Raw genomic sequence first — 143,417 nt, forward strand, 5'->3', positions numbered from 1 at the left:
CATTCATTTTTTTCAACAGCATAAGTCATGGGGTCAGTCCTGCCACACAGCCAGCTGTATGACCTTGGGTATGTCTCTGTACCCCTTTGAGCCTTGTTGTTCATGTGTGACCGACTAGATGAAGTCCCTAACACAGGCCCTGCCTCCTAGTAGGTGCTCTTAGTGTTGGTTCACATCAGAATATTGTATTATATCAATTATTATCAAGTGATTGAGCCCGGTTGTCTGGACTTTGCTGGCTCAGGTGAGGCTTGGAGCTGGCTCTTAAGTCACCGGCTCGAGGTCACCCTCTTAGGGAGTGATAGATCAAGAAGGGCATCAGCCTGACCTGTGGTGGCGCAATGGATAAAGCGTCGACCTGGAAATGCTGAGGTTGCCGGTTCGAAACCCTGGGCTTGCCTGGTCAAGGCACATATGGGAGTTGATGCTTCCAGCTCCTCCCCCCTTCTCTCTCTCTCTGTCTCTCCCTCTCCTCTCTAAAATGAATAATAATAAAAAAAAATTAAAAAAAAAAAGAAGGGCATCACATCCCAGTTTAAGAGCTGAGCTCTGAAACAGTGGAAATTTGGGATGCTTCTCTTAGATCTTGTGAGGGTCTCCAAGTCCCCCATGGTGCTCTATCAAGCTGTCTTCAACGGGATGTTCTTGGCTCAGGTATTACTCTGGACCCCAGGTTCATGTCAGAGCCATGAGCGCTGACTGACCACCTGTCAGCTGGGTTGGCTCTGCACCCCAACCTCTCTGTCCCTGCCTCTTGTCTCCTCCCTGCCTCTTTCCAACACACTCCCCAGTTAGGCGCAGAATCTGGCTGTCCCTGAGGCCAGGACGATGCCCAGGGAGTGGAGGTAGCCCTCAAGGATAGGTACCCAGAGCCAGCCCTTGAGCCAGCACCAAGAGCATCTTTGTTCCAGGTCATGTTTCCAGATGCTGCAGGGACGGGCAGTGGGAAGGAGCCTTCATCAGCCCCTGAAACGCCAGAGAAGAGGCCCAGACACAGAGAAGCAGCAGAGAAGAGGACTCCAGAGCTCACGACCCAGGAGCAGAGTCATTTGGCAGACCCAGGGTGAGCGGGGGGCTTCCCAGAGAGCAGGTCCCAGAGCGAGCCCCCTGTGACCCACCTGGGGCTGGGAGAGAGAGGAGGGAGGATTCCTAGACCAAGGTGGACCCTCCCAGTCCCAGCACCTGAATTCACACAAACTACACTAAATAATTATTTGTGTTAGCCTTTGTCTGAACTGCCCTACTGGACCACAAGCTTCTGCATGTGTCTTGTTCAGATTCAAATTTCTCATGCCGGGGCTGTGCCTGGTGCATAGTAGATGCTCATTAAATTTGTATTCACTGAATGGCCCTGGCCGGTTGGCTCAGTGGTAGAGCGTCGGCCTGGCGTGCGGGAGTCCTGGGTTCGATTCCCGGCCAGGGCACACAGGAGAAGCGCCCATCTGCTTCTCCACCCCTCCCCTTCTCCTTCCTCTCTGTCTCTCTCTTCCCCTCCCGCAGCAAGCCTCCATTGGAGCAAAGATGGCCCGGGCGCTGGGGATGGCTCCATGGCCTCTGCCTCAGGCACTAGAGTGGCTCTGGTTGCAACAGAGCGATGCCCCGGATGGGCAGAGCATAGCCCCCTGGTGGGCGTGCCGGGTGGATCTCGGTCGGGAGCATGCGGGAGTCTGTCTGACTGCCTCCCAGTTTCCAGCTTCAGAAAAATACACACACACACACAAAAAATTGTATTCGCTGAATGAATAAAAGAATGAACAAAAGAGAGGCTAAGAGAAATAAAGAAATTATGTTTACATAGAATCATTTTCTATTTATCTATTTTAAGATGCTATTTTTTTATTTTAGAGAGAGGAGAGAGAAAGATTGGGGTGGGAGGGGCAGGAGGAAGACTGTGAAGCATCAACTCTTGGTTGATTTTCACATGTGCCTTGACCGGGCAAGCCCAGGGTTTCCTACTGGGCACCTCAAAGGCTCGAGGTAGATGCCCCATCCACTGCGCCACCACAGGTCAGTGGAATTATTATTTTCTAAACATTAACTATATAGAAATTTAATGCTTATTTTATTGAATTTAGAGAAAGGAAGGGAGAGAGCGAGAGAGAGAGAGACAGGACCATCTTTTCCTGTATGTGCCCTGACCAGGATCAAACCAGAAACCTCTATGCCATGGGACAATGCTCTAACCAGCTGAGCTACTCGGCCAGGGCTGTGTATATATTTTAAACTTGTCTTGCAGTGAGAATGTATTCTTTGGCTTTTTTTAAAAAAGAAACTATTTTTTAATTTTTTTATTAATTTTTAGAGAGAGAGAGGAAGAGAGAAAGACAGAGAAACATCAATTTGTTGTTCTACTTATTTATGCATTCATTGGTTTTTTTCTGTATGTGCACTGATAGGGGATTGAATCTGCAGCCTTGGTGTATTGGGATGATGCTTTAACCAACTGAGCTACCCACCATGGTGAAAATGTATTCTTTTTAAAAAGAGAAAAATCACCTCACCTCTGGTGGCACAGTGGATAAAGTGTCAACCCGGAACACTGATGTCACAGGTTCGAAACCCTAGGCTTGCCTGGTCAAGGGACATGGGAGTTGATGCTTCCTGCTCCAACTCTCTCTCTCTCTCTCTCTCTTTCTCTCCTCTTTAAAATGAATAAATAAAATAATTTTTAAAAAGAGTTTAAAAAGAAAATAAGAGAAAAATCAAGAGGCAGGCAGAGAAAGGCAAAGTGAAAGATTTGGGGAATGAGAATAGTGAAGCCTGGTTAGCTTACTGTTTAAATTTAACTATAACCAAAACCCTCTAATCTCTTCTACACAAAAAGCAAGGGGACTCAATCAAAGACAGTTTTGAGTCCCCCGAGACAGGTACTGCATACCAAACTGGTGGAAACATAATCCATTTCAACACATCTGCTTAAACAACTAGACAATTTGTTTAAACTGACATAACTGTCTTTATGGTTATCCATTTCTAGAAGGATATGCCCTAAGGAGGCCCTGGCTGGTTGGCTTGGTGGTAGAGCATCAGCCCAGCACATAGATGTCCCGGGTTCGATTCCCAGTCAAGACACACAGGAGAGGCGCCCATCTGCTTCTCTACCCTTTCTCCTCTCGCTCTCTCTCTCTCTCTCTCTCTCTCTCTCTCTCTCTCTCTCTCTCTCTCCCTCTCCCTCTTTTGCAACCATGGCTTGATTGGAGTGAGTTGGCCCCAGGCATGGAGGTTGGATCCATGGCCTCAGTCTCAGGTACTAAGAAGAGCTTGGTTGCTGAGCAACGGAGCAATGCTCCAAATGCGCAGCACATTGCCCCCTAGTGGGCTTGCCAGGTGAATCCAGGTCAGGATGCATGTGGGAGTCTGTCTCTCTGCCTCCCCTCCTCTCACTGAATAAAAAAAAAAAAAAGAAATATGCCCTAAGGAAATTATTGGAGATTCAGGCAAAGTTTTATGCAGAAAATGTTCACTGTCACATTATTTTAAACACTAAAAGATTGGAAATGCCCATGTGCCCTAAATGCCCACAATAGAGGAACAGTTAAGTAAATTATGATTATCTATAAAATGTGGAGTTTTATGCTTTTATTAGAAAGCATGTTTAGCCTGACCAGGCAGTGGCGCAGTGGATAGAGCGTCAGACTGGGATGAGAAAGACCCAGGTTCGACACCCCGAGGTCGCCAGCTTGAGCACGGGTTCATCTGGTTTGAGCAAAAATTCACCAGCTTGGACCCAAGGTCGCTGGCTCAAGCAAGGGGTTACTCGGTCTGCTGAAGGCCCATGGTAAAAAAAAAAAAGCATGTTTATAGGCCCTGGCTGGTGGCTAAGTGGATAGAGTGTTGGCCTAGTGTATGGACATCTTGGGTTCAATTCCAGGTCAGGCCACACAAGAGAAGTGACCATCTGCTTCTCTCTCCTTCCCTCTTCATCTCCTGCATCTCAATTGGTTCAAGTGTTGGACCCCAATGCTGAGGATAGCTTGGTTGGTACTAGCACATCAGCCTCAGGCACTAAAAATAGCTTAGTACTCGAGCATTGGCCCAAGATGGGGTTGCTGGGTAGATTCTGGTTAGGGTGCATGTAGAAGTCTGTCTCCCTGTCTTCACTCCTCTCACCTAAAAAAAAAAAGCATGCTTGTGAAAGATTTTTGGCATGGGAAATATTTAGGCTATAATGTATTGCATAATTGTAGATGCAATAATAATTTTAACTATATAAAAGTATGCAATTACCTGAAGATGGTAATTTAAAAAATCCTCATTACAAATTTGTATATTACAAATATGTATGCATATCCATAGGAAGAACCCTGGAGGAACTACTCCAGAGTATTAAAGTGACATCCATAGACACAGATCACAGATTCAAATCCTGAGCAGGCAAGTTTAGCTTTATGACCCTAGGCTCAAGTCTCTCAACCTCTCTGAATTCCAGTTCTTTCTGACTTTTCTTAAAAATAAGAATATTAAATCCTAACTCCCCTAAACATTGACATCAAAGTGTTTATGGCTTGAGGAATTCATGTCAGCCCTTCATTCATTCTCCCAGGCATTGATTTTACACCTGTGGTATGCCTAGTCTTGTGCTGGTGGTCTGGGAACTACAAAGACATACGAGAATATAAAACTATGCCTCAGAGCAGGCGCTGAAGTGTCCCTTTGTCTGTTCTCCTAGGAAAAAGCTGTCATCATGGGTCCCCCAGGACAGGCCCAAGGAGCTGCAAGTAGGTCAGAATCTGGCCGAGCCAAAAAGTGAGCTGGAGGTGCTGCAGCAGAAGGGCTCAGGGAAGGAGACCCACGGCCTGCAGGGGAGACAGCAGAACCCAGGGACAGCAAAGGGTCTCGCCCCCGAGACATGCCAGGTAATGTCCTTGGAGAACTGGGCAGGCAGGCACGAAATGTCTGCCCCACAGGGAGACGAAGGCACCCCTCCACCCCCTGCCTCGTTCTGGTGCATTCTGTCTGCTCCCCTCTGTGCCCTGGAGATGTCGAGCACACAGTCTGTGTGGGTCACTGAGCTATTCTGATGGTCTTGATTATCCACAGCAAGCCTTTAAGACTTGTTTCAGGGAGCAGGTTGGGGCGGGGGTTCTGCATACAATTAGAATTGGGACATGCTGGGTTTATGAAGCTCAAATAGGTTCCTTGATGCCAGGATATACCAGAAGCTGTGTCTTAACCTTGTGGTACCTTGCAAGAGATGGCTTGAGTATGGTGCCTTTTCCAAACTTATTTGGCTTAAAAATACCTTTCTTCTTATTTTAAGATTTTGTGTTTTTAAACAGCTTCAGTGGGGTATAGTTGACATACGTTTGCTCATACTTGAACTGTAAAACTTGATGTTCTGGACAAATGTATAGATACCCACGAACCTATCAACTGAAGAAAATAACCATGTTTATTACCCCACAAAAGTTTCCTCGTGCCCTCTCGTCATCTCCTCCATCCACGTGGCATTTCCAGGCAACCACCAATCTGCATTCTGTCGCTATAGATTTGTTTGTATTTCCTAGAGTTTTATACAAATGGAAGCATTCATTCTTTTTATCTGGCTTCTTTCACTAAGTGCAATTATCTGCAGAGTCATCTGTGTTATTGTGTGGATGTATATTTTATTCTTTTTGTTGCCGAGTAACATTCCACTGTAGGGATATATCACAGTTTCTTCGCTCGTACCCCTATTGATGGGCAATTTGGTTTGTTCCTACTTTTTGGCTATTACAAATAAAACATTCACGTCCACGTGGTCGTATGCTTTCACTTCTCTTAGACAAACAGATGCCTAGGAGTGGAATGGATCATATGATGTGTGTATGTTTAACTTGTTAAGGAATTGCCCAACTTTTCTCCAAAGTGGTTGTACCATTCTACATCCCCATAGGCCACGTATGAGAATTCCAGTTGTTCCACATTTCCCTCCCAAATTTGTATGGTCCAACTCCTTAATTCTAAGCATTCTAATAGGTGTGTGTGGAATCTCACTGTGGTCTTGTAGTTCCCTAGTGACTAATGATGATAAGCATCTTTTTGTGTGCTTATATAGGCCATTTGTATACCTTCTCTAAAGAAATGTCCATTGAAGTTGTGGTGGGTTTCTTTCTGGCACATCTGTTAAGTTTTCAAATGGGCCTGACTCTGCCACATATATTGTATTACATAGGAGCTGGCAAAAGCTGGACGACAAAGAGATCTCTCTCTAGCCTTTCTCGCATCAGAGGTTGGCTCCCACAGGTGGAAAAAGAAAAAAAAGAAAGAAAAGAAAGAAAAAAAAGAAATGTCCATTGAGTACCATGCCCCTTATTTTCATTGGATTAGTCATTTTATTGTTGTATTGTAAGAGTTCTCTATATATTCTGGATACTAGACTTTTATTAGATATATAATTCGTAAACTTTTCCTTCCACTCTATGGATTATCTTTTCACTTCCTGCCCTTTTCCAAAAATTGGGTTGCTTTTATTCTTACTATAGAGCATTGAGGGTTCTTACATATTCTGAACACCAGTCCTCTATCATATATGTAATTTGCCAATGTTTTCTCTCAATCTGTGAGCTGTCTTTTCCATTCTCTCAACAGTGACTATCAAAGAATAGAAGTTCTTTATTTGGGTGAAGCCTGATTTATCCTTTTTTTATGGCTGGTGTTTTTGGTATTATTTCTTAGAAATCTTTGCTTGACCCAAGGTCACAGAGTGTTTTCCTGTTTTGTTGGTTTTTTTTTTTTTTTTTTTTTTTTAGTAAGATTTGTGGTTTTAGGTTTCACATTTAGGCTTATGATCCATTTTGAGTTACTTTTTGTAAATGGTGTGAGTGTTGGATTGAGGTTCTTTTTTTTTGCATAGGGCTTTCCAATCATTCCAGCACCATGTATTGAAGATTATCATTTCTCTGCTCAATTTTCACCTTTATTGAAAATCAGGTGGCCACATAATGTGTGAGTCTATTTCTGGATTCTCTACTTTGTTACTTTCATATATTTTTCCATCTAATTCCAACATCATGCTGTCTTGATTACAATAGCTTTATTGCAAAGTCTTGAAATCAGTTAGTGTAAAAATCTCCTTTTTAGGGTGTGCCATAAAGGATTCTTATTCTTTGAAACATCCCTTGGGGGATCCAGTTTACAGAAGATCATCTCACTTTCTCTAGGCTCCCATTCTACCTCCACGGAGAAGCAGGGCTCCTGACTTTTGGGTAGGCCATGCGTGCCTCCTATGGGCCTCAGTTTCCTCATCCTTCAAAATGGGGCGATCAACTTGTGTTATGTTCTGGGGGAGCTGGGAGAGCTTAGTAAATGATGTTGCAGTGCCCAGTCAGACTCAGTGCGTAATACCTGGTCTCCAGGTGAGTGTTGAGGTCTCCTGGGAGCCAGGAGGGGATCCTCATTTTGGTGTCCTTGTCCTCAGCAGCACGCAGAGTGTCAGCCCACCCCAGGTCCCCAGGCAGAAAATGGGTCAGATATAGTGCAGCCAACAGAGCCTCCCTGCACCTTGGACAGCTGTGGACAGCAACTGGAAAACAAGCAGCCCCCTACGAAGACAGGCACGCTGCACGTTGGACCACAGAGGGCCCTGCCAGAGCCTGGCCCCCGGGGAGACAGAGACAGTTCCCAGGAACCAATGCCCCAAATGTCCACAACAACACCGGAAGGAAAGACAGACAGCTCCTTCCTGCCGTCCATGCCAGGACCTAACACACCCAAAGAAGGGTAAGCCACCTACCCCCACTTCTTACCCCCAAGATTGCTCTTCTGCTAAGTTACAGGTGGGATGAGTTCTAGTCCTGACTGCTCCTGACATGATATAAGACAAGTCAAGGGCCCTGGCCAGTTGGCTCAGCGATAGAGCGTCGGCCTGGCGTGTGGAAGTCCCGGTTCGATTCCCGGTCAGGCCACACAGGAGAAGAGCCCATCTACTTCTCCACCCTTCCCCCTCTCCTTCCTCTCTGTCTTCTCTTTTCCTCTCCTGCAACCAGGGCTCCATTAGAGCAAAGTTGGCCAGGCCACTGAGGACGGCTCCATAGCCTCCGCCTCAGGTGCTAGAATGGCTCCAGTTGTAACAGAGCAACACCCCAGATGGGCCGAGCATCGCCCCCTGGTGGGCATGCCGGGTGGATCCCGGTCAGGCACATGTGGGAGTCTGTCTGACTGCTTCCCCACTTCTCATTTTGGAAAAATACCAAAAAAAAAAACAAAAAAAAAGACAAGTCAAGCTTCTCTGAGTCTTAACTTCCAGTTTATATAATAGCTCTAATACCAGAATTCTTCTTTCTGTGGACCTGTGCTTTAAGGACCATGTCCCCACTTGGGGACGGGGAGGAGGGGAATGAGGAGCCCCTCTGAGATGAAAAGGCTAGAGGATGAGGTTGGGGTGGTGGACCTGAGCGTGCTGGGGGCTGACAGAAGGCAGGTCCAAGGGGCCAAGCCTTGGGTTGAGCCCCTCCCCCACAGAGGGTTTTTCCCTTGTTTAGGGTCAAGACTGTGGAGACCAAGTCAGCACCAGGGCCTGTCCTTCCACCAGTAAGTAGAAGCGAGTTGAGATGGGAACAGGGGAGGCGGAGATCAGGAGGAGGAAGGGGGCAGAGGCAGAAACGGGACAGCATTGGCAGTCAAACTGGGGAACTGTGAGTGTGTGCCTGTGTGTTTATGTGAGTGTGCACATGTATGTGTATGTGTGTGCATATGTGTATGCATGTGTGTGTATCTTGAGGGGGGTGTCAAGGATGCTTTTACACTTCGGAGCCACTGAGTTCACCCTAGGTCATATGGTAGCTTTTCCCACATCAGCATAGATTTTTTTTTAGCCATTTGCTCTTGATCACAGCATACAGCCCAAGGCTTCCCTGAACATCTATCTGGTAAGCTTGCAACCCCCTTCCAGTTTGCCCCCCACCTCCACCAGCTCTGCCACTTCTGAGTTCTTTGACTTACCTGTGCAGCCTGTGAATGCACAGTCAACATCTGCCCCCGCCTCTTTCTGCTGCATTCACTGGCCAGGCTCCAGCCCTGGCCAAGCCCAGCCACCCACCTACCCTCCATCTGCACATGAGCGAGTTCAGCACAGTTGGAGAAAAACCCTGTCTTGTTGAAGGGTTTCACTCTCAAGCAAGGACCTCTCATGTCAGAAGCTCCTGGCAATCCTCTGCTGCTCTCTGGTCATGCTGCCCTCCCCTCCACTCCAGGATGTCATTTACAACTGCATTTTCCATGCCATACATCTGGCCTCCTGCGTCACTGAAAGACAACAAGCATCAGACAAGAAGAAACACTATCTCCTCACCCCTACTCCACCACTCTTTTTTTTTTTTTGTATTTTTCCGAAGCTGGAAATGGGGAGGCAGTCAGACAGACTCCCGCATGCGCCCGACCGGGATCCACCCGGCACACCCACAAGGGGGCGATGCTCTGCCCATCTGGGGCATCGCTCTTTCCCAAGCAGAGCCACTCTAGCGCCTGGGGCAGAGGCCAAGGAGCCATCCCCAGCGCCCGGGCCATCTTTTGCTCCAGTGGAGCCTTGGCTGCGGGAGGGGAAGAGAGAGACAGAGAGGAAGGAGAGGGGGAGGGGTGGAGAAGCAGATGGGCGCTTCTCCTGTGTGCCCTGGCCGGGAATCGAACCCGGGACTTCCGCACACCAGGCTGACGCTCTACCACTGAGCCAACCGGCCAGGGCCTTTTTTTTTTTTTTTTTTTTACAGAGACAGAGAGAGAAATAGACAAGGACAGACAGCAGACAGACAGGAACGGAGAGATGAGAAGCATCAATCATTAGTTTTTCATTGAGCGTTGCAACACCAGTTGTTCATCGATTGCTTTCTCATATGTGCCTTGACCATGGGCCTTCAGCAGACCTAGTAACCCCTTGCCCGAGCTAGTGACCTTGGATCCAAGCTAGTGAGTTTTGTTCAAACCAGATGAGCCTGTGCTCAAGCTGGCGACCTCGGGGTCTTGAACCTGTGTCCTTGGCATTCCAGTCCGACACTCTATCCACTGCGCCACCGCCTGGTCAGGCTACTCCACCACCCTTGCCTTCACCTGGCTACAATGGAAGCCATAAAGATGGGTCCCTGCCCCTATCAACTGCTGGACCCCCACTTATTCATTAAATCCCATCCTCTCTCCCCTCTCTCCCTTATGATCAATCTCCTCATTTCTAAAGAAGGATGGGACAGGATCAGTTTCATCAGCCTACAAACATGGATTATTATTTTCAATATTAGAAACCAAATACAAATACCTCCCTTGGCCTGCACCCCCCTCCAGGTGCTGAATATAAGTATGAGTTGTATGAGTGGATGGAAGATGAGTCTGAAGGTCACAGGGAACCACTGTAGGCTCAGGAGCAGCAGGGCACTGGCAGAAGAAGAAGTACACAGAGGTCAGTCCAGCAGCATGTGCAAGACATGTGGTGACAGATGGAAGGGACTCAGGGAAGGCAGAAGGAGGAATCCAGATGTGTAAGGGTTGAAAAATGTCAAAGAAAGATGCTGAGTCCTTGACATCATTCTTCATTTGAGTTGAGCACTTGCCAGGAACCAAGCTCAGTGCTGGGTCCTGGAATAATCGAGGAGGTTCTGAGTTAGGTAGGCCTCTACTGTCTGGGGCTTAGAATCTGGATCTGAGATGGGGCCACAGGCCCTGGCCTTGGACAGTCCTGAGGGCAATGGGAGAGGTGCTCATGGCTGCCACCTGAGGTCTCCACCTGGGACCTCCCCCATCACAATGGAGTAGGAGTTCTAGAACGGCTTTTTTTTTTTTTTTTTTTTTTTACAGAGACAGAGAGAGTCAGAGAGAGGGGTAGACAGGGACAGACAGGCAGGAATGGAGAGATGAGAAGCATCAATCATTAGTTGTCCGTTGCGCATTGTGACACCTTAGTTGTGCATTGATTGCTTTCTCATATGTGCCTTGACCGCGGGCCTTCAGCAGACCGAGTAACCCCTTGCTAGAGCCAGCAACCTTGGGTCCAAGCTGGTGAGCTTTTTCCTTAAACCAGATGAGCCCGCGCTCAAGCTGGCGACCTCGGGGTCTCGAACTTGGGTCCTTCCACATCCCAGTCCGACGCTCTATCCACTGCGCCACCACCTGGTCAGGTCCCAGAACGGCTTTTGATGTTTGTTTGTTTGAAGCCTGACATATATGTAGCATTTGCCCTTAATTCAGGAAAACAATCAAAGGAGTCTACCTTCTGAGCTGAATTCTCGACTATAGTTACTCTGCACTAAGTGCTTGATTCACATTAGCTTGCTCCTCTGATATCACTGAAAAAAAAATTAGTTGTTGGTTACACAAATTTATTGAGGATAATACACCAGTCGTGACATTGGGGATTTACTGTTGAATGGAGCTTACGATCTAGGTGGGGGAAAGGCCGTTAACACGTGAACCAAGAATTAGTTTCTCTGTAGTCAGCAATAATGCAAGTCAGGCTGGACAAGGGGAGGAGCTTGAAGCGGGATGACAGATTTTCTGATGGAGTGCTCAGCAGTCCAGAAGGTAGTATTTGAGACAAGGCCCAAATGACAGAAAGGACCAAGCCATGCACAGATCTGGAAGAACATTCTGGGCAGAGCCAGCAGCAGTGGCAAGACCCTGATAGACGTGAGTTTGTCAAAACCAAGTCCAGGAAGAAGGCCAGAGTGGCGAAAGGAAGCTAGGGAGGGAGAGGATGGGAGAGGCAGCCACAGACGTGACGAGGGCAGTTCACCCAGGGCCAGGTGAAGCTTTGGAATGAATTCTAGTTCCACACCAAGCCATTGAAGAGTTTTAGGCAAGAGAATGAGATGAGCTGACGTAATCTGGACACACTGATGTAGCAGCCGGGTGGATTGTGAACATGGGTGGGGACAAAGGGCAAAGATGGTGGCAGTGCAGTGGAAAAGGAGATGGCATGAGTTGACCAGCACATGGGGTGGGCACCTGGTGGGATGCGTGTGAGATTTAGGGGGACATCCTCTGGTAGCAGCAGGGATGGGGGGGTGCCAGCACGATTTGCTGATGGGCTGCATGGTGGACAAGTAGGAGAAAGAGGAATCAAAAAAGTCTCCAGGTCTGGTGCCCGAGCAACAGGTGGTGCCACTGACTGAGGGAGTGACGCTGGGGAAGGAGCAGATGTGGAGAACCTGAAGTTCTGCTTCGGTCATGTTCTAGACACCCAGGAAGAAATGTCACGGAGCACATTGGGAATCAGGAAAGACAGAGGAGTCAGGACTGGAGATGTCAATGTCGGCAAAATGGAGATTAGCTCTAGGAGAGAGTGAGCATAGCACAGGGCTCTTGTTCCTGTCAAAGCCCTGGGTCTCCGCCCACCTCATTTAGAAATGGAAGAGCAAGGAGGAGCCAGAGGAGGCCAAAGAGGAGTAACCAGTGAGAGTGGGAGTCTAGAGAAGAAGGCATTTCCCGGAAGATGGACGGTCATCTGTGCCTATTGCTGCTGAGGGGCAGGCTCCGAGGAGGCCAGAGACCTGGCCGTCCACTTGCAAGAGCAGCTCTGGCCTGACCAGGCAGTGGCGCAGCGGATAGAGCGTTGGACTGGGATGTGGAGGACCCAGGTTTGAGACCCCGAGGTCACCAGCATGAGTGCGGGATTATCTGGTTTGAGCAAAAAGCTCACCAGCTTGAGCCCAAGGTCACTGGCTAGAGCAAGGAGTCACTCGGTCTGCTGTAGCACCAGGTCAAGGCACATATGAGAAATCAATCAATGAACAACTAAGGAACCGCAACGAAGAATTGATGTTTCTCATCTCTCTCCCTTCCTATCTGTCTGTCACTATCTGTCCCTTTCTCTGACTCTCTCTCTGTGTCTCCCACAAGAAAAAAAAAAAAGAGCAGCTCTGGGGAGTGGTAGGCAGAAACTTGATTGAAGAGGGGAGGATAGTGGTGATGGGGGATAACCACGTCTTTCAAAGAATTTTACTCTAACCTGACCAGATGGTGGCACAGTGGATAGAGCATCAGCCTGGGACTTAGAGGACCCAGGTTCGAAACCCAAGGTTGCTGACTTGAGTGCAGGCTCATCTGGCTTGAGTGTGGGCTTACCAACTTGAGCGTGGGGTCACTGGCTTGAGCATAGAACCATCGACATGACCCCAAAGGTCACTGGCTTGAAGCCCAAGGTCGCTTGCTTGAGCCCAAGGTCGCTGGCTTGAGCAAGGGGTCACTTGCTCTGCTGTAGCCCCCCCCACAACCCCACCATTAAGGCACATATGAGAAAGCAATCAATAAACAACTAAGGTTCTGCAACAAAGAATTCATGCTTCTCATCTCTCTCTCTTCCTATCTCTCTCTTTTGCAGAAGAAAAAGAAAAGAATTTTGCTCTAAAAGAAGAGCAGAGAATAGCTGGAGGGGTTTGTAGTGTCAAGAGAGTATTATTTCTTTGAAAGAAACAAGATAACACAGCGTGCTCACACGCCGATGGGAGTGATCTGGTGGGGAAGGAGAGCCGACACTTTAGGAAGAGAAGGTGTGTGGCAACAGCTGCATCTTTGAGAGAAAAGGCTGGGCTGGAGCCTGGCAGGGCATGTCCTGGTTGGAGATGGGCTGGGGACAGTCAGCCCTGTAATGGGAAGGACAGATGCAGCAGGTGGCTGGATTGCTGAATGAATGCATAGGAAGTTATTGAGTGCCTACCATCTGCTGAGTGCTGGGTAGATATGGATAAAAGAGGTGGACAAGGTCAAGGGCCCTGCCCTCATGAGGCTTGCCTCTGGTCAGGCCACTGCAGGTGGTGCTGAATGCTGTGAAGGGAATGAATGAGTAGGGGGACCAGAGTAACTCACTCAAGACCATGGCTCAGAGAGCTGGGAGGCAGCAGAGCCCAGGTCAAGTGCAGGAGAGAGCACATGAGGTGGGAGCCCGGTGGGATGCATGGGAGATTCAGGGGACATCCTCCAGGGGCCCAGAGAGGAAGGGGCAGTGTGAGGATGCCCTGGAGAGTAGGTGGCACGAGGAAACTTTGTGAGATAGTTTGGCTGGCTGGAGGCCTCCCCAATTCCCTCCCCCTGTCCTGTCCCCAGAAGGCGAGGCACATTGGAGAGAGGAGGGAGCCGGACTGTGCCCAAAAGCAGCCGCAGGAGCCCACAGCTACCACAGGTGCCCAGAACCAGGGGAACACTTGGCAGGGCTTCATGAAGTGCTTGCTAGAGGTGGAAGAGGAGGAGGCCATGCATCGAAGGGCCACCAAGGTCCGGGCCCTGTCAAACCGGAAGTCCTCCAGGACCCAGAACCCTGTGCTGACCTCAGCCCTGGTTGGCAGCTCGGCCCCAGGCCTCCCTCTGACACTGCCTCAGACACCTGCCTTGGCCCCTGCCGTGGCCCCATGCTGGGCCCGGATGCCGGCCCCTGGACCAATCCCGGCCCCTGTGGGAGCCCCTGTCCCAGCCTCTGGACCTGCTGCGGTCCTGCCAGCACCTGGCCCCGACCCGGACTGGAGGAGCACAGTCCTCTTGTACCAGAGCGGTGAGAGGAGCCTGAAATACACCAAGGCACGGTAGGAGCCACTCCAAAAGGGGGGGTCCAGGGTCAGAGCCTCTGTCCACTTGTGCCTGGCATCTCTCTCCCAAGCTCTTGTCCCTGTCACTACCTGTCTGTTTCCTTTTTTTTTTTTTTTTCCTATTTTTCTGAAGCTGGAAATGGGGAGAGACAGACAGACTCCCACATGCGCCCGACCGGGATCCACCCGGCACGCCCACCAGGGGGCTATGCTCTGCCCACCAGGGGGCGATGCTCTGCCCCTCCGGGGCGTCGCTCTGCCGCGACCAGAGCCACTCTAGTGCCTGGGGCAGAGGCCAAGGAGCCATCCCCAGCGCCCGGGCCATCTTTGCTCCAATGGAGCCTTGGCTGCGGGAGGGGAAGAGAGAGACAGAGAGGAAGGAGAGGGGGAGGGGTGGAGAAGCAAATGGCGCTTCTCCTATGTGCCCTGGCCGGGAATCGAACCCGGGTCCCCCGCACGCCAGGCCGATGCTCTACCACTGAGCCAACCGGCCAGGGCCGTCTGTTTCCTTTTGTGGGTCCCACTCTCCATGTCCTCCCTACCAGCTCTATGTCCCCATCTGGGTCTCCCTTCCCATTTCTGACCCCTTTTTCTTTCCAATTCCTGCAACAGTGTCTCTTTCCTCGTCTCCTTCACCTCTGCCCTGCTTCTCCTCTGGGTCACTCTGCCTCCCCTGACCTTTCAGAGCTTCCCTACAGCTGGACCCCGACCCCCTCTGCCCCAGCAGGCCCCTCGCGCTCCCTAGCTTTGGTGGCAGCCTCGGGCAGGGCGGGTGGCGGGCGGCTGGATGCGTCCCCCGCCTGGTTCTGTCCTCTGCAGGCAGGAGCTGGAAGAACGCAGCCGCCTGAGGTCGTATCAGAACTGGGAGGAGCGGGACGAGGAACACCTCACCCTGAAGCAGGAGGAAGGTGAAGGCAGGCCGGGCCAGGGGAGCCCCTCGCAGGGGCAGGCGGAGCCCTCAGCCCTTTGGGATTCACAGACCTGGGGCGGGGAGTGGTTTATAGACCACAGCCCTGTCCTGTGCCCACTGCAGCCCTGTGCAGTGCGTCCAGTGAGTTATCTGGCTCGGGGACAGTGCAGGATAGGATAGGAGGCTGAACCGCAGTCGCACTCTGATGGGTGGGGCACCAGAACTCATGCTGCATCCTGGGGTCCAGTATGCTTCCCAGTTCCATGGCCACCTCGCTGAGTGATGGAAGCACCTGCAAAGCGCTTTAGGTTTGGGAGGTGTTTCTGCCTTCCCCCCACCCCAGCCCATGCTATTGGTCCTCTTTTTTTTTATTTTTTTTATTTTTCTGAAGCTGGAACGGGGAGAGACAGACAGACTCCCACATGCACCCGACTGGGATCCACCTGGCACGCCCACCAGGGGGCAATGTTCTGCCCCTCCGGGGTGTCGCTCTTTCGCGACCAGAGCCATTCTAGCGCCTGGGGCAGAGGCCAAGGAGCCATCCCCAGCGCCCGGGCCATCTTTGCTCCAATGGAGCCTCGGCTGCAGGCGGGGAAGAGAGACAGAGAGGAAGGAGAGGGGGAGGGGTGGGGAATCAGATGGGCGCTTCTCCTGTGTGCCCTGGCTGGGAATTGAACCCGGGACTTCTGCACGCCAGGCCGACGCTCTACCACTGAGCCAACCGGCCAGGGCCTGCTATTGGTCCTCTTTAGAAGCAACCTGGATGGGAGGTGGAGCTCCAGGGCCCCTGCATGTCCTAGGCTGGTCCCCTTTTCCCACCCCATCCCACCCCCACCCAAAAATGTAAAAATTCTGAACACTTACCCAAGCTGCGTAGGGGAGCAATCGCTACTTCCCGTGGGCTCTCCGAAGGTTGCCTAATTAGCCATCCGTGCCCACTGCCAGCCTGGCCACACCTCGCCCTGGCCCTAAAAGAGGATTGCATCCCCGTCCACCCTTCACTCCTCCCCAAAGTCTGGGACCCTCTTGGCCAGAGTGGCCCCTTCTTCTGCCTTTCCTGAATGTGCGTGCTCTCTGGCTCCCTATGACCCCATCCTTGGAGTCACTTCTTTCAGCATTAAAGCCCTCCAGCCATTGTGGGAGGGGCTTTTCCAAGTACAGAACCTTCTGCCTCACCTCCTCCAGCGGAAGTCAGGGACAACACACCATTTAGGCTTAGAGACCCAGCGGTCCCAGCACAACCCTCAGCCCCGTCTGGCGAGGAAGGAGCTGGCTACCCTGCTCTGACGGTCCAAACTGCTGTGCGTTTTGGATGATGGGACTTGCTTCTGAGAGTTGTTCTGTTCTGTTTTGTTTTGTTTTTCCTTTTTTCAGTGTGCCCATTCACAAGGCGTCACCGCAACCCAAACCCCAGCCCCCTTTTCCCCACATTTCAGTTCTGTGTGTCAGAGGCTTACAGACTTAGAGTCTATTACATGCCAGGCATTGGATTAATTCAACTGGCTCTTGGAAGGCGCACTATGTCCATCTTACAGATAAGAAAACCGAGGCTCAGAGAAAGCGCAGTGACTTGCCTATGGCAACTGTATTAGTTTGCTTGGGCCGCCCTAACAAGGTGCCGCAAACTGGGTGGCTTAAAATGTATTCTCTTGTAGTTCTGGAGGCCAGCAGTCTAAGGCCAAGGTGGTAGTAGTGTTTAGTTTTTCCTGCGGCCTCGCTGCTTGGCGTGCAGATGGCTGCCTTCTCGCGGAGTCCACGTGGTCATCCCTCTGTGTGAGCACATTCCTGGTGTCTCTTATGTGCCCCAACTTCCTCTTCCTCTAAGAACACCAGTGAGATTGGATTAGGGGCCACCCTAGTGGCCTCATGTTAACTTACTCATCTCTTTAAAGACCCTCTCTTCAAATACAGTCACACGGTCACATTCTAAGGCACAGGGGGTTAAGGCTTCAACATATAAATTTGGGGCGGGAAGGGGGACACAATTCAACCCATAACAGCAACTCGCCAGCCTTCTCACTAGATCTGTTGCTCTGACCCACATTTGCTGTGGGTTAAGAAGCCAGACACCACACATGTCATGACCAGGACACAACTTTTGTACCAATTGGCACTGCCCTAGGGCTTTGTCAGCATCCTTCCTGGTCCTCTGCTCTGGTCCAGACAACTGAAGCCATCCGGGAAGCCATGTCCTTGCAGATAAGGGACCACAGAGCACCAAAGTCAAAGGTACAGACTGAGAGCCAGAAAGACCTGTTGGTCACCCAACCTCTAAACCTCAGTTTCTCCAACTTTACAAAAGGAACAAGCATTCTACTCTTACAAAGCTGTTGTGAGACTGAAATGAGAACATAGTTATAAAGAGCTTAGCATAGGCCCTGGCTAGTCGGCTCAGTGGTAGAGTGTCGACCTGGCATGTGCATGTCCTGGGTTCGATTCCCAGTCAGGGCACAGAGGAGAAGCGCCCATCTGCTTCTTCACCCCTCCCCCTCTTGCTTCTCTCTCTCTCTTTCTCTTCCCCTCTTGCAGCCAGGGCTTGATTGGAGTCAGTTGGCCCTGGGCGCTGAGGATGGCTCCATGACCTCCGTCTCAGGCGCTAAGAAGAGCTCAGTTGCTGAGCAACAGAGCAGTGCCCCAAATGAGCAGAGCATTGCTCCCTAGTGGGTTTGCTGGGTGGATCCCAGTCAGGGCACATGTGGGAGTCTGTTTTTGCCTCTCCTCTCACTGAATTAAAAAAAAAGAGCTTAGCACAGTGCTTGGCACATGGAGGGGTGTGCCTGGTGCAAAGTGGAGGTTGCTAATCAGCTTAGCTTTTGTCACACCGGCTGAGCCCTTGGCCCGATCTTGGATAGAGAGTGGAGTAAGTGATGGGACCACACCCTTCCATTTTCACTCTTTTAGCTCCTTTGTCCCTCCACCTGGCCATGCTAGGAGAGGACATGGGGCAAGAGAGTGTCTGGAGGGGATGGAATGAATGCTGGAAACAAGAAATGTCCCCACCTCACTTAACGTCCCTGCCTACCCCAGCCTTCCACAGCTACTTTGAGATCCTCAAAGGCCATGGCGAGGTGGACGCACACAGCCTGCAGAACACCCTGCTGCTCATGGGCATCTCCCTGACACCGGCCCAGGTGGAGGATGCCCTGATGAGTGCTGACGTAGATGGTGAGTTGGGGGAGGCTTCACCCCAAGTCCCGGGCAGGGTGAGACCTGCACAGTTGCACAAGACTGTGTTCAAAGGGACTCTGCCCTTGGTTTAATGTGCTGCTATCACAGTCTAGAAATTCTTAGTTTCCTGCATTTGCACTTTGCACGGTACCCCACAAATTATGTAGCTTGTCCTGGCCCTAAAAGCTAATGCTCTCTGGGCACCGACTCAGTGCCAGGTTCCCGTGACTCAGAGCTGACCAACACCTTCCTCCTAACCCCAAGGTGTACGTGATCTCTGAGATCTCTTCTTTTTAGGCCCTCATGTGTGCTTCATCAGACATCCCCCTGTGACTTGCTTACTCATTTTACCAACTCTCTGACCTTGGACAAGTCACTGAAGTGCACCAACCCTCAGTTTCCCCATCTACACAATGAAGCTGATGGCAGCACCTGTCTCACTGTGCTGCTGAAGAGATTTAATGAGATAACCCAGGCAAAGCAGTGAGCAAAACACCTGGTGCATAGAGCATGTGTCTAGAAGACATCAGCTGCTAGGATTGTTCATCCACTAAATATAAAATGTCTCCCATGTACCCAGTCCTGTGCTGGGCACTGAGAATAGAGAGATGTGTGAGACCCATGTGACCTGCCCTTGAGGTACTCATGCAGACAGTGACATAGAAGTAAGAGGTCACCAAAGGAAGTAGCACTTGCCCTGGCTGGTTGGCTCAGTGGTAGAGCATCGGCCTGGCGTGCAGAGGTCCCGGGTTCGATTCCCGGCCAGGGCACACAGGAGAAGCCCCCATCTGCTTCTCCACCCCTCCCCTTCTCCTTCCTCTCTGTCTCTCTCTTCCCCTCCCGCAGCGAGGCTCCATTGGAGCAAAGATGGCCCGGGTGCTGGGGATGGCTCCTTGGCCTCTGCCCCAGGCGCTGGAGTGGCTCTGGTCGCAACAGAGCGACGCCCCGGAGGGGCAGAGCATTGCCCCCTGGTGGGCAGAGCGTCGCCTCTGGTGGGTGTGCTGGGTGGATCCCGGTCTGGCGCATGCAGGAGTCTGTCTGACTGTCTCTCCCCATTTCCAGCTTCAGAAAAATACAAAAAAAAAAAAAAAAAAAAAGGAAGTAGCACTTAAGGTGACTTGGAGGAAAGGAAGAGGAAGGCAGGCTTCCTGGAGGAGGCGATGCCAAAGTCAAATTGTGAAGGATGAAGTAGCAGTTAGGCAAGGAGAGAAGAAGGAAAGGGGGCATTTCTGGTGGTAGAAATAACCTAGACACAGGGAAGAGGGTGCAGGGCAAGTGGAATCACACACGGTTTGGCTGGCTAGACGCAGGACATGGGGAGCAGCAGGGCTTGGAGCTCCTGACCACTGCTTCCTCTATCACTGCAAAAGTGTGAATCTTCACAGAGAAGCCAGGAATCGACCCCAGCTCTGCCCCTATGTGACCTTAGACACCAACTTCCTTTTCTCTGCACCTCAGGCCTCATTTGTGACATGGGGATAAGAGTATTTGGCATCCCCAGAGGGTGGTTTTAAGGATTAGAGATTATTCATTCATTCATCTGGTTGTTCAGAGAACATTTGCTAAAGCCAACCTGTCTTAAGCCCAGAGGACACAGTGCAGAACAAAACAGGCCCAAAACCTGTTCCTGCCTCCCAGAATCTCCATTAAATTCCAGACCTTCTGAGTGTGTGGTTGAAGCACAGGTTTTATGAGAATGTTTGATGAGGGATCTGACCTGGAGTGGTCTGACTTCTCCGAGGATGGGATGGTCAGGGAAAAGCATTAAGTTGGAAGGTAGTGGAAGAATTCTGGGAAGAGGAAGAAGCATGTGCAAAGGCCCTGAACAGGGAAGAATGTAGCCCCTGAGGGGAGACAGCAGGTTAGTGCTGGGGGACTTGGCACTAGGTGAGGTTGGAGACAGGTAACAGGCAGGTCTAGCAGGGCCTTGAAGGCCAAAGTGGGACTCTATGATTCTCCTACATATTGTATGTAATAATAATAGTCACTGACATTTAGTGAGCATGTGTGATATTCATGGCCCTGTTCTAAGCACTGTGCCTCATTTTCTCTCCCATGAGAATAGCTATTATGTTTATCCTCATCCTATAGATGGGGAAACTAAGGTTTAGTGGCATTAGGAGACTTTGCCAAGGTCACATGAATAGTAAGGGATGGACTTGGGATATGATCCCGGACAGCTGCCTCTATGACTCAAGTTCTGACGGCTTCTAACCCAGGAGATTTTAATTTTTGCCTTCTAGTTTCCTGAGTGCACCGTGCTTTGTGCATTGAACACGTTACTTTTATAATCACAATGCTAGTAAGCACGCCTAGGTTGCAATGCCTGAACCGCACTGGAAGGCCCCTGCTCATCCCGCATTCTTCTGGCCTCCACAGGAGATGGTCACGTGGGCTTCAAAGACTTTTTGGCTGTCATGACAGACACCAGGCGCTTCTTCTGCTCCGTGGGTAAGCAGGGTGAATCCAGGGCAGCAGAGCCCAGAGAGGGAACAGGTGGATGGGGGTGGGGAGCACCCAGGGCTAGCAAATGGTAACGGCAGCCACCATCCCATGTCCCCAGAACAGAACGCTCTGACGGACACGGCTCCTCCGAATCCCCACACTCTGCTCTTTGAGATCCTGTCCCTGCTGGTGGAGATGCTGGCCTTACCCGAGGCAGCCTTAGAGGAGATCACTAAGTGAGTAGGGCTGCTTATTGGAAGGTGGACGGTTGGGGGACACAGTAATAGCACCTAGCATTTTGGCAGCTGCGGACTTCTGATAGTTAGAAGACGCCTCGTGGCAAGTGAAAGAAACCCAAATAAAATGGGGTTAAGCCAAAGGAGAATGTATTGGCTCACATAACTGGTCAGGGCCTCAGGAATGGACGGACCCAGGAGACCAGACAGCTCCACGAAAGCTGTCTGATCGCTCCTGCTCATCTGTCTGCCTGAGCTTCCCGCTCACGTAGGCTCTTCCCAGAGTGGGTAGGATGGCAAGGGCCAGCCCCATGCTCACCCCCTCTTAGTTTAGCAGCCTCAACAGCAAGAGAACATTTTTCCTTAAATACCCATGTAGCAATCCCAGAAATAGGATGTGATGGAGCCCGCCTGGGGCCAGACAACATAAGAGCTGGAAGCCTCCCCACGTTTTCCAGGGTGGACCAGTGGGTGTGCAGTGGTTTATCTAGGGAAGAGATGGCTACATACAGAAACATCATGAACTCTCTCAGGCTGGAGGCAAAGGATGAGGGCAGAAGGCCCGGGAGGGCTGTCTATCACACAGAGCCTTGTCCAGGCTGCTCAGTAAGTCGGATCCTTTTTTCCCCACTGCCGGCCAGGCCTTTTCCACTTGGGGTGGGGGAGGGGGAGTGATCGCAGCTGCTCCAGCCACACCCACTGAGCAACCCCACAGCCAAGAGATCCGCTTTCCTCCTAGCACTTATGAATCACTCTAAATATACACATAATGCTGAAGGACAGTAATATATAATTTGAAAAGCAATAAAACATTTCACCAGTTTGAAAATAGATTATTTCTAATAACCTTGAAGCCCCAATCACCAAACACTTTCCCCCCAAAGAAGAACTAACCGTTATTCCCCTGCTTTTTTTTTTTAATATTTATTTATTTATTTATTCATTTTAGAGGAGAGAGAGAGATTGAGAGAGAGAGAGAGACAGAGAGAGAGAGAGAAGGGGGGAGGAGCAGGAAGCTTCAACTCCCATATGTGCCTTGACCGGGCAAGCCCAGGGTTTCGAACCGGCAACCTCAGCATTTCCAGGTCAACGCTTTATCCACTGCGCCACCACAGGTCAGGCATCCCCTGCTTTTTGTTTTTAATTTCACTGCTTATTTTTTTCCTCACTGTTTATTGAAAATTTCAAACATACAGCCAAGTTCAAAGAATTTCACAGCAAGCAACATAAACACCCGCCATCTAGGTTCTCTACCATTGCCCTTCTCCCATAATTGCTGTATCTTCTATCTATCCACCACTCTATCTACTCATTAATCCATACTGGGTTTTTTTTTATTTGTTTCAAAATAAATTATAGTCATTTCCCTCTAGATAGATGCTCCGGCATACATATCATTTACTAAAGGTCAATAATTGCTTAGAGGTTTTGTTCTGAGGTATAATTTACATTCAGTGACATGCACAAATCATCACTGTGTGAGTCTCAACAAATGCTGCCACCCTGACTACCTGAACTCTTCTCAAGATGTAGAGAACTTTATCATCCGCTGCAGAAAATGCCCTTCTGAACCTTCCCCATTGGTCCGTAAACCCGCCCCTCCAGAGGCAAGCCTTTTTCCCCTAATGTTTTTCCATCTCAGATTGGTTTTGCCTGTTTTATGACTTCATATATACGGAAACATGCAGTCTGCGTCTTTCTGTCTAGCTCTTCTCTCTCAGCACAATGGTTTTGAGATTCATCCACGTTGTTGTGGGCATCTACAACACTCCACTCCTTTTTTTTTTTCTTTCTGAAGCTGGAAACGGGGAGGCAGTCAGACAGACTCCCGCATGCGCCCCACCGGGATCCACCCAGCACGCCCACCAGGGGGCGATGCTCTGCCCATCCGGGGCATCGCTCTGTCGCGACCAGAGCCATTCTAGAGCCTGAGGCAGAGGCCACAGAGCCATCCCCAGCGCCCGGGCCATCTTTTGCTCCAATGGAGCTTCGGCTGCGGGAGGGGAAGAGAGAGACAGAGAGGAAGGAGAGCGGGAGGGGTGGAGAGGCAGATGGGAGCCTCTCCTGTGTGCCCTGGCTGGGAATCGAACCCGGGACTTCCGCACACTAGGCTGACGCTCTACCACTGAACCAACCGGCCAGGGCCCACTCCACTCCTTTTTACTGCTGAGTAGTATTCCATTGTATGAATGGACCACAGCTTGTTCATCCCTTCTTTTATTAATGGACTTCTGGGTGTTCCCAGTTTGGTTATAATAAAGTAAGTTGCTATTAACATTTTTGTACAAGTGTTTTTGTGGGCATATATTTTCTTGGGTAAATACCCAGAAATGGAATTGTTGGGTTATAGGGTAGGTGTACGTTTACTTACAGGAAACTGCCAGACCTTTTCCCAAGTGGTGTGCAAATTTGGTAGCCAATCCTCAATTTTAGTCATTCTGGTAGATATGTCGTGGAGTGCTTTATTATTATTTTTTAACTCACATTTGTTTGTATTCCTGAATACTTTAGTTTTGAACTTTATATGAGTGGGCTCATACTAAAGTAAGTCTTCAGTTACTCTTTCTCCTTGATGTTATTCTTTTTGGATACATTCATGTTCTTGTGCGTAACCATAGATCATTTATCATTTTCACTGCTACTTACTATTATGTACTATTACATAGTATGACTATATCATGATATATTTTTTCATTCCACAGATAGAGATTAGGGCTATGTTCAGTTTCCAGCTATGGTAGAAACGGTTTGAATATTCTTTTTTTTTTTTTTTAATTTAGAAAATTAAATTTAATGGGGTGACATTGATCAATAAGAGTATATAGATTTCAGGTAAACATCTCTATAGCATTTGAACTGTTGATTGTGTTGTGTGCCCATCATTCAAAGTCAGATTGCTCACTGTCACTGTATACTTGTCCCTCTTTACTCCCCTCCCCCACCTCCAGTTTGAATATTCTTATGTGTTTCCTGGGATACATGGGCAAGAGTTTCTCCAGAGCAGCAGTGTTCAAACTTTTTGGTCTTAGGATCCTTTTACACTCTTTTTTTTTTTTTTGTATTTTTCTGAAGCTGGAAACGGGGAGAGACAGACAGACTCCCGCATGTGCCCGACCGGGATCCACCTGGCACGCCCACCAGGGGCGATGCTCTGCCCACCAGGGGGCGTCGCTCTGCCGCGACCAGAGCCACTCTAGTGCCTGGGGCAGAGGCCAAGGAGCCATCCCCAGCGCCTGGGCCATCTTTGCTCCAATGGAGCCTTGGCTGCAGGAGGGGAAGAGAGAGACAGAGAGGAAGGAGGGGGGGTGGAGAAGCAAATGGGTGCTTCTCCTATGTGCCCTGGCCGGGAATCGAACCCAGGTCCCCTGCACGCCAGGCCAACGCTCTACCGCTGAGCCAACCGGCCAGGGCCCTTTTACACTCTTAAAAATTATTGAGGACACCAAGGAAACTCTGTCAGTATTTTCCATATTTAAAATTAAACTGAGAAATTTAAAAAATATATTTCTTTAACAATAATAACCCTATTATATGTTAACACAAAAAAATTTTTAAATGAGGTTCTGCTGAGTAGCTCAGTTGGTTGGAGCGTCATCGCAACATGCCAAGGTTGTGGGTTTGATCCCCAGTCAGGGCATATATAAGAAGCAACCAATGAATGCATAACTAAGTGGAACAACAAATCGATGTTTCTCTTTCTCAAATCAATCAACTTTTTAAAAATTTAAACGAAAAATAACTATTTTCCAAAACAAAACCCAAAAGCTTAATGAGAAGAACGACATTATTTGCAAACCTCTTAACATCTGACATAAAAGAAGAGAGCTTCGTTCTCAGATCTGCTTCTGCATTCAGTCTGTTGCAATACTGTATGTTGTTTTTGTATGCTTAAAGTACATGTGTAAACCTGGCCTCACACATATATGTAATTGGAGACGGAGTATTTTAATAACCTTTTCCTTTAATAGCCACATATCGTGTGGAAATTTTTCTTTGGTACTACCCCAAATATAACAAGTGGTAGTGTCTTAAAATGTTTGCAGTATGGAATCTGAAATGATAGCAATGAAGTTTTTGGACTCTTTTGAATAAAAACCATTGGTCTGCCTTGTAGTTTGAATGGCTCTTTTCCTATGAATGCTTTTATAACATGCATTGGTCATCTGGAAATACTGGGTATCTGCCAATGATGACACACTTCATTATAACTCTATATACATTGTATATGTAATTATTTTAAAATAGTTTAATTTATTGATTGAGAGAGAGAGAGAAGGGGGGAGAAAGAGAGAGAGGGAAAGATCAATTTGTTGTTCCACTGCTCTATGCATTCATTGCTTAATTCTTTTTTTAAAAAGATTTTATTTATTGATTTTAGAGAGGAGGGGGGGGGAGAAAGGGGAGGCAGAGCAGGAAGCATCAACTCCTAGTTGCTTCATAGTTGCTATAGGTGCTGTAGTTGCTTCTGCTATGTGCTTTGACCCAGCAAGCCTAGGTTCTGAACTGACGACTTCAGCATTCCAGCTTTATCCACTGAGCCATCACAGATCAGGCCATTGGTTGATTTTTGTATGTGCTCTACCCCGGTATCAAACCCACAACCTTGGCATATCAGGACGATGCTCTAACCAACAGAACTACCCAGCCTGGGTTATAGATGTAAATTTTATTTTATTTTGTTTTGTTTTGTTTTGTGGGGTTTTTTTTGTTTTTGTTTTTTTACACAGAGACAGAGAGAGAATCAGAGGGAGGGACAGACAGGGACAGACAGGCAGGAACGGAGAGAGATAAGAAGCATCAATCATCAGTTTCTCGTTGTGACACCTTAGTTGTTCATTGTTTGCTTTCTCATATGTGCCTTGACTGTGGGCCTTCAGCAGACCGAGTAACCCCTTGCTTGAGCCAGAGATCTAGGGTCCAAGCTGGTGAGCTTTTGCTCAAACCAGACAATCCCGTGCTCAAACTGGTGACCTCGGGGTCTCAAACCTGGGTCCTCAGCATCCCAGTCCGACGCTCTATCCACTGCACCACTGCCTGGTCATTAGATGTAAAATTTAATATCACCACTAATTCCAGAAGACTCTTAAAGTACTAGAACTGTCGTGAGTGACTGTAGATTGTTCATTGTCACTGCTATAAACTATGCTATGCATGAACATTGTAGGTACTTGTGATAATAGGTCTTGGTTTTCCAAAATTCTTTTACTTGAAAGCTGTGATTTGGTCATAGGAAACAAACATGCCAGGTCATTTTTTTTTTTAAAGAGCAGTAGGTTTATTCTTGGTAAATAGCCTGGGCTTCTTGTCCATTCAAAAAACAAGCAAACAAACAAACAAAAAACCCATAAGGCGGCGGGGAAGGGACTTTCAATCTCAAGGCTTTACTATGCTTCTAGATGTCTCTCAACATACTTCATACATTCCTCCACACTTGAAGAGAAACATCCTTAAGAGTTCATCACATTTGGGTGTTGTCATTTTTAGCATAAGTTTTTGATCTTCTATAAGAAGTACCTCAAGATTCAAACCACAGGGCGCTGCGCGGGCTCGTGGAGAACGCCGCTCACCGACAGGCGACAAGATGGCGCTGGAGTAGGCGAACGTACCAGCATCTACCTCCCAGAACCAATGTGGATTACAAACTAATTTTATGAACTATCAACTGGAAAAACCAACTTTGGACTAAACTAAAAGGACTCTTCAACCCAGGAACGCTGAAGAAGCCACCCAGAGACTGGTAGGAAAAGCGGAAACGCGGAGAGGGCTGCCCAGCTTCTCGGAGCGAACGGCAGCAGGGAGAGACTCGCGTGGCGGGAAGTGAGTTTAGCAGAGGGGGAAAGGGCCCTGAGCCCCAGGAACAAAGCTCCAGCCTGCAGCCCCAGAGCCCAGAAGAAGCATAAGGACAGTATTTAGCTGGAAACAAGTCAGGATACTGTTTGTGAGAGAGTCTGATTTCTCAGACCCAGGATCCTTCTTAAAGGGACCACGCAGAACATCTCTCTCACAAACACTCACCCGGGGCTCCTGGAGACGGAGGGAGAGGGGAGAGAACCACAGTAACAGGAAGAGAGTGCAATCTAGGAGGCATAGGGAGAAACATTTTTGGGAGATAGCCACTCTAACCCCTGGGACGAGTCACTCCCCAAAGCTGAAGTGAATATTTCCCCCGGAAACAGCAATACCAGCAAAGGGAAGCAGGAGAGCAGCCAAACAAGCTCCCCCGCGGCATTCAGAGCAGAGTCGCATAGAAGGAGGGAGCTTTCGGGTCTACGGTAGTGAGTCTTAGGGTCTGAGCTGCAACGCTCCCACCCACACGGCTGAGGGCGCACCGGAGAGCGGGCGGCAGTGGGAGACAAAAGCGCAGTTCTGCTGGCAGGGGCGGAAGCCGGCTGGCCACCAGTGGGCTCAGGTGTGAGCTCAATCTTGCCCGGTTAGGGAGAAGGGGGCGTGCAAAAGTGGCTAAGCTCAGCTGCCGGCAGCCTGTAATCCAGCCTCCGGGAGAAGGGCGGGAAACCCAGAAAGGGTAGAAACCAGCTCCGGAGCAAGGGCAGAGGAGCACATCCCTGCCCCGCCTGTGCAACCCAGGCTTGCGGTCTGACTTGGTAGCCTGCTCCTCCCGCGAGGGGTGGAGCCAAAAGTCCAGAAGAGGCGGAGTTCCGCTACGAAGCTGAGCTTGGGCACACAGCCCTTCCTGGCTGGTAGAGCCAAGGCTAGCAGCTGTTCCTTGAGTGGGATCATCCTGCAAAGGCAGGGTGAAAGCTCGGAAACAGGCGGAGACCCGCAGCTGAGCAAAGGTGCTCGCCAGTGCCCTCAGGACCGAGCATAACATCACACACGGGGGGCGGGGCAAAGGCCAAGGCCACCAACCCTTGTGCACCCGAGCACGTGATCACAGCCACTCTCGTGAAGAGAAAATGCGGAGGCAGAGAAATACAACACAAATAAACCAAGAGAAATCCCCAGAAAAGGACCTAAGTGAATCAGATATAACCAAATTACCAGATGCAGAGTTTAAAATAACGATCATTAGGATGCTCAAAGATATTAGAACCACCATAGATGGCCATTACGAAAACCTAAATAAAGAGATAACAAATATAAAAAAGGACATTGAAATAATAAAAAAGAATCAGACAGAAATGACAAATACAATATCTGAAATAAAGAATACAATGGAAGGAATTAAAAGCAGGATGGATGAAGCAGAGAATCGAATCAGTGAGTTAGAGGACACAATAAATAAAGGCATGGAAGCAGAGCAGAAAAAAGAAAAGAGACTCAAAAAGTCTGAGGAAACTCTAGAGAGCTCTGTGACAACATGAAGAGAAATAACATCCTGCATCATAGGGGTTCCTGAAGAAGAAGAGAAAGAACAAGGGATAGAGACTTTGTTCAAACATATTATAGCAGAAAACTTCCCCCAATTAAGGCAGGAAAATATTTCACATGTTCAGGAAGCACAGAGAACTCCATTAAGGAGAAATCCAAAGAAACCAACACCAAGACACATCATAATTAAATTACCAAAGCTAAATGATAAAGAGAAAATATTAAAAGCTGCTAGAGAAAAAAAGACAATCACCTACAAAGGAGCCCCCATAAGGATGACTTCTGACTTCTCAACAGAAACACTTGAGGCCAGAAGGGAATGGCAAGAAATATTCAAAGTAATGCAGAACAAGAACCTACAACCAAGACTACTTTATCCAGCAAGGCTATCATTTAAAATTGAAGGAGAAATAAAAAGCTTTACAGACAAAAAAAAACTAAAGGATTTCACTACAACCAAACCAAGGCTGCAAGAAATGCTAAGGGACCTGTTGTAAACAGATCAAAGGAAAAAAAGAATATAGCAAAAGAGAAAAACAGTTTTAAAGAAAAAAAATGGCAATAAACAATTACATATCAGTAATAACCTTAAATGTTAATGGATTAAATGATCCGATCAAGAGACATAGGGTAGCTGCGTGGATAAGAAAACAGGACCCATACATATGCTGTCTACAAGAGACACACCTTAAATCAAAAGATGCACACAGACTGAAGATAAAAGGATGGAAAAAAATATTTCACGCAAATGGAAATGAAAAAAAAGCTGGGGTAGCAATACTTATATCAGACAAAATGGACTTTAGAACAAAGACCATAGTTAGAGATAAAGAAGGTCACTACATAGTGATAAAGGGAGCAATACAAAAGGAAGATATAACCATTATGAATATCTACGCACCTAATATAGGAGCACCTAAATATATAAAGCAGACTTTGATAGACTTAAAGGGCGAGATCAACAGCAATACTATAATAGTAGGAGATTTCAATACCCCATTAACATCATTAGATAGGTCCTCAAGAAAGAAAATTAACAAAGAAACAGCAGACTTAAAGGACATATTAGATGAACTCGATTTAATAGCTATCTTCTGAACCTTTCACCCTAAAAGAGCAGAATATACATTCTTTTCAAGCGCTCATGGGACATTCTCTAGAATAGACCACATGTTAGGGCACAAAAGCGGGCTCAACAAATTTAAGAAGATTGAAATCATATCGAACACTTTCTCTGATCACAATGGCATTAAACTAGAAATCAACCACAATAGAAAAATTGAAAAACATTCAAACACTTGGAAACTAAATAGCACGTTATTAAACAATGAATGGGTTAACATTGAGATCAAAGAAGAAATTAAAAAATTCCTGGAAACAAACGATAATGAGCATACATCAACTCAAAATTTATGGGACACAGCAAAAGCAGTCCTGAGAGGGAAGTTTATAGCATTACAGGCATACCTCAAGAAGCTAAAAAAAGCTCAAATTAACAACTTAACCCTGCATCTAAAAGAACTAGAAAAAGAACAGCAAGTAAAGCCCAGAGCTAGTAGAAGGAAGGAAATAATAAAGATCAGAGCAGAAATAAGTGACATAGAGGCTAAAGAAACAATACAGAGGATCAATGAAACCAGGAGCTGGTTCTTTGAAAAGGTAAACAAGATCGATGAACCTTTAACAAGACTCACCAAGAAAAAAAGAGAGAGGACTCAAATAAATAAAATTAGAAACGAGAGTGGAGAAATAACAACTGACACAACAGAAATACAAAATATTGTAAGAAAATACTATGAAGAACTGTACGCCAAAAAACTAGACAACCTAGATGAAATGGACAAATTCCTTGAATCATATAATCTTCCAAAAATCAATCTGGAAGAATCAGAAAACCTAAACAGACCAATTACAACAAATGAGATTGAAACAGCTATCAAAAAACTCCCCAAAAAGAAAAGTCCTGGGCCTGATGGCTTCACAAGTGAATTCTACCAAATATTCAAAGAAGAACTAACTCCTATCCTTCTCAAGCTATTTCAAAAAATTCAAGAGGAAGGAAGACTTCCAAACTCCTTTTATGAGGCGAGCATAATTCTGATTCCAAAACCAGGCAAAGACAACACAAAAAAAGAAAATTATAGGCCAATATCCCTGATGAACTTAGATGCAAAAATCCTCAATAAAATATTAGCAAACCGGATCCAGCAATATATGGAAAAAATCATACACCATGATCAAGTAGGATTTATTCTTGGGAGGCAAGGCTGGTACAATATTCGCAAATCAATCAATGTGATTCATCACATAAACAAAAGAAAGGAGAAAAACCACATGATAATTTCAATAGATGCAGAAAAAGCATTTGATAAAGTCCAGCACCCATTCATGATCAAAACTCTCAGCAAAGTGGGAATACAGGGAACATACCTCAACATGATAAAGGCCATCTATGACAAACCCACAGCCAACATAATACTCAATGGGCAAAAATTAAAAGCTATCCCCTTAAGATCAGGAACAAGGCAGGGTTGCCCCCTTTCACCACTCTTATTCAACATAGTTCTGGAAGTCCTCGCCACAGCAATCAGACAAGAAAAAGAAATAAAAGGCATCCAAATTGGAAAAGAAGAAGTAAAACTATCATTATTTGCAGATGACATGATATTGTATATAGAAAACCCTAAAGTTTCAGTCAAAAAACTACTAGACCTGATAAAAGAATTTGGCAAGGTGGCAGGATATAAAATCAATACTCAGAAATCAGAGGCATTTTTATACACTAATAATGAACTGTCAGAAAGAGAAATCAGGGAATCAATCCCCTTTACCATTGCAACCAAAAAAATAAAGTACCTAGGAATAAATTTAACCAAGGAGATTAAAGACTTGTACTCAGAAAATTATAAAACATTGATAAAAGAAATCAGGGAAGATACGAATAAGTGGAGGCATATACCGTGCTCATGGTTAGGAAGAATAAACATCATTAAAATGTCTATATTACCCAAAGCAATTTATAAATTCAATGCAATACCAATGAAAATACCAATGACTTACTTCAAAGACATAGAACACATATTCCAAAAATTTATATGGAACCAAAAAAGAACACGAATAGCCTCAGCAATCCTGAAAAGGAAGAAAAAAGCGGGAGGTATCACACTTCCAGATATCAAGTTATATTATAAGGCCATTGTACTCAAAACAGCATGGTACTGGCATAAGAACAGGCACATAGATCAATGGAACAGAACAGAGAACTCAGAAATAAACCCACAGCTCTATGGACAATTGATATTTGACAAAGGAGGTAAGACAATACAATGGAGTAAAGACAGCCTCTTCAACAAATGGTGTTGGGAAAACTGGACAGCTACCTGCAAAAAAATGAAACTAGACCACCAACTTACACCACTCACAAAAATAAACTCAAAATGGATAAAAGACTTGAATGTAAGCCATGAAACCATAAGCATTTTAGAAGAAAACATAGGCAGTAAGCTCTCTGACATCTCTCGCAGCAATATATTTGCTGATTTGTCTCCACAGGCAAGTGAAATAAAAGACAGGATAAACAAATGGGACTTTATCAAACTAAAAAGCTTCTGCACAGCTAAAGACAATAAGAACAGAATAAAAAGACAAACTACACAATGGGAGAATATATTTGACATAGCGTCTGAAAAGGGGTTAATAACCAAAATTTATAAAGATCTTGTAAAACTTAATACCAGGAAGACAAACAATCCAATCCAAAAATGGGCAAAAGAAATGAATAGACATTTCTCCAAAGAGGACACACAGATGGCCAATAGGCATATGAAAAAATGTTCAACATCATTAATGATTAGAGAAATGCAAATTAAAACCACAATGAGATATCACCTCACACCAGTCAGAATGGCGCTCATCAATAAAACAACACAGAATAAGTGCTGGCGAGGATGTGGAGAAAAGGGAACCCTCCTGCACTGCTGGTGGGAATGCAGACTGGTGCAGCCACTGTGGAAAACAGTATGGAGATACCTCAAGAAATTAAAAATCAAACTGCCTTTTGACCCAGCTATACCACTGTTAGGAATATACCCCAAGAACACATAGCACTGTTTGAAAAGAAGAAATGCACCCCCATGTTTATGGCAGCATTGTTCACAATAGCAAAGACTTGGAAACAGCCCAAGTGTCCATCAGAGGATGAGTGGATTAAAAAGCTTTGGTATATATATACTATGGAATACTACTCAGCCATAAGAAATGATGACATAGGATCTTTTACAACAACATGGATGGGCCTTGATAACATTATACTGAGTGAAAGAAGTAAATCAGAAAAAACTAAGAACTATGTTTCCACACATAGGTGGGACATAAAGATGAGACTCAGAGACATGAACAACAGTGTTGGGGTTACAGGGTGGGGGGAGGAGAGGGAGGGGGTTGGGGGAGGGGAGGGGCACAAAGATCATGGCTTTTCAGCATTGGCCATATTCCCCCCTTAATCTATAGACAGACAGCAAATATTTACGTATGGTGTTCCCACTATAAAGACTGCTGTCTTAGGGACAAATGCTGACAAACTATTTCAGCAGTTCCTCCTTCAAAGTCTTATATGTAAACATAGAGCTCCATGTTTCATAGGACATACTCAAGCTCACTCCATGCTTCCTGGTGCTTTAGCACAAGGGAATGCCCCCCCCCCTTTTTTTTTTTGTATTTTTTTTTTGTATTTTTTCTTTTATTTATTTATTTTTTGTATATTTCTGAGGATGGGGATGGGGAGGCAAGCAGACAGACTCCTGCATGCGCCTGACTGGGATCCACCTGGCATGCCTACCGGAGGGAATGCTCTGCCCATCTGGGATGTTGCTCTGTTACAACCGGAGTCATTCTAGCAACTAGGGCGGAGGCCATGGGGCCATCCTTAGTGCCCAGGGTGGATTTGCTCCGGTGGAGCCTTGGCTGTGGGCGGGAGGAGAGGGACCGGGAGGGGGGAGAGGGGGAGGGGTGGAGAGGTAGATGGGCGCTTCTCCTGTGTGCTCTGGCCGGGAATCGAACCCGGGAATCCTGCACACCAGGCCAATGACTCCGACGGGTCTACCATATCATGCTTTTTACTTAAAAAAAAAAAAATTTACATTTCTTTTGAAAGCTGATGAACAGGAGACACCAAATCTACCTTCTTTATTAGATCTAGCTAATAACACTGTTCTGTCTTTTTTCCAAATAGCTCCAGATATATGGAAAAGATTTATATAGGCGGATGGGGATCCTCAAACCCCTCAGCGAGATCTTCTGAGAATGGCTTTTAAGATACCTAGAGGCAGAAAAAGCCCAATAGAGATCAGGGGGAACTACCAGCTTTTAGGATACACCCTTAAAGGCTCCAGCACCCCAAAGGGGTCTCATAGGATGCCATCTGGGTCCTGCTTCAATAGTGGAAAGGAAGGTCATTGAGCTAAAGCCTGCCAGGCTTACACACCTCTGCTGTGAGGAAACAGGGACACTGGAAGGTGGGCTTCCCCCTCGCTCCTCTAAGGGAGGGTTCAGTCTCTTCCAGGCCTGCTCCAGCCACCTATGACCTAACCTTGCCCAGAATGCTGGGGTTTGCCACTGAAGGCTGAAGGTGCCCAGGGCCGTCGACCCCATCTACGACACTGTGGACGAGCCTAGGGTATTTCTTCCAAGAAGCAGGTAAACTGATCTCATTTGCACAAGGGCCACTTGACTATGTTTTGCCTGAATAGTCAGGTTCTTTATTCTTCCCTCAAAGATCTCTGTTGTGGGTGTTGATAGTCCTATTTTCTGCTGCTTTGCTTAATATATAGTGATTCCTTTATTCCTCCTACCTCAATGCCCCACTCATATTTCAGACTGGGACCTACTCTTAATTTAGAGCTCTCTTTCCTCCTTTTGCCAACTTGTATTATGAATTTACCTTTGCCACCCAGCTTAGTGTATCCCAAGGTTCTCTTTACCAGGCCACAGTCACAGAGCTCCAGGGAAAAGCAACCTGGTCTCAACTCTCCAGGCAGAGGAGAACAGAAGCTCCATATCCACGCATGCTGCAAATGGCTTTTTCCAGTCTACCTGAATCATTACCAGCTAGAAGCAGCGGTCATTGGGACTTGGACATGAGCTGCAAAGTATAGAATGGTGACAACAATTCCAGTGCCATATGGACTTTTCCTATGGGGAACTTTCCTGGACTCCTGCTCCCTGTGACAGCTCCTAACAGACTGAACTGTGGTTGGGTTGCATTTTTCAGGGATTTGGCATGGTGAGGGGGCCAACTTGGACTTGGGGAACATGTTAAGGACACTACTCATTTATGGATTCTTGCTGTATTGACCAAGAGTTTGCTTAAAGGCTTTTAATCACTGTAAAAAAAATAGAGGACTAGATGAAGAAGATGGGGCACATATACACCATGGTATATTATTCAGCTAGGAGAAATGGTGACATTGGATCACTTATAGCGGAACGGTGGAGTCTTGGTAGCATTGTGCGGAGTGAAATAAGCGAATCAGAAAAAAACAGGAACTGCAGGATTCCATACATTAGTGGGACATAAAAGCGAGACTGAGAGGCATGAATAGGAGTGTGGTGGCTAAGGGGGGTGGGGGGAGGGAAGGAGGGAGAGGGGGAGGGGAGGGGGAGGGGTACAGAGAGAACTGGATGGAGGGTGGCAGAGGATGATCTCTCTTTGGGTGATGGGTATGCAACATAACTAAATGACAAGATAACCTGGAAATGTTTTCTTTGAATGTATGTACCCTGATTTATTGATGTCACCCCATTAAAATAAAAATTTATTTATATATATAAAAAAAAATAACACAAATCCTTAAGAAAGTAGAAGGGAGAAGAATGAATGAATTTGACAGTACATAAGTAATAAACCAATTAATAATAATAAAAAAAAAGATTCAAACCACAGAAATGTCATTGAATGTTATTTTCATTGTGTAATCATTTAAAAGTCATCTACATTGAAATCTGACACGATACACTGAAAGTTTATGATCAATTTTCTCCAGTCCTATGTTCTTGTAGTTGATTTCAAATGTTACAGGTGATTTTAAGGTGAAGTAGTCCATGAAAACAACAATCACATTGAGATCATAAAATTATCTTTTTGATTCAGTCTTTTTAAAAAAATCTTTTTAAACTTTTGTCTTTAAGAGCTACTTTCTCCTGTTGCTCTGACCAATGACCTTTTCCCGTTTATCCATAGCTTTTTCTAAGAAGTATTTTTGGAGTGGCACTAATGCTCTCCCTTTGCAATGGCTTCTTAATCACCATCTTCTTTTGTTTGCTTAGTAGTTTTGGGAAGCCTCTTATGTATTCTGGAACAGGACATCTGGCCTGCTGTATAACATTGGCAATGCTTCTTAATAATGGTTTATATCCTCAGTGAAAAATGTAACAGCTTTTCCTTTATGCCCTGCTCTTCCAGTTCGACCTATCCTGTGGATAACTGAGCTTGTTGGAAAGTCATAGTTGATCACCAAGTTCACATCTTTAAAATCCATACCTCTGGCTATTAAGGCTGTACAAATAGGGACTCGGATTTTTTCCTGCTCTGAAGCTGTGGACTATGTTATCTCTCTGTTCCTGTGTTCTGTCTGCCTGAATAATGTCCACATTAATGCCTTCTTATATGAGCTCATGAAAAAGCTCCTTAGCCCTTTCAATGGACTGAACAAAAACAAGAACAGGTGGATTGAAACCATTTTTGAGAGTTAGGAATATGGGTGCAGCTTAGCCGAGTCCTCTGCTTCAAGCTCTCTTAGAGAGGTGCAATCAAGGTGTTGGTCCACAGTCTCTTCCAAAGCTGCAATAAAGATGTTGCCTGGCACTCTTGGATAGGCTCAAGTGGGGAAAGATCTGCTTCTAAGCTCACTCATGTGATTCTTTGCCTGATTCTGTTGTAAAGTACCGTACCCCAGATGCTGAAAAGTAGTGTGCCTCACTTCTGTGGGTTTACGTAGAGACACCCAAGTCCAGATGAATTTTGAGGAGTTTTATTAAAGGAGGAGAGTTATTAAATATGCCGGCCACATATGGCTGACACAGGGCATTTACAGACCCAAATCATGTGCCCCAAATACATCTCAGGGGCTGGTTATATACCTTTGATCACACACAGGCTGGGGAGAGCATGACATCATGGCACAAGCTTACAACATTTGTTTAGGGGATACAAAAAACATTAAGACTTTCAAGGTAACACAATCAAAGACATTTACAATCTTTCAGGGTTCATCTCCCCTCCTTTGCCTAGAGGTATGTTACTCTCAGGATTTCAGGGAGAAGGAGGAACTTCAATCAATGTAGGGTGGTATGTAAATTCTGTCTCCCATTGAAAGAGAAGTTTCTCAGTTAACCTTTATTTTAGTTTTAAAACTAAATGACCCATTGTCCTTGCAAGCCAGAAACATCTACATTCTTCTCCTTCCCCTCTCCAAAGGAAAGACAGGACAAGAAAGCCTGACCTTTCCTCCTAGAATATCAATATTAATTTTGCAGCTTTCTGGTACCTTACTACAATTCATTTCCCCTCACGGGTTGCTGGGCTCAGTGCTCAGTTTCCTTTAGCTGAAGGCCGTCTTCATTTCATTGCTACATTCGCCTCTCCAACATAGTAGTCTGCTTCATCAAAGCATGCAAGCCAGGAAGACAAGCGTGCCAGCAAGATTGAAGTCATAGTCTTTATACCTACTCTTTTTTCTTTTATTAATTATTGTGTTTACATAGATTTTAGTGTTCCCCCGAATACATCTTCCCCTCCCCCATGTTTCCCAGTACATCTCCCCATCCCCCTCCCCATAATGCTCTCCCCTCTTCCCTCCAGGATTTGCTTTTCTGCTCTCATCCCATCCTATCAGCCTGTCATCCCCTTTCTCTCTGTCCGCTTTCCTTCTGGATCCTTTGATCCTGCCGCCTTTGTCTCTATTCCGTTCCACAGTTTATATTGTTTGTTGGATTCCTCAGATGAGTGAGGTCATATGATATTTTTCTTTCTCTGCCTGCCTTATTTCACTTAACATAATAGTTCATCCATGTTGTCACAAAAAACAATATTTCTCTCTTTTTCATGGCCCCATAGTATTCCATTGTATATACGTACCAAGCTTTTTTTTTTTTTTTAATTAATTTTTTTTATTTATTTATTCATTTTTAGAGAGGAGAGAGAGAGGGAGAGAGAGAAACAGAGAGAGAGAGAAGGGGGGAGGAGCTGGAAGCATCAACTCCCATATGTGCCTTGACCAGGCAAGCCCAGGGTTTCGAACCGGCAACCTCAGCATTTCCAGGTTGACGCTTTATCCACTGCGCCACCACAGGTCAGGCCGTACCAAGCTTTTTAATCCACTCGTCCACTGATGGACACTTGAGCTGTTTCCAGATCTTGGCTATTGTGAACAATGCTGCCATAAACATGGGGGTGCATTTCTCCTTTTGATTCGTTGATGTGGTGTTCTTGGGGTATATTCCTAAAAGTGGGATGGCTGGGTCAAAAGGCAGTTCCATTTTTAATTTTTTGAGGAATCTCCATACTGTTTTCCACAGTGGCTGCACCAGTCTGCATTCCCATCAGCAGTGCAAGAGGGTTCCCTTTTCTCCACATCCTCGCCTGCACTTATTCTGTGTTGTTTTGTTGATGAGCACCATTCTGACTGGTGTGAGGTGATATCTCATTGTGGTTTTAATTTGCATTTCTCTAATGATTTGTGATGTTGAGTATTTTTTCATATGCCTATTGGCCATCTGTATGTCCTCTTTGGAGAAGTGTCGATTCATTTCTTTTGCCCATTTTTTTTTTTTGGATTTTTCCAAAGTTGGAAATGGGGAGGCAGTCAGACTCCCACATGTACCCAACCGGGATCCACCTGGCATGCCCACCAGGGGGAGATGCTCTGCCCATCTGGGGCATTGCTCTGTTGCAACCAGAGCCCTTCTAGCGCCTGAGGCAGAGGCTACAGAGTCATCCTCATTGCCCGGGCCAACTTTGCTCCAATGGAGTCTTGGCTGCGGGAGGGGAAGAGAGAGACAGAAGGAAGGAGAGGGGGAGGGGTGGAGAAGCAGATGGGCGCTTCCTCCTGTGTGCCCTGGCCAGAAATCAAATCCGGGACTCCTGCGCACCAGGCCAACGCTCTACCACTGAGCCAAACGGCCAGGGCCATCTTTTGACCATTTTTTGATTGGACCAGACTGTTTATCTTCCTGGTGTTGAGTTTTACAAGTTCTTTATAAATTTTGGTTATTAACCCCTTATCAGACATATTGTTGAATATGTTCTCCCATTGTGTGGTTTGCCTTTTTATTTTGTTCATATTGTCTTTAGCTGTGCAAAATCTTTTTAGTTTGATATAGTCCCATTTGTTTATCCTGTCTTTTATTTCCCTTGCGTGTGGAGATAAATCAGCCAATATATTGCTGCAAGTGATGACGGAGAGCTTATTGCTTATGTTTTCCTCTAGGACAGGGGTCGGGAACCTTTTTTGGCTGAGCGAGCCATGAATGCCACATATTTTAAAAGTAATTCCATGAGAGCCATACAATATGTTTAACACTAAATACAAGTAAATGTGTGCATTTTATGTAAGACCAACACTTTTAAAGTACAATAAGTCTCTGAATTCTTTTTAATAACATTGTTATGCTGTTGCTAACCAATGATGAATAAAGTACTTCTTACCATTAATGCGACTTCTGGTGCTGCATGGTTTTGCTGATGGCTTTGTAGTCTGGTTGATACATGATGAGGTTAAGCTTCATGCAGGCATTGAGACTTCCATCCATTAAACGTTAAACGTGATTGTAGGTTGGTCTTAACGTTCTTTAGATGTGAGAAAGACTGCTCACATGCATACGTAGAGCCAAACATTGTCAGTACAGCAATACTCACATGCTGCAGTGTGTGGTATGTGACAGGAAGCGCGTTCCAAGTTTTGACAATCAGCTGGTCCACGGGTTGAAGTTTTTTCATTTCTCCCCACTTGTGTTTGCTTGCCAACTCTGCTTGCTGTCATGCAAGTATTTCCAAATCTTCATTCAGTGACTTGAACTTATTCACCCACATGTCTGAGGCCTTCAGGTCAGCAACTTGTAGCTCAAAATCTCTGACAAAGACACTGGGGATGTAACTCAGGTCGGCGCTGTCCACCGCACACTTGTGTGGATGGGTGATGAACTTAAAAAGACGAGTGCGCAGGCCCTGGCCAGTTGGCTCAGCGGTAGAGCGTCGGCCTGGCGTGCGGGGGACCCGGGTTCGATTCCCGGCCAGGGCACATAGGAGAAGCGCCCATTTGCTTCTCCACACCCCCCCTCCTTCCTCTCTGTCTCTCTCTTCCCCTCCCGCAGCCAAGGCTCCATTGGAGCAAAGATGGCCCGGGCGCTGGGGATGGCTCCTTGGCCTCTGCCCCAGGCGCTAGAGTGGCTCTGGTCGCGGCAGAGCGATGCCCCGGAGGGGCAGAGCATTGCTCCCTGGTGGGCAGAGCCTCGCCCCTGGTGGGCGTGCCGGGTGAATCCCGGTCAGGCGCATGCGGGAGTCTGTCTGACTGTCTCTCCCCGTTTCCAGCTTCAGAAAAATAAAAAAAAAAAAAAAAAAAAAAAAAAAGACGAGTGCGCTTAGGAAATTCTCCAAAGTGCGCTTTGAATGACTGCAGATTAGATGTGAAGCCCACTAGCTGCTGGAAATCAAGATGTTGAACAGAGTCACTTGCTGTGCATGCATCTTTAAACTCTCCCAGTTTTTCAAAGTGTAGTAAATGACCTGTTTCAGTGTCAGCGATGAAGAGTTCCAGCTTGTTTTCAAATGCAAACCCTGCTTGTTGAAGGGATAAGACTATTTCCAACGCCTTGCATTTTCACATTGAACTGGTTCAGAGATGTTCAGTCATGTCCACGGGATAGTAGAACTTCAGGAGCCACTCAGTGTTAGCTAACTCAGGATGCTCAACGTTTTTCATTTCAAGAAAAGTCTGGATTTTGCTCAGAAAGCCACAAAATGGTTGAGCACCTTCCCTCTTGACAACCAACGCACATTGCTGTGCAGAAGCAGACCAGGATAATTATTCCCAACTTTATCCAGCAGTGTTTTAAACTGGCGATCATTTAAAGCTCAGGCAACAATAAAGTTGACCACCCGAATGACCAGCAAACATCACCTCACCAAGCTGCTCACCACACATCTGAGCACAAAGCGCCTCCTGATGTAGGATGCAGTGAAAACTTAGGATGGGTCTCTTTTCATGTTCACGAAGAAGCGCTACGAATCCTCTGTTTTTCCCCTCCATGCACGGAGCACCATCAGTACACACCGAAATAAGTTTATCCATCGGTAGATTTTTTTCTTTAGTGAACTCAGTGGAAGACTTGAATAAATCCTCCACTCTTGTTGTCTCTTTCATAGGCAAAACAGCAAGACTTTCCTCACGTAGTGTGTCACTGACAGCATACCTTGCAATCACACTGAACTGGAATAAATGGCTGACGTCTGTTGACTCATCCAAAGCAAGAGAAAAGAATGGTGCTAAATTTATGTCCTTCACTTGTGTTGCCTCAATTTGATTTGCCATCATGATGGTACGATCGTGAACAGTTCTTGCCGACAGACGCATATCTTTTATTGGTTTGATTATCTTGTCTTTATTAGAAAAGTTGTCAAAAAGTTCATTGTCAACATCAAGCCTGAATGTTTTGGCATACTCCCCATCTGTGAATGGCCTTCCGTTTCTCACAATTGCTAAAGCACCAACAAAGCTAGCCGAATTCCAGTCACCTTGTTGGGTCCAAACATGGAGTTGCTGCTGAATAGCTTGCACTCTGCACAGTAGTTTTTTTTGTGTTTTTTTTTTGTATTTTTCTGAAGCTGGAAACGGAGAGAGACAGTCAGACAGACTCCCGCATGCGCCCGACCGGGATCCACCCGGCACGCCCACCAGGGGCGACGCTCTGCCCACCAGGGGGCGATGCTCTGCCGCGACCAGAGCCACTCTAGCGCCTGGGGCAGAGGCCAAGGAGCCATCCCCAGCGCCTGGGCCATCTTTGCTCCAATGGAGCCTTGGCTGCGGGAGGGGAAGAGAGAGACAGAGAGGAAGGGGGGGGTGGAGAAGCAAATGGGCGCTTCTCCTATGTGCCCTGGCCGGGAATCGAACCCGGGTCCCCCGCACGCCAGGCCGACGCTCTACCGCTGAGCCAACTGGCCAGGGCCTGCACAGTAGCTCTTGACATGCTTTCTTCCTGCTGTCCCTGACTGGATATTTTGATACAAATGTAGTATGGTGTGTGTCGAAGTGCCGCTTTATATTTGACCGTTTCATTGATGCAATTTTATCATTGCATATTAGACACACTGCAGAACCTGGAATTAGACACAAAGGCAAATTCCTCTGTCCATTCCTGCTGAAAAGTACGATATTCCTTATCTTTTTTTCTTTCAGTCATCTTCTTCATCAAAAGGGTTTCTGCAATTAGCTAGCTGACTACTTGATTAAAAGGAGGGAAATCTACTTCCTGACCTCACAATGACCCATGTACATTACGCATTATCCAATAAAAATTTAGTGTTGTCCCGGAGGACAGCTGTGATTGGCTCCAGCCACCCGCAACCATGAACATGAGCGGTAGGAAATGAGTGAATTGTAATACATGAGAATGTTTTATATTTTTAACGTTATTTATTTATTTATTAACTTTATTTATTTATTTATTTTTTACAGAGACAGAGAGCAAGTCAGAGAGAGGGATAGACAGGGACAGACAGACAGGAACGGAGAGAGATGAGAAGCATCAATCATTAGTTTTTCATTGCGTTTTGCAACACCTTAGTTGTTCATTGATTGCTTTCTCATATGTGCCTTGACCACGGGCCTTCAGCAGACCAAGTAACCCCTTGCTGGAGCCAGTGACCTTGGGTTCAAGCTGATGAGCTTTTTTTGCTCAAACCAGATGAGCCCGCACTCAAGCTGGCGACCTCGGGGTCTCGAACCTGGGTCCTCTGCATCCCAGTCTGACGCTCTATCCACTTCGCCACCACCTGGTCAGGCAACGTTATTTATTTTTTATTAAAGATTTGTCTGCGTGCCAGATGCAGCCATCAAAAGAGCCATATCTGGCTTGCGAGCCATAGGTTCCCGACCCCTGCTCTAGGATGCTTATGGTTTCATGACCTACATTTAAGTTTTATCCATTTTGAGTATATTTTTGTGAAAGGTGTAAGTTGGTGGTCTAGTTTCATTTTTTTTGCAGGTAGATGTCCAATTTTCCCAACACCATTTGTTAAAGAGACTGTCTTTACTCCATTGTATGCTATTACCTCCCTTGTCAAATATCAATTGTCCATAAAGGTGCAGGTTTATTTCTGGGTTCTCTGTTCTGTTCCATTGATCTATATGCCTGTTCTTATGCCAGAACCAAGCTGTTTTGAGTACAATGGCCTTGTAGTATAACTAGATATCAGGAAGTGTGATACCACCCACTTTATTCTTCTTTTTCAATATTGCTGAGGCTATTCATGTTCTTTTTTGGTTCCATATGAATTTTTGGAATATTTGTTCTATATCTTTGAAGTATGTCCTTAGTATTTTAATAGAAATTGCACTGAATTTATAAATTACTTTGGGTAATATGGACATTTTAATGATGTTTATTCGTCTTAGCCATGAACACGGTATATGCTTCCACTTGTTTGTATATTCCTCGATTTCTTTTATCAATGTTTTATAATTTTCCAAGTACAAGTCTTTAACCTCCTCGGTTAAGTTTACTCCTAGGTATTTTATTTTCTTTGTTGCCATAGTGAAGGGGATTGTTTTCTTAATTTCTCTTTTAGACAAATCATTGTTGGTGTATAAAAATGCCTCTGATTTCTGAGTATTAATTTTATATCATGATACCTTACTGAATTCATTTATCAGGTCCAGTAGTTTTTTGACTGTGACTTTAGGGTTTTCTATGTACAGTATCATATCATCAAATAACGATAGTTTTACTTCTTCTTTTCCAATTTGGATGCCTTTTATTTCTTCTTCTTGTATGATTGCTGTGGCTAGGACTTCCAGAACTATATTGAATAAGAGTGGTGAAGGGGGCACCCCTGCCTTGTTCCTGATCTTAAGGGGGTTGCTTTTAACTTCTGCCCATTGAGTATGATGTTGGCTGTGGACCTGTCATAGATGGCCTTTATCATGTTGAGGTATGTTCCCTATATTCCCACTTTGCTGAGAGTTTTGATGATAAATGGGTGCTGGATTTTATCGAATGCTTTTTCTGCATCTATTGATATTATCATGTGATTTTGTCCTTCCTTTTGTTTATGTGATGAATCACATTGATTGATTTGTGAATATTGTACCAGCCTTGCCTTCCCAAAATAAATCCCACTTGATCATGATGTTTGATTTTTTTCATGTATTGCTGGATCCAGTTTGCTAATATCATATTTTGTTGAGAATTTTAGCATCTAAATTCATTAGGGATATTGGCCTATAGTTTTCTTTCCTTGTGTTGTCTTTGCCTGGTTTTGGAATCAGAATTATGCTCGCCTCGTAAAAGGAGCTTGGAAGTTTTCCTTCCTCTTGAATTTTTGAAATAGCTTGAGAAGAATAGGAGTTAGTTCTTCTTTGAATGTTTGGTAGAATTCGCCTGTGAAGCCATCTGGCCCAGGGCTTTGTTTGTTGGAAGTCTTTTGATAACTGTTTCAATCTCATTTGTTGTAATCAGTCTATTTAGGTTTTTTGATTCTTCCTGACTGATTTTTGAAAGATTATATTTTTCAAGGAATTTGTCCATTTCACCTAGGTTGTCTAATTTCTTGGCATACAGTTCTTCATAGTATTTTCTTACAATCCTTTATATTTCTGCAGTGTCCGTTGTTACTTCTCCACCCTTATTTCTAATTTTATTTATTTGAGTCCTTTCTCTTTTTTTCTTGGTGAGTCTGGCTAAGGCAGCGGTTCTCAACCTGTGGGTCGCGACCCTGGCGCAGGTCGAACGACCAAAACACGGGTCGCCCAAAGATATCGGAAATGTAATGTGAGAAACGGAAGGCCATTCACAGATTGTTCTGTCTATAGCAGGCCGGGTCATCTTTTTATCAAAGCAATGGGCTCACTTCATCCATTTTGGAGAAAATATCAGACAGAACCCAAGGCTGAATAACCATAATTTGTCCTTCCTTCCTTCAAGGTGGGAGGAGGTCCACCTTTCCTTCACCCTCTTAGACTTTCCCAATGGGACTGGCAGGAGACAGATTAGCGAGAGAAGAGTGAAAGAATCTTACTTAGCAGTACATGGGCACCCTCCCAGGAAAAATGAAGCCTCAGAGAAGTGCACAGGTCTCAGTGCACAGTGCACACTCAGTTGAACAGAGAACAATTGTGGGAAAGTAACTAAAATGTATGGGCAGATTCAAGGGGGGCAAGTTATTTTAACAAGGGCAGTTTGTACAGAGTTCTCTCAGCCAAGACTCCCTGTCTTTTATGATAAGGATGCTTTTTCCTCCTGGGACGGGGAGGGCACCTTTCATGTGGGAATGGTTTGTCTCCAGCTTTCAGAACAAGAAAAGAAGGTCACAGTGCCCTTTTTTGCATCTGCTGTTTTTCAAGTGCCCCTAACTGAAAATAAACAATATGCCAACATAGCCTACTTTGGGGTGGCGTGTCCTGAACTTCGTTCTCTTCCCCTCCAACCTGAAACTTCCCTAGAAGTTTCACATATTAAAAGCTTAGTTGGGCCTGACCTGTGGTGGTGCAGTGGATAAAGCGTCAACCTGGAAATGTTGAGGTCACCGGTTCGAAACCCTGGGCTTGCCTGGTCAAGACACATATGGGAGTTGATGCTTCCAGCTCCTCCCCCCTGTCTCTGTCTCTGTCTCTCTCTCTCTCCTTTCTAAAATGAATAAATAAAATAAAAATTAAAAAAAAATTTTTTAAAAAAAGGAAAAAAAAACAGTTTACTTAAAAAAAAAAAAAGTGGCCCTGGCCGGTTGGCTCAGCGGTAGAGCGTCGGCCTGGCGTGCGGGGGACCTGGGTTTGATTCCCGGCCAGGGCACATAGGAGAGGCACCCATTTGCTTCTCCACCCCCCTACCCCTCCTTCCTCTCTGTCTCTCTCTTCCCCTCCCGCAGCCAAGGCTCCATACCACCCAAGTGAGGCCTGTGTGTGGTGCGAGCAATCAGGATTTAATGAGGGCCATTGCTTTGAGACAAAAGAGAAACAGAGGTTAATGGTTAGTACGCAGTATAAGCTCAGTTTTGGAGTCCAGAGGGCAGTAGGTCAAGATTTTTACACCTTGGGCCTAAAGCATCTTTTTTTTTTTTTTTTTTTCCATTTTTCTCAAGCTGGAAACAGGGAGAGACAGTCAGACAGACTCCCGCATGCGCCCGACCGGGATCCACCCGGCACGCCCACCAGGGGCGACGCTCTGCCCACCAGGGGGCGATGCTCTGCCCATCCTGGGCGTCGCCATGTTGCGACCAGAGCCACTCTAGCGCCTGGGGCAGAGGCCACAGAGCCATACCCAGCGCCCGGGCCATCCCTGCTCCAATGGAGCCTTGGCTGCGGGAGGGGACGAGAGAGACAGAGAGGAAAGCGCGGCGGAGGGGTGGAGAAGCAAATGGGCGCTTCTCCTGTGTGCCCTGGCCGGGAATCGAACCCGGGTCCTCCGCACGCTAGGCCGACGCTCTACCGCTGAGCCAACCGGCCAGGGCCTAAAGCATCTTTAGATGGTGAAGTGAGGACAGGAGGTGGCAATCTGATCAATTTCCTGGCTGGCAGTTTGCATGTCTTTGATGATGGCACTGGGTGATTGGCTATTCCAGTGAACTTGAGTGTGGCACGTATAAATGCAGGCACAAAGGTTGTTTATATGTGACCTGTTGTGATTTGGGGGAGGTTCACATTATGTCACTCAGCTTTAGTTTGTAGGGCTTTGAGAAAAGGCCAGTCCTAGTTTCTAGCAATGCCAAGTCTGGAGGGTGGGAGAAAAACTGGAAATGTACATTACTGACAAAATGCCCAAAATGGCAGAAGTCAGTTTATAAGGGGATAAAAATCTCAAAGTCAACGAACACGGCACTGTTCAATAATCCACAAAGGTGTGTAATAGTTTTTAGTAAAACATAGAATTTTTTTTCTCTACAATCATCACCATTTTTATCAAATCTAATCAGAATAATTTGTAAAAATAAGTTTAGTCTCGTTAAACTTGGTTTGACTATGTAAGTGTAGCAAGAATAGCGATTGATCATATAGGCCCTTTTAAAGTCATTTTGCTGGGACTTTTGGAAAGATATTTTAAAAATTTATCGATTTCAGAAAGAGAGAGAGAGAAACAACAATCTACTGTTCCACCCATTTGTGCATTCATTGGTTAACTCTCGTATGCACCCTGACCAAGAATAGAACCTGCAACCTTAGCTTATCAGGATGATGCCCTAACCAAATTATCTATCTGGCTAGGGCTTATTGGGACTTTTAATAAGGAATTTCAGATTGAACCTTAAAAAGAAAATTTTAATATGTAATTTTTTATTTAGGGATTGATTTTAGAGAGAGAGGAACATTGATGTGTTGTTCCACTTATTTATGCATTCATTGGTTGAATCTTGTATGTCCCTGATTGGGGATCGAACCTGAAATGTATTGAGACAACGCTCCAACCAACTGAGCTACCCACTCAGGGCTCATATTGAACTTTTAAAAACCTCTTGTGCCTGCCTGGCCTGTGGTGGCACAGTGGATAGAGCATCGACGTGGAATGCTGAGGTCAATGGTTCGAAACCTCGGGCTTGCCCAGTTAAGGCACATACAGCAAATGATCAATGAATTACTAAAGTGAAGCAACCATGAGTTAATACTTCTTGCTTCCCCCCCTCCTCTCTGTAAAATCAATAAATAAAATATTTTTTAAAAGCCTCTTGTGCCTGCCTGACCTGTGGTGGCACAGTGGATAAGGCCTCGACCTGGAACGCTGAGGTCACTGGTTTGAAAACCTGGGCTTGCCTGGTCAAGGCACATATGGGAGTTGATACTTCCTGCTCCTCCCCTCTTCTCTCTCTCTTCCCCATCTCTCTAAAAATGAATAAATAAAATCTAAAAATAAAATAAAATAAAAGCCTCTTGTGCTGACCTATGATGGTGCAGTGGATAAAGCATCAACGTTGGATGCTGAGGTCACTGGTTCGAAATCCTAGGTTTGCCTGGTCAGGCATATGTGAGAAACAACTACTATGAGTTGATGCTTCCTGCTCCTCCTCCCCTTCTCTTTCTTACTCTCCCAGAACCATGGCTTGATTGGTTTGAGTGCATTGGCCCAGGTCCTGAGTGCTGGTTTCACAGAACCTCCACCTCAGGCACTAAAAATAGCTCGGTTGTGAGCATGGCTGAAGATGGGCAGAGCATTGGCCCCAAACAGGGGTTGCTGGGTGGATTCTGGTAGGGGTGCATGCGAGAGTCTATCTCCCCTCCTCTCAATTGGAAAAGAAGAAAAATAAAGTTATAGTTATGGTTAAAGATCTGATGAGATCTTTATGCAATTAACAAGGATATTGGATTATTTTTGTGATATACAGTATATTAAGATAACTGGAATTATGATTGATATAACATACTAAGGCAGACCAGATTTCTAGGAATTTTATACAATTTCTAGTACACTTAAGTTGACATAAGAATGTCCACACCTAGAGAACTTTTATGAGTTTATTTGAGCCCAACTGATGACGTGGTAGGGAGCAAGATCTCAAATGCTCTGCAGAATGACAGTTATGCAATTTCTTTATGCATTTGAAATTAAGAAGGGGATGGAAGGATGATTACAAGAAGGTGGGAGAAAGGAAGGTGGGGATTAGCTCTCTCGAGGGTGGTTGTATCTTAGAAGGAGGGGTCTGAAGGGGTGGTTCACACATTAGAGTACCCCATGCACATTTGCAACTCTCCGCATAGCTCCCATTTCTTTGGTATTCTGATACACTAATTAATCCCAGTGGCTTCCATCTTCCTAAACTCCATTGTCTGTCTCCTTACCTCAGTAGTAGTCTACTGCATTCTGCTTGGGATACCACTTCCTGCACTGCAATCCAGAAAGTACCTCCAGCAAAAATTCTAGAGAGATCATAAGGCTCACCTCATTGATTTGTCTCCTCTCAGGGATCACAGTCTTGTGCTGCCTGTCATCCAATATCTGACAACAGTTTCATATATTGTATTCATGTATCTAATTATTTACAGTATTAGGACAACTCCAGTATCAGTTGCCCTGTCATGGCCAGAAACAGAATTCTGTTCATTTGTCTTTTTTTTAACTGTTCTTCAATTGTATGATTTCTATTGATCTGTCTTCGGGTTCATTAATTTCTTTTCTTCCTATCTCCAATCTGCTGTTAAGCCCATTCAATAAGCTTTTTCATTTTAATTATTAATACTTTTCTGTTCTGGAATTTCCATTTGTTTCGTGTTTATAGTTTGTCTCCATTCATGAAAATCACATTTTTCTTCAATTATCTGAACTTATTTTTATAGCTCATATAACGCTGTTGTCTACTAAATCCAACATCTGGGTCATCCTAGGTTTGCTTTTTTTTTTTTTTTAGTGAGAGGAGGGGAGGCAGAGACATAATCCCACATGTGCCCTGACCAGGACCCACCTGGCAAGCCCACTTGGGGGCAATGCTCTGCCCCTCTGGGGCCCTTGCTCCATTGCAACCAGAGCCATTTTTTAGCACCCGAGGCAGACATAGAGCCATACTCAGCGCCCAGGGCCAACTTGCTCAAATTGAGCCATGGCTGCAGGAGGGGAGGAGAAGAGAGAGGTAGAGAGAGAAGTGAGAGAGGGAGGGGTAGAGAAACAAATGGGCATTTCTCCTGTGTGCCCCCTGACTGGGAATCAAACCTGGGACATCCACACATCTTGCTGATGCTCTACCATTGAGCCAACTGGCCAGGGCCTTTAGGATTGCTTTTTATGAGGTTTTATACCCCCTCTTACTATGTACCATATTTTCATGTTTCTTTACAGGCCTGCTGATTTTTTTATTGCATCTGGACATTTGGGATGATATAGTTCAGAAACTGGGTTCTATTATCTCCCTTTGACAAGTGTTAATTTTTGTTCTTGTAGAGAGCTCACTTGCTCATGATTTTGTGTAGGCTTTCCCCCCCCCCCACTTTATTAGGGCATACTTGTGAAAAGCCCAGGTTTCTCCTAAGCCCCCTTAATTTGGTAACACTCAACTTCAAACACTGTTTGTCCTGTGAATGTTAATTTCAGGAAAGGTCTACAGTAGGGAGGGGTTGGCAAACTGTGGGCTGCAGGCCACGTACAGCCTGCTCTGCTTTTAGATAAACTTTCATCAGAACACAGCAACATCCATCCATTGATTTATCACCTATGGATTGTTTGAAGCTATACTGGCTACAATGGTAGAGTTGAATAGTTATTTATTAATGTGTCTGTGATGGAGAACTTTCTCCTTGTAGTTATAGTAGTTTTTGCTTTACCTTTCATGTTTAGAATTTTGTATTCCATGATGAATTAAACATTTTATCATTAAATAGTAATCATTTATGTCTCTAGTAATGCCTTTTTGTCTTAAGGCCTACTTTTAAAACTTCCTTTTGCATAGTATTCAACAGATATGCTACACTCCCCACTCCTTGAATCTTTCTTCCAAAGGCAAGCACTTTTTTTTATTAAGTTTAATTTTTTTCTTTACAGGGACAGATAGAGAGAGGGATAGATAGGGACAGACAGAAAGGAATGAAGAGAGATGAGAAGTATCAATCATCAGTTTTTCATTGCGACACCTTAATTGTTCATTGATTGCTTTCCCATATGTGCCTTGACCATAGGCCTTCAGCAGACCGAGTAACCCCTTGCTCAAGCCAGCGACCTTGGGTCTAAGCTGGTGAGCATTTTTTATTTTGCTCAAGCCAGATGAACCCGCACTCAAGCTGGCAAGCTGGGGGTCTCAAACCTGGGTCCTCGGCATCCCAGTCCAATGCTCTATCCACTGCGCCACCGCCTGGTCAGGCCAAAGGCAAGCACTTTTAAGTCCCTCCTTACTTCTTTTTTTTTTTAAGTGAGAGGAGGGGAGATAGACTCACGCAAGAGTCCCAATTGGGATCACTTGGCAACCCCCATCTGGGGCCAACGCTTGAAACAATCAAGCCACTGGCTCTGGGAAGGGGAGAGGGAGGGGATGGGATGGGGGGGGAAGAGAAGTAGATGGTCACTTCTCCTCTGTGCCCTGACCAGGAATTGAACCTGGGATGTCCACACGCTGGGCCAATGTTCTATCCCAGTGGTCGGCAAACTCATTAGTCAACAGAGCCAAATATCAGTACAACGATTGAAAATTTTTTTGAGAGCCAAATTTTTTAAACTTAAACTATATAGGTAGGTACGTTCCTTATTGAGGTAGCGCCCACACGCGGTATTTTGTGGAAGAGCCACACCCAAGGGGTCAAAGAGCTGCATGTGGCTCACAAGCCACAGTTTGCAGACAAGGGCTCTATCCACTGAGCCACTGGCCAGGACCTTTACTTCTAAATAATATGCAATATACTATGATATTTTGGCTAGTGATTTTTAGACTTGTACCTATTGACTTCCTATGACTTAGCTGTCTGATGCAACTATCCCCTCAGCTTCACCCTCCCCATTACATCATCACTTTTTCCTAAATAAGTATTTGGGTATTTTTATCATTATGGCTATGCAATTGTTCATAGCTGAGCATTTTAGTATATTACGGTTTCTTTTTTTTTAATTTCCTAAATTGGGCAGTTGTCTTAATTCCCCCCCTCCCATATTCATTGATAATTTCTGCACCTTCCTAGTGTTTCTTTTTCTTGAATGGAGGTATATTCTAAATAATTACATTCTTCTTTTTTTTTTCTTTTAAAATTTATTTATTTATTTTAGAGAGGAGAGAGAGTAAGAGAGAGAGAAAGAGAGAGAGAGAGAGAGAAGGAGCAGGAAGCATCAACTCCCATATGTGCCTTGACCAGGCAAGCCCAAGGTTTTGAACTGGCGACCTCAGCATTCCAGGTTGACGCTTTACCCACTGCGCCACCATAGGCCAGGCAACATTCTTCTTGTTGAGGATTAATATATTTTTAGACCTCCTGCAGAACTAGCACCTTGGAAGTCTGTTGACATCTTAGGAATTCTTCCTTTCCGCTAATTAGCATTCCATTTGCTGGGTGTCTTACTCTTTTTTCTTTAATGGTTATTTTTATAGGTTTTAGAGAGAGAAGAAGGCCAACAGAGAGAGAGACAGACAGGGACAGGGACATAGATTTGTTTCTGTATGTGCGCTGACCAGGGATCAAACCGGCAACCTCTGTGCTTCAGGATGGTGCTCTAACGAACTGAACCATCTGGCCAGGGCTCTTACTCTTTATTGGTTTGTTTGGTTTACTTTTTTTTTTCTTTCTCCCTAAAAGGAGAGCATGTATTCCCAGTAGCTTGTTGGGGTTAGAAAGTCAGTAGTAATTCAACAACAGGTAAACTAATGCCAGCCCTCAAAATTTCTGTTGTTTAAGCTACAGTGACCCGATCTAAACTGGTTGTCCTATATCGCAGTCGCAGTGCCATTGTGGGACCTCCCGTTATCTTCCTTTACCTCCGCCTCTCTCCTGTGTTAGACCCTGTTATCTATATGTCCATCTTCTTTATTTGTTTGCTTTGTTTATGCCCTCATTTTGGAAGAACATGTGTTCTTCAGTACTTTCTTGAGAAAGGAAATGTGGGAGGTGAAAATGTTGAGATTTTGGGCCCTGGCTGGTTGGCTCAGTGGTAGAGTGTCGGCCTGGCGTGCAGAAGTTCCGGGTTCGATTCCCGGCCAGGGCACACAGGAGAAGCGCCCATCTGCTTCTCCACCCCTCCCCCTCTCCTTCCTCTCTGTCTCTCTCTTCCCCTCCCGCAGCCGAGGCTCCATTGGAGCAGAGATAGCCTGGGTGCTGGGGATGGCTCCTTGGCCTCTGCCCCAGGCGCTGGAGTGGCTCTGGTCGCAACAGAGTGACGCCCCAGAGGGGCAGAGCGTCGCCCCCTGGTGGGCGTGCCGGGTGGATCCCGGTCGGGCACATGCGGGAGTCTGTCTGACTGTCTTTCCCCGTTTCCAGCTTCAGAAAAATACAAAAAAAAGAGAAAATGTTGAGATTTTGTAAGTTTGCGAAAGTGTTTATTCAACCCTCAAAGTTACTAACTAGATTAGCTGGGTATAGAATTCTAGGTATTTTAAGTTAAGAAAGAGACCCAATGTACTCTAGTTCAAATAAGATAGTTTATTCCTCTTTCACTGATACTCTGGAGGAAGCAGGCAGGAAGACAAGGTCCCCCCAAGCACCCAGTTTCTTTCCAAGTTTGTTCCACCATTCTCTAGGTCAATCCTAAGCTAAGTTACCGGCAACATACCTGAATTCGAGCCCACAGGGAGGGGAAAGAGAGGAGGCGGAAAGCAAGCACTGAGCAATTTTCTTTAAAATTGTGACCACAGAGGTTGCGCACACACTGCTCATGTCCTACTGGCCCCTGTGGGGTGACGTCATTTTCAATGCATTGCCTTTTCAGGTCCCCGTTTTACACAGGGGTCTAGATCCAATCTCCATGTGAGGGTTCTGGTATTCGTTTTCTATTTTCTGTGTGTGAAGCCCAATAAACCCCCCAATTCAAGGCCCCAGGGATATGTAGAGGCCCTAGCAGAACCATCAGCTTAAGCCCTAAGGGTTTCCCAACAACACTGTCTACAAAGCCCCAGGTAGCCTGGCTCTGCCATCTTGCTGCCCACATCTCCCCTTCTCCCTCTCACCATGAGGCTCTAGCCCTTGTGGCCTCTGCTATTCCTAGAGGTCACCAAACTTTTTGCAACCTCCTGGCCTTTTCACATGCCACTCCCTCTAATATGTTTGGCTTGCTTCCTCCCCTCATTCTGCTCAAATGCCACAATCTCCAAGACTTTTGCTGACTACTGTGAGCAAAATAGCCCCTCATCACTATCCCCCTACCCAGCTTTGACTTTCCCTCAGAACACCCACCACTAATGACATGGTATTGTGCTGTATCTATTTGTTCATAGTCTGACTCCCACTAGACATGTGCCTAAGTTGAATTAGGAAGTAATTTCAGGGAATGAGAGTGGGGAAGGGACATAAACAGCAAAGAAGGAGGAACCAATACAAGGATGTGCTATTGAGTCAACCACCCCTAGGGTCTTCTGAGGAGGCTATGAATGGTGGCTCAGAACTCTGCCGAAGTGAGGAGCCTGTATAGTTCTGCTGCTGGCTCCTTTGGTCAAAGGTGGCCCCCTACAGCTGTTTAATTTCCCTGCACTTCTGGGTTGCCCTAGGCTCAGAGGATCTCTGGGGCAGGAAGCAAGGGGCTCAGGCCTTAGGCAAGACCATGTCAGGTTGTGCCAGAGCAAAGCTGGTGGAAGCCCTTGCAGAAGTGGTTGTTGTGGCAGTGGCTAATGACAGAGGGCACTGAATGACTATAAGTGACTCTTTTTGAAAATACTCCCTATACCACTCTTTCCCAATTTCTTAGGTGAGTGGCCAGCACACAGTAAACACTCCAAAAATATTTGTTGAAAGAATGGGGCCCTGGCCGGTTGGCTCAGCGGTAGAGCGTCAGCCCGGCATGTGGAAGTCCTAGGTTTGATTCCCGGTCAGGGCACAGAGGAGAGGCGCCCATCTGCTTCTCCACCCTTCTCCCTCTCCTTTATCTCTATCTCTCTCTTCCCTTCCAGCAGCCAAGGCTCCATTGGAGCAAAGTTGGCCCAGGCACTGAGGATGGCTCCATGGCCTCTGCCTCGGGCGGGAGACTGGCTCCAATTGCAGTGTAGCAACACCCCAGATGAGCAGAGCATTGCCCCATGCTGGGTGGATCCCGGTGGGCACATGCGGGAGTCTGTCTCGCTGCCTCTCCCCCACTTCTCACTTCGGAAAAATACCAAAAAAAAAAAAAAGAAAAAAGATTGGTGCTTCAATCTAGTGGAGAAAATGCAAGTAGTGATATGTTAAAGTGAACCATGGGTTACAATGGCATAAGTACAGGTTATCAGGGCCTATAGTAGGAGCCTAGCTAGTCTGCGGGAGGAGAGAGAACTTCCTGGAGGAGATAGCTTAAGCTGAAATCTGGAAGGTGAGCAGTTGTTAATTGCACAGCTGACTATAAAAATACTTGCACATCTTAGTAATGGGCTACATACTTGGCTGAGTGCTTGATGGGCCTGTTATTTTTAACCCTGTAACATGTGGACTGTTTGATCCGTTTCACTCAGGGGATACCTAAAGCTCAGAGACGTCAAGTGACTTGCAGTGACAGAGATGAGATAACCATAACCACCACCCCCCATTTTATATAGGGGTGACTATGACTGAGGATCAAAGCAGAGCAATGACTTGCCCATGGTCACAGGAAGTTAATGGAAGAGCTGGGACTAAAACCCAGCTCAGCCAGCTCCTGGGCCCATGTTCCTGCTCCCAAACTGGCCAGACAGAACAGGCCCTGAGAAATAGAGCGGGAGGAGGAGGGTGGATGACAAATGGCCAGGCTGAGCTAGGTGGGCACTGCCTCCCCAGCTATTACCAGAAGAAGCTGAAGGAAGGTACCTGTAAGGCCCAAGAGATGGAATTGGCCATGGGCCGGCTGCGGTGCCAGAAGAAGCTTCCCTACAACCCACAGCAGGCAGACACCTTGGAAGTCCCAGAACGAAGGGTCCTCAGGATCCTGAGCCGGCTGAAGCAGCAGAACTATGGTGAGGACCCTGGGCACCGTGGGGGCTCTGCTCTCCTCTACATCTGGCCCCTTGCCCTGGGCCCCCACACAGCCAGAACCAACAGCTGAGATGATACAGTTTCCCCCTTTAGGATTAACTGTGTGCATCATTCAATGGGCTGATGATAATCACTACCGGTATTGAGCCCTCTGACTAATGCTTCTGCACAGACTCTTCCCTGTGCCTTAGCCCTGACCACAGGCTGGTCCTAGGAGCCAGGACCGAGGGGCATCAGCACTCCCAGCTCATTTATTGAGCACCACTGCAGTCATTCACTGTGCTAGGTCCTTTGCAGATGTGCTAGAAATTAATTCCCATAATCACTATGTACCATTTTCAAAACTGAAACTGGCTTAATTTAAGCAACTGACCCAAGGCCTCACAGCCAGCATGTCAGAACAGGGAGTTTGCACCCAGGCCTGACTCCGAAACCTGTGCTCTTTTCACTGGGCAAGGCAGCCTCCCCATATCAGTAGGTACCATTTATTAGACTCCTACTGTGTACCAAGTGATAGGCTCAGGGATTTCCAGAGTCTGAAGTGTGCCTACCAAACTTTGCCAGCACCCATCACAAAGAAATTTATTTCTTTAATACTGTTATTAGCCCTTATGCTGTGCTCAGCATTTAGCTGAGCATTTAACTGAGCACTTTGCATATATTATCCCTTTAATCCTCATCATCCACTGTGAGGTGGGTACCACTATCATCTCCATCTTACAGAGACCCGGAGAGGTAATTTGCTCAAACCCACCCAGCTCATTATGTGGCAAAGCCAGGATCTCACCTGGGTCTGCCTGCCTCCCAAGGCTGAGTGTATTCTCAAGCATTCCCACCTCCCCCCTCCTCCCCCCTCGCCAGCTGCCAACCTGCAGAGCCCCTACACACAGGTGCCCTGCATCCCACTCTGCCCGAGGCTGGAAAAGATGGTCAACCGGAAGCAGAGCAGACACTATGCACTGGGCCAGTGCACCCCCAGCAGCCTGGGCCTGGACAGCCACAGCCTCTCCTTCCAGTCAGGATCCCAAGGGAGCAGGTGGGTACCCACAGGGTAGGGTCCCCAGCTCAAGCCCACCCACCTCCTTCCTTACTAGGCCCTTGGCCTAACCTGAGATTTCATCCATCCGAGAAATGATGCCTGGGAGATGGTTGCCCCAAGGAAGAAAACGGAGAAGGGGGGGAACTAACCTTTGTGGAAGGCCTGTGTACCAAGTAGATTGTTCCTAAGACAGGGGGTACTTACGCCCTCCTGTGTCCAGAACTCAGTGGCACATAATGTCTTTCTCTTAGGCTGGCACTGCTGACCTTTCTCATCAAAGAGTTTACACTCAAGTCATTTGCCCAAGTCTGCTTCCATGTTAGGAGCAGCAGGAAACAGACTAAGCTTCTGGGTAGAGGGTCGCATCCTCTGAGTACTCCCCTTCCCGCAATTTGGGGATAAAGGAACAATGGACTTGGAATCAGGCCCCTGAGCCCGACTGCTGGCTTCACTGCTTCCAGGGAAGGCCCCTCTCCCCTTGGGCATAGGGGGATGTCTCATCTCCTCCCACTCCTCTTCCTAGGGAGCACGGCTCGGACAGCCGGAAGTGGCTCAGCTCCGAGCCGGCTCGAACCCACTGACCCTGCGGAGTCCTGGCTCTGGACAGCTGTTCAAGGCCTGCAGACAGATAGGTCATCAGGCAAGGACTGTTGTCAGATTTTGCTTTTGTGGCCTGGTAAGCCAATAAACACCAAGAACCTCAGCCTTTGTCTGGTGCTGGGGCCCCTGCCCTCTGGGCACTCACCTGCTTGTTTGAGATCCTGGTGTCAGGGAAGAACCCCTGCCCCCAGGTTTTCACCCCTCCACTGGGCTCTCAGGGCACAGGGCCCCAGCCTTCCTCGGGCTTGGGAACCCTGAAGCAAACCCTACCCCTGGTCAGGTCCCTGGCTAGAGGTGGCCCTGGGTGCAGAGTCTGGATCTTCTGCGCTCTCTCAAACAACAGAGCAGGGTGCTCCTGAGATGAGTGTTTCCTTCTGGACTAGGAGCCCCACAAGGGCAGGAATTCTCTGCACTTGCTTGAAGGGAGTGGTGAACACAAGGGAAACACTGAGAAGACCCTGACCCCTAAAAGGGGCAGACCCCATGGAAGAGCAGGAAGGGCTTACCCATGCTGTCACCAACAGAGCCCCAGGACCGTGGGGTCCCCTCTCCTTGGAGCCCAAGGGCATGGGCCCTTGCCCTGCCTCCAACACACACACCAGGCCTACTTCTCTAACAAAGAAAGAGCGCTCCTCCCTGGAACTGAGTAGAGGTAGCTCCCAGTGGTTAAATAAGCAGACAAAGCAAGAAGTTAGGAGGCCAAGGACTGAAATGAGGACAAGGCTCTGACAAGTTTAAAACATGTATTTAAAATACAATTTATAAAATGCTTAATCTGCCGACTCAGGAGCCCGCAGTGCGGGGTGGGGTGGGCAGCTGCCCGCTAGACCAGCAGAGCAGGACTGCAGGGGTGTGGCCCTCCCTCCCATGCCCTTCTGTTCAGACACCCAAGGGGCCCATGTGCACCCTTGGGATCACATGGCCAGAAAACAGGACCCAAGAGGTTTCTAGAGTCTCTGCTTACCAGGTAGGCTGGGGCCGCCCTACCAGCCCATCCCTGAGCAGAGCGTCCCCGGATGGGGCAGAGCAGGGTATGGCTGGGCTGGACAGAGCAGGGCGGGGCAGTGGGCTCTGGAAGGGGCTGATGGTAGCAGATAGGGTGTTGCCTCCTGCCTGCAGGTGGGGAGCACCCTGATTGAGTGGGCTGAGAAGGGTTGGTCACCAGGCCCAGACCCCCAGCTCCTTTGGTTATAGGCTGACACAGAGTAGTGGCTCATGGGAAGCAGTTAGCTAGAAGGTCTGAGGCCTGGCTCATGGGGTCAGAGAGGAGCTGGGAGAAGGGGACAGTACCATGAAGGCAGATAAAGGGGCAGCAGCCTCAGGTTTCTGCACCCCCCCCCCCCCGGGGGGTTTCCAAGCCAAAGCCTGCAGCTCACTTTAAAAAGTTAAAAAAAAAAAAAAAAAAGCACTTAAGGAAAGTTACAGACACCTATCAAAAAAAAACAAAACAAACCCCCCCAAAACAAAAAACACAAACACACAAAATCCAAACCGTTCTCCCATCTCCCCTCCCACCTTCCCCAACACAATAGTTTCCTGTTTTTGTTTCTTTTTTAAAAAAATTGCCCGCTACCTCTCCTGGGAAGCCAAGGAATGACTGCTAGTGGGTGGTGACAGGCACACAGCGGGCAGAGCCCCATCTTTGGCCAGGGGGAGGTGGAAGCACTAGTCCCTGCTATAACCTCAGTCCACAGACCCCCATCAGTCAGTCTTCCCTCTGGCTCCATTAGGGGAGGGCAGGGTGGCAAGAACAGGTTGTCCCCAAGGCTGGGCAATCAGCACTTCTGCCTTCCTACCTGGCCCACATCTGTACCTTTCTCCAACTGAAAGGACAGTTTCACCTTGGGCCAGAAACCACTATTACACGAGGGGTGGACACTGAACATTGAGAATGAGGAAACTTGGTCAGGGCAGTGGAACTATAAAGACAGCAGCCAACCTTCTCACTGGCCCACTCCTGGAGGCAATGCCCAGTCAGAACCCTCTGCGGGCACAACTCAACACACTGTGGGTTCTCACTGACTGAAGTTCTGTTCCAGCTCCACTCACAGACAATTTCCTGGCTTCACACAGTTTTAAGACTGTGCTACAAGCTAGCTGCTGATTCAGCTGGCAGCTGGCCCTCCTTCCAAGGGGAAGATGGAATGAGACATGGCTTGCTGGGCCTGGCCTACATTCCCATAGGGCAAGGCCGAGAGCCAGGTGAACCAAAGGTAGTGATCCTCCAAACCCGAGCTTGTCACTTTGGCCACCACAAGCTGCCCTAATCACAGAAATGTCACACCAACCACTCCGAAACTCATCCACTGAGTGGGGAGGCCCTCGTGCTGGCTGAGGGGTAAGGCGCAGTGCAACGGAAGAGACCCGAGAAGCCTGAGAGGAGCCAGACAGTTCACACAGAGCCGCTCTGGGCGGCTGCCCCTTCGTCTCTTCCACCTCAGGAGCTAAAGCAAATCTCTAGACTCCAGGGACAGAGGGGAAGCTGCCTTCGTTCCAGGCCCTTGCTCTGGACAAAGGGCGAAGGAGAGCCTGGGTCTGTGGGGAGCCAGTCTGCCATCACCAGTCTGAGCAACGCGCAGCTCGTCTTTCCCCGACGTGTGCAGAGCGGTCTGCTCCCTAGGCAGCTTCACAACGGAGACGCACCAGCTGTAGTTACTGAGCTGTTGCCATCAACAGAGATGGCACTCCACAGACACCTTCTGACCACACTAGGCAGGAGGCTGAGTCCTGGAGCCACACTCTCTCTTGGCTTTCCTTGTGCTGACAGCAAAAGACCGAACAAGTGTCACATCCCTCACCTGTGAGCTCAGGAGTGCAGTCTCACTCCCCACCCTCTCCTAGAAGGAGCAGGCCTGGCTGGTGGGGAACCACCCTGAGGGGAACGGGAAGGGAAAGTGTTTACTTTCCCTATCTCCCAAAATACTAGAGGTGGGGTTGGCACCCTCCCCAGGCTCTCTGAGCCTATAGAACTAGCCCAGTCTCCAGGTAGGGCCATGATGCCCTGGGACTTAGCCAGGGGGAGGGAGGTATAGGCATGGGGTGCTCATCTGTCCTGGGGGCTACAGAGCCCTGCCCCTTTTCTGGGCGGCAGTAGGTATAGAGAAGCTAAGCTCACCAAAAACCTATTGGTTAATGTTTCTAGTAAATTTCCCAGAAACATTTTTAAGTAGACTACCAAACTACCCTTTCTTAATTAAAAATTCATTAAACTGCTAAAACCCTCCCATGCACTTTTTCTTGCAAATCAGGTATTTGTATAAACAAACAAAAATTGGAAGGAAAAAAAAAGAAAGGATATTTTTTAAATGGAACTTGCTTTTAAGTGATGAAGACATGCACTTGGGGGCGGGTGGATGGGAGTTCTCTTTGTTTTGAAATCCCAAATTAATGAGCATGATAAACTGTTATTGCTGGCACTGGCTTTACCCCAAGTGGCACTGTCGACTCTCTACTCTCAGGTCACCTAATCCCCACCCTTTCCCTTTCCATTGACTTGGGACAGCCCTTGTAGACATGCCAATCACAGTGGGAAGGGGGGGTAAAGGGGAAGGTCACAGTGCATGGGGTTCAAGGTCACAGTGGGCGGAGCAAAGGGGATCACAGTGCAAGTAAATCAGGTCCTTCCCTCTGCTCAAGTCCAGCTGTCTGCCACGGCAGTGCGACCCGTGGCGGATGACCCAGGAGGCGGTGATGGCGGCAGCGATGACATCCTTTCTTGCCTGCATTTATCTGCGCTGTTTGAAGCCTTGTGACCCATCAGGACCCAAAGGCTGTCTGATCACATTATTGGGCTGCCTGCTGTCTTCGGGTTGGGAGATCCTGGTTGGCCTGAAGGAAAGAAGATCAGAGGGAAGCTTGGAAAAGGGTTTGAAAGAGATCCCCATATCTTAAAACCAAGCACCCCTGCAGCTGGGGCAGAAGTCCCAGCAGCTATCAGCCAACTCTGCCCCCTGAGCCTGCTGCTTTGGCAAGCTGACTCAGGGCCTTGCAGGCTGGGAAGCTCCTGCGTGGTGTGGGCGGCCCACGTCCCCCTCTAGCCCCTGCCGCACTCTTCCCTCCAGTCTGGCTCACCAGCAGGCCTCTAGAGGCACGTGGAGCGTGCAAGGCCCAAGCTGAACAGCGCAGTGACCATGGACAGCTCACTCTCCACAGAACCATGAGCAGACTGACAGAGTGTTGGGTCAAGGTACAGCCTCCTAAGCCAGAGCTCAGAAGAGCGACCCAGCCCCCAGCACTGGTTCCCACCCACTTCTCTCTAAGTCATGTGGTTAATGGTTTACTCATATTACTACAGAAATGGACTTTTTCTACTCTGCCAAGTGCACGCTTAGAGGAGACATAATGGAAGCCTAACAAAATAACAAAGGGATAGAAAGAAGGAACACAGATTAGTTCAACTTCCAGAACATCAAGCCCAAGGAGGCCTCTCAAAGTTATAAAGAGGCTATTTGAACAAATACTGCTTTACCAGGAGGTGACAAACTTAAATACCACCTCTGGGACTGCAGAGAAAAAAAATACCAGAAAAAAAGAATTTAGAAAATTCACAAAAACATCCCAGTGAGCTATTATGATGAGAACCAGACAATAACACCTAAGCACTGAACTGGGCACTTCCATTGTGTCAAGCAGGGTTCCCAGACCCCTATGGTCATTTAATGCACAACAACTTGATGAGAAAGGTACTATCAGCTTATGAAGACACAAAGAGGTTAAGCAGCCGAGGTAGGCTCCAACTCTAGCAGATTTTGACTCAAAGCCCATACTTTTACCTCCACGCCACACTTCCCTGAACACTGTCTGCAGAGGCTGTGTGCCAGTGAACCAGGACCTCCTCAAGTCTCTCCGCGCAGTCTAGGAGCCAGTGTGGCACGATGAACTGGCCCAGTAGGCTGGCTGGATTGCTGGGGCAACCATGGGCCCAGCCCTGACTCTGCCTGCTTCTCATGACTCTACATGCAGCCAGTCTCCTCTCCTCTGTCCTCCTCCTCTTCCTCTCTCTCCTTCTCCTCCTCCACCTGATGGTGGCCTGGTGCGGGGCTAACAGCCTGCAGCTAAACTCACCGGTCGAGGATTGGTTTCTCTTGCTCCTCCTCAGGGCTGGCGCTGCCCAGGATCCGCTTCCGGGCTTCGGCGTACTCTGCCTCCCGTTGCGCTAGGGACTTGACAGGAAGGGCCGGCCTGCTGGTGGAGTTGGGGCTGTTGACCACACCGTTGCTGGTGGGCCTCTTGAGGATGCGGATCTGTGGGGGGGGGCCCGCGGGAAGGCTATCGTCCTGAATCACAATGGGCACTTTGGGAGGAGATTTGGATTTCCTGCTGACAAAGAGCAAACACGGCTTCACAGTCCAGCCCTTGACTGAAGAGGCCCATCCATGTCCCACACCCACCCCTCATCGCCTTCTCCTAACCCTCCTATTTCTAATCCTTGTTCTCTGGTCTCTGACCAGACATCAGAATTCTCACTCCTCAACAAGGGTTTCTCGAAAGAGCAACCCTGCCATAAGCTCGCACAGGCCACAGGTCGGCTCCTCAGACCTAACCCCGGGCAAAGGGGGCTGGAACACCACTTCATTTTCTGCTCCTATTCCCATGTTCATCACAGTTACACCAACCAGTATTTTGCCCCTATAGCAAAACATTACATGTCCATAATCCGATGACTTCCGTTCAAATCCCAGCTTCCCTACACAGATCAGTGTAACAGGCTGCTGTGGTGGGAGCCCCTTAGCTTGGGGATCAACAAAGTATTCACTCCCAGCAAGGTCTTCCACCACATATGCTCATACCAAACTACCAAGAAGCCCGCTCCGCCATCCCTGCCTGGCACCAAGACAGGATTTACCAAACCGCTTCAGCCTTCTGGTGAGTGACCTGTGCCTCCCAGAGACAAGTTACCACCAAATAACTGGGTCACCTCTTCAGAAGAGCTTCTGAGCAGAGACAGCTCGCTCACCAGGGCTCTCTGGTATGCTGGATGCGGCGGGGTTGGGGGGAAAGGACGATTCTAGACACAGTGCTTGGCAGTGCTCAAAGGAGAAGCATTGTCCAAGGCTGGTGGACGTGCACATCAGGCGATGTGTCCACAAGGAGAGGCGGAAAACAACATAGGAAGGAAAAAAAAAGCCACAGGAAAAAAGGAATCCAAGCAGCAATGACCACCCCTCAACAGCCACAAAGACCCTCCCCAGAGCAGTCAACTAGCTTCTCTTCAGAACCAAACAGCCCACAGGCAGCTGTTTCCAGAGCCTTGGTTGTTAGGAGTAGGGACGGGAGGAACTCAGCTGCTGTCAGAGGAATAAAACAAGTCCTGGGCAGGACAGGAATGGCATGGCAAGGGGACAGCAACCAGGTGTTAGTGTGGTTGCTGAGATGAGCGGACAAGGAGCCAGCAATCTGATCAAAGAGGAAGGGACCCAGGGAAGCTAGTGGGCAGGCAGGACACCCGAGTTCCCTGGGGAATGTTTGTGCAGACCATTAGGCAAGTCCAGAGAGGCCCTCTCCTCCTCCTCCCTGTCATTGTCCCTGTGGGAAGCTGAAAGGTTACCTAAGCCCAAAGACAGACTGCTGAAGTCAATTTCCACCTGCTCTGGAAATCCACTTCCTCCGCTCTGTGGGTGGGGAATGAAGTGACCTACAAGGTCTAAGAATTTCTGAGAATCCTTTCTTCCAGGACACCCTATAATGATGCCCTAAGGCACCAAGTCACAGAAGGCCCAGAGAAACCATCCATCCAACCCCTTTATGTCACAGAGAAAAGAAACTGATGTCCAGAGGGGGAATCAACTTGTCCCAAACATCAGAGCAACGGGGAGCAGAGCTAGGCCTAAAACCCAAGTCTTATGATTGTCACTGCTTCACTTCCAACAAACCACCTCACCTAGGGAGCCCACTGGGGTAGGAGTCAGTTGCCACACTCCAGTCTCACGCCCAAAGCCACCAGGTCCTTGAGGGAAGGACTCACTGCCCAGGAGCCTGACCTGCTAACCCTAAAGCCAGCTGGAGGACATCACTGACTGCCCAGCTCTCAAATGGCAGACAGCAGAGCCCTCAGACCAGACAGCAGCCTTACCTCTCCTTTTGTGTGATCTTCAGTTTTTTTTCCAACCGTCTGTCTATTTCCTAGAGGAAAAAAATGTATATAAAAAGTGGAAAGAAATCTCTCTCAAATAAAAACTTAAGTGTTTATTTTTCAGAGCTAAGGGCAATGTCCTCTCTGACCAGGGACATGACTGTGTCCTTTGAGGTGACATATGTGGACCTACCTTTACTAAAACTCTGGGCTTTGGGGACCTGACTCCCTGCGGGTTCATTGCCCTCCATCCCCACAGGGACAGTGATAGTTCTAGACCTCATCATTCAGCTGGGTTCTTTGCATGGCCGCCCAGCTGTCCTTCACAGAGCCACTCAAATCAACTTTCTAAACACAAATCTGACCCTGTGACTTCCCCACTTAAAATGCTTCAAACTACTTGCCCAATCAAGTTCAAGCTCCTAAGCACACCTCACCCATACTTTCTGTTGTCTTCTATTCCTGTTCTACACCACAACAACACAGAGCTCTTACTAACCCCCAGAACCCATGGTGCTGAGACACCTGCCTGCAATGTCCTCCCCCTTGCAAACTCCCATTTATCCTGCAATACCCAGTCTGGCTACCTACTCTCCTTTGTGAAGTCTTCTCTGATCCCATATAGGTAATCACCTGCTCCTCAGAGATAAACTCTCCCTTTTACATTCCTTCATGATCACATGCATCACATTTTATAATCTACTTTTTATTGTCATAATTTTAACTGTCTGTAGTTAGCGCCTAGCAAAAAAAGGCCTAGAACAAAACAGAAGCGTCAAGTCTGTGGAGGAGAATGGCAGTCTCAGTCCTCAGCCCCTCAGCCCCACGCACTCCGGGAATCCTCCACGAGTCCGTACACATGACAAGGGGAAGCTGTGTAAACAGCAGACCACATGTCCAGGCTCCTTAGCTGCCCCACTGCTTTTTCTTACAAAATGTCCCATTCAGCTATCTTCAGTGAGGGTGAGACCACCTAGATTCTAGAGAGGGGAGAAACTATGCAAAATTATATATTTCTCTGGAGAGAAGATCTGTACAGTGGTTCTCAATCAGGGTTGATTTTGCCCACCAGGGGACACGTGGCAATGTCTGGAGACATTTTTGATTGTCACTACTGGAAGGGAGGTACTATTAGCATCTTGTGGGTAGAGGCCAGGGAGGCTTATAAAATCTTACAATACAGAAAACAGCCCCCAGAGCAGAGAATTATCTGGTTCCAAATATCAATAGTGCTAACCCTGACTAATAAGAGACATGGGAGTTTCAAAGGAGTCTATTACTTGCAAAATGTTAAAAATCATGCCTTTAAAAAAAAAGGGAATCATTGCTTTAGTACAAAGTCTTTGAAAATTGCTGAGATCCCTCATGGCCCAGTGAGTAGCCCATTTTTATAAATGCTCTATATGTCCTGAAAAATTACTAAATTTATAGTGACAGATGCAGTTCCAGCTGGATAACTATATTGTTCAAATATTCTAAATTCTTACTAATTTGTTTCACCTATTGACTATGAGAAGAATCATAGAAAGAATTATTCTTTCTAGTAAATTAAATAGTTTATCATTATGAAGTGATCTTTTTTACTTTAAAATCTATTGTTTAATATTTATAAAGCTGCGCCAGTCTTCTTTTGGTCATTATTCCCTGGAATATATGTTTCTCTATTTTTTACTTTTCATCTTTCTAATGTTCTTATTTTTGTCTCCTATGAACAATACGAACCTAGACTTAAATCCAATCTGACACTGATATCATTCTGATTGGTTCTAAGTTATGTTAAAACTATTTTGTTTGATGAAAGATTCAAAATATATTAAAAGGCAAGCACAACAGACTGTGTTCTGAGGGAACCATGAACTCTCTAGCTAGGAAACCCCTAGAATGACCAAGCTGTTTTCTGTGAAGAGTCAGAGAAAATCTATGCCCACAGCAGTCTGTCAAAACTGGGATTCTGGCCCTGGCCGGTTGGCTCAGCAGTAGAGCGTCGGCCTGGCGTGCGGGGGGACCCGGGTTCGATTCCCGGCCAGGGCACACAGGAGAAGCGCCCATTTGCTTCTCCACCCCCTCCTTGCTCTCTGTCTCTCTCTTCCCCTCCCGCAGCCGAGGCTCCATTGGAGCAAAGATGGCCCGGGCGCTGGGGATGGCTCCTTAGCCTCTGCCCCAGGCACTGGAGTGGCTCTGGTCACGGCGGAGCAGCACCCCCTGGTGGGCAGAGCGTCGCCCCCTGGTGGGTGTGCCGGGTGGATCCCGGTCGGGCGCATGCGGGAGTCTGTCTGACTGTCTCTCCCCGTTTCCAGCTTCAGAAAAATACAAAAAACCCCACAAAAAACAAAACAAAAAAAACCCTGGGATTCTCCTACAGCTATTTTTAATTAATGCCAGTGTCACTGCCCAAGCAAACACTATGTCTCACGTTAGTCTAATATCCATTATCTTTTAAGGGCTTTCTACAAATAACTTACAGTTTTAAAGATCCACAATGTATCATTTTGCTCCAATCTAAAAATGAGACTTCCTATTCAACTTCCTCTCTACCATAAATGTAAAGTTTACCATCTGTGGGATTTAGATACCTTCAAACAGGGTCAATACCAAATGCCTCCACCAGCCAGGCAGGTAACTGAACTCCATATGCAGGGAGCATCAGTGGGAAAGTGAAGGACTACCAAGGCACTAAAGAACATTTGCCCTGCTATTTTAGGAGAAATTTAATTCAAGATTTTTATGGGAAAGCTCTAAATGTTTTTTTTTTTGAGAGAGAGAGAGACAGACAGACAAGGGAAAGAGATACAGTGACCTTGGGCTTCAAGCCAGTGACCACGAGATCACGTGGATAATCCCATGCTCAAGCTGATGACCTCACGCTCTGGCTGGTGAACCTGTGTTCAAGCTGGCGACCTCCAGGTTATGAACCTGGGACCTCAGTGACCCAGGTTGACACTCTATCCACTGTGCCACCACTGGTCAGACAAAGCTCTAAAATCTTAAACTTATGATATGAACTCTTGCTTTCACATCACTGTGAGAGTCAAATAAGACACCCAAGGCCTTAGGGAAGACAGGGAATCTGCCCAGGCCCAAGAAATAGAGCCTGAGTGGGAAAAAGCCCTTCAAGAGGGCATGTGATCCATGTATGAGTAAATGTCTCTGTCCCTAAACTAGGACAAGACCAGCAAACTTGGCATGTAATATAAAACTACTCGCTTTAAAAATAATACTTTACATCAACATAGTGTTTTATGGCTATTATACACTTTCCCAAACACTCATTTTCTGCTCACACCAACCCTGACTGATAGACAAAGCAGCTTTTATCCCTCTCCGTTAGATGATGGTGATGCGGCTCAGGGAGGTTAAGGAACTTACCCAAGCTCACAAATTTGTACATTGTAGAGGCAACCTCAGACCTAAAGCCTATGGAGGCCCTACCTTATGCTGCTGAATACTCACAATTGCTCAAACCCCTAGAAATGCTGGTCATGTCATTGATCTTCTCTTCTTCATCGCCCCTGAATTCCACACTGCCTCATTGCATTCCAATAACTAACACTCACATCACATTCCATTACACCAGGCAGGTCGGCTGAGAAGGGATTCTTCCATCAGATTAGAGTGGGTTATAAACCCATCAGCTTCAGTGGAAAGCTGATCCTGACCATCAGCAGCAGATGGCCGCTGGATGTCAGCGTGCTCAGAGCTGTCCAAGCAGGAGAGGGAGTGCTCTGCCAGCAGCTGGGGAGGGCACCGCATCTCGCTCTGGAGTCTCTCCAGGTATCATGAGTCAGTCCATTCTCTACTTGGACAAGGTCTTGCAATCAATCTGCTCTCCGACTCATGCTCTGAAGAGCTGGACCAAGTTGAAACTTTCCTACAGGGTACACTACAAGGAGAGTATCCATCTCCTCCAGAGTTGCAACAGTTGAATGGAATTGAACAATCCTCAATATTTTGTGAGAAAGGACAGATGTGGGCCCAACCAGGAACCTTATCATCTAAGGGCACCTTCCCTTTTTACAAGGATGCACAGAGCCCTGGCCCAAGGGCAAGGCTTCTCCCATGTTAGAAGCCCAAACTCCATGGCTAGTGAAAGAAACCCATAAGCTCATCACTCTGACTCTGGTGCAGGGAGGGTCATAGGGCACAAGGCAAGTGTTAGGGCATAAGCACATCAGAGGCAAGATGCTAAAACAGTTTGATTTCCTATGGTTCTCCAGGGAAGGCTCTTTATTTTTTGTTAAGTAGCACTGAGCATACTCCAGAAGATGACATTTTGTGCTGTGATAAGTGGAGTAGCCTCCTTTCTGTGGGTTAAAACCCTAAACAAAAGATCTGTTGCCTGACCAGGCGGTGGCACAGTAGATAGAGCGTCAGACTGGGATGTGGAGGACCCAGGTTCGAAACCCCAAGGTCGTCAGCTTGAACGCAGGCTCATCTGGTTTGAGCAAGGCTCACCAGCTTGGGCCCATGGTCGCTGGCTCTAGCAAGGGGTCACTCAGTCTGCTGTAGCCCCCTGGCCAAGGCACATATGAGAAATCAATCAATGAACAACTAAGGAGCTGCAACAAAGAATTAATGTTTCTCATCTCTCTCCCTTCCTGTCTGTCTGTCCCTATCTGTCCCTCTCTCTGTCTCTGCCACACACACACACACACACACACACACAAAAATCTGTTGTTACCAAACACAGGTATCACTTGCCCTGCAGGACTATACCTCTACAAAAATGAGGTGCACACTTTTTGATCTAAGAGAGGAAGTGAAACCAGAAGGAAATGGTAGAGGCAGAACGTCATCCAGAACCACAGTGGGGAATAAGGTGGTTCTGGATAGGGCTGGTCCCTTGTGGGAGGTAATGGAGAGGCCACAGCCACAAGGTGAATGAAATCAGATATTAACACCTGCAAATTCAGCTCCCCAAGGAAGCACAGCTCCACTGGATGCCCTTGACCTTGCAGGGAGGATATTCGTGTGAGCCTCTGACAGAAAGTCGGGGATGGAAGCTTATGAGGCGAAGAGCAGGGTAGGAGACATCTCAAAAAGCCTAATTTGTAACATAGCCATAATCTTCAAAACAAACAAGAGACAGAGAAGACAGAAATGTATCTGCAAGGGCAGGTAGATTAGTGACAGGGTCATTCCTGTAACAGCAAGGGATGGGTGAAGAAGAAAAAAAGGTGAGAAGGGGGAAGAGACTAAGAAAGGCAAGAGAGAGAAATAAACAGGCTTTGGTGCGAAGTACAGCAAGCACAGCACCATCACAGTTGTTCTGTCCAGCTGGTCAAGACACAGACTTTAGCCTGACCTGTGGGGGCGCAGTGGATAAAGTGTCAACCTAAAACACTGAGGTTGCTGGTTCGAAACCCTAGACTTGCCTGGTCAAGGCACATATAGGAGTTGATGCTTCCTGCTCCTCCCCTTCCTTCTCTCTCTCTCTCCTCTCTAAAATGAATAAATAAAAAATCTTAAAAAAAAAAAAAAAAAAAAAAGACACAGAATTTATATTTCACTCAGGGGTGATGAAGCCTTGGGGGACCGATTCAAACTCGCCAAACTGCAAGAGACAGAGTAAACAAACCCAAATATGCACCTGTTAACACTACGGTGGTGGGAGTGGGCGCCTGACCTGCTGCTGCCCATGCCCCAAGGCCTCCCCTGGGGTCAAGGGTGCAATGTCCTGCTCCTGCACTGCATTCCTCTCTCTGATAACCAGAATCCCCTGTTCACCAATGCGACTGATAGACTCCTAAGAATCCAAGCCATCTTTTAGTAAACAGAAGTCTAAGGGGCACCCCTGGTTCCTAGCTGAGCTAGAAAATAACCTCTCTCCTCTCTCTCTTTTTTGAGAGAGAGAGAGAAAGAGAGAGAGAGATGAGAAGCCTCAACTCGTAGTTGCAGCACCTTAGTGGTTCACTGACTGCTTCTCATACATGCCTTGACCTGGGGGCTCAAGCTGAGCCAGTGACCCCCTTGCTCAAGCCAGTGACCTTTGGGATCAAGTCTATGATCCCACACTTAAGTGAGAGCTCAACCTGGTGACCCTGGGGTTTTGAACCTGGGTCCTCAGTGTCCCAGGTTGATGCTCTACCCACTGCACCACCACCTGGTCAGGCTCATACTCTGTATTTTTATTTCTCCTGAATTACGGCAGGTTCCTTTTTCTCTTCTGAGCCCTTGAGGTTGGCAAGTTTGCACCTCTCCTCTTCTGTAGCTATGTTTACTAAGTGATCTCATCTAGTTCCACAGATTTATAAACATTGATATACAACTGCCAACTCGATATTCCCAATTAGATTTCAAAAGGCACCTCAACCTAGCACGTCCAAAGCCAAACTCTTGATTTTACCCACTCACCCAAGCCTGGTTCCTCCCATGTTGCCTCTACCCACCCCATCTCAGCGGTTCCAGTCTAGCAGCTTAGCCTAAATAAAGCCTTTAGAGTCCATCACCTCCGATGCTTCTTTCACATCCTATATCAGCAGATCTTGGTTCTGCTTTCAAAATATCCTGCCCTGGCCAGATAGTTTGGGTGGTTAGAGCATCGTCCTGAAGTGCAGATGTTGTGGGTTCGATAACTAGTCAGGGCATGTACATGAACAGATTGATGTTCCCATCTCTCTCTCTCTCTCTCTCTCTCACACACTAAAATCAATAAATAAAAAACTTAATATATATGGACTGAATTTTCTCAACACTTTCTGTTGCTGTGAACACCCTGGTCCAAATTACCTACAGCCCCTGAACGAGCAGTTACAATGCTTCCTATTCAGTCTCTGTTCTTCCACTCTTGTCCCTACAGTTTATTTACACATAGCAACCAGAATAATCTTTTTAAAAACCAAGTCAACCCCTTGCATGGCTTCCTATTTCAAGGTGATATCCACCACAGCCTACTAGCAGTGTCTACAGGGTCCAGCTCCCTGCTACCTGTGACCTCTCCCCGCCCTCTACCCATTCTCATGCATGCTCCAGCCCCAGGGCCTTCGTCCTGGCGGCTCCCTCTGCCTGGCATGCACTTCCACCAGCTTCTACATAGCTTGCTCTTACTCCCTTCAGGTCTCTCTACCTATCTTTATTTGAGAGGTCTTCTCAGACTTTTTAAAAAGAAAATGGCCCCTGGCAGTCACTTTCTATGCCCCCAGGCTATTTTCTTTTTCTTCATTGTGTGTAAAAAACATTATTGTTTACCGTTCACTTTTCTTCACTAAAAGTAATCTTTGTGGAGCCAGAATTTGAACTGGGTCTATCTGGTTCTTAAATAAGGGACAAGATCCATACTCAAAACAACAACTAAGGCTGCCTGAGGTATTTCTCAGCAGTGGGGGTGCCAGCTGTGTTCTCCAAGCACCTGCCAGAGGTATGAGTGAGGAAGACACTGTGCACTCCTTCACCACCTCTGATCCTCACTACACCCACAGGATACACAGCAGTCCCATAGCATGCTCCAAGGTTAAGTGACTTGCTTAAAGCCACTCAACTAGTAAGTGACAGAAATGAACCCTAAACCTCAAAAGGAGAAAGTGAAAAGATTCCCTAGAGTGGCTGGGGGTGGCTGCAGGAACTAATCAAGGAGGATAAAGGCTGACCAACGCCCTCCAGGCCTAGGTTTCTAAGGAAGGACTTAGCGGTAGCAGAGCACAACTGAGTTGAAATCTTAAGCCCAGATTTTTAAATCTGTGAAGAAATACCCAAAAGGAACCAATTCTTCAGCGGAGACCAATTTAGATGTATCCCAGGCTGGAGGGCCTGGGAAACTCTGTAACTGCCATCTTGAGACAATGTATATTATTCTGCTTTGAATGCCTCTTCAAAGGGTCTCCATGGGGGAGGGAATCTATACAGCCCTTTACCTTAAAGAAGGAGAGCAGGCAGGGGTTGGAGTAATGGTGGTAAGCCCTACCCTTGGAATAAACGGGGTAAAATCTAATGGGCCCTCTTTTCCTTGGGTTTATTATTGCTTTCCCCCTTTTATTTGTCATACAACACTAAGTAACTTAGAGGAAACAATGTATGAGTCCTCAGCAGAGCAAGAATGAGACCCCTCAGCCAGTCTTAGGAACTTCACACCCTTACTGGACAGAGGCTATACTGTCAGTGGTAAAAGAGCAAGCAAACAATGTCCCTCACACTCAGGGCAACAGCACCCTCTGCTCCAATATGTGCCTTTGAATGATGCTTTAACTCTCAACACCAGGCAAAACGGAGTACTCCAGTTTTACAAATGAGAAAAAGAAGCTGGGAGAAAGGTAGGCAGTGATTTGTCCAAAAATCAGACCTGGCACTTAAACCTTGAGCCTGTTCTTCTGACTTTTTTTTTTTATTATTCATTTATTCATTTTAGAGAGGAGAGAGAAAGGGAGAGAGAGAGACAGAGAGGGAGAGAGAGACAGAGAGAGAAGGTGGGGAGGAGCTGGAAGCATCAACTCCCATATATGCCTTGACCAGGCAAGCTCAGGGTTTCGAACCGGTGACCTCAGCATTTCCAGGTCGACACTTTATCCACTGCGCCACCACAGGCCAGTCTCTTCTGACTTCTATTGCCATACACAGAGAAAGGGGGTTATGGACCTGGCAGAGGTAACTGACTCCTTTCTTGCTACCTTTTATTATAATGAAGACAGCTAGTCTCTTCTCCCAAAGAAAACAGGCATACAGGATTTGCAGGATGGTCACTGGATCTCCTCCAACCACCAGGTTTTAATCAAACACCCAAGGGCACAGTTATCAAAGGCACTCAGCAGGGGCAGCAAACAATGCCTCCAGGGCCTAGAATCTAGACAATAAAGTAAATGCCCAAAGACAGCAGGACAGAACACAATAGGTAACAGTTCTGGGGCTGTAGAGGAGAGGACAGCAACAGAGACCCAGTAAAGGTAGTCAATATTTTAAAAATGTGCAGCCCCCAAAATCTTTAGGCCAATATCCAAAGGCTTCCAGTCTATAACTGCAAATATAGAGATCTCTTATTCAACCTTTTCAAGAGATCTGAGCAAAAATTATTTATATTATCTCTTTCCACTAGCCAGATGTTAAAAAGTTATTTTCCATCAAGATTACAACCAGCATCTCACTTTTAGTCACTGTTCTTAGTATTAGAACTGAGAGCAACACCATTCTTTGGTTCTTGTGTTCAAGTTTCTCAAAAGACACAAAATGTATCAGCTCATTATCCAGGCTACAAAAGCAGGGGATCAATCCTAGGAGAAACAAGTAACAATACTCCAAAAGAAACTGCAACTAAGCATAGTAAAGCACTTAACTACATAGTTAACTGCTGAGAAGCAATGTAAACAAAACAAAAAGGTCCCTAAAAGTGACGCCAACAGCCAGGGCTGGAATACATCATGATTTCATCTCCAGGACACTAGGAATAATAGTATCTACATCCTATTAGGCCACTGAGACCAATGGGATATGAGTATGAAAATGCACTTTACCTGGCCTATAGTGACCCCTCAAGATGCTCTGAAGTCTGACCTCCAACGGGATAATGAGTGTGAAAATGCACTCTACCCGGCCTATAGTGACCCCTCAAGATGCTCTGAAGTCTGACCTGTGGTGGCGCAGTGGATAAAGCGTTGACCTGGAATGCTGAGGTCGACAGTTCGAAACTCTGGGCTTGCCTGGTCAAGGCACATATACAAAGCAACTAGTATGAGTTGATGCTTCCTGCTTCTCCCCCGCCCACTCTCTAAAAATCAATAAAGAAAATTTTAAAAAGAAAAAAAAAACAGATGCTCTGTAAAGGGCCTGTGGGATTTAGGAGCTTGCTGGCTTCTGGGCAGTGTCCATTCACCAGTGAGATGTGCAACTAGGCAGCACAAGCAACTGACAGCTGGAGGGTCACAGATGCCAAGAAAGCCCGAGCATGATGGATAATAATTCGGCTCTCTAGGTTAATGAAGAGTGGTGACAGTCTTGACCTTTCCAGATTTAAGTCACAACTGCCCTGTATGAGCTCATCTAAGGATCATGCCCTTGAAGAATGCAATTTTAACTGTACATATTTATAATTTATTTTTTAGAAAAGAATGACTTATTTCCTGTGTTCATTTTATAAGGCAGAGTTTTGGGTGTGGGGAGGGGATGACCTACTGTGAGGGACTTTTTGAAATGTCCTACCCTTAGGGATAAGATTCCTTATCTACATACAGACCACTGTTGGGATTTGTCACTAATTGTGGCAGTTAGCAACATTTGAGGTGGTTGGTTTTACCTTTATCTTTCTATCAACATCCTGCATAGAATTCCCTGTTAAAGGGAAGTATACTTGGCAGAGGCCAGCAGAGACTAGCAAAGTTAAAAACCTTCGGGAAGAGAAATCTCTATGGTTACTACTTTAAAAAAAAAGTTTTCATTCTGCATTTTGGCTGCAGATATAAGAAGCTAAACTCAATCTTCTCCTAGGAAACCAACAAGTCAGCAATTGTCCTGACAGGAAAAATTTTCTATTCCTCTGGGGAAAGTGTGCAGGAAAAAAACACACTATACCTTGTGAAGGCTTGCTACTTGATACAGCCAGGAACTGCTGTTTAAATGGGAGGGACAGGGCGGTGCACCACAGTGTAGAGATGAACTGGAAATAAAGGCTGGCTCAAGAGTATGTTGGAGTCATCAGACCTAAACAACAGCGCCTTTTCTCTTGCAGGGTTTTACCACAAGTTTTAGAACAATACAAGTAAGTTCTTTCCCATTATAGAATCTCCCCGGACTGCCCAAATCTCTAGCCCACAGCCACGGCAGCTTTCTTTAACAATCAGAGCATGCTGGGAACAGGCCCCCTCATGCGGCCTCAATGAAAAGAGCTGAGAAGTTACCAGTGAAAAGCTCATTATACTCCTTTCTTTGAAACCACAGTAAAACATCTTTTTCCAGAGTCCCAGGGACAGACTGCTTAGCACTATCATGTTTAAAGTGGCCAGATGCTTTATAGAAAGCCCCCTCTGAGGACCTCATAGTCCCTAGTACTCAATCTTCCCCAAAGGACCAGGAATAGCTTAGAAACGGCTCCTTTAGGCATAGTACACCTGAATTTGTGCTTTCTGACATCACAACTCTTAAACTCCTTCTTTATATAGACATAAAGAAATCAGCATCAGCCTGACCAGGCGGTGGCGCAGTGGATAGAATGTTGGACTGGGATGCGGAAAGACCCAAGTTTGAGACCCCGAGGTCGCCAGTTTGAGTGCGGGTTCATCTGGTTTGAGCAAAAGCTCACCAGCGTGGACCCAAGGTCACTGGCTTGAGCAAGGGGTTACTCAGTCTGCTGAAGGCCTGTGGTCAAGGCACATATGAGAAAGTAATCAATGAACAACTAAGGTGTCGCAATGAAAAACTGATAATTGATGCTTCTCATCTCTCTCTCTGTCTGTCCCTCTCTATCCCTCTCTCTGACTCTGTCTTTGTAAAAAAAAAAAAAAAAAAAAAGAAATCAGCATCAGGTAGCCCTGAAATCACTGTTATTTGCCCACTACCGACAGCCACTGTACACCTTCCATAATGATAACAGTTACAGGCAGTGCTGAAGATTCCTAAGTGAGGTGGCAGCCATGCTCCAGGCAGAATGGCCTCCTCCCTAAACAAAGCAAACCAATGTTCTTATCTCTTAAATTAAAATCTAACTACATCACTACTCTGCTTTAAATAAAGCCTTCAAAGCTCTCCTCTGCTTTCAGAAAAAGTCCAAGCTCCCCAGAACTAAGTACAAGGAGGGCTCTCCTGCTCTGGCCCCCGCATACCTCTCTAGCCTCATCTCGCTCCACTCAGCCCTGCCAACCCCCTACCCTCCAGCCAGAAGGAAATACTGTAGCTGTTCCATTGCTGTACTATTTTCTCTTGCTGCCTCCTTACCCAATGCGGGCATTGGCACCATACTCTACCTGCTCCTCCCAAACTTACTACTGCTTAATTCAACTGGTCCTTTGAATCTTAATTTAGGCATCACTTCTACAAGACTGTCTCTGATCCCAGTCATGGTACCCCATCTAGGCCTCTTCCAAGAAAGTGCTGCCTTACCTGTCTGACTCCTCTACTGGACTGTGCCAGTGCCTGGTACACAGTAGGTATTCAATGTTTACTGACACCTTTCTATAGGCTTATATATCACCCATCATCATTAATGGGGTAATGTTTGGGTGACTGGTTCAATGGAGGTAGGAAGTAAATTTGAATTCTTAGTCCAAAGACTAGTCAACCTTTAACTTACTTAAGATACATCACCTTTCAATTGCTATAAGACTTGTTCTAAAGATAAAGAATAAAAGGCAACTTTTGAGATGCAAGGAAATTAGAGAGGTTGTGAATGCTTTATAATAACTACCAGTCCAATTTCATAAATGTTTCATCTGCCTTCCCCTAGGACTGGGTTAATTCATTACCAACAAGGTGGATTAGGAAACAAGTGAATATAAAGCTTTAAACCATCAGAAACTGAGCAAACGGTTGATATGATTTTGGTGGAGGAGCACAAACATGCCTTCCAATTACAAAGCCCTCCATTTGTTCCTTGAGATGTGCTTAAGACAAAGGAAACAATTTAGTTTGAATCAACATTAACTAAATTTTACATTTTCATTTTTCCCAAAGGTGGTATATTTTTAAAGAAGCATTTTCCTGAAATATAAGTTATATTTTTTGAATTTTCCTTCGATTGGGATGTAACTCCTTGAGAGGAAACAGGTAGAGGGACAATTTTATATCAGATAAGCATTCACCATTCTAACTAAAAGCAAAGAGCTGCCTATTTACAGAATACTTTAGGTGTTCCTCAGAGTCAATCTTCTGAGAATGACACAACAGTGCTGTATTGAGTGTTCTGAAGATAATGCAGGAAACGATGACCTAAGATGTACGGACAAGTAAAAGAGTAATTCTAGCATGATGTCAAAATATTTTTTTGTGGAGGACAGGGATCATCACCTAAAGCCTCTACTTTCAAGGGTTAGAACTGCCTCCAATTAGGCACATTAAAATCTGAATGTTCACTTTGAGAATTAGTCTACAACCCTATTTGCTAGTCCTCTTGCCACTCAGGTTTGGGGCTTTTTTATCTTCTGGTTTTTTTTGTTTGCAAAGGGGAAGTAACTTAATGCTCATTACCATATGTCAGTTGGGAGTCTGTAACCTGAAGCTAAAGTGGCTACAGCTGATAGACATGTAGTCAGTTGGTTTCACAGTGATGTAGACATAATGCTTCATCCTGTCTCTCCTCCTCCTCCTTTTTTTAAAAAAAGATTTTATTTAGTATTGATTTGATGGGGGGAGGGAAGAAGTAATCGCTTCATGTTGTTTACTGGTTGCCTGTCATATATGCCTTGATTGGGCAAGCCTAGAGTTTTGAACCAGCAACCTCAGCGTTCCAGGTTCGCGCTCTATCCACTGTGCCACTACAGGCCATCTCCCCTTCTTCAAAAGTGCACATTTACAAGACCCTTTGTAAATTTTGAATAGGGAATCAAGTTCAAGAGAAACTTCAGCCTGCCTGTGATGGAGCAGTGGATGGAGCACTTGACCAGGAAGGTGGAGGTAGCAGGTTCAAAGCCCTGGGCTTGCCCAGTCAAGGCACACACGAGAAGCAATCACTACAAGTTGATGCTTCCTGTTCTTCCCCCACCTTTCTCTCTCTTGCCTCTCTCTAATAAATAAAATCTTAAAAAACAAAAACAGAAAAAAAAAACCTTCAAATGTAAGCCTGAAGTAAACATATTAAAATTGAAAGTTAATACCCAACACCCAAGCGTTCCACAGGTCCTCAAGCAAGGAGGCAGCAAAATGCTAGAGAATGAAACCAGCTGGAGTAAAATCTCAGCTTCCCCACTATCTGTGTGACCTTCCACAAGGCCTGTTACTCCTTAAACTCAGTCTCCTTGTTTATAAAAGAAGAATGATGCCTGTACAGATTATTTCAATGGTTTAATGAAATAAAAGATAATAAAAGGGATCTCACATTTTGTCAGTTACTGCTCATTAGGTCAATGATGCAAAATTTGTATTCCATCTCTGTACCTAGTACTTTTAAAGGGTTTTCCTAAAGTAAAGGATAGTAAAAAGAACACTGGACAAGTGTCAGAAATTTCTAAGTTAAACCTTACATCTCCGAGGTTTATTTAGCTGTAAAAATGCAGTACTGGTCTCTAGCTGATCTCTAAGCCACTTACCCATTCTGAAAAACCTAGTTTTCTGAATCCTACACTTGTCTTTGTTTTTTACTTTATTTCTTTAATATGAGAAATTCCTGTCCTTTTGAAATAAGTGAGGAAAGGCAAAGAAAGTCTAAGATGCTCAAGAAATTTATCATTTGAGTCACATTCAGAATGTAGGCCAAGCTTTTCTGCAGGGGGCAGGCATGAGGGGTGTCGGAATGATTCACTGGTATTAGTGGTAGGCACCAGACGTCTCTACTGGAAATTTTGCATTCTCTGGCACAAAGTCATTGCTCAGCCACACTCTGCCTAGCACATTAGCAGACACTCAAAAGTGTTTGTTGACTGAATAAATACCTAGATGACACCTGTTGCTCCCTATAAAACCTTTCAATTGCTTTCTATACTCAAGACAAAAATCCAAGAAAGATGGTTAGCACATAAGGACTGTAGTAAATACCTTTTGAACGAATTAATTCTTCAAATTCTCAGTCGTGCTCAGTGGAAAAACAAACGCTGTGAGGGAAATGCTGAACCACCAGAAAAAACTTTGAAGCCAAGTTTCAACATTCCCATAGAGATACACCCACTGCTGCGAGGGTCAACTTCTTGGCCTCTTCCAGAGCTGACAAGCACCCTGCAAGGCGCTGGGGGAAGACACCCCAGCTCCCGTTCTACCCTTGTACACTCGGCTCTCCACGCCCTACTTCCAACAATTAAACCTTTAAGGCCGATGTCACTTGAGCCAGCACTGAACAGACGCAAACACGGGGAGGTCAAAAAGACATTTCCCCATCTTCACAAGGGTCACGCCGAAACCGCAAACTCTGAAAAGACCAAATTAATCACAAACCTTAATAGAATGGGCTGTTCCGGCTTGGAATAAACTATTTCCCTACAGCTTCTGAAGGCAAACAAAAACTCCAAAAGCATGTCAAACGATCCACTTCCCCCTGTCCTCCTTTGGAAAGCGGCTACTTTCTACTGTATATCGCACGCCTCCCATGTCGACCCCGGCGAGCACGCTCCGAGACCCTCACTGAGATCGCTGGGTGGGCCCCGGAGAGAAGGGCTGCCCGCTGGGCTTACGGTCTTTCTGGCAGGCGTCCCCTAGCGACCCGCCGGCAACGGGCTCTCAGAGTAAAACTGAAAGAGGAAAAAACCCACTCACCCACCGTGGCAGATGGAGCAACGCGGTGGAAGATTTTAGTAGCGAGTTGAGGGGCCCAAAGACGACTGTTTCCCTTCCTGCCCTTCTCCGGAGCCCGGCACGCCGCCCCAGTCCGCGCACCAACCCCCATCCACTCGCACACACCCACACGACACACACGGTGTGTCGCTCCTCATCACAGGACAGGAACTTTAAAATGGTGCCTCGGGCGGGAGGGTCCTAGGGGAAAGGAAGGGTCCTAGGGGCGCGGGGCGAGGGAGTAAGCTGGCGCAGGGGCCAGGAAAAACAGGCCTTGGGTGGCGGGTGGGACACCCCGGGTGACGCGCACGACGCGGGACGCAAGAAGGCGCACCGGGCAAAAGTGGAGGAAGAAATGGAACGCGGCCCCTTTAAGAGGCCTTCACAGCGATCAGGAACTGGGGGGCCTCTCCACCACCCCCAGCCCGGCGTGTGGAGCCCTTCCTTGGGGATAACCATCCTCAGACCCACTCCCTGGAAGCTTCTCTCACGCCAGGTCCCGCCCGGCCCTGCCCCGGGACGGCGGTTCCTCCTTACCCCGCTGTCTGCCGCCTCCTCCCAGCTCTCAGCGACCTCCTCATCTTCCATCTTACTCGCCGCTTCCCGTCCTCCCCAACCCCCTCCCCGCGCCTGCGCCCTGATACGCGCCTCCGTCGCGGGCGCGGGCACGCAAGGCTTTACTCAATGGACCCCACCCCCCTGCCAAGCCCGGAAGAGGCGCTAAGCCAGGGCCCATGATTGTCGAAGAAGCCATCTTGGAAGAGGGCAGAGAAATGAGAACGTTGCCATTTTTCTTAAGGGCAACGTGTTATCTCTTGTTGAATGGGAGTCCATGTGAAAGTCCTCCTGCCTGTGGGAAGTGTGATTTTTGGAACCATCTTTTCTAAGGGCAAGACATTAAAGAAAAAAAATTTAAGTGAGGAGTAGTTTTCATAAAGTGTATATTTTTTTTTCCAAAAAATTCTGAAAACATTTTTTTTTGTATTTTTTTTTTCTGAAGTTGGAAATGGGGAGGCAGTCAGACTCCCGCATCCGCCCGACCGGGATCCACCCCGGCATGCCCACCAGGGGCGATGCTCTGCCCATCTGGGGCACTGCTCTGTTGCGACCAGAACCATTCTAGCGCCTGAGGCAGAGGCCATAGAGCCATCCTCAGCGCCTGGGCCAACTTTTGCTCCAGTGGAGCCTCTGCTGCAGGAGGGGAAGAGAGAGACAGAGAGGAAGGAGAGGGGGAGGCGTGGAGAAGGAGAGGGGGAGGCGTGGAGAAGCAGATGGGCGCTTCTCCTGTGTGCCCTGGCCGGGAATCCAACCTGGGACTCCTGCACACCAGGCCGACGCTCTACCACTGAGCCAACCAGCCAGGGCTTGAAAACATTTTTATATCTCAACAATGAATGAAAAATATTTTATGCTGATACATAAAACATTTTATTATTTCTATCTGATAGAGTGAAAATGATTACAATATTTCCTTTTCATAAAATAGTATTCCAGGCATCTGTTTACAATTGTATCTTATACGGTGAGGTAAAAACATTACTATTAGTTGGTAATATTGCACCTGAACGAGATAACTAGAATTACTAAAGTCTTGAGTCTTTAATGACATACATACATTAACATTATCTTAAAAAGGTATTTATGCATCTTCCTAAAAAGTGATACTTTTTCTCCCAGTATAGAAGTAGAAGCCTTTTTACCTTGGACTTGAAAGTTCAACTTCAAACACTTCCAACTTGAACAGCTCTATGATCTTATACAAGTTACTTAAGGGTTCTGTGTGTCAGTTTCCCCAAGTGTAAAAAAAAGATAATAACAGTAGTTGCTTCTTCAAAAATAGATTGTGGCCTGACCTGTGGTGGCACAGTGGATAAAGCGTCGACCTGGAAATGCTGAGGTCGCCGGTTCGAAACCCTGGGCTTGCCTGGTCAGGCACATATGGGAGTTGATGCTTCCATCTCCTCCCCCCCCCTCTCTCTCCTCTCTCTCTCTCTCTCTCCTCTCTAAAATGAATAAATAAAATAAAAAAAGAAAAAAAATAGATTGTGAGGATTAAATGAGCTACTCTTCTGAAAAGATTAGAACACTGCTTGACCTTTAGTGAGTTCTAAGGGTTGCTTATTATCATTATGGGGGTGTCTTGCCTTCCCTAAGATTTATAATTATTGTATCTCTGATTGTGTGCGTTCTTTCTCAAGTCACAAAATGGGGGGGGGACACACCATGTATTTTTATTCTTATCGACATGTTTCTGTAGGCTTCTCAATACTAAAAACATGGCATTCAGTATTGTTGCATTTGGCTGCTATGATCAAGTCATCTGAATTGAGATGTTTCTAGCACGTCATTAATCTTTCTGAAGGAACAGCTTCCTGTTGAGAAATTTTGCAATTTGTATTCCTAGTGATTCTTATTATTATAAATTGCAGTCATGGGAAGTCCCAGGTTTGATTCCTGGTCAGGGCACACAGGAGAAGCGTCCATCTGCTTCTCCACTCTTCCCCCTCTACTCCTCTCTATCTCTCTCTTCCCCTTCCACAGCCAAGGCTCTACTGGAGCAAACTCGACCCCAGTGCTGAGGACGGTTCTATGGTCTCGGCCTCAGGCTCTAGATTTGCTCCGGCCACAACAGAGCAATGGCCCAGATGTGCAGAGTATCACCCCCTGATGGGCATGCCAGGTGGATCCCGATAGGGCGCATGCCTCCCCATCTCTAACTCTGGAAAAATACAAAAAAAAAAAAAAAAAAGAAAAGAAAGAAAGAAAGAAAGGAATTGCAGTCATGTATTAAATGTCTCTAGTCTTTATTTAGAAGTAAAAGTGAGCCTGACCAGGTGGTGGCGCAGTGGATAGAGCATCAGCTTGGGATGCAGATGACCCAGGTTTGAAACCCCAGCTTGAGCACGGGATCTCTTTCAGCTTGAGCATGGTATCATGGCCATGACCCCATGGTCACTGGCTTGAGCTCAAAGGTTACTGGCTTGAAGCCCAAGCTTGCTGACTTGAGCCCAAGGTCACTAGCTTGAGCAAGGGCTCACTCTCTCTACTGTCAAACCCCAGGTCAAGGCACATATGAGAAAGCAATCAATGAACAACTAAGGTGCGGCATTGGAGAATTGATGCTCCTCATCTCTCTTCTTTCCTGCCTGTCTATCCCTATCTGTCTCTCTCTCTGTCTCTCTCGCTAAAAAAAGAAAAAAGAAAAAAACAGGCCCTGGCCGGTTGGCTCAGTGGTAGAGCGTCGGCCTGGCATGCGGAAGTCCTGGGTTCGATTCCTGGCCACGGCACACAGGAGAAGCGCCCATCTGCTTCTCCACCCCTCCCCCTCTCCTTCCTCTCTGTCTCTCTCTTCTTCTCCCGCAGCCGAGGCTCCATTGGAGCAGGGATGGCCCAGGCGCTGGGGATGGCTCCATGGCCTCTGCCTCGGGCGCTAGAGTGGCTCTGGTCGCTAGAGTGGCTCTGGTCGCGGAGTGACGCCCCGGATGGGCAGAGCATCGCCCCCTGGTGGGCATGCCCGGTGGATCCCAGTTGGGCGCATGCAGGAGTCTGTCTGACTGCCTCCCTGTTTCCAGATTCAGAAAAATACAAAGAAAAAAAAGAAAAGAAAAAAAAATAGAAGACGTGAAAGTGACATGCTTACTAATTCCCTGGTTTTATGATTTCATGGTGTAAACCACTCACTGTATGCTGAAGACTCCCAAATTTGATTTCCAGCCCTGAACTGACCTGGTGTTTCTGATTTATACAGATAGACTTCTCAATGGCATCTCCAATGAACATTCCACTAGCAGCTCAAACTTTCTATGTCTAAAATACAGCTAATACTGTTATCAGCCTGACCATCTTCAAAGATAAAAGACTTTGTCTTGTTCACTCTCTGGAACTATATTTACTTTGAATACATTCTCCTGTGAACCATTGTTTTAAATTAATTATCCTGATTGAGCTTTGGCGAAGGCAAGGTGGTGAAGACTATCACCTAAGACTTACTCTTGAGATGTGATTAGTTTTTCGTAAATGCAATGGACATGCCATCATTTTAGGATTTGTCATTACAGCATGTTACCAGGAGAGGGAGACTGTTTGTTACAATTTTGTTATGTTTGGCAATGAGCCTTAACAAAAGAATTAGTTGGGCATTCCTGAGACTGAATTTTCTAGGAGACCAGAAAGAGAGAGATCTTGGAGGTCATCTGAGGATACTACAAAGGAAATAAGTTTTATTCCACTAAATGAACAATCTGGAGGCCAGCCTTAGTTAATCATATAGGCCCCTTCTGACCTTGTGCAAGTCCCTTCCACATCTGTAGAATGAGGGGATGGGACTAAATAAGCTTCCCAATTGAGGAAGTGGTGGAGGTTTCTTTCTTAAGGGAAAAGCCCCCCAAATTGAGGCAGTAGCAGAGACTCTAAAGCAGGGGTCGGGAACCTATGGCTCGCGAACCAGATGTGGCTCTTTTGATGGCTGCATCTGGCTCGCAGACAAATCTTTAATAAAAATAATAATAACGTTAAAAATATAAAACAGGCCCTGGCTGGTTGGCTCAGTGGTAGAGCGTCGGCCTGGCGTGCAGAAGTCCCGGGTTCGATTCCCGGCCAGGGCACACAGGAGAAGCGCCCATCTGCTTCTCCACCCCTCCGCCGCGCCTTCCTCTCTGTCTCTCTCTTCCCCTCCCGCAGCTAAGGCTCCATTGGAGCAAAGATGGCCCGGCACTGGGGATGGCTCTGTGGTCTCTGCCTCAGGCGCTAGAGTGGCTCTGGTCGCAACATAGAGACGCCCAGGATGGGCAGAGCATCGCCCCTGGTGGGCGTGCCGGGTGGATCCCGGTCGGGCGCATGCGGGAGTCTGTCTGACTGTCTCTCCCCATTCCAGCTTCAGGGGGGAAAAAAAAATTCTCATGTATTATAATCCATCCATTTCCTACCGCTCATGTTCATGGTTGCGAGTGGCTGGAGCCAATCACAGCTGTCCTCCGGGACACCAAATTTTTATTGGATAATGCATAAGGTACACGGGTCGTTGTATGGCTCTCGCGGAATTACATTTTAAAATATGTGGTGTTCATGGCTCTCAGCCAAAAAGGTTCCCGACCCCTGCTCTAAAGCATGAGCTTTTTCTTGTGAAATATGTCTGATATATTGTTCATGTTTGGGACTTAGACACTTGCACTCAGAACAACAGATACCTTTGATACATCACATAAAAACACTCTGACATGTGATAGGAATATAAAAGCAAAGCTCATAGCAAGAAAAGTTTCTATCTGATGTATCAACTGAGACTATGTGGACCAATTGGGTTAAGAAATAAATGGCGGCCCTGGCCGGTTGGCTCAGCGGTAGAGCGTCGGTCTGGCGTGCGGGGGACCCGGGTTCGATTCCTGGCCAGGGCACATAGGAGAAGCGCCCATTTGCTTCTCCACCCCCCTTCTCCTTCCTCTCTGCCTCTCTCTTCCCCTCCCGCAGCCAAGGCTCCATTGGAGCAAAGATGGCCCGGGCGCTGGGGATGGCTCCTTGGCCTCTGCTCCAGGCGCTAGAGTGGCTCTGGTCGCAGCAGAGCGACGCCCCGAAGGGGCAGAGCGTCGCCCCCTGGTGGGCGTGCCGGGTGGATCCCGGTCGGGCGCATGCGGGAGTCTGTCTGTCTCTCCCCGTTTCCAGCTTCAGGAAAAAAAAAAAAAAAAAAGAAATAAATGGCAACTTACTAATATTTACATGCAAGTGGCTTTTGACCCAGTAATTACATTTCTAGTAAATTTCCCTGTAGATATAGTTGCTTATATACATAAGAAAAGTACCGGAATATTCACTGCTACTTTGTTTATAGTCACAAAAGAAGAGAAACAAATTAAATGTCTGTCACTAGAAGACTGAAATATTTTTAGCCTGACCAGGTGGTGGCGCAGTGCATAGACAGCGTCAACCAGGTACGCAGAGGACCCAGGTTGGAAACCCCAAGATTGCCAGCTTTAGTGCGGGATCACTGGCTTCAGCGTGGGATCATAGACATGATCTGATGATCACTGGGTCAGCTGTTGCTCCGCAGTCTTGGCACATAGGAGAAAGCAATTGATGAACAACTAAGGTGCTGCAAATAATTGATGCTTTTCTCTCTCTTCCTGTCTGTCTGTCTCTCTGTGTGTCCCTCTTGCTAAAATATATATAACCCCGGTGGGTAGCTCAGTTGGTCAGAGTGTTGCTGCAATATGCCAAGGTTATGGGTTCCATCCCAGTCAGGGTACTTACTGTTATTTCAGGTTTATTTATTTATATGTGTATATATGTGTTTGTGTATACATGTCTGGAAAGATATCAGGAATTTGTAACAGTAGTCACCTTGGTAAAGGAAAGAAGTTTACCAAGTAGCTAAGGGACTGGTAGGATGTTCTTAATTTTTATTAGAAGTGCTTTTGTACCTTTTGAATGTTGTTCTATATGCATAGCTTACTTATTCTTTTTTAAAATATGCACTTTTATTTATTTATTTTTAAATTATTATTATTTTTATTTATTTATTCATTTAAATATTTTATTTATTGGATTTTTTAATTGATTTTTAGAGAGAGGGGAGAGAGAGAGAGAAGGGGGAGGAGCAGGAAGCATCAACTCCCATGTGTGCCTTGACCGGGCAAGCCCAGGGTTTTGAACTGGCAACCTCAGTGTTCCAGGTTGACGCTTTATCCCACTGTGCCACCACAGGTCAGGTTATTTATTCATTTAAAGGAGACAGAGAAAGAGAGAGAGAGAGAGAGATAGAGAGAGAGAGAGATAGAGAGAGAGAGAAGGGGTGGGGAGGAGCCAGAAGCATCAACTCCCATGTGTGCCTTGATTGGGCAAGCCCAGGGTTTTGAACTGGCAAACTCAGCATTTTAGGTCGACACTTGATCATAGCTTACTTATTCTAAATAAGTACATAAATAAGTAATTAACCTGACCAGGTGGTGGCGTAGTGGATAGAGCATTGGAGTGGGACACAAAGGGCCCAGATTTGAAACTCCGAGGTCACCAGCTTGAGCACGGGCTCACCAGCTTGAGCATGGAGTCGCTGGCTGAGTGTGGCATCATAGACATGACCCTATGGTCACTGGCTTGAGCAAGGGGTCATTGCTCTACTATAGCCGCCCCCCCAGGTCAAGGCACAAATGAGAAAGCAATCAGTGAAAACTAAGGAGCTGCAACGAAGAATTGATGGTTCTCATCTCTCTCCCTTCCTGTCTGTCTGTCCCTATCTGTCCCTCTCTCAGACTCTCTCTCTGTCTCTGTCACAAAATAAATTTTAAAAAAAGAAAGAAATTAATTTCCATAACTGATTGACATTGACTATGGAGGGAAACTAACTTTTTGTTTACACGTATGAGAGAATTGACAGCCCTTTCATTCTAGCCTCATCCCTTGTTCCCTCCTCTCCAGTTGTGTCCCAGTAGGCCTTCACCCTGCAGAAAGATTATTATAAAACATTATGTTCATCACATATCCTTATCTCCAAATCTCACCAACTAGTAGGTAATATCCAGCTTTCCTCCTGATATTCCAGCCCATATATAAACTGACCTCAATCTTATCACTTCCTGTTTGTCAGAAGCAACATTATATAGAGTTCAAGAGCATAGGCCACCTGGGTTAGACCACCTGGGTTCAAACCCTGCTTGTGATCCTGGGTTGAACTACTTAAACCCTATGTGCCTCAGTTTTAGCATCTGCAAAATAAGCACAATGATGGCATTTACTTAGCAGTGTTTGGCACATAAGAGAACATAATAAACATCAACTCTATTATTAATTTTACTTTAGTAATAATACTTGTATGCTTATCACAATTTATAATTTCATATGTCTTATTTACTTCTCCCAGTAGATTAGAGGGGCCCTTCATGAGGGTATGGATTTTGTTAGTTTTTTTTTGTTTTGTTTTGTTTTTTGTATTTTTCTGAAGCTGGAAACGGGGAGAGACAGTCAGACAGACTCCCGCATGCTCTGGGATCCACCCGGCACACCCACCAGGGGCGAAGCTCTGCCCACCAGGGGGCGATGCTCTGCCGCGACCAGAGCCACTCTAGCGCCTGGGGCAGAGGCCAAGGAGCCATCCCCAGCGCCTGGGCCATCCCTGCTCCAATGGAGCCCTGGCTGCGGGAGGGGAAGAGAGAGACAGAGAGGAAGGAGGGGGGGGAGTGGAGAAGCAAATGGGCGCTTCTCCTATGTGCCCTGGCCGGGAATCGAACCCGGGTCCCCCGCACGCCAGGCCAACGCTCTACTGCTGAGCCAACCAGCCAGGGCCAAGCCTAGGGTTTTGAACCGGCAACCTCAGCATTCCAGGTCGACGCTTTATCCACTGTGCCACCACAGGTCAGGCCTAAGCTTGGGGTTTTTAATGACATAATTTTAATATATTTTTTAATCAATTGTAATTGCAAAGTTTTTCTTTTGCAGTGACATTTCCTAATTGAAAGACTTGAGTTTATTAAATCAGTGTTTCTCATACTGGGATTCCTTGAATGTATTCCCAGGGTGTCTCTGCATTATTCAAGTTTAAGGAGCACAGATCTAGTGATTTCTAGAGTGAGGATGACTTAAGTGTGCTCAACAGAGAGGACTCGTGTTCTGATCCAGCCTGGTGTCCCAAGAGAGATCCCAGGAGGTCCATTTTATCCCAGGGTGGTAGGCTGACACCTCAAGGTTTCTTTGGTTTTTGGTGCAAGGGATGAAGACGGAAGCCCTTGGCCTTTGCATCTCTGGCATTTCCTTAGACCACATGCTGTTCCACGGGTTCATGAAAGTTCTCACCTACACATCAGATTGCTCCTTTGGAAGGGGAATTTTGCTGGATCTCGCTTCTGGCCTGGCGATAGTGATAGTAGAAAGTACAAGAGCTTTAGAACCAGGTAAGTCGTGAGTTCAAATCCTAGCCTGCTCTAAGGTGTGTGGCCTTGGGAAAATGACTGATACTTCTCTGCACCTGTTTCTTCATCTGAAAAAATGAAGCTAGTACCAAGACATACAGTAGTTGTAATAATTAAGGGAGATTTCGCTTGCACAGCCAAGGAACTGAATTTCCCTCTTTCAGTTAACATCCAGGACACTTCCAACTTCCACAACAGTCTATCCCAGTGCTCATTTGTATCAAGGGTACAAATGAGTCAATACCTGGCCAAACTTCTATCAGTCTCCAGCCAGTTGCCCCAGGCACTAAGAAGGAGGGTGGATGCAGATCTGGAGTAGCCTTTATTGTCTGGAAGAAGAAGGACAGAGAAGCGTGACGACTTCTCACTCTAGATGCGCTTCATCAGGGCGGCATCCCACGGTGGGTAGAACCTCTAGCCGGGACCACGCCCCTTCCCAAAATGACACCGCCTCCAGGCCGCCCCGCGAGGGCGCGCCGAGCCGACGTGTGTGCGCGCGCGTTCTCCGCGCCGGGCTCCTGCGCATGCGCGCTCCGCGCTGTCTTCTCCAGGCCAGAGCAGACCCGGCGGCGGCGTTTGAGTGGAGGAAGATGGCGGCTCCAGGCGGCTCGGGGTCCGGCCAGCTGTGAGGATCCCTTAGTGCGGCAAGCGCGGCCTGAGGCGCAGCGCCTCTGCTCTGGTCCTGCCCCGGCTCCCTCGCCGCTGTCGTCAGCGGAGCTAACCTGAGAGCGTGGCGCGGGCTGGGCCAGGTGAGGTCTCTCCCCATCCCCGGCCGCGGCGGGGAGCTGGCGCCTCCTGCCCTTTATGCCACGGGCCCGCAGCGGGGAGTGGGCGCCCCGGGTCCCGCGCAGGCCCTGCACCCTGCGCGGTGGTCGGTGCCGGCTGGACTGGACCCTTTGCTGTCGTCATCCTCGGCCTCCCTGGGTTAGGCAAGGAGGAGGAGAGCCCCTTCCCCGCCAGCCATTGGGATGGGAGTGAACCCGGCCCCTCTCTTCAAGCAGGGCGGTTCTCATCCCTTCACCGGGGCCACGAAGGGGTGTGTGACCTGGGCGAGGATGGCTGTAGGGATGTCAGGTCATCTTTTTCCGCCATCGAATCTTGAACGCCTTTCGAGAGAAGCCCGAATCCTGTGCCCTCCAAATTTGGGGCTGCGGCGAGGGGCCAGCATCGCTGAAGCCGCAGCTGCAAAAGGGACAATTTTGGAATTGGCCTAAAAAATAAAACACAAGTAGCCTTTCCTACCCCCATAGCTTTTTGAGTGTTCCCCCTGCGAAGTGGGAACTGGGGATCTCCTTGGTGGAGACAGCAGTCCACGTTGTGACTGTGGAAGCCTTCTGGTGAGAATTGTGAAAGGAAACGGTGGAGGGTGGGAATGAATTTGTAAACGAAGTGGGGGGGGGATCTTAATAGTTTCTGCAGAGTAATTTCGGTGCTAATGAAGTCCTCGATTGTTTGACGCTTTTGGATTGTTAACATTCGGAATAGCCAGTTGCTTTTGTCTGTCAAGACTCCCGAATTTTGTAGGAAAATAAAAGCTTCATTCCTTAATTGCTAAGCTTTTGAACTTTTCTGTGGTAGGATTTTGATTGCTCTGGATGAAGATTCAGACACGTTACCATTTCTCACTTGCTGGCAGAGACATCGTGCTATGCTTGTTCTTTTTTTTTTTTTTTGAGAACAACTTTTTGTTGTTCAAATACTCATAAAAAAGACTGATTTAGTTTCTCTCACTAGGGAAGTCAATTTGAAATCTTGTGGTCTGGTTCTTCAGGAATGATGGCTTCAGTTGGAATTGTGCTAGGGGGAATTGTAGAGGTGATGTCTTTGGGTTGGACACACCAAATACCTTTTGAAACTTAAATTTGTTTTGCTGTGCTTAAAAATGATGACATCATGTGGGTTTAAAGGAGACAGGGAAAATTTAAGAGGGCACAGCATCATTTAGATTTGAACATTTAAAATTCACTATGTAGCTCATACAATGAATAGTGATGCTCTCTGTCAACGTTCCTAACTTTGAGCATATTCATGTGTATAATTTGAATGGATATCCTTTCATTTGTATGTTGTTGTTTTATACACTGTAACTGTTTGCTTTTGACAAGCCCAGTAGAAATATATTACTCAGTCTACATTGACCATGGATGTCTTGTCTATTTAAAAAAGCTTTTAATTGTTAAAATGACAACTGTTTCATTTAGTATCAGCTAATTCTTTTAACTATTTTACCTTTTCTTAAAGCCATCTCCATAGAGATTTGATTTTTCTTAGTGCCTCTGCTAAGGATATAAACCTGAATCAACTTCTTTGTCATAGAAAATTGGAGAGCCACTCTGTATTTCAATTTGCTAATAATAAAGAGTCATGAAATTCATGCAGTAAAACATTCTGGTGGTTTGACATTATGCTTTTTGGCATAATGTATTGCATTGTTGTGCTAAATCATCATCAGGTATTGATGCAATTTCATGACATCCATGACATCATTCACTCCAGCATTTTGCCTTTCGTAGTTCTTTCTCAGAGTCACAGAAAGAACAGGATCAGGAAAATAGCTAAGGATGCTTCTTAATGCCTGATTTCTAGAAGAACTTTCATTTAACACTGCTTTATATATTTAAAACCATTCTGTAAAATTCAGAGCTGTGTGATTCCTGCCTATTATGAAGAGAAACAGAAAATGCCAGCAAGACCTCTGGGTTTTACCAGAATATTGAGGTTCCTAGGAGATGTTATCACTGTGGTGAACAAATATGTGATTATCTTTGTGATTTCAGGGTTGTTTAGGTTAGTGAATTAACAATTCTATAAAACCGCAAGCCATTTGGTTAAATAATGCCCTTCCCACTTTACAAGACTGTTTTGTGGATCAAAAGAAATAATGTTTGTAAAACTGCATTGTAAAATAAAAGGTAAATGTAAGAGTGATTATACAGTAATCAATTTTATGAAAATACCTATCTAGGGCCCTTTGTGTGCTGGGTATTTTGGGAAGTAGGTACTAATGATTCTAAGACAGACAGCTTTTGGTCTCAGGCTGCCCACTGTCTGGTTGGGTAGCCAGACAAGGAAACCAGTTAAGTACTGTCTATTGTAGTGAAGAAGTGCCCTGAATCCAACCAACCAAAGGTTCTCAGTGCCAGGATAGCTTCCCCATCTTCTCTTTTATTCTGAAGAAAAATCTGCCTCTTGTGAGTGAAGTGCTTTTATAAAAACTTACATAAAATTTTTATCATGAGTTCTTTTTCCCTTTTATTCATTCATAGTCATGACACTTCCCACACAGTATGCCCCAGTTATGGTTTCTGCATTCTCAAAAATCCAGGAGTCTTGGGAGAACATATCTGAGAGTGAGTCATACGCACAGGCAACTAACACAAACATTACAGCTGCAATTAAAATATCTCAGATTACTCAGTGGTGTTAATTTAGAGTGGTGATGCTTTTGTTGTTGTTTTGTAAACTGGTAAACTACCAGAAGCACTGTTTGATTTTAATTTGATCACATTTAGTTAATGTTTAGTTATCACTCACTTAGATTGACTGTAAATGGTTATTAGTACTGTCTTATTTCTCCCAATAATAAATAAAATGAGAAGGTCCTTGTCCTTTTTGGGTAAAACTGACCATTAAGTTAGAATTAAACTACTTTGTAGAATCTATTTATGTGAATTGAGATTGCTTAGTATCTGGTAATAACTTATGTATCCCATTACAAGTTCCTATTCTTAGCGCTGTAGTAGTTTTATAACTAATTTTTATGTTGTGTATATTGCAAAAATCTTATGAGTTTTTGGATTGAATGGAACCTTTAAGTGATTCAGTATTAGTTGAACGTGTGCAATCTGTGTCTTAACTGAAAATGAATGTGGTTGACAGAAAAGTGAAGGTGATGTGTTTGTTCATTTTCTATAGTGTGATAGATTGTTACCATGTAGAAGGCTATGACCTACAGACAAGTAATTTAAAAACCACCCAGTATCATGCTTGTAATACAGCCTCTTTTTAAAAATTGTTTCTTGTGATATTCTTCTACATGTCTTGTAAAATTATGACTAGTTTAATTTTGCCTTTCCTTGCTCATGTGTCTGTTGGAAAGCACATTTATTTTGAATTCTGATATTCCTGTTTTATATTTCTACTTTTTAATTTGTAAAGTTTTCTCTCTAGTTTTTTTTACAATTTTCCAGAGTTGCTCTTCTATGTGTTGCTTCAAAGGTGGAAGTGTCTTGTGGTACTTTGATGCTTATTTATATACAATGTGTCCGTCAAGTCATGGTGCACTTTTGACCAGTCACAGGAAAGCAACAAAAGACAATAGAAATGTGAAATCTGCACCAAATAAAAGGAAAACTCTCCCAGCTTCATACCTATTCAGTGCAGTTCAATGTGGGTTCACGCACAGATTTTTTAGGGCTCCTTAGGTAGCTATCCCGTATAGCCTCTCCAGACTCGTCACTGACTGATGGCCTACCAGAACGGGGTTTCTCCACCAAACTGCTGGTTTCCTTCAACTGCTTATCCCACTGAGTAATGTTATTCCTATGTGGTGGCGCTTCGTTATAAGCGCGCCGATATTCACATTGCACTTTGGTCACAGATTTGGATTTAGTGAGCCACAGAACACACTGAACTTTCCTCTGTACTGTCCACATCTCGACTGGCATGGCCGTGGGCTGCTCCGCTGTATACACAGTGTTACGTCATCATCTGCACATGTGCACATGCTGCCACATCATCCTACAGAAACTGGGAGGGTTTTTCTTTTATTTGGTGCAGATTTCACATTTCTATCATCTTTTGTTGCTTTCCTGTGACCGGTCAAAAGTGCACCATGACTTTACGGACACACTGTGTATATAAATATGATAAATGTATGAATATTATTATATAAAGTAATAGTTATTTGAAAAGTTTTATTACTCTAGACAGTAATTTAGCTTAGACAATAACTTATTTTTTCTTGTCTTGGAATATATAGATTTGAGGCAGTTCATTTAATTTATGTGAAGGCAAACAAGTTTTAGTTTTAACTAATAATATTCCCTTAGAATATTGAATATTTAGAATATTTTTTATTTCAGCTACTCCAAGAAATTCACGAGTATGGCATAATTATCCAAGTTTATGTTTCTTTTATTATTTTCATTTTAAATTTGTGTTGTGATTTGGAGAACAAGGAATTTTTTCTGGAATGAACCTCTTGGCTCATTATTTGGAGAAAGATTGATGTTAATTATGAATTTATCAATATAGTTTTACTAAATGTCTCTCTCTGCTGGCTTTTCAGGGGAAGTCAAAGGAAAATTGAATTTATCCTTTTATTTCAGTATTCATAAAGCTCTTAAAATTTTATTTAATTAACTTTTTTTTCTCCTTCTTTTCCAAGTGAGAGGAGGGGAGATAGAGAGACAAACTCCTGCATGGGCTACAACTGGGATCCCCCTGGGTGAGGCCGATGCACTTGAACCAGTTGAGCCATGGCTGCGGGAGGAGAAATGGTTGCTTCCCCTGTGTGCCCTGACTGGGAGTTGAACCTGGGCATCCACACACCGTGTCAGCGCTCTACCACTGAGCCAATCGACTAGGGCCTTTTTTTTTTCTTAAAGCGAGAGGAGAGGAGATAAACAGAATCCTGCATGCACCAGACTGGGATCCACCCGGCAACCACTGTCTGGGGGACCAATGCTTAAATCAATGGAGGTAACCTCAGTGCCTGAGTCTTATGCTCAGAACAACCAAGCCACTGACCGTGAGAAAGGAAGAGAGAGACAAGGGGGAAAAGGAGGGGAAGAGAAGCAGATGGTCATTTCTCATGTGTGCCCTAAGGATTGAACCTGGGATGTCTGCAGGCTTGGTCGCCGCTCTGTCCCTTGAGCCAACCAGCAGGACCTTTCTTAAAATTTATTTTTAATTTTTATTTATTGATTTTAGTGTGAGAGGAAGGGAGAGGGAAAGAGAGTGAGAAATACAGGAACATCGAGCTATTCCTCTATGTGCCCTGACTGGGAATTGAACCAGCAACTTCTGCGCTTTCAGATAATGCTCTAACCAACTGAGCTTTCCGGCTAGGGACTTTTTTATTTATTTTTAAGTTTATTGATTTTTGTGAGACAGGAAAGGGTGGGGGAGAGATAGACAGACAAGAACGTCAGTCTGTTCTATATGTGCCCTGACTGGGGATCTAACCAATAGAGTTATCCAGCCAGTGCTTTTTTTTTTTAAACTAGTAGTCTTGCTCTCTCTTGTAAAAAAGCAACAGTGTCTTGTCTTTTTTTTAGAGAGAGGGAGGGAGCGAGAGAGAGAGAAACAGGCAGGAAGGGAGAGAAATGAGAAATATCAACTTATGGTTGTGCCACTTTAGTTGTTTATTGGTTGCTTCTTATATGTGCCTTGCCCCACTGGCTCTTGCTGTGACAGTGACCCTTGCTCAAGCCAGCAACCTTGGGCTTAAGTCAGCAACCATGGGATCATGTCAGTAATCCCATGCTCAAGCCAATGACCCCACACTCAATCCAGCTACCTTGGGGTTTCAAACCTGGGTCCTCAGCATCCCAGGTTGCTCTATCCACTCACTGTGCCACCACCTGGTCACACAACAGTGTTGTGTCTTGTCTTGGGATCAAGCAATGTTGTGTTGGCAGGACTGCTTTCTTAGCTTTTGCTTTGATATATTTAATAACATCTTTCCAAATAAACCCTTTGATCTAGTCAAGATCAAGCAAAAGCTGTTTTCTTCTTTATTAATGAATGCATCTAAAGTTTTATGTTCCTGTGTGTCCTTCAAATTTTGATTTGTCTTATCGTTCTCATCTCTCCCCTTTTTCTCAGTGTAAACAGTTTTATTTTCTAAAAGTGTGATTCATAAATCATCATAATGGAATTTTGGAAGATAATTCCTATAAAGATGCATAATGACAGGTGGGTTAGAATTTCAAATTTTATTTAACTTAAAAAAAGTAACTTAAAGTCTGACCTGTGGTGGCGCAGTGGATAAAACGTCGACCGGGAAATGCTGAGGTCGCCGGTTCGAAACCCTGGACTTGCCTGGTCAAGGCACATATGGGAGTTGATGCTTCTAGCTCCTCCTCCCCTTCTCTCTCTGTCTCTCCTTTCTCTCTCTCTGTCTCTCCCTCTCCTCTCTGAAAAAAATGAATAAATAAAAAAAAATGTTAAAAAAAAAAGTAACTTAAAAAAGTAACTTAATGATAATGAAATCTTAAAGACAGTATGCTAGGTGAAATAAGCCAGACACAAAAGAACCAATATTGTATGATTATACTTACATGAGGTACCTGGAATAGTCCCCTTCATAGTGACAGGAAGTAGAATGGTAGTTGCAGGGGAGAGGACGGAATGGGGAGTTAGTGTTTAATGGGTATGGACTTGCAGCTTGGGATAGTGACAAAGTTCTGGAGATGGTTGGTAGTGATGGTTGCACAACAACGTGAATGTGCTTAATGCCACTGAACTACATACTTAAAAATGGTTAAAATAACATTTTATATTGTGTATATATTACCATAATCTTTTTAAAAGGTAACAATGGTTTACATATTCTATGTGGCTTGATATCACTTATTTTAATATAGTAATTAAGATAAGCTTTGGCCCTAGGTGGACCCAGGCTCATACCCTAGTTTTGCTACTTTCCTTGGTTATGGGCCTTAGTTTCTCTGAGTCTCAGTTTTTTCATACATAAAATGAGGATAATGATATCTATATTATAGGAAAATTAAATGTGGAAATGCATGTGAACTTCTTAGTATATTGCCTAGCACATGGTAAACACTCAAATTTTAAACATTATTAATGTTTTATGGGACATTAAACTGGGACAAGGGGAACTTATCTCCTAGCTTCCTTATAGTGTAGTCCCAGCGGCATACCTGTCCTGAATCAAGAGTACATGCTTTCTTTTTCTCCTGTGCTGCTCTCTCTGTCCTTGATGGGAGAGTTGGTCTTATTCGTGTCTTCATTTGACAGTACTGCTCTGATATCTCTTAAATCCATCTAACGGGATTTTTCCTTTATGCTTCTGGTTTCCCAGCGATGTTAATAGAGCATATCATATAACTCAGCTGTCCAGGTATTCACAACTGAGTTCACTATTTCATCTCTCCAACCTTAAGATAAAAACCTTCATCAATGAAGTTCCCCTTTTAATATTCCCATCTCCGTAGATAGAATGATTTTATTTTGGTCTGATAGACCATAAAACTGGGAATAATTTTTTTAATACTTTTTCCTCTTGTATCCTGCCACGTAGTTCTGTATTACCTTTTCAGTATCCCTCAGATTTCCCTGTTCCTTATGATAGTTGCTGCCATGACTCTAGACCAAACTTTTATGAGCTGAAGGCAGACTGAGTCAGTATTAAAGTTCTTAGGTGGTCTTACTGCCAGTGCTCTGCTATTTGCTAGTTATGTGATCTCAGTCTCCTTCATTTTCAAAATGGAAGTTACAAGTCCTACTTCATGACATATGTATGAAATATTTATTTATTTGTTTCCTTTTCTTTTTTTTTTTCTTTTTCTGAAGCTGGAAACAGGGAGAGACAGTCAGACAGACTCCCGTATGCGGCCAACCGGGATCCACTGGGCACGCCCACCAGGAGGGCGACGCTCTGCCCCTCCGGGGCGTCACTCTGTTGCGACCAGAGCCACTCTAGCGCCTGGGGCAGAGGCCAAGGAGCCATCCCCAGCGCCTGGGCCATCTTTGCTCCAATGGAGCCTCGCTGCAGGAGGGGAAGAGAGAGACAGAGAGGAAGGAGAGGGGGAGGGGTGGAGAAGCAAATGGGCGCTTCTCCTGTGTGCCCTGGCCGGGAATCGAACCCGGGACTTCTGCACACCAGGCTGACGCTCTACCACTGAGCCAACCGGCCAGGGCCTGTATGAAGTATTTAACTAAAGGCCTAACACGTGGTAAACACTCCATAAACAGTGGCTGCTATTATTTGAGTTTTTCTCCTTGGTAATCTTTGGAAATGCTTAAGATTGAAGTGATAGTTTATGACAGACCAGTCTTAAAGGACTATCATCTTAATGCTTTCTCCTCTGATTAAGAACTTTGGGTAACTCATTATTGCCTATCTCCCCTACTTATCTTGGAAGTTTTCCATATGGCCCTCATTGTACATTTCCAGCCTTATTTTCCATGACACCTGTCATGCGGTCTGTTTGTGTCAGGATAGTCTCACTGCCTCCCATATATATCATTTTCATCCAGATAACTGGAACATTTATCTTCCTAGGTAGAAGGGCATTTTTTTTTTCCATTTAACTACTCTGTCCAGCTCTGTAGTGTCTCCTGTATGCTCTATCAGGTAACCACTGTTGCACTCACATAATTAGGTTAAAGTTTATGTCCTAAAAGAAAATTTCTGTGCTAATTAATTTCTGCCCAATAGCTTTAAAAGGCTATATCATGCAGTATACTTCATATGTAATATTTTTAGTGCCTTACAGGCACTTTTATTGCTTACATATTAGATATTCAAACATTTATTCAGCATATATAGTAGGTTATTGACATTTTGTACAACATTGTTTCCATATATTGTTGATGAGTTGCTATAGGAACTTCACTTTTGTTTATATCTATTAGCACTATGGTAAGATAGGTTTTGTTATATACTTTTTTTTTTTTTTTCTTTTCCGAAGCTGGAAACGGGGAAGCAGTCAGACAGACTCCCGCATGCGCCCAACCGGGATCCACCTGGCACGCCCACCAGGGGGCGTCGCTCTCTCTCGAGCCACTCTAGCGCCTGGGGCAGAGGCCAAGGAGCCATCCCCAGCTCCCGGGCCATCTTTTTTTTTTTTTTTGCTCCAATGGAGCCTCGGCTGCAGGAGGGGAAGAGAGAGACAGAGAGGAAGAAGGGGGGGTGGAGAAGCAGATGGGCGCTTCTCCTGTGTGCCCTGGCCGGGAATCCAACCCGGGACTCCTGCACGCCAGGCCGACGCTCTACCACTGAGCCAACCGGCCAGGGCTGTTATATACTTTTTTGTTTAAAGTCACAGAACCTATTGATGACATTGAGAACTCACTGCACTTTTTTATTTTTAATTTCAGTGAGAGAGGAAGGGAGAAACAGATAGAAACATCTGTGTGTTTCCTGTGTGTGCCCTGCCTGGGGATTGAACCGGCATCCTCTGTGCTTCAGGACGATGCTTTAACCAACCAAGCTATCTGGCCAGGGCAGAACTTACTGTACTTTTGATTCTTATTTATTTATTTATTTATTTATTTATTTTTAATTCATTTTAGAGATGAGAGAGAGAGAGGAGAGAGAGATAGAGAGAAGGGGAAGGAGCTGGAAGCATCAACTCCCATATGTGCCTTGACCAGGCAAGCCCAGGGTTTCAAACCGGCAACCTCAGCATTTCCAGGTAGACGCTTTATCATTTCCAGGTAGACGCTTTATCCACTGCGCCACCACAGGTCAGGCTGTACTTTTGATTCTTTTTTTTTTATTATTATTATTTTTTTTTTTTTCGTATTTTTCTGAAGCTGGAAACGGGGAGAGACAGTCAGACAGACTCCCGCATGCGCCCGACCGGGATCCACCCGGCACGCCCACCAGGGGCGACGCTCTGCCCACCAGGGGGCGATGCTCTGCCCCTCCGGGGCATCGCTCTGCCGTGACCAGAGCCACTCTAGCGCCTGGGGCAGAGGCCAAGGAGCCATCCCCAGCGCCCGGGCCATCTTTGCTCCAATGGAGCCTTGGCTGCAGGAGGGGAAGAGAGAGACAGAGAGGAAGGAGGTGGGGGGTGGAGAAGCAAATGGGTGCTTCTCCTGTGTGCCCTGGCCGGGAATCGAACCCGGGTCCCCCGCATGCCAGGCCGACGCTCTACCACTGAGCCCACCGGCCAGGGCTGTACTTTTTTTTTTTTTTTTTTTTTTTACAGAGGCAGAGATAGGGACAGACAGACAGGAACGGAGAGAGATGAGAAGCATCAATCATCAGTTTCTCGTTGCAAGTTGCGACTTCTTAGTTGTTCATTGATTGCTTTCTCACATGTGCCTTGACCGTGGGCCTTCAGCAGACCGAGTAACCCCCTGCTGGAGCCAGCGACCTTGGGTCCAAGCTGGTGAGCTCTTTGCTCAAGCCAGAAGAGCCCGCGCTCAAGCTGGCGACCTCGGGGTCTCGAACCTGGGTCCTTCCGCATCCCAGTCCGACACTCTATCCACTGCGCCACCACCTGGTCAGGCCAGGGCTGTACTTTTGATTCTTATGGGTTGATGTTTCTCATGAGCTTTCTGAAGCATTACATGATCTCAAGTGGCTGTTGAATTTTCTTGCCAATTTGTTTCATTGGTCCATTCATTCAACAAACATTTATTGGATGCTACTTTGTGCTAGGCACAGTTTAAGGTGTTCGAGATACTGAGGACAAAAATAGGCAAGGTCTCTCATTTCCTGGATCTTAGTTTGAGATTGGAGAAAGCAATTAATGAATGAATAAAATTTCAGATAATAATAGGTACTACAAAGAAAACAAGATGTGATAATGACATGGGTCAGAAAGGGAAGACTAATTACAGTCATGCACAGCTTAACAATGGGGATACATTCTGAGAAATGTGTCATTAGGCAATTTTGTTATACAAACATCATAGACTGTGGTTAACGCAAATCTGGATGGTATAGCTAGCTATAGACCAAGGCTTTCTGGTATACTGTTGTCGCATATGTGGTCCATCCTTGACGGAAATGGCGTTATGCAGCACATGACTGTAATTGAGATTGGTGGGTTAGAGAAGGCCTCAGTGAGAAGGTAATGTTCAGGCTGAAAAACACAAGGCAAGATGTTTAATGCTAAGTTTTGGGGACAGAAGGAATAGCAAGTGCATAGAATTAAAGAGTGTAAACCAGGATCCAATCAGGATTTTCAAATTGCATTTGGCTGTTATTTAGATTTTGCTGCTGCTTTTTTTTTGGACTTGAAATATATTTTTATTTTGAGTTCTGTCCTTCATGTTTTATGGAATAAAAAGTTTGGCCTTTTTATTGCATGAAACTAAAATTGGAGAAGGTGGGGGGAGTAGAGAGGAGGGTGGGGATGGAGGGGGAGCTGGGAGATGTGCCTCCCCCAGCTCCTGGGTAATGACACCTCACTTCTTCTTGCGTAATATCTGGCATCTTCCTGCCTGCAATGCTGGCTCTCAGCATCTCGGAGAAGAGGAGGGGTAATCACACACTCATCGTCATGCTTGGAGAATAATTGTCGTTCTGGAAGGAGTGGAGGAAGTTCCTTCCTAGCTCGCTGTCGTCTTGAGGGGTGTTTGGAGGATTGCTAATGCCACTTATATTGTTAGGAGAATTTTTTGGAAATCCATCTATGTCACTTGACCCTAACGATCCGTTCATGTTGTATGGCTCCATCCCGCCCATGCCGCCCATCGGGCCTTCCGAGCCTGGACCCATGGGGAAGTTGGACCGGCTGCTTCCAGGTGGCACCGGATTAATCGTGTAGATGTTGTCACTGGAATTTGTTGAATCTGCAGGACTAGGCATTATGGGTGTTCCTGGTGGACCACCTCCGCCAGGGGGTCCCACATAGGTACCGGGTGATGAGGAGGAGTATGAAATTGAGTTAGCACTGTGAGGATTGGGCCAGGGTCTGCCAGCTCCTGGGCCCATGTTAATCCCAGGCATGGCGGGGTCGAGGGAGTTGGGTGGTGGGCTCATGCTGCTGCCGTAATTCTGTGGGCCGGGCCCCATGGGCCTATGCCTTGGGGAGGGTTCATTCTCTGCATTGATCCTCCCATGTTGGGGTGCCCTTGTCAGGTGGGATCCATGGAATTGGGCAGCAGTGGCTGTGTCCCAGGAACTTCTCCCGGAGGCTCTCAGAGGCGGCAGTGCCCCGCCCTCTTAATACCAAACCCCAAGTCTATCTCTCTTTTGCCTCATGGAGATTAACATTTTGCCCCCATCCCCAAACTGTGGGGACCCAGCAACATATTAGCTAAAATCCTGTAACAATGAGAGGTCCTTTTTAAAGGGGAACAGAGAAGGAGGTAGCTCCTTCTCAGAGATAGGGGAAATGAGGCCCAGAGACCCTAGATTTTGCTTCTTAATCTAAGACAGCTCTCTTTATTTTGCTTTTCCTCAGTGACATTGACTTTGAAGAGACTGGTCTGGTTCTCTGGTAGAATTTTTGACATTCTTGACTTGTCTCAATATTTCCTTATATCATTTAACTCCTTCCTTTATCCTCTTTTAAGACAAGAATGAAGGCTTAGTAATGTTCACATTTGTGGTCCTTTGTGACACTGTATACTCAGATCATACTTGATGTCAGATTTTTTTCATTACAATGATCAAATAATCTGTGGACAGCAGTTTACTTATTATTTATTATTATTATTTTTAAAGATTTTATTTATTGATTTTAGAGGGAGGATAGAGAGAAATGTGGAGGAAGGAGCAGGAAGCATCAATTTATAGTAGTTGCTTCATGTATGTGCCTTGACCAGGCAAGCCCAAGGTTTCGAACCATCGGCCTTAGCATTCATTCTAGGTTGACGCTTTACCCACTGCATCACACGGGTCAGGCAAAGAATGTTTGCTCACCTTCTTTTTTTTTTAGATTTTATCTACTCATTTCAGAGAGGAGAGAGAGAGAGAGACAGACAGACAGACAGACAGACAGACGGACGAGGTGGGAAGAGCAGAGAGAGAGAGAGAGAGATGAGGTGGGAGGAGCAGGAAGCATCAAGTCCCGTATGTGCCTTGACCAGGCAAGCTCCGGGTTTTAAACCGGTGACCTCAGTGTTCCAGGTCGACACATTATCCACCACGCCACCACTGGTCAGGCTGGCAGTTTATTTTTTTAATTTTAATTTTTTAAATGCTTATTTTATTGATTTTAGAGAGAGGAAGGGAGAGAGAGAGAGTGACAGAGATACTGATCTGTTCCTGTATATGCCCTCACTGAGGATCGAACCGGCAGCCTCTGTGCTTCCGGATGATGTTCCAGCCAACTGAGCCATCTGGCCAGGATTTGGGTGGCAGTTTAACACAATGTAATTATTCTGTTTCTCAACCATATTTTACCTGTTGGTTTGAGCATCCGTTAATGAGCCTTACCCAAATTAGTTGTTTCATTGGAGGTTGCAAAAGATTCCTTCTGTGTTTATTAGCTGGCAAGATATTAATTGAGAATGAGCTATTAACAATCATTCCTAATATGGTAGTATAATTCTGTTTTTTCTTTTTTCTTTTGTATTTTTCTGAAGCTGGAAACGGGGATAGACAGTCAGACAGACTCCTGCATGTGCCCGACCAGGATCCACCCGGCTAATTCTGTTTTTCATTGTAAATTTTCTTAGTAAAGAATTGTCATTTCAGTGGTTGCAAATGAGTTCCTTTGCTATTTTTTGTATTGCTATAGGCATGTCAATTTTTAGTCATTCATTATTTTACACTTAATTATAGCCATTAGTATTTTTGATGCTGACCTTTGGCTAGTATAAGTCTCTCTTTCAAGCTGGTGTTGTGTCCTTTTGACATGCCCCCATTGGTCTTTGGGTTGTTTTCTGTCACAGCAGGATATCTCAGGTTAATCTGTACTCTCCTCCTTGACCTGAAGTCAGTCATTTTTCTAGGAAGACCTTGTTTTTTTACAGGAAATGCTATTAGAAACAGAGCTCATTGTTGTTGGGGCTTCAGTATTTCTAGGTCCTTTTAATGGATGGGTTCAGTTTCATAATTTTAAACACTTTCTGCTATAATATTTGATATTTTCCTGGAAGCTTTATTGGCTATATTTAAACCTGTTGCACGGCATAGGAAAACTATAAATGAGAACATAAGCTCTGTTTTAGAAGTATTACTGAAGGTTTCTGAACTTGGATCTGCTGTGGTGCTTGTTAAAAAAATTAAGATTCCTTTATAAGACTCAACACCAATAAAAAGCAATCCAATTAAAAAATAGGCAAAAGAGCCTGACCAGGCAGTGGTGCAGTGGATAGAGTGTTGGACTGGGATGTGGAGAACCCAGGTTCGAGACCCTGAAGTTGCCAGCTTGAGCGCAGGCTCATCAGGTTTGAGCAAAGCCACCAGCTTGAGCACAACGTTGCTGGCTTGAGCAAGGGGTCACCCGGTCAAGGCACATATGAGAAAGCAATCAATGAACAACTAAGGAGCTGCAACGAAGAATTGATGTTTCTCATCTCTCTCCCTTCCTGTCTGTCAGTCCCTATCTGTCCCTCTCCCTGACTCTCTCTGTCTTTGCCACAAAAAGGGAGGGGGGCAAAAGACCTGAATAAATACTTTTCTAAAGAGGACATACAGATGGCAAATAGACATATGAAAGGTGCTCCATGTAACTAGTCATCAGAGAAATGTAAATTAAAACCATAATGAAATATCACCTCATACCTGTCAGAATGGCTATCATCAATAAATCAACAAACAAGGGTTGGTGAGGGTGTGGAGAAAAGGGAACACTCATGCATTGTTGGTAGGAATGCAGATTGGTACAGCCACTATGGAAAGCAGTATGGGGTTGCCTCAAAAAATTAAAAATGGGCCTGATTGGTGGTGATGCAGTTGATAGAGCACCAACCTATGATGCTGAGCACTCAAGTTTGAAACCTTAAGGTCACTAGCTTGAGTGTGGGCTCCTCCAACTTGAGCACAAGCTTTCCAGCTTGAGTGTGGGGTTGCCGGCTTGAGCACAGGGTCACTGGCTTGAGTGTGGGGTCATTGGCTTGAGTGTGAGATCATCAACGTGATCTCAGGGTCACTGGCTCATTGCCTTGGCTTGACCCCTCCCCCCATCAAGGCATATATAAGAAGAAGCAATCAGTGAACAACTAAAGTGAGCAATTATGAGTTGATACACCCCTCCCTCTCTTCCAAGGAAAAAAAAATGTTTAAGTGGAACTGCCTTTTGATCCAGTGAGCCCATTTCTGGGACTGTATCCTAAGAATCCTGAAACACTAATTTGAAAGAATGTATGCACCCCTCTGTTCATTGCAGCATTATTTACAATAGCCAGGATCTGGAAGCAGCCCAAGTGCTCATCAGTAGATGAGTGGATAAAAAAGCAATGGTACATTTACAGGATGGCATACTGTACGGCCATAAAAAAGAAAGAAATCTTACCGTTTGCGACAGCATGGATGGACCTATAGAGTGTTAGGCTAAGTGAAATAAGCCAGTCGGAGAGAGACAGGTACCATATGATTTCACTCATATGGGAAATCTCATGAATAAAATGAGCTAACAAGCAAAATTGGGACAGATTCATACATAGAGAACAGGCTGACAACTGTTGGGATGGTGGGCTGGGTGAGGGGATTGGAAGGATTAAGTAAAAAAGGACAAAAAAACTCATGGTCACAGACAACAGTGTGATTGCCGGAGGTGGGGGGAGGTGGATTAGGGTATAGGAGGGATAAATGGCAATGAGCAAAGACCTGACTTGGGCGGGTGCACACACTACAGAGACATGTTGTAGATTTGGGCACCTGTATAATTATATTAACCAGTGTCACTCCAATAAATTCACTTAAAAAAAAATTAAGATTCTTGGACCTATTCCTATCTTTAGAGACAATCTCCAGGAAATTTACCTACTAGATGATTATTTTATGATCAAGTAAGCTGTGAAACAGATTGACTTCATGTACACAGGCCACTACTGTCCTTTAGGGGTCCTGGGGATAGGGAGTGGTCAAGACATTATTTACTTTTCATGAATTCCTTTGCTTTGACCACCACCAGAAAAAAATATAAGTGGAATTGAAAATTTCCATTTTCTTACAGCTTCTTGTCAAAATGTATTATGTTCTTTGCAGGATATTTTTGTGTGTCAGTGTGGAAGCTGGCTCCATACGCAAATAGAGATTCAATAGGAGTATTGTGGGATCATAGGATACTTTGAATTTACTTCCTGAAACAGCATTTTTATAAAACTTCTCATTTCTCACATTATGTGAACTCCTTCCTAGAGACTGCAAAACAGATTTGATGGGGCAAGAGACCGGAGTGAGGGAAGTTAGATAGTAGGCGTTTGCTGCACTATTAAATGTGGATAACAATGACCAGGAGTCACAATAAAGGGGAGAACATTTTGAAGAATGAGCTAATGGGTGAAGGTGACAGTCTGTATGCAAGATACCATGTAATGGGACATGTTATTATTTTGTTGAGGATAATTTTAAATTAATTTCAATGACTGATTTATACTATCTTTTAAAAATAGAGTCACAAAATTGGGTTCATGTCTGGTTCTTTTTCTTTTTACAAAGCTATGTAATCATAGCAAATTAATTTAGCTGAGCGCCACTGTCCTCATCTGTAAAATATGACTGATAAGCCCTGGCCGGTTGGCTCAGTGGTAGAGCGTCGGCCTGGCGTTCAGGAGTCCCGGGTTTGATTCCCAGCCAGGGCATACAGGAGAAGTGCCCATCTGCTTCTCCACCCCTTCCCCTCTCCTTCCTCTCTGTCTCTCTCTTCCCCTCCCACAGCCAAGGCTCTACTGGAGCAAAGTTGGCCCAGGCGCTGATGATGGCTCTGTGGCCTCTGCCTCAAGTGCTAGAATGGCCCTGGTTGCAACAGAGCAACGCCCCAGATGAGCAGAGCATCGCCCCCTGGTGGGCATGCCGAGTGGATCCCGGTTGAGCGCATGCGGGAGTCTGTCTGACTGCCTTCCCGTTTCCAACTTCAGAAAAATAGAAGAAAAAAAAATATATGACTGATAATATGTCCCTGATGGAGTTAAGGTAGGATTATATGAAATAAGACACCTGATACATACCCTCAATACCTATTGATTCCCTTTTTTTTTTTATCATCTAGTGTTAATACCAGCTGCATTTTAATGGTTACTTTAGGAACTTGGTACTCAGAGTCCACGAACTGGCAGTATTGGTATCACTAAGGTTAGACTGCAGGAAGATCCGACTCCAGGCCTAATAAAGCCAACTGTGTAGTTTAATGAGATTCACATTAAAATTTGAGAAGAACTGGAACCTTAAGATTTCCTCCTTTTTCATCTGAGTTCCTAATAATTTGGTTGTTCTTTCTGCCTTTGGCAGGTTGGTTTTGCTGTGCACTACTAGCTGAAACTGTTTTAGGTGAAATATGTGAGCTCATGCTCAGAATGAAAGTTCACCTGCAGAAATCTTGATATATTGTCTAAATAGTGTTAACAGGTTTATCTAGATTTTTTTAATTGTGAGAGATTCAGATGAGTGCATAAAATATAGGCATTTTATTTTATTTTTATTAATTTTTTTAAGTGAGAGGGAGACAGAGAGACAGACTCCTGCATGTGCCCTGACTGGGAACTACCCGGCATCTCCCATCTGGGGCCAATGCTCTGCCCATCTGGGGCCACTTGTAACCAGGCTATTTTAAGTGCCTGAGGCAGAGGCTTAACTGAGCCATCCTCAGCACCCCTGCCAGCTGTGCTCGAATAAATTGAACCATGGCTGTGGGAGGGGAAGAGAGAGAGAGAAAGAGAGAGAAAGGAGAGGAGGAAGAAGTAGATGGTCACTTCTCATGTGTTCCCGGACCAGGGATTGAACTGGGATGTCTTTATGCCGGGCTGATGCTGTATGCACTGAGCAAACTGGCCAGGGCGAACTACATCTTGTTTTTAAAATTTTTTTATTGATTTTTAGATAGAGGAGAGAGAGAGAGAGGGAGAGAAAGAGGGAGAAGAAGTGGGAAGCGTGATATCAAAGTAGTTGCTTCCTTTCTGTGCCTTGATTGGGCAAGCCTGGAGTTTCAAATTGGCAATCTCAGCATTCTGTGCCAACGCTTTATCCACTATACCAGTGGTCCCCAACCCCCAGGCCACGGACCGGTACCAGTCCGTGGGCCATTTGGTACCGGTGCGCAGAGAAAGAATAAATAACTTACATTATTTCTGTTTTATTTATATTTAAGTCTGAACAATGTTTTATTTTTATTTATTTTATTTATTTATTTATTTATTTTTTCATTTTTCCGAAGCTGGAAACGGGGAGGCAGTCAGACAGACTCCCACATGCGCCCGACCGGGATCCACCCGGCATGCCCACCAGGGGGCGATGTTCTGCCCCTCAGGGCATTGCTCTGTTGCATCCAGAGCCATTCTAGCACTTGAGGCAGAGGCCACAGAGCCATCCCCAGTGCCCGGGCCATCTTTGCTCCAGTGGAGCCTCAGCTGCGGGAGGGGAAGAGAGAGACAGAGAGGAAGGAGAGGGGGAGGGGTGGAGAAGCAGATGGGCACTTCTCCTGTGTGCCCTGGCCGGGAATGGAACCTGGGACTCCTGCACACCAGGCCGACACTCTACTGCTGAGCCAACTGGCCAGGGCCTGAACAATGTTTTATTTATTTGTTTATTTTAATTTTTAAAAATATTTATTTATTTATTTATTTATTTATTTCAGAGACAGCGCGAGAATCAGAGAGAGGAATAGATAGGGACAGACAGACAGGAACGGAGAGAGATGAGAAGCATCAATCATCAGTTTTTTGTTGCGACACCTTAGTTGTTCATTGATTGCTTTCTCATATGTGCCTTGACCGTGGGCCTTCAGCAGACTGAGTAACCCCTTGCTGGAGTCAGCGATCTTGGATCCAAGCTGGTGAACTTTTTGCTCACACCAGATGAGCCCGCGCTCAAGCTGGCGACCTCGGGGTCTCGAACCTGGGTCTTTCCGCATCCCAGTCTGACGCTCTATCCACTGCGCCACCGCCTGGTCAGGCAACAATGTTTTATTTTTAAAAAATGACCAGATTCCCTCTGTTACATCCGTCTAAGACTCACTCTTGATGCTTGTCTTGGTCACGTGATACATTAATCCGTCCCACCCTAAAGGCTGGTCTGTGAAAATATTTTCTGACATTAAACTGGTCCGTGGCCCAAAAAAGGTTGGGGACCATTGTACCACACCACCACAGGTCAGGCCTACATCTTGTTTTTTTTTGTTGTTGTTCTTCTAGTGTGAGAGAGACAGGGAGGGAGTGAGATGAGAAGCATCAACTCATAGTTGCAGCACCCTAGTTCATTGATTACTTTCTTATATGTGCCTTAACTGGGGGGCTCCAGCTGACCCAGTAACCCCTTGCTCAAGCCAGCGACTTTTGGGCTCAAGCTAGCGATGCTGGGGTCATGTCTATGATCCCACGCTCAGGCTGGGTACCCCACACTCAAGCTGGTCACCCCACGCTCAAGCTGGCAATCTTGAGGTTTCAAACCTGGGTCCTCAGCATCCCAGGCCGACACTATCTACTGCACTACCGCCTGGTCAACTTCATCTTTTTTTTTAAATCCTTTTAAAATTTTTATTTATTTATTTATTCTTTTTTTTTTTTTTTTTTTTCATTTTTCTGAAGCTGGAAACAGGGAGAGACAGTCAGACAGACTCCCGCATGCGCCCGACCAGGATCCACCCGGCACGCCCACCAGGGGCGACGCTCTGCCCCCCAGGGGGCGATGCTCTGCCCATCCTGGGCGTCGCCATGTTGCGACCAGAGCCACTCTAGCGCCTGAGGCAGAGGCCACAGAGCCATCCCCAGCGCCCGGGCCATCTTTGCTCCAATGGAGCCTTGGCTGCGGGAGGGGAAGAGAGAGACAGAGAGGAAGAAGAGGGGGAGGGGTGGAGAAGCAGATGGGCGCTTCTCCTGTGTGCCCTGGCCGAGAATCGAACCCGGGACTTCTGCATGCCAGGCCGATGCTCTACCACTGAGCCAACCGGCCAGGGCAACCTAGGGATTTCAAACCTGGATCCTCTGCGTCCCAGTCCAGTGCTCTATCCACTGCGCCGCCACCACCGCCTGGTCAGGCACTGTTGCATTTTCTAAAAATGGATGTAAATAGAACTGGGTAAGCTAATTTTAAAAGAAAGTTCTCTTAGTATTGGAATACTTTGTGTGTGTGTGTGTGAGAGAGACGGAGAGATAGGCAGGATGGGAGAGAGATGAGAAGCATCAACTCATAGTTGTAGCACATTAGTTGTTCATTGATGACTTTCTCATATGTGCCTTGACTGGAAGGGCTCCAAATGACCCAGTGACCCCTTGCTCAAGCCAGTGACCTTGGGCTTAAGCCAATGACCTTTGGGCACAAGCCAGCAACTCTGCACTCAAGCTGGTGAGCTTGTGCTCAAGCTGGCGACCTTGGGGTTTCTAACCTGCGTCCTCAGTATCCCAAGCCGATGTTCTATCCACTGTGCCACTGCATGGTCAGGCACACTTTGTATATTATTACTATCTTCTCTTAAAATCTAAAAATTCAGGCTCCCATAAATTGTAAATAAGGACATTACAGTTCTATTATACTTTTTATACCAAGTGAAACATTTTGCTAGAATGTATGGTTCACCATATAGAATTTGCCAAACCTAGAGTATCTCCATTTATGATTGAAACCAGTACATTTTCCTTGACCATTTATGCTTAGTAATTACAAATCCTTTGGCTGGAACATTTATAGAGAATGGCTCAGAGAACAGGTCCATTTCTGCTACTACTCTGTAGTAGTCATAAAATGGTTTCATTTAATACGAGCCATTGTTAAGAATGATAAAATATACTGATGAGTAGTTTGGAGAAACACTTTATTTTTCTATTTCATTAAAGGGAATTTTAATTGCATAACACACTGATAAGTTTTTTAAAAACTCACTGCAGCTGATATCTGTTATTACATTTGGAATGCTGAGTAGAAACAGCTCTCTGAATTTTCTCGTCAAAATAGCTCACAGTTTGCTAATATAACAGTAGTTATGCCAAATTATTCTGTTTCTAGACTTTTTTGTCAAAACATTGATTGTTAGGAACTAAGGAATCTCCAGATTATAAGCATCTGTTAATGTAGATAAAATATTGGCCCTGGCTGGTTGGCTCAGTGGTAGAGTGTCAGCCTGGCGTGCGGGAGTCCCAGGTTCGATTCCCGGCCAGGGCACACAGGAGAAGCGCCCATCTGCTTCTCCACCCCTCCCCCTCTCCTTCCTCTCTGTCTCTCTCTTCCCCTCCCGCAGCCAAGGCTCCATTGGAGCAAAGTTGGCCCGGCGCTGAGGATGGCTCTGTGGCCTCTGCCTCAGGTGCTAGAATGGCTCTGGTTGCAACAGAGTGACACCCCTGATGGGCAGAGCATTGCCTCCTGGTGGGTGTGCCGGGTGGATCCCGGTCGGGCGCATGCGGGAGTCTGTCTGACTGCCTCCCCGTTTCCAACTTCAGAAAAAAAAAAAAATTAAGTAGTATGTGCATGTGGTAAAACATCCATAGAATAAAAAATAGTTTTTCTTTAAAATTTTTTTTAATGTTTATTTTATTGTATTTATTTATTTTTTACTGTGAGAGCAAGAGAGACACAGGATATCTGTTCCTGTGTGAGCTCAGACCAGGGATTGAACCAGCAACCTCTGTGCTTCTGGACGATGCTCTAACCAAGTGAGCTATCTGGCCAGGGCTGCTTCTTTTTTTAAAATTATTTATTGATTGACTTGAGACAGAGAGAGGAAGGGAGAGAGAGAAAGAGAAGCATTCATTCATTGTTCTATTTAGTTGTACATTCATTGGTTGCTTCATATATGCACCCTGACTGGGGATCAAACTTGCAACCTTAGTGTTTTGGGATGATGCTCTAACTTACTGAGCTAATCAGCCAGGGCTGTAAAAAATGGTTTTTATCCTTTTGTCTTAACAGTGATTCTTTAAGTGACAAAGAGTATCGGTTCAAGAGACAGTAATTTAAAAATATTTTATTCCTTTACCCAGAGGTGTATTTACGGTGGGCGCACTGAGTGGCACCCTGAGCGGCACCCTGAGCTCCGCAAAACCCCAACTTGACACTTTTTTCTAATGAAAGGTGGGCCCTTCATTGGGCCCTTAGGAGCTCAATATTTTCTTCTGCACTTGGAGCCTCAACCAACCTTAATCTGCCTCTGCCTTTACCTTTTCCCATTTTATTGTCTGAAATCCTACTTATTCAAAGCTCAAATGCTTGCATCTCTGTAACTAGTTGGAAGCCATCTTTTCCTTTCCTAAACTATTAAAGCTTCTCATTTTGTACCACAGAACTGTCCTGTGTTGGTATTCTCTATTTATGTGCCGCTGGCTCCTACTGGGCTAATCGCTTTGAGAGGAAATAGTGGCATAGCCTCTTTTTGTAACTCCTATGGGAGTTACAGTGTATGTGAGAAGCACAGTATTTTCACATACAGCAGAAATTGTGAATAAGGTGGATTGCATTTTAAATCTTTAGCTTCCTTTTAGGTAAGTGAAATATATTCTGATTTTCATAAAATGTGTTTACTCCAAGAGGATTGTCAAATGTCTAGTTGTATAGAAATCACAGGCACCATTAATCAAATATTATATACTAGGACTAGCAATTACATTCAAATGAGAAACAGTTATTTCATTTCCATTTTGAATTTCTTTGCATCAGTTTTAATTCTTTACAATTTAATTCATTTCTCTGAGTTCACAGAAGTTTTTTGAAATCTGTTATTTTTACAAAATCTTTATGAAGTAAGCAGGAAACTTTCATTACTTTGGGGTAGAGAGCTTTTCCTCTCTTGACTCTCTATGTTGCCTACCCTGGGTAACACAGCATTACAGTTAGAAACAGTAGCCAAATTTCCTGGGCTCAGAATCTTAACCTTAATTTGTATTTCAGAAGGATTTTCAAAGCTGGTTTGAATTTAGTTGGATGTAGTATAGTAGTTTTTCAAAGAAAAAGACACTAATGGGCCTAATAAATGGTTTCTTCAGTACCATTCCTCTTGAATTAGCAAAGGGTCATTGAGAGTGGGTCCAGAGTCTGGCAGCAGACTCTCAGGCCAGTGTACACCGTAAAAGGTCAAAATTCAAGGACCAGAGAAGTATATTCATTCTGACCAATAAAATATGTTTGCAACATCCAGTGACATATATGGGTAGGCTCTGCTATTTCCTGCGTGTACTAATGATGTAATTTCTATTATAAAATAATGTGAAGTCAGCATAAGGGTTTTGTGAGTAGAAATGTTAATAAACCCTGGCTCCTTTGAATGTCTAGTCCTAGGGAGACGAGGTGTCTAGGCAGGCAGATGGTCTGTACCCTCAAGTAGTCGAGTTAATTGACTTCAGATTGTGGGTTCTCACTTTGGGGAAACTGAGAAGGCCTAACAGAGCTGTGAGAGGTGAGGAAGATTTCTTTTAAAGACTTTAATGAAAACCACATTCATTGTTAATACAGTTACATGTAGGGCTTCTTTTGGCATGAAAAAATGAAAGGAAAACTGTTTCAAAAATGCCTTTGTGTCCTCTGGGAATATGAGTGGTGATTTGATTACCTAATCAAGGAAGTGAAAATGAAGGGCTGTACAAATTGATGCTGGGCGAGTAATTACAGAGGAATTGCATCTGAGCCAGCCCTGTGTGCTCTTGTTGGCATGTGTGCTCAGGGCCACGTTAGCAGATACGCCCTCAGGGGTATGGGGTTTGATGCCTTTGTGCACAGTGAAATGGCTGAATGGTGAGAATTGCTTCAAGCTGGGTATTACAGAAGTGTGAGTTCCTTTCTTTGGGCTTGCTAATTATTTGGAAAGTAAGTAAATTGTTTTACTAAGCCAAACAGATTTATTTTGCTTGGGGAAAAAGTAATATAAATAACCTTTTGCAGCCAATGTGGTTCAGTTTGTTCTGAAGCAGACCCTAGGCTCACAATTTGTCAAGATGTTGTATGGGGAACAAATGTATTTGAAATGCTGTATTTAATTCAAATGTGAAAAATGCAGCCAAACTCAAGGAATTGGTTTTTTTTGGACTTTGTTGAATTTTAGAGTTGAGTAGGGGTTAAAAATATGAGAAAGTCAATAAATTAGGAAAGATAGTCAATGGGAGATGAGAAATAGTAACTTTTAGGGGAAGGAGGAAGAGGGAATATGGGAAGTGATGTTTTTTTCCAGTAGAAAAAGGCAGCCTGGCCTGACCTGTGGTGGCGCAGTGGATGGGGTGTCGACTTGGAACTCTGAGGTCGCAGGTTCAGGGCCCCGGGTTTGCCTGGTCAAGGCATGTATGGGAGTTGATGTTTCCTGCTTCTCTCTCTCTCTCTCTCTCTCTCTCACTCACTTTCTCCCCCTGCCCATCTGAAATGAATAAATAAAATTTTAAAGAAAAAAAGGAAAAGGCAGCCCTTTTTTTGCCAGAAAAAAAATTTCTAATTTGTTTTATATTTTACATGACTGTATTTTGGACAGGAGTTAGGGCTGGAAATGGAAAGGCCTTTCTTCTAGCAAGCGTGGCAAAAAACAGCTCACCCAAAGTGAGGCCGGCGGCCTGATTATCTATGATCCTTCATCTAATACAATTTACAATTTATTAAAAAGTATAAACCAGCCTGACCAGGTGGTGGCGCAGTGGATAGAGCATGGGACTGGGATGCGGAAGGACCCAGGTTCGAGACCCCGAGGTCGCCAGCTTGAGCGCGGGCTCATCTGGCTTGAGCAAAGAGCTCACCAGCTTGGACCCAAGGTCGCTGGCTCCTGCAAGGGGTTACTCGGTCTGCTGAAGGCCCACGGTCAAGGCACATGTGAGAAAGCAATCAATGAAAACAACTAAGAAGTTGCAACGCGCAACAAGAAACTGATGATTGATGCTTCTCATCTCTCTCCGTTCCTGTCTGTCTGTCCCTGTCTATCTCTACCTCTGTAAAAAAACAAACAAACAAAAAAAAACAAACAAACAAACAAACAAACAAAAAAAAAGTATAAACCAGAAATGAGATTTTTTTTTTACGTATGACAGTTCTCCTTTACAGTGGGTGATACAGGGATTTGCTGCTGGCCCACCTTTGCCACTGCCCCCTGCTGCTCCACTGCGTCCAGGTGGTTGGTTGTTCATAGTCATCAAGATGCCAGCAGCCACTTTGCCCTGGCACACTGCAGTATCATGAGCTAATTTGGAAAATAAATTGTCTTGGAAGCAATTTCATGAGTTTTGATTTACGTCTTCATTTTCCTGAATGTGATTGTTCTTCCAGTGTTTAAAGTGTTGTACAAAATTAGTATGTGAATTACAGGAGTGGTAGAGATGAGGTAGGAAGTTTCTAGTCCTTGCTCTCCCCAAACCCCTTGCCTGTTGGAACGGTTCAGATTTCTTAAAGCTCCAAAGTATTTCAAAATCACTCTTCTTTCCCTATTATTTTTTACTATTTTCATCGGTGTTAGAGAAAATACTGAGAATTTGTGAGGTGGCTGGCCTAGGGAATGGTCTGGGCAGGTGCATATCATCAAGGGGAATAAAGATATTTAAAATAATAATAAAATTAACTCAGGTGCCCCTTCAAGAAAGGACTTGTTGCCCATCTGGAAGCAGTGTAGTTAAAGAAAACTGTTAAGTCCCTTCAACTGCCTCAACTTTGGAGCCCAGCTCCCCTTCTTCTCAGAGCAGCCCCCAGCCAAGGGCTGGGTGAGCAGTGGTGGAGAGACTTCTCTTCTGGCCCAGTACTGCCGTCCCCCCGCTGTTCCTGCTCCTGAGCTTTCTGTCGGACAAGTGTGGTCAGATCTGCGTTGTGGTCTGATGGTTCCTCTGCCCAAGTCTTTTCTTCTCACAAGAGTTCTCTCCTTTAAATGTTTTTCATTCCTAATTGTATTTTAGCATCTGCTTTCTGGATAATCTAACCTGCAACATGCTTCCTACATAAATTATCCTATTTCCTTTATTTTACTCTTTTTACCTCAGTCATTGAACGGAACATCTGGGGAGTGGTGTAAATGTGTTGCTTGTCTCTGTGTGTACCTTTTACCATGTTCTTATTCCAGAAAATTTGGGAATACAGTTAATACAAAGAAGAAGGTTTAAAATCATCTGTAATAATTTTTTTTTTTTTAATGACAGAGAGGAACAGATAGGGACAAACAGACAGGAAGGAAGAGAGATGAGAAGCACCAATTCTTTGTTGCAGCTCCTTAGTTATTAACTGATTGCTTTCTCATACGTGCCTTGACTGGGGCGCTACAGCAGACCGAGTGACCTCTTGCTCAAGTCAACGACCTTGGGCTCAAGCTGGTGAGCCTTGCTCAAACCAGATGAGCCCACGCTCAAGCTGGCGACCTCGGGGTCTCGAACCTGGGTCCTCTGTGTCCTAGTCCAGTGCTCTATCCACTGCGCCACCACCTGGTCAGGTGCATCTGTAATAATTTTTAAAAATTAATTACCTCCATTAGAGGTAACTTGATCATGGCTTATTTTGGTAAACTTTAGAGAATTGATTAAGTATTCAGCTTGGTGAGTTTTTCACAAACTGAACCCATCTATGTAACCATTACCCAATCAGGAAACAACTTTACCAGCACCCAGGAGCCTCCCAGTGCTTAAGGTAACCACTGTTCTCACTTGCAAAAACATAAATTAGTTTTGCCTTGTTTTGAATTTGATAGGATGGTCATGTAGTATGTACTCTTCTGGATTCTTTTGTTCAGGGTTATGTTGAGAGACTTATTTGTATGTTTATCTGTGGCTCCTTGTTGAATAGTATTCCTTTGTGTGAATGTACCCCAATCACTCTCTTCTATTGTTGAAGGGCATTTGTATGCCAGTTTTTTATGTCTTGGAGCTGTTGTGATGTTTTCTAATAAATATTGCCTTATATTTGGTATTTGGCTAGTTTTAGGTCCATTCTTGGAACGTTTATTATCCCCTAAGTGAATTGTCTTATGTAAGAGCTGGAAAAAGTGTTATTTCTAAAACCACATTATCAGAATATTCTTTTTTATTTCTTTCTTTAGTGAGAGAAGGGGAGGCAGAGACAGACTCCTGCAGGTGCCCCGACTGGGATCCACCCGGCAAGCCCACTAGGGGGAAATGCTCTGCCCACCTGGGACCCTTGCTCCGTTGCAGCTGAAGCCATTTTTTAATGCCTGAGGTGGAGGCCATGAGCCATCCTAAGCGCCCAGGGCCAATTCACTTGTGAGCCATGGCTGCAGGAGGGGAGAAGAAGAGAGAGAGAGAGAAACGAGAGGGCTGGGGTGGAGGAGCAGAGGGGCGCTTCTCCTCTGTGTCCTGGACCATAAATCAAACCTGGGACATCCACCAGAATATTCTTTTTTTTTTTTTTTTTTTTTCTGAAGCTAGAAACGGGGAGAGACAGTCAGACAGACTCCCGCAAGCGCCCGGGATCCACCTGGCACGCTCACCAGGGGGCGTCGCTCCGCCATGACCAGAGCCACTCTAGCGCCTGGGGCAGAGGCCAAGGAGCCATCCCCCAGCGCCCTGGCCATCTTTGCTCCAATGGAGTCTCGGCTGCAGGAGGGGAAGAGAGAGACAGAGAGGAAGGAGAGGGGGAGGGGTGGAGAAGCAGATGGGCGCTTCTCCTGTGTGCCCTGGCCAGGAATCGAACCCAGGACTTCTGCACGCCAGGCCAACGCTCTACCACTGAGCCAACTGGCCAGGGCCCAGAATATTCTCATTCCTCTTTGTAGCATAGTACCCACAGTTAGTTCTTTCTAAGTTTGAAGTCTTAAATTATGTTACTGGCCAAGGTATTCCAGTCAGATCTTTGAGTCAGGGGAATTGTTGGAGAACTCGGCTATCATGGTTTTCAGTGGAGAGAAAAATACAATCAGAAGCCTTTAGGAGTTAGATATTTGGGATGGGCTTGGTACTTCAACTGCACTTGTCAAATTAAGGTGGCTCACGACTAGTGTGGGGAAGTGCTGAAGAACAGAGTTCATATTGAGGTTCTCAAACAAAACCTGATCAACTGGAGTGCACGTGCCTACACTATTTCAGAGCTTCTAGCAGTCTATACTGATGTTTGTTTCTTTCCCACTCTAGCTTTCAAGTGTAATGTCATGGCCAGCTCCTCGGACAGTGAAGATGACAGTTTCATGGCGGTGGATCAGGAAGAAACTGTGCTGGAAGGGCCAATGGAGCAAGACGAGGAGCCCCAACCAGTAGTGGAGGTGGAGGAAACTAGACATAATAGGTCCATGTCTGAGCTGCCAGAAGAGGTTTTAGAATACATTCTGTCATTTCTTTCACCATACCAAGAACACAAAACTGCAGCCCTTGTCTGCAAGCAATGGTATCGACTTATCAAAGGTACTGTGGAAAGATTTATTTATTTAAACATTTTGGGAATGTGCCCTGGCTGGATAGCTTGGTTGGTTAGAGCATCATCCTGAAATGAAGCATGAAGGTTGTTGGTTTGATTCCCAGTCAGGGCACATATTATTTATTGATCTTAGAGAGAGGAGAGAGAGAGAGTGAGAAAGAGAAAGGGGAGGGTATAGGGAAGAGGAGTGGGAAGCATCAACTCTGTTTCTTATATATGCCTTGACTGGGCAAGCTCAGGACTTTGAACTGGCGGCCTCAGCATTCCGGGTCAACGCCCTACCCACTACACTACCACAGGTCAGGCACTATGGACTTCTTTTTAAGAGTAGAACCGTAACCTAGTACTCAACAGTTTCAAATCTTCTGGGGGAAGTCACTGCCAAGACAGCTTTTCTTTCTTTCAATAATAATATATTTGTCCTTTGTTCATTACTGTCTTCCCTCAATTCAACATTTGCAAATCTGTGTTACATATTTCATCTGTGTATGTTTGGCAATGCCGTCTGCTATTCCAGTTCATAACTATGAGTTCAAACAAGGAGTAGTGATCATCATTGGAAAACACGTACAAGTACAGTGATCCTGCTTATGGATCTGCTGAGGTGGCATAAATTTAAGTATGTAAATTCTTTTAAAATGTAATATAATTGGTTATGCTCTTTTTTTGTGTGGCAGAGACAGAGTCAGAGAGAGGGACAGATAGGGACAGACAGACAGGAAGGGAGAGAGATGAGAAACATCAATTCTTAATTGTCCATTGATTGATTTCTCATATGTGTCTTGACGGGCGGGGGGCTACAGCAGACTGAGTGGCCCCTTGCTTGAGCCAGCGACCTTGGGCTCAAGCTAGTGAGCCTTGCTCAAACCTGATGAGCCCGCGCTCAAGCTAGTGACCTTGGGGTCTCGAACCCAGGTCCTCCGTGTCCCAGTCCGACGCTCTATCCAGTCTGTGCCACCCAGTCTGTGCCACCGCCTGGTCAGTCTGGTTGTTCTTTAATCATAATGCCACTCAAATAAGATTTCATATGTTAGAAAAATAAATTGTTCAAGACACCTGAAGTTCTCACTTTTTTCTTTATTTTTAAGGAATTAAATTTTTTTTCATTGATTTTTGTGTGGGGGGAGGGGGGAGAGAGAGAGAGAGAGAGAGAGAGAGAGAGAGAAGCGAGAAGCATCAACTTGTTGTTCCACTGAATTGTTCCAATTAGTTGTACACTCATTGGTTGCTTCTCATATGTGCCCTGACTGGAAATCAAACCAGCAACATCGCAGGGACGATACTCTATCCACTTAGCCATCCAGCCATGACCTCACCTTTTTTAAAATCGACTTTACTTATTTATTTATTTTTATAGAAACAGAGAGAGAGTCAGAGAGAGGGATAGATAGGGACAGACAGACAGGAAAGGAGAGAGATGAGAAGCATCAATCATTAGTTTTTTGTTGCGGCACCTTAGTTGTTCATTGATTGCTTTCTCATATGTGCCTTGACCATGGGCCTTCAGCAGACCGAGCGACCCCTTGCTTGAGCTAGCGACCTTGGGTCCAAGCTGGTGAGCTTTTTACTCAAACCAGATGAGCCTGCGCTCAAGCTGGCGACCTTGGGGTCTCGAACCTGGGTTCTCCGCATCCCAGTCTGACGCTCTGTCCTCTGTACCACCACTTGGTCAGGCTAAAATAAAATAGACTTTATTTTTTTGAGTGGTTTTAGGGTCACAACAAAATTGAGCAGAAGGTTCAGAGGTTTTGCATGTGGCCCCTGTCCCTACACATGCATAGCCTCCTCTACTATCAACATACCCCACCAGACTGGTACATTTATTATAATTTATGAACCCACATCGGCACATCATCATTACTGAAAATCCATAGGTTAAATTAGGGTTCACGCTTGGTGTACATTCTGTGGGTTTGGACAAATGTACAATGACAAGTACCTACCATTATAATTAAAGTTCTCTCTCTCTCTCTCTCTTTTTTTTTTGTGAGCTTATTTGAGTCAAACTGACAGTATGATGCCAGGGAGAAAGATCTCTCTCTCTCTTTTTTTAATGTATAATTGATTAGAGAGAGAGAGAGACAGAAACATCCATCTGTTCTTATATGTGCCCTGACTAGGGATCGAACTGGCAACCTCTGTGCTTTGGATGATGCACCAACCAACTGAGCCATCCAGCCAGGGTGCAAGATCTCAAATATTCCCAAGTTCTTACTTTTTAAACAGATTTTCTTAATTATAAATAACTTGGTTATAACTAATAACAATAATCCACTATAAACTAATTATTATCTCCTTGTTTAAGATGGAGAATGCTTAGTTGCCTTGGTCCAATGATAGATATTTACTGAACACCCATTATTTCAGGTACTGTTTCACCATACTCTTTATCATAGAGCTAAATTGTCCTCTAGCCCCTTTGCTTTAGAGTAAATAATGCCAATATTTTGATGTGTTTCATCATGATATAGCATAAAGGGGAAAAGAGTTATGCATGAGCTAATGTTGTAACCTTGAGCAAGACATTTAATGAGCAAGTCATTACCTTCTTGAACCTGATAAATGAAAGGATTGGACCTTCTGGTTTTGGAAGTTTATGATTCTGTTTTTTTGAATGAAAAGATCAAAGACATTTGGAATTCCTCAAAGAAACTTATGTCTTGTAAGAGTGATATGAGATTTATATAATAGATGCAATTTTAATAACTTGACTTTCAAGCGAAATGTCTAGGCTAAGGCCTTTGTTATTTTTGTCTTTAGGTGTAGCTCACCAGTGTTACCATGGTTTCATAAAGGCTGTTCAGGAAGGAAACATCCAGTGGGAGAGTCGAACTTACCCATATCCTGGAACCCCGATCACTCAGCGGTTCTCACACAGTAAGTATTTACTGTGAAAGCTGATCCCACCCTGCCTGTTTCTAAAAAATACTTTGGAGGTATATATCAATATTTTGTTTGACTTTTCAATGATGAGTCTGTAAAATGAGGATTTATATTAATTTTTCAGTCAGAATTAGGGAAGAGCATGAGCCTAAATTCATTGTAGGTATTGTACTTTGGTATAATTTTGTATTCTGCTTTTCATTGAATTTTTGTGGTATCTCTACTCCAAAGAAGTCAAGGTGTTGTGCTTAGACTTTGAAACATCTGACATTATGTAAGAGGAAAATGAAAGGAATGACACACATGAGGGTATTTCTGAGGTTTTGCTTAGGGAGTGGCCAGGAGTTAGCACCGAGTTTTGCAATAATTCTTCATTTTAACATTATATATATTCAGCAAACACTGAATTTAGAGTCACACAAAATTTTTGAACATGAAGGTTATTGATAATAAAACACAAATTTAAATAGTAAAACTATAAATGAAATATCCTGGCAAAAGACGTAATTTAGAGTTTTAAAATTACTCGAGAATTAACTCTCCATTTTAATTGATTTATGTAGACACATTTTATTCTATTATGATTCATAACCCTCCATCAAAGTGAAATTGAGATGTGGTATATCTTAGGCCAGTAAAGGTGTATTTATTCATGGTTCTGTCAAAAGAGAGCTCACTGAGGAGAGAGGGGTGCCTCTCAGAAAGTTTTCATAATTACTGCTTTAATTGTATTACTCCCCTGTTCAAAAACTTCAGTGCCTATCCATTGTCTACAAGATGAAAGCTAAACTTAGTCTTATATTTAAAGTCCTCTTTAATTTGACCTATGTCTAAATTTACCACTTCATCTCCCAACTTTTCCCAAGAGTTCTCCTCTTTCAAGCTATCACTTGGCATACTCGTTTCTTCCTCTCTGGAGTATTCCCATCCACTTAGCAGAAGCTGACTCTCCTTGTAGACTCGGTCCAAGTTCTGACTCCTCCATGCAACCTTTTCTCAATTTCCTAGCCCACAGAAAATATTTTTCTATTCTGAGCTTATGTTGTTGCCTGAAATTCTAATTTGGCACTTAACTCACAATGTCTTTCATTGTTAACTATGGATATGTATCTTTTTTTTTTAAATCGATTTGAAAGAGAGAGATTGAGAAACATCGATTCACTGCTCCACTTACTTATACATTCACTTATTGATTCTTGTTTGTGCCCTGGCTGGGGATTGAATCTGTAGCCTTGACATGTTGAATGATGCTCTAACCAACTGAGCTGCCCGATCAGGGCTACGCATTCTTTTTTTTTGTTGTTGAACTCTTGAATGGAAGGAGGGTGTATTTTTTATATATGTTGCATTAAAATACCCCAAAGCTAAGCAGTTTAAAACAAGAATTTATTACCTCACAGAGTTCCTGTGCATCTGGAAATTGGGAGTGGCTGAGCCAAGAGGTTCTGGCTCAGGCTGTCTCATGAGGTTGCGGTCAGTCTGACAGCCAGAGCGGTAGTCACCTGCAGCCTGACTGGGGCTGGGGCCTGGGGCCTGCTTCCAGGTTCGCTCAGGGAATTGGTGACAGGAGGAATTCCTTACTAACACGACTTCACAGAGCTGCTCATGACTTGGCAGTTGACTTCCCCACGGAATGCATGGTCTGAGAGAGAGGCAGAGACAGACAGCAAGACAGAAGTAATGATGTCTTTTACAACCTAATCTCTGGGGTGAATACCATCTTTTCTGCTGTGTTCTATTGGTCACACGGGGACTGACCAAAGGTATAATATAAGTACCAGGAAGTGAGGATCATTGGCCGCCATCTTAGAGGCTAGCTACCCCAGATCATGTGTTATACACTGTTTGCAGAATATAGTTCAGTAAATAGCTATAACTCATTATTATGTTTGAGTTGGATCTAAACAGATCAAAGGAATAGGCCCAACTATTGCTGCTTTTAGTTCTCTCATGGAGCTGTTTTCACTTGTGCTCTTGCAGTGGATCTTCAGGTGCGATTTCTGGACCTCTGGGAAGGAGGTTGTGTGAGATTCTTTTGCGGGTCTGTGAAGTCAGAACTGGTTTTGTTTGTTTTAAATGGTCAGTGTGTGGCAGTGAAGAACACGGTGATCCCTAGAGTCATTGAGTATCCTGCCTTGATCATGCACAGGCTGCAGCACTTGTACCCAGCATTGCTTCTGCACTGTTAGTGCGAGTCAACACCGTGAAAGAGCTGGTTAACTACTACTTCTTCCTCCTCCTCCTCTGACTAATTACTATTATTATTAAAATAGTTTTGAAAGGATCTTGAATGTTTTCAGGAGTCCACCGACCACGCTTTGCCAATCACTGCAACAGACTGTAAGACGAATCCTTGCTGAGTATATTTAATGAAATGATGCGAAGATCCATTTGTAGGTTCAGTATTTATTATTGAGGGAGGGATAACTTCAATTACCTACAGATAATTGGGATGAGATATAGAGACAAGGTTTGTAAAGTCTGAAGACAGTTTTCTTCTATTTTTTTTAAGTAGTTTTAGAACTGTGAGGGAAATCGAATGAATCTGGGTAAAGTAAAAACCAGAGTAGGAAATATTCAGAGGTGAACAATTATCAGAGCAACAAATTTAGCTTTCTGATGAGAGAAGGAAAAATTTTTTTCAGTTAACTAGCTTTTGGAAAAGTATTATCACAAAATAGAGACAGTTGTTTGAAGGGGAAATGGAAAGGAATTAGTACAGTGAGTAAGCTCCCAGAAGTTCAGAGATTCGTGGGTTTTGACACTTGTTTTTACTTAAAAGTTTTTTCATACCTTTACTTGAAATTCTAGAAAAGGTGCTATAGATTTTTTTTAAAGAGGTGCCTCTGTGTCTTATTGTTGTGTGTGTGTGTGTGTGTGTGTGTGTGTGTGACAGAGACAGAGAGAGGGACAGACAGAAAGGGAGAGAGATGAGAAGCATGAATTTTTCGTTGCAGCTCCCTAGTTGTTCCTTGATTGCTTTCTCATTATGTGCCTTGACCGGGGAGCTACAGCAGACTGAGTGAACCCTTGCTCAAACCAGTGACCTTGGGTTCAAGCCAGTGACCTGGGCTTAAGTCAGCAACCATAGCGTCATGTCTATGATCCCACGCTCAAGCCAGCGAATCTGCGCTCAAGCTGGATGAGCCCACACTCAAGCTGGCGACCTCATGGTTTCGAACCTGGGTCTTGTGCATCCCAGTCCGACCCTCTATCCACTGCACCATTGCCTGGTCAGGCTCAACTTTATTTCTTATTCCCTGCTTATGTTGAGCTCGAGATCCACATCTCCAGTTCTTTGCTCCTAGTGCCACAGAGATAAACACATTTCATATTTAGTCAGTTAAAAGCAGAATTCAGTTGTACCTCCCAAATTTTCTCCTCTCCCTAATTTAGTTAATGGCATTATCATTCTTTCAATTATAACAAACTTGAAATCTTGTTATAATTCAACTCCTCCCTTTCCCTCAACAACCAAAGTCAGAATCTGTTGATTTTGATTTTGTTGTCTCAGCAATTTCTCATGTGTTTCCTTTTTCCCTTGTTGCCCACATGTATGATATAATCATTACATCCTTCCTAAATCTTGTCTAAACAGTCTTCTTGCCTTTCCTCCCTCTTCATTTGAACCTAGACTGGACACTGTTGGCATGGACTGGACACTGTTGGCAGTCATCTCTAAAACTGGGGACAGTGCCACTTCCTAGGGCATTTGGAAATGTGTAAAGTCATTGTTTATTGTCTCGACTGGAAAGCACTACAAACATTTAGTAGGCAAGGACCAGGGATGCGAAATGTCCTGCAGTGAGTGGGATGATCCTGCCCTCAATGACAGGAGGCCCCGAGGAAAGCACTGCAGATCTGAAACATAAACGCAGCCTCATCATTGCCCCGCCAGAGAGCCTTGGCCTCCCTGCACTACATGTAGGAGATTCCATTCCACCTACTTTCACAGCCCAGCTCACCTTGTCACCTTGTCAGCCTCACTCCCTGCCGCGTCCTCACCCAGTCGGACTGCACGCACACAAGACTCCTGTCATGTGTTCCAGTTCCCTCCTTCAAGGCTTTTCTTGGATGCTCTGATTTCATTCCCCCTTTCCCTTCTGTTTCTAGATTTGTTTTCTCATTAATTGACTGAAAATGTCCTATCGTCTAAAACATCTCAGAAACAAAGCCAGATGATACCATCTTCAAAAACTACTCTCAGATTTTCCACCATGGAGATTAAGCTCTTTTCACCCTCTGCTTGTACTCCCCTAATACACTCTTCATACTCTCCCCTTATTGTTTACAGCCATCTGTCTCTGTCTCTTACCATAATTGCCTGTGTATGAGCTGCATGCAGAAGAAATTTGGACTTGGGAAGCAAGTTCCTTGGCTCTGTAACCCACAATTTCTTCATTTGTAAAATGTGCATAACACATTCTTGTGCCATGGGGTTGCTAGGAAATTGATTGAAGAAACACTTGTAAAAAAAATATGCTTTCAACTGCAAAACAGTAGGATGATGATGCTGTTCCTTCACAAGATCAGAGTCTACTTGAGGACAGACAGGTTCTGTGTCTTGAGACAAATGTGTACTTTTCATAATACCTGGTTCATAGTTGATAATTTATTAAATTCTGCAGAGTTAAATGTAACAAAGATATGAGCAGTACAGCTTCTTTCCTAAGTAAAAAAGAAAAAAGAATCTAGGACTAAAAAGGCAGTGGAAGTAAAATGAAACCAGTTCTCCTGGTTTTTGGTGAGTGCCTAATGAATCACTGGGCCTTGATTAACCGAGGAGGGCCTTTTCGGGTGTCTTGCTATGCAAAAGGTTTTAAGGTTTAGGCTCCAAATATGGTCAGGTCATTCCACACGCATGCTAATAATGTTCCTGCAATAGCCAGCAGGCCTGGACTGGGTCTCCAATTTGGCTTGTTCCATAGTTATGTAATTACAGGTCTTATCAAATATGTCCTGGCTTGTAGATATGAGACACAGGATGGCATGGCATAAATACCTCAGGACCTTTCCCTGGAGACAAGTGGGGAAACAGGAGAATTTAGCACCTGAAAGTACAAAAGTTACAGTGATCATTCATTGAGTGACCACCAGGCACCATGGAAAATATGGAACAACTGGAAGACCTTGTTCCTGAGAGGATTGTAATATAGGAGGGAAGTGTTTGGGATGCTGAAAAACCGTTCACTTGCTGTGTGTGTAACTGTGAATATTTGACTTTGAATAGGGATTATTAGATACTAACTGAAGGTGTGTATCTTGCAATAATTGTTCATGGATCAATCAAACCCATTTCTGAAGAGTGAAGAGATTTAGCAGTTGATATAAACATTCTTAATGTTATTTCTTAGCAGAGTATTTATACTGTACAATGAACTGTAACTTTTGTATTGCACATTCTAATGGTCTAGCTGTTCTGAAAGGAAAATACTCTCTTTGGGTGGAGAACTTTGGTAAAAGGGAAGTGACTACTTGAGCACTGGTATTTGCTTAAATTCTTGATTTTTTTCAAAAAGGCCCATTGAACTTGTCCGGTTCCCCTACTCCCACCCAAACCATGTAGGTGTCTTAAATAAAAATAGACAATAAACAAAGTTCACTAGGATGCCTAAAATATTTGAGTGTGTTATTGATGGCCATTTTCTCATTCCATTATATCTGAGTTCTAAACTTAGCTGCCTAAATTGACTCCCTTCCTCTCTGAGCTTGTTGATAATTGACTTCTGGACATTGAAAACACAGTGTGTGAAACTTGTCGTTTCAGTCCTATTATCTTTGCGTAGTTTGGGCTGTGCCTTCCTCTTCCAGAAACCTTTGTTTGCTCAAAGAGAAGCAGGAAAATACCGATTGCCTTATTTTAGTATAGGATTAAAATACATGTGGTTAAGAACCTCATGGGGCCCAGCTGTTGGCTGGGTTTTCAGTCCAAATAGAGAAGAAGAATGTTTGCTACCTCTTTGATAAATAAAGGCACTGTGCTCTTTGCTACATAAAGGAAGCAGCTGCTAAGCGTTGATCTTTGAGGAATGGTGAGATAAATGAGCCCTGACCCTTTTAGTTATGAAATCATGAATTGTTTTATTGAACATTATAATGGACACAAATTAAGGTTTCAGAAGTTATAGGACATTGCTAACTTCTGTTCTGGAGGTATGGATTATCAAGAGGGAGAGAATGTTCTTTTATGCCTGATACCAGTTGGTTCAGTTCAAAATGTTCCCGTTTGTTGTAATAGCTAGTTCAGGAAAGGTATGAGAAATATCTGAAACTTAACTTTTTTAGTGGAAATTAAAATGTGGCTCCAGTTATTACCCTTTTTGTTTATCTAATGTCATCTAATATGACCCTTCGTTATTTATAGTTTTAACAAATCTAAGACATAAGCAGTGTAATTTTATAGGATTTTTTATTTTTTTATTACAGAGTCAGAGAGAGGGATAGATAGGGACAGACAGACAGGAACAGAGAGATGAGAAGCATCAATCATCAGTTTTTCATTGCGACACTTTAGTTGTTCATTGATTGCTTTCTCATATGTGCCTTGACCGTGGGCCTTCAGCAGACCGAGTAACCCCTTGCTTGAGCCAGCGACCTTGGGTCCAAGCTGGTGAGCTTTGTTCAAACCAGATGAGCCTGCGCTCAAGCTAGCGAGCTCAGGGTCTCGAACCTGGGTCCTTCACATCCCAGTCCGATGCTCTATCCACTGCGCCACCACCTAGTCAGGCAGGATTTTATTTCTTAATAGGCTTTGTTGTTAGGATGTGGATTAAAAAACTGATTTAGGTGTAGATTAGAAGTTATTTTAAAAGGAAAGACACTTGGTGGAATGTGTAAGATCATGTAAATCTTCATATACCATTGTAGTGTGTTTGAGTTCTAGGAATATATTAACTGTTTTGCAGATGTGAGCTTATTGATAATTAAATGGTACTTCATTTTTTCACCTCTCCTGTCTCTTGAATTTCTTTGTTAATTTGAAAGGTTTGCAGCTCCGTTATTGCACAGTGTCAGAAGTCTGATGATTTGCATGTTATTCTTCCACTGACTGAGATTACTGGGTGTCAGTGACTAAATACACTGCTTTTATTGGCTCTGTCATCCAGTTTTCTGACTTGGCCTTCCTAGTGTAGAGTACCCTTAAAGGGTCTATCAGGTGAGCTCAGTTAAGAAAAAAATGAGGGTTATTCCCAGATCTAGTACATATTACAGAGGTAATTATAGCAGCAGCACTTCCCTTTTTCTGAACTTGCATAAGTAGTGCCAGAGTCCAGAAGAGATCTTAAAACAGTGGCATGCTAAATCAGACATGACCTGCAAAGAAGCTAAATGACCACTGCAACCCTGCATTGGTTGAATCTCTGAATTTCTTTTCCCTTTCCCCTTTTATATGACCCTTAACTATTCAAGGCTAGTTTCACATGAACTTTGAGAGGTCTTTTTTCCTACTTGGAATGCATGAAATGAATAGAAAGGGAAGTTTTGCTCGGCCTTCTTCCTGAGATCCAGGATACTAAATGTAGGAGTGTGGTTATCTTTTCCAAAGGATAGAAACGAAATGAGCTTTCAAGGAGAAGCAAGATGGCAGAGCTTAGCTCTCAAGTTTCTCATATAGACTCTGGATCTGATCTTTCTAGTTTTAAAGCAACAGCCCCTCTCATAATCATCGCCTCTTATCTTCAGAATGATGCCCATTGGTGAGTTTGTATATAATCAGCCTATTCAAAAGACTCTGAGTGTTAATTCGGAATGCTGATGTTGCTGGTTCAAAACCCTAGATCACCAGCTGAGTGTGAGCTCACTGGCTTGAGCACAGGGTTGCTGGCTTGACTTGAGCCTGAGGTTGCAGATCCAATCCCTGGTCAAGCCATGTACAAGAGGCAATCAATGCACAACTAAAGTGAAGCAACCAGTTGATGCTTTTCTCTCCCCCTTTCCTGTCTCTCTCTCTCTCTCTCTCTCTCTCTCTCTCAAAAAAAAAAGGCTCCTCTCAGAGACCTTTGTTGCTTTTTAAATGTCACTGCACAGGTTTTATATTCAGCACCAAATAAGTTGCCTTGGTGGCTTCTGGCTATACCTCAGGACTTAATGACTTTCATGCTTTTTTTCCTTGGTTGCTTTAGGACCATACTACTTCTGAGATCCCTGAGCTACATTGGTCTTTATGTGTGCTTACTCATGGCATTGATGAAAATTGTTTTCTGTCATTCTTCTTTATATATAAAGATTTGTTTGTTGATTGGTGCTTTGGTTTCACTTGAAAACAAAAACAATAAGAGGAAGACTGGAGGAGAGAAATGGGAGGACAGTACAGTACATCTGTTACCACTCTTTCCCAACCCTAGAGGATAACAGTGCAGATTTAAATTAATTATTCAGCTGTGCTGAAATTTCACTCGTTGAGCACTCTTAATTTGAATTCTTGTATGCTCTTGCTGGAATTGTCACTTTGCTCATGCTCAGAAATAACATTTTCCTTGCTTTTCTCTGGGCCTTATTTTAAAAATTAATGTGATACTGACCAACCTGAAGACAACAGACTGGTTGTAGAAAATTGGTACCTGGTAAAAGTTGCAAAATGTTGTGAAATAATTGATCTTTGAAACATATGGGCTATAGTTAAGGTGTTAGAGAGACTTCAGTATTACACAAAATTCCTTTATTTATTGTTTTCTCTCTAGGTGCATGCTACTATGATGCTAATCAGTCTATGTATGTGTTTGGAGGCTGTACCCAAAGCAGCTGCAATGCTGCCTTCAATGACCTCTGGAGACTTGACCTGAACAGCAAAGAATGGATCCGACCTTTGGCTTCAGGTAAGAGATAATATGCTCATCTTTGCCTTCTTACTAGGTAACTCCCTTTGCATGGAAACTGCCTAATCCTTTTTGATATTGGTCTCAAGGACAGGTGACTGGGCCCCAGGTTCTTTGTCATAAAATATGCCATGTAAATACTAAGAGCAACATGTTTGTGTAAGTCTTTACAGTTTAAAAATTTTTTACTTTATCATTAGTATTGGTGCTCTGCCAGTATTGCTTTATACTGCTGTGTGAATTCACTTGCGTGGTTTTCCCAAGTGCTTGGACAGGTGTAATGTGCTCTTTGATATGAAGTTGAAGTAAGAGCAGAAACAGAGTCGTGAGAACTGTAGTTGACTGACAGGAGCTATTGTCCCAGGGCTAAGATCTCAGAATATCTTTGTTGTTGCCAGCTCAGATACTTGGGGAGTGTGTGGGACATGCCTCTGCTGGTTACTCTTAACACTCAGGCGGGTGGGAAGATTCCACTGTAGGTGCATTCCTGCACAGTCGCATTATGCCAGAATTCTGGCAGAAAGAAACGAGATTACTTTTTCCTTTTCAGACCTAAACTTTCTTGGGGAATGACCTAAAAACAATTGTTTTTGCACTTATGAGGTGAGACAGTTTGAAAAGGCGTAGTTAGAAGATTTAAGGGGCTGATGTGATAGAGAAGTAGTAGAACTAGTCGGTCTGCTGAGTATCAAGTGTTCTGCTAGATTTGTTGGCAGGCTTTTCCTAAACATTTTTCATTTGGCTCTTCAAGGTTGGAATTCACTCTTAAGACTAAGGTGACTTGGGTTTTTCTTGTGCAGATTCCCTACTTAATTGGGTCTTGATTTGCTACTTTGATTACTATATGGGAGGCAACCTGGTATATCAGAAAGGACACTAGATTAAGAGTAAGGGGACATGAATTTTATTTCCTGGCATAATCACCAACTCTCCATGTCACTACGAAGAAGATACTGGATCTCTCTGGGGGACATATAGTGTAGGACTAGATGATTCTATTTTTAAATGGGTTGGAAAGGCTAATTTATATTTCCCTTTAGTTGTATAACAGCTGCTATGATGTCTAGGACAGGGGCTTAAATCTTTTTTATGAGAAGAAGCTACATTTTGCTTCTCCAAGCTGTGAGCTCCTGTTCCTTCCCTTGCATTAGGCAGATAGGGGAGGGAGGAGCACAGTGACAGTGGGCACTTGTAGGTGGGTGGACATCACTTTTTTACAGATGGAGTTCAAATATTAGAAAGAGGAACAAGTATTAATCTTTAAAAAATGTTAAGGGTTATACTACAGTGTGTCCATAAAGTCATGGTGCACTTTTGACCGTTCACAGGAAAGCAACAAAAGATGATAGAAATGTGAAATCTGCACCAAATAAAAGGAAAACTCTCCCAGTTTCATACCTATTCAGTGCAGTTCGATGTGGGATCACGCAGATTTTTTAGGGCTCCTTAGGTAGCTATCCCGTATAGCCTCTCCAGACTCGTCACTGACTGATGACCTACCAGAACGGGGTTTCTCCACCAAACTGCCAGTTTCCTTCAACTGCTTATCCCACCGAGTAATGTTATTCCTATGTGGTGGCGCTTTGTTATAAACGCGCCGATATTCACATTGCATTTTGGTCACGGATTCAAATTTAGTGAGCCACAGAACACACTGAACTTTCCTCTGTACTGTCCACATCTCGACTGGCATGGCCGTGGGCTACTCCGCTATATACACGGTGTTATGTCATTATCTGCGTATGCACACATCATCCTACAGAAACTGGGAAGTTTTTCCTTTTATTTGGTGCAGATTTCACATTTCTATCGTCTTTTGTTGCTTTCCTGTGACCGGTCAAATGCACCATGACTTTACGGACACACTGTATTTTAGGACCCTCCAAATTTTGTGCTTTGGAGAGTTTGCTTTTCTAGCTCATTGTCCCCGTTTGTGCTTCAGTGCAATAGTGATTCATATGTGGAATCATAGATTCTAAAGTGGTAGAGTCTTTTCAGCTTTTGTGCATCCTGCTTCTACTGCAGTTGGTGTCCAGGCCGCAGAGCAGCTTTGGTTGTTCCAATCGCAAAATCCTCGTACTGCTGCCTTTCTCCATTTTATGACCAAGTTGATGCCTTTGAAAATTTGGCATGCGCCCTGGCCGGTTGGCTCAGCGGTAGAGCGTCGGCCTAGCGTGCGGAGGACCCGGGTTTGATTCCCGGCCAAGGCACATAGGAGAAGCGCCCATTTGCTTCTCCACCCCTCCGCCGCGCCTTCCTCTCTGTCTCTCTCTTCCCCTCCCGCAGCCAGGGCTCCATTGGAGCAAAGATGGCTCGGGCGCTGGGGATGGCTCTGTGGCCTCTGCCCCAGGCGCTAGAGTGGCTCTGGTCGCAACATGGCGACACCCAGGAGGGTCGCAACATGGCGAAGCCCAGGATGGGTAGAGCATCGCCCCCTGGTGGACAGAGCGTCGCCCCTGGTGGGCATGCCGGGTGGATCCCGGTCGGGCGCATGCGGGAGTCTGTCTGACTGTCTCTCCCTGTTTCTAGCTTCAGAAAAATGCAAAAACAAAAAAAAACAACAACAACAACAAAAAGAAAATTTGGCATGGGTGTTGCTCTTTCTTGAACAAGTAGAGCTCTGACTTTGAGACCTTCATAACCTGTTGCCAGCTGCTTTGCTTATATTTATTTCTCCCTAGAAGGTGGACGTGGGTATTTTTTTCTTTTATGTTATTTTAACCACTACGGTTTTAAGATTGTGTTTTAAAATTCCCAAGGTAGAAAGTGTCAGAAAAGTAACTCACTTGATTCTACAAATAATCTGAATTTTAAAAAATTATAACATTAGATTATTCCTTTTCATAAATCATGTAACCTCCTGAATATTTAAAATAATTTTCTAACAAAGTATCTCAAAAAACCTAGTTGCTGCATTGCTGTAATCTACATTTAGAATCTAGTTTTAGAAAGGGAAAACCTCAGCTTTTTGAAATGTCTACTTAAAGAGCAGACAAACAATAGTTTAATAAAGAGCCCCTGAGATTCTCATTTAGGCAGAAATCCCACGGGAAGATTGCCTGAGGAAATGTTTCTGTATGCTGTCATGGGTCCCAACCAAAATTACTTCATGTGAAACATCAATGAGTCTTTCTGAACAAAATACAGTTGTTGATACATATTGGTGTGCCTGAGTCACTCATTTTAGTGCAGGAAAACTGGGTAGGTTGGCTGAGGGGAGGGTGCTGTCCACCATCCTCTGGTGCTAACTGTGAAGTTTTCTAGTATTTGAGCATTTGCAAGTGATGAGTGTTTAAAGCAATAGCTTTAACAATGTTTAGTCTTCAAAAGAGTAGCTGTTTGGGGAAGAGCATCAAGCAAGCAGTGAGACAGTTTGGGTTGGGAGAGCCGTTTTTTTTTGGATTGAGATCTGAAGGGAGAGAGATTAGAAGCATCACCTTATAGTTGTGGCACTTTTAGTTGTTCATTGATTGTTTCTCATATGATCCTTGACCAGGAGGGCTCTATCCGAGCCCATGACCACTTGCTCAAGCCAGTGACCTTGGGCTTCAAGCCAGCAATCTTTGGGCTCAAGCCAGTGACCATGGGATCATATCGATGATCCCATGCTCAAGCCAGCAACCTTGGGGTTTTGAACCTGGGATATCAGATCCCAGGTCAATGCTCTATCCACTATGCCACCACCCATCAGGCAAGTTGGGAGAGTCAATAGTTCTACTGCACATGGTTGTTTGTTACATGTTTATTTGGTAATATTGCGAGTGGAGCATTCTCATTTTGGTTAGTGTCTCCTTAGTCTGCTCAGGCTGCCATAACAAAATACCATAGACTGCTTGGTTTAATCAACAGAAATTTATTTGTCAATTCTGGAAGCTAGGCAATCTTGAGATCAGAGTACTAACAAGGGCTCTTTTCTGACTTTCAGACATTTGCTTTCTTGCTCTGTCCTCACATGGCAGAGAGCTCTTCATATATATATGAGCTAATCCTATAATAAGGGCCCTACCCTCATGAATTTATCTAAACCTAATTATCTCCCAAAGGTCCCATCTCCAGATGCCATTGCATTGGGCTTAGGGCTGCCACATAGGACTTTTGGGGAGATACAGTTTGGTCCATAGCAATTGGAATTTATGCGATTTGCCAATGAAACCTTGTGTTTAGTTCCTTTTGAAATCCTAAAAGTGTTTCATCTGGAGAAAGAACTTTACATTGTCATATACTTTGAGCAAAATAGCTGGTCATTTAGGTTTCTGAAAGACTAAGAGAGCAAGTGTGGAAATGAGACCAGTTAAGAAGTGGTAGCAATAATCTAGCTGATGAATGAGAACTGATGGTAACTTGGACTGGGTTGTTAGTAGAAAGATAAAAACAGGACGGATCGGATAGAACCAATGCGATTCGCCCATGGTTTGGATGTGGAGTGGGAAAGAGAGGTCAAGGATGGCAGTAAGGACTTTAGCTGGAGCATTGAATGGAGTTGCCGTTAACTGAAACGGGTAAGACTGTGAGTGGTCAAGGTTGGCAAAGTAGAAGAAAAAAGAAATTCAGTCTGAAACGTGTTAAGTCTGATGGACCTTGAGAGCGTCATACTAAATGAAATAAGTAAATCAGAAAAAGCTAACACATAGTTGGGATATAGAACTGAGACTCATGGACATAGGTAAAAGTGAAGTGATTACCAGGGGAGAAGGGTAAAGAGGGACAACTATATGGTGATGGTAAATGATTTGACTTTGGGTGATGGGCACACAATGCAATCAACAGTTCAAATGCTATAAGAAATGTTTACCTGAAACCTGTGTACTCTTATTATCAATGTTACCCCATTAAATTTAATTTCTAAATTGAAAAAAAAAGTTAAGTCTGAAATGCATATTTGGAACATCCAGGTGCAGATACATGTATGTACCTGGAGTTCAAGGTAGACATGCAGATTAGAGACATTTGTCTAGATAGCCAAATGGGAGTCTTTAGCAACCAGATGGATTTAAAGCCATGAAACTGGGTGAAATTACCGAGGGAACGAGTGAAGAAGAGGAAGCTAAGTCTGGGGGACTGCAGCATTTGGAGATCAGGGAGGAGAGGCGGAAATAGCAAAAGACTAGAAAATGAGCACCAGAGAGGTAGGAGAAAACCAGGAGAATGTGGGATGTTTGAAGCTACCATACTTGAAAGTATTTCCTGAAGAGGAGGAAATAATCAGCCATGTCAAAAGGTCAGTTCTTATGAGGACTGAGAATTCATCTTGAATTTAATGAAGAGTGATTTTGATGAATGGTGAGGACTAAAGCTTATTTGGAACAGTTTTAAGAGGATGGGAAGAGAGCCTGACCAGGTGGTGGCACAGTGAATAGAGCATCGGCCTGGGATGCAGAGGACCCAGGTTTGAAACCCCAAGGTCGCTGGATTGAGTGTGGGCTCATCCAGCTTGAGCACGGGCTCACCAGCTTGAGTGCAGGGTCGCTGGCTTGAGTGTAGATTCATAGATATGACCCCCTGGTCACTGAATTGAGCCCAAAGATTGCTGGCTTGAGCAAGGGGTCTCTGGCTTGGCTGTAGGTGCCCCCCCCCCATCAAGGCACATATGAGAAAGCAATCAATGAACAACTAAGGTGCCGCAACGAAGAATTGATGCTTTGCATCTCTTTCCCTTCCTGTCTTTCTGTCCCTGTCTGTCCCTCTCTGTCTTTCACTAAAAAGAGAGAGAGAGAGAGAGAGAGAGAGAAAGAATGAGAAGAGTTGAAGACAGTATAAATAATACATTAACTTTTTAAAAGAAGAGTTTTGCGGCCCTGGCCGGTTGGCTCAGTGGTAGAGCATCGGCCTGGAAGAGTTTTACTATAAAGGAGAGCTGAGAAATAAGGTGCTAAGTGGAGATGGATGTAGGATTGACAGGCTTTTTTTCTTTTTAAGATGGCTGATTTTATAGTATATATACTGATGGGAATGATCTTCTCATGGGAGAAGTTGATTTGGCTCAAGAGGAAGAATTGTTAGATCTGTGTCCTTGAGTAGAGAGCAGGGCAGAATCAACTGTACAAGTGACAGGGTTGGCCATGGATAAGAACATTGGCCGTTTATCCAAAGGAACAAGAAAAGAATATATTACTGATGCTGGTGAGTAGCTCAATGTGGGAACTGGTGGCAGTTCTCTACTGATTGCTTTATCACTCAAAAAAAAAAAAAAAATTGAGAGTGGGACAGAACAGAAGCTGTTTGAAATCCTGGCCAGTGATTATGAATGTACAATTGTCTACATTGTAGTCTTCGCCAGGTGATTCTAGGAAGTTGAATGTTTCCTCTTCTGGCACAATACTAAGGTAACACCTTAGTTCTTAGTTAGTTTGACTCAGCCTCAGCCTGTGGTCAGTTCCCAAAGCAAGTGAACAGTTCTTGGAATAAAAACTTCAAAAGACTAAAGTTTAAACCACTGTTTCTAAAATACCCTTTATTCATACTGAGGCTAATTTTGGCACTATTTGATATGTAAGTTCCTCATAAGTTACGGCCTTTTTTGGTAACTTTAAGTCAAAGAAGTTTTCAGGTATAAGTTTTTACACTTAGAATTGGTGTTCTGATTTTCAAAACTTCTTAATTATTAGCCCACACCCATTTCAGTTAGGAGACTCTATAAATGTTGGAAGAGTCTATAAATGTTAGGTAAAGATTAAAGCTCAGCCTGTCATCTCAGTTAATTAGTCCTGGAGCATAGTTGATTTTCCCACCACATTGTCCCAGTAGAATCTTCTTTCTCAAGGATGTTATTTTCTTTCCACTTTCTTCTCTTCCAGTCACATAACGCAGTTCCAAGTGAAGACTTATGGTTCCAGTGATGAGCAAACTCATTAGTCAATTGAGCCAAATATCAACAGTACAACGATTGAAATTTCTTTTGAGAGCCAAATTTTTTAAACTTAAACTATATAGGTAGGTACATTCCTTATCGAAGTAGCGCCCACATGTGGTATTTTGTGGAAGAGCCACACTCAAGGTGCCAAAGAGCTGCATGTGGCTAGCGAGCCACAATTTGCCGACCAGGGTAGGCTCTTTGTTTTAGAAAAAATGCACTCAAGGACCGAGCTGAACAAACTAATGTTTGTTCCCATCTTGGCCTTACTACTCCTGAGCTACTTGTCTCTGAACCTCATCACTTCTGCATTCCCTGGGCCTTGGTTCCCTTCTCTGTAAAAAGACCACTATTCTAAATAAAAACCACACAGCAGATCAGCTTTATCCAAGTCCCTGGGAAGCTTTCTTAGAATATATGTAGTAGATTACTTGGCCTCATCTTAAGCGCTTGGGGATAGAACAGTGACTCTGCATCTTTTTTGAGAAAATGTCCCAGTTGATTTCAAATCTAGCTAAATTGGGAAATCCTGGATCTTTATGAAATCTTGCTTTCTTATTGTGCAATCTGTGACCTCACTCTGTTATCACAGTCTGTTAGGTGGGTGTGTAATATTTCAAATTGGACTCCTTAACTGTTGTTAAGGAAGAACGATAGCTGCTGTGTGGAATCTCAGCTGCTGTTTTTACCCTAGTTAGTGGCCTACTGCCTGAGGAAAGGTTATGGAGAGGGTTGGGAGGGGAGGGTATTGGTTGCCCCCGAGTCTGCATGCATACTATCTAACTTGCAAACCAGCGCAGTTAGGTGGGCACTGCTGTGATACCCATTTTACAGAGGAAGAAGCTAAAGCTCAGAGAATCCCCTAGTAATTTACCGAAGATCACAACCAGTAAGTGATTAAAACCCAAGATTTTGTCTCTGAAATCTTTTTTCTCCTATGCTAGGCTTTGAATAGTTTTGTTTTTTTCTATACTTTATTTCCTTTTATCACTTTTTAAATAGACTTATTAATTCTATTTATTTTTTTAAAAGAGGAGAGAGAAAGAGAAAGTGGTGGAGTACAGGAAGCATCAACTCCTAGTAGTTGCTTCTTGTTTGTGCAAGGCAAGCCCAGGGTTTCTAACCAGCAACCTCAGCATTCCAGATCAATGCTTTGGGTACTGCGCCACCACAAGTCAGGCTATTTATTTATTTTGTTTTTTATTTGTTTTTTTGGTTTTGGGGTTTTTTTTTTTAGAGAGAGAGGGAAACGGACAGACAGGGATAGAGAGAGAAGAAGGGAGAGGAGAAGCATCAACTCATAGTTCAGCACTTTAGTTGTTCATTGATTGCTTTCCCATATGTGCCTTGACGGGGTGGGGCTCTAGCTGAGCCAGTGACCCCTTGCTCAAGCCAGTGACCTTGGGCTCATGCCAGCGACCATGGGGTCATGTCTATGATCCCACACTCAAGCCCGCAACCCCACACTCAAGTTGATAAGCCTGCGCTCAAGCCAACGACCTCAAGGTTTTGAACCTGGGTCTTCTGCATCCCAGTCCAACACTCTATCCATTGCGCCACTGCCTTGTCAGGCCCCTGTCTTCTTAAAAAAAATTTTCTATATTTTATTTTTCTTTCTTTTCCTGTGACTCCCTTTTCTTTATTTGTAGTTGCCCTTGTTCCTTAACATTCCATTGAATTTGGTGGGAAATAACTAAGTTCTCTGGCTATTGTGTCTTAAAATAGTTAAGATCTTTCTGTCTATCCAGAATCAGAAGCTCTGTTGGAAATAATTTTGTTCCTTTAAGACTGTTCCCTAAAAGAATAATCACATATTCCAAAAGCACTGAGTAGTCCTTCAGAAAAAGCTAGTTTACTTTTGGAGTCAGGAGCAGGAAAAAGAAAATGTTTTGGTCATATTGGATGTCTGTAGGACAGCCAGGATGTCTTTAGCAGCTGCAAGGGGCTATATCTGTCCAGAACTAACTGCCCAGTTACCATTGTTTCTCTTGCTATGTAAATGATACCTTAAAAATAAATGCGCATAGGGTTCTTGGATCCTTGGATGAAGCTTTCTCCTCTGTGTCTAATGAAAATACTTAGTCTTTGGTTCTCTCTACCACCCTTTCCTTAGCCTGTGGTAATGTCGCCAGGAAATGTCCGAACAAATAAGGGAGTCTACAACTAATACCTGGTACCAGGTATAACCAGAACAGCTGACAGGAGAGTCTGTTTTGGAAAAGATCACCCAGTTCCCTTGGCGTAGGTCCCAGGTGTCAGTGCCGACATTGAAGTAGCTGGATGTGGGATGTGTTTGGAATGCTGCATTATTATACTCACTTTTATTAGATTCTGTTTTGCATTTAAGCACTTAATACATTTTAAAAAATTACCAATGTATGCAAATATGTTATGAGAATCCCAAGTCTGTGGAGATGCAGAAGTGGATGTTTATCTGGTAAATATTGGACCATGTTACAAGAGGACATACTTGCCTTTCAAATATACTGCAAGCTTCTATTCTCTGTCCTAAAAACAGATCATTGATCTTGCTGTTTTAATATTTTCTTTGTGACTTAGAAGGCCAGTTAATGCTACCTTGTGAATTATTTTCTTGATTACCAAATTTATTGATTACCAAAATGTATTAAAATTTGACGATAGCCTTTTCTTTCCCATGTTGAATATCTAGCATCCTTTAACTTTTTATTCATTTGGTCCATCTCATGAGCCTTTTCTGTCCTTTCTTGAAACCCTCTAGACCTTTTCTTATTTTAGGTAGAAATCCAGAGTGTCACTGAAAATAAGCAGTGACTTTCCTTTGAATTCTGAGCTTTCATATCTGCACATTGTGATCCTGTCTGCCTACCATCTTGCCAAGCAAATTTGGGTTGCTCTTAGGTTCCCTGTGCAGAAAACTCAGACCTCCTAGTGTTTCTGTTTATTCTCAGGCATCCATGTAATCTGCCCCTCCCCCGACCACAATTTGTGTTTTTTTGACTACAATAAACTTCATTTTATCTGATGTCCTATCGCTGTGTATTTCCAATGCAGTCTAGATATATTAACTTTTTAAAATGTTTATTTTATTGATTTGAGAGACAGAGACAGGAACATCAATCTGTTCCTGTATGTGCTCTGACCAGGGAACAAACCAGCAAACCTCTGTGCTTTGGGATGATGCTCTAACCAACCAAGCCGTCCAGCCAGGGCGATATATTAACTTTATGTTCTGAATGAAATTGTAGCTGTCTAATCCTATATGGAGGAATGCAAAAGATACTCTCCTTGAGTCATTTCTTTCTTTATTTTTTCCCTGACAGAGACAGAGAGAGGGACATATAGGGATTAGACAGACAGGAAGGGAGAGAGATGAGAGGCATCAGTTCTTCGTTGCAGCACCTTAGTTGTTGATTGCTTTCTCTTACGTGCCTTAACAGGGGGAGGGGCTACAGCAGAGCGAGTGACCCCTTGCTCAAGCCAGAGACCTTGGACTTATGCCAGTGACCTTGGGCTTCAAGCCACTGACCTTTGGGCTCAAGCCAGTGACCATGGGGTCACGTCTATGATCCCACGCTCAAGCCAGCGACCCCGCGCTCAAGCTGGTCTTCTGCATCCCAGTCCGACACTCTATCCACTGCGCCACCGCCTGGTCAGGCTCCTTGAGTCATTTCTAATTTCTGCTTTCCCACAAATGACTCTGTTGGTTTCCAGGATACTCAGCATTGCTGTGTACCCATTCATACCCAGTGCACATTGATTTTTATTCTCTATATAATCAGGATCAGGCCCATTTCTCAAGTGTCCAGCTCTTGTGACTTGGAGAAGAGTTTGTAAAGAATCTTCAGGGTGTTCTTCCTAGGGCAGTAAGGCCATTTATTAACTTAAAAATTCAACTTGAGGCCTTGGCCGGTTGGCTCAGCGGTAGAGCATCGGCCTAGCGTGCGGGGGACCTGGGTTCAATTCCCGGCCAGGGCACATAGGAGAAGCGCCCATTTGCTTCTCCACCCCCCCCTCCTTCCTCTCTGTCTTTCTCTTCCCCTCCCGCAGCGGAGGCTCCATTGGAGCAAGGATGGCCCGGGCGCTGGGGATGGCTCCTTGGCCTCTGCCCCAGGCGCTAGAGTGGCTCTGGTCACGGCAGAGTGATGCCCCGGAGGGGCAGAGTGTCGCCCCCTGGTGGGCAGAGCGTTGCCCCTGGTGGGCGTGCCGGGTGGATCCCGGTCAGGCGCATGCGGGAGTCTGTCTGACTGTCTCTCCCCGTTTCCAGCTTCAGAAAAATACAAAAAAAAAAAAAAAAAAAAAATCAACTTGAATTCTGGGAGACTACTTTATCTTTTCAAATCTCAGAAGCTATCTCTCATTTCTTCTTTGGGAGATGAACTCTTGAACTATACTTTAATTGATTATACTTTTCAAACAAGTAGTGCCCCAATGATTTCCTCTTTTTCATAGTTCTCTGGAAGTGATTATGCGTTATGGTTTTTATATTTGATGTGTTGGCTTTTAAACTGTGTTCTTTTTTGCTTCTCACCCATTTTAGTAAGCTTTCTGAAATCCCATGACCCAATTTTAAAATATTTCCTGTCATTTGATTTACATATGTGAGTTATGGGGTGGTTGCAATTGTATTCTTGAAGAACTCAACTTAACTTTAATTCTGACAATGGGTTGCTGATATTTTGGTTTACTGGTGAAAGTAGAGGTGCTACCATGTGACAAGGATGTAAACAGTTTAGAGTTCACTCTACCAGCTTTGACACTAGCTATTCTTTTTTTTTTCTTTTCGAGAGAGAGACACACACACACACACACACACGCACAGAAAGGGAGAGAGATGAGAAGCATCACCTTGCTTTTGTGGCACTTCAGTTGCTCATAGATTGCCCTCCCCCCATATGTGCCCAACCAGGGGGCCGCAGCCAAGCTTGTGACCCGTGGGCTCAAGCTAGCACCATAGAGTCACATCCATGACCTCATCCTCAAGCTGGTGAGCCCATGCTCAAGTCAAACGAGCCTGCGCTCAAGCCAGTGACCTCAGGGCCCTGAACATGGGTTCTCGGCATCCCAGGCCAATGCACTGCGCCACTGCCTGGTCAGGCCATTCTTTTCTTCTTAATATTAGTTTATTAAGATTAATTTACATGTAGTAAAATGAACAGATCTTAGGTGCACAGCTAAAGGATCTTTGTACAGATACATGCAATTGTGAGATTATCACCAAGATCAAGATACAAAATACTTTGCCTGACCTGTGGTGGTGCAGTGGATGAGGTGTTGACTTGGAATGCTAAGGTTACCCGTTCAAAACCCTGAGCTTGTCCAGTGAAGGCACACATGAGAAGCAACTACAAGTTGATGCTTCTGGATTTCCCCTTCTCCCTTTCTTTCTGTCTGTCTCTCTCTCTCTCCTCCTTCCTGTCTCTCTCTAAAAGATCAATTAAAAAAAACAAAACAGCCTGACCTGTGGTGGCGCAGTGGATAAAGTGTTGACCTGGAATGTTAAGGTTGCTGGTTTGAAACCCTGGGCTTGTCCGGTCAAGACACATATGGGAGTTGATACTTCCTGCTTTTCCCCCTTCTCTCTCTCTCCCTCTCTCTACCACTCCCCACAGAGGTAACCACTATTCTGATTTCTAACAGACTTTTAAAAGTTTATTTATTGATTTTAGAGAGAGAAGAAATGAGGGAGACAGAGAGAGAAACATTGATCTGTTCCTCTGAGTACCCTGACCAAGGATGGAAGTGGCAACCTCTTTATATCCAGATGACGCTCTAACCAACTGAGCTATCCAGTTTTCTTGAGGTTCATCTTGTGTGTGTGTGTGTGTGTGTGTGTTTTTCATCTGTGTGGTTGCATCTATCAGTAGTTTATTCCTTTTTATTGTGTGAGTTTTCCATAATGTGAATATACCACTTTTTTTTTGTTTTTGTATTTTTTGTTTTTGTATTTTTCTGAAGCTGGAAACAGGGAGAGACAGACAGACTCCCGCATGCACCCAACCGGGATCCACCCGGCACGCCCACCAGGGGCAATGCTCTGCCCACCAGGGGGCGATGCTCTGCCCCTCTGGGGCATCGCTCTGTTGTGACCAGAGCCACTCTAGCGCCTGGGGCAGAGACCAAGGAGCCATCCCCAGCGCCTGGGCTATCTTTGCTCCAATGGAGCCTCGGCTGCGGGAGGGGAAGAGAGAGACAGAGGAAGGAGAGGGGGAGGGGTGGAGAAGCAGATGGGCGCTTCTCCTGTGTGCCCTGGCCGGGAATCGAACCCGGGACTTCTGCATGCCAGGCCAACGCTCTACCACTGAGCCAACCGGCCAGGGCCCCACTTTTTTTTTTTTACCCCATTCTTCTGTTGATGGATACTTGAGTTATTTCCACTGAATATAGCTGCAATCAACATTCTTATATAAGTTTGTGGACATAAGCACTCATTTCTTACTTAAGACTTGTCAACTTGAAGAAATAGTCTAGACCAGGGGTAGTCAACCTTTTTATACCTACCACCCACTTTTGTATCTCTGTTAGTAGTAAAATTTTCTAACCACCCACCGGTTCCACAGTAATAGTGATTTATAAAGTAGGGAAGTAACTTTACTTTATAAAATTTATAAAGCACAGTTACAGCAAGTTAAAGCATATAATAATAATAACTTACCAAGTACTTTATGTCGGATTTTCGCTAAGTTTGGCAGAATAAATCTTTATAAAACAACTTACTGTAGTTAAATTTTTTTATTTATACTTTGGTTGCTCTGCTACTGCCCACCATGAAAGCTGGAATGCCTACTAGTGGGCGGTAGAGACCAGGTTGACCAGCACTGGTCTAGACAATGGTAACTACCCCAGAGATTTCTCTATTCACATAGTCCTGCTCTAAATAGAAAGAGCTGGTGATATAACTTAAGTATTACAGAGATTTGGGGAGGAAAAACCACTTGGCTAATAATTGAAGGTACTACTCATTATTAAAGGACCTCATGACCTAAAGTGATAGGAGGGATGTGTTATGAGAGGGAGGGAGGCTAATTAGTAATACCCATTAAGAATGTGGTTTTTGTGCCAGACAAACACAGGTTTACATCCAGATCTCTGTTGCTTAGTAATTGGTTGACCCTAGACAGGTTACTTAACATCTTATTTGCATCACCTTTAGGGTAGAGATGATAATACCTAGCTACCCGTCATGTTTTTGTTCAGATTATATACAATGCAAGATTCAGATAGGAGGGAGAGAGAGTAGAAACTGAAGTGCTAGCTAAGGAGTGGAGAGTGATCTTAAATTATTCCCTAGTTCCAAAAGTTTGAGAAGTGACTACATTCATTCCTTTATCATTTTCATCCTTTGTTTATTGAATGTTTGTGCCCAGTGCTGTTCTAGGAACTATAGATATAGAAGGAAGACAGATAATAAACCAATACAAAGAAAATACAGTGTGTCCGTAAAGTCATGGTGCACTTTTAACCAGTCACAGGAAAGCAACAAAAGACGATAGAAATGTGAAATCTGCACCAAATAAAAGGAAAAACCTCCCAGTTTCTGTAGGATGATG

At 45.1% G+C, this 143,417-nt stretch overlaps 3 protein-coding genes, 1 non-coding gene and 1 pseudogene across 7 annotated transcripts in view; 3 read left to right on the plus strand and 2 right to left on the minus strand.

Annotated features, from left to right (window-relative positions):
* Positions 1 to 609: 609 nt before the first annotated feature.
* Positions 610 to 58,465, plus strand: SPATA21 (spermatogenesis associated 21). The gene is made up of 13 exons (XM_066266579.1): positions 610 to 654; positions 912 to 1,063; positions 4,670 to 4,856; positions 7,400 to 7,701; positions 8,463 to 8,511; positions 14,005 to 14,477; positions 15,300 to 15,388; positions 18,418 to 18,555; positions 20,938 to 21,009; positions 21,122 to 21,239; positions 55,160 to 55,335; positions 56,216 to 56,390; positions 56,917 to 58,465. Exons 1-13 carry the CDS (start codon positions 610 to 612, stop codon positions 56,972 to 56,974), a joined length of 2,034 nt encoding a protein of 677 aa, XP_066122676.1. The 3' UTR covers positions 56,975 to 58,465.
* LOC136332434 (small nucleolar RNA SNORA12) lies at positions 6,075 to 6,227 on the plus strand. Its single transcript, XR_010730697.1, has one exon. It is a non-coding gene; the product is annotated as a small nucleolar RNA SNORA12 (small nucleolar RNA).
* Positions 57,720 to 80,053, minus strand: SZRD1 (SUZ RNA binding domain containing 1). Of its 4 annotated transcripts, none has more exons than XM_066270338.1 (4): positions 79,930 to 80,053; positions 64,066 to 64,115; positions 62,058 to 62,309; positions 57,720 to 60,821 (listed from the first exon to the last, which is right to left on the minus strand). In XM_066270338.1, exons 1-4 carry the CDS (start codon positions 79,978 to 79,980, stop codon positions 60,719 to 60,721), a joined length of 456 nt encoding a protein of 151 aa, XP_066126435.1. In that variant the 5' UTR covers positions 79,981 to 80,053; the 3' UTR covers positions 57,720 to 60,718. The 4 variants fall into 4 exon arrangements, with proteins under 4 accessions (XP_066126435.1, XP_066126434.1, XP_066126433.1 ...); XM_066270337.1 differs by having other exon boundaries at positions 62,058 to 62,312; XM_066270336.1 differs by lacking the exon at positions 79,930 to 80,053 and adding an exon at positions 79,379 to 79,594.
* An 8,764-nt stretch (positions 80,054 to 88,817) lies between these two features.
* Positions 88,818 to 143,417, plus strand: part of FBXO42 (F-box protein 42) — a 76,869-nt gene continuing 22,269 nt past the window's right edge. The window contains exons 1-4 of the mRNA XM_066270339.1: positions 88,818 to 89,035; positions 117,060 to 117,326; positions 120,100 to 120,216; positions 128,904 to 129,038. Coding sequence (XP_066126436.1) covers positions 117,077 to 117,326; positions 120,100 to 120,216; positions 128,904 to 129,038 — 502 coding nt within the window. The 5' untranslated portion in view covers positions 88,818 to 89,035; positions 117,060 to 117,076. The remainder of the gene's footprint in view (positions 89,036 to 117,059; positions 117,327 to 120,099; positions 120,217 to 128,903; positions 129,039 to 143,417) is intronic.
* On the minus strand, positions 100,466 to 101,102 carry LOC136329214 (single-stranded DNA-binding protein 3 pseudogene; annotated as a pseudogene).

This window comes from Saccopteryx bilineata, chromosome 3 (assembly GCF_036850765.1).
Source record: "Saccopteryx bilineata isolate mSacBil1 chromosome 3, mSacBil1_pri_phased_curated, whole genome shotgun sequence".
Lineage (NCBI taxonomy): Eukaryota > Metazoa > Chordata > Mammalia > Chiroptera > Emballonuridae > Saccopteryx > Saccopteryx bilineata.

What these genes read in the sequence shown, in the direction of transcription:
- SPATA21 (XM_066266579.1), top strand. Translation starts at nt 610, where the DNA reads ATGGTGCTCTATCAAGCTGTCTTCAACGGGATGTTCTTGGCTCAG. An exon ending in CTGAAATACACCAAGGCACG is followed by an intron (nt 14,478 to 15,299) that starts GTAGGAGCCACT and finishes TGTCCTCTGCAG; the next exon opens with GCAGGAGCTGGAAGAACGCA. An exon ending in GCGCTTCTTCTGCTCCGTGG is followed by an intron (nt 21,010 to 21,121) that starts GTAAGCAGGGTG and finishes CCATGTCCCCAG; the next exon opens with AACAGAACGCTCTGACGGAC.
- SZRD1 (XM_066270335.1), bottom strand. Translation starts at nt 79,504, where the DNA reads ATGGGGGTTGGTGCGCGGACTGGGGCGGCGTGCCGGGCTCCGGAGAAG. An exon ending in GCGTTGCTCCATCTGCCACG is followed by an intron (nt 64,116 to 79,378) that starts GTGGGTGAGTGG and finishes TTTTTCCTCTAG; the next exon opens with GAAATAGACAGACGGTTGGA. An exon ending in GAGAAACCAATCCTCGACCG is followed by an intron (nt 60,822 to 62,057) that starts GTGAGTTTAGCT and finishes TCTTTCCTTCAG; the next exon opens with GCCAACCAGGATCTCCCAAC.